This window comes from Electrona antarctica, assembly GCF_951216825.1.
Source record: "Electrona antarctica genome assembly, chromosome: 23".
In the NCBI taxonomy this organism is placed as follows: domain Eukaryota; kingdom Metazoa; phylum Chordata; class Actinopteri; order Myctophiformes; family Myctophidae; genus Electrona; species Electrona antarctica.
In genome coordinates this window covers 21,773,194-21,917,372 of record NC_136804.1, presented here as the reverse complement: position 1 = coordinate 21,917,372, position 144,179 = coordinate 21,773,194, and the positions used below count along the sequence as shown (strand labels likewise).

The following is a 144,179-nucleotide window of genomic DNA, read 5'->3' as shown; positions in this document are numbered from 1 at the left end:
TTTTCAGGCTCCGTGCTGGCAGCACCTCTGAGGAACACGACACTGGAGAGCACGGCCACACAGCACACGCTCAGCGACCTGACACCTGGACGCCTCTACAACCTGACCATGCAGACAGAGGCCGCAGGGCTGCGGAACCAGAGGTCCATACAGGCCAGGACGGGTAGGCTAACACAGAACCGCAGGACCAATAGTGTGTACCAAAATCTCCTGGAGGGGGCATCAACATATGTGTCACGTGGTAGCGGCCGCCATACTTGTTGGCTTGTCTGGTTTGTTTACATTGAGCGACAATCCGGTGTGCTTGTATACGTTCTTTTTTTAAACTGACCTCACAATGGTGCAGACTTGCTCAGTAAATAAGTGCCACAGCAGGTCACGTCGAGGGAATGCGCCATAAAACGGAATTAGATTTTCAGCTTTCCAGCATGGAGACAGATTGACGAGTTTACAAAAAGACGTAGAATGGCTTGGATCTCGGCTGTACGGCGCACGGGTGCAGAGACATAACGGTTCAACAAAGTATCTAAGCACAGCCGTGTTTGTTCACAACATTTCCCTTGTCCTTGTAATGTATTTGGGCCCGACGTTCTTTCTATCCATCCTGGTGTTGGTTCACTATGTGACGAGCTATAACGAGCTCAATATTTACAAAAACATACCACCGTCACTCTATTCTGAGTGATGTGGGCTAGAATTTAAAGCCCACGAGAGGACCGTCCCTAGCTTTTCAGATGCCGCCCCCCTCTTGGTGACGTACACGTTTTCACACGCTATACAGGCCAGGACGGGTAGGCTAACGCAGGGACTCCCTTATTTGCGGAGCCTGGCGCTGATGGGACGCTTGTTTTACAGCGCTCGCTTTAGCTCGCTCTGTGGTGTCTCACGTGACTTAAATTTGCTTGAGACGACGGAGGCCCGTCTAGTCCATAGAGTTATATATAAACTGTATACTATAAACTATATAAACTATATATAAAACTATAAATAATCTGTATCTCTCTCTATTTTTTTATTTATTCAGTCCCTTCTGCTGTGTCCAACATCACCATTGACAACAACGGTAGTCAGGTAAATTTGTTGTTGTCATGGCAACGGCCCGAGGGTGACCTGGACGTGTTCGCCATCGTCCTCTCGGCCAATGGGACGAGTCCAAATGAGATGATCCTCCCTCCAGATGCCACGGAGGCTGTGATGGACAACCTGAGCCCTGGAGTGACCTATCAGATCACTGTTACGTCCAAGAGTGGCGAGCTGACCAACCAATCGGCAGTCACAGCCACGACAGGTGAGATACTGTCACGTCTATGTCCTGTTCTCCCTTTTTTGTTTCTGAAAGGAACTGTTGGAATAACGTGTTCCTTCCACGCACTACGGGGGGGTCAGGTGATACGAAGCGGCCTGTTCACTCCTCGTGCATTGCAGGAAACATGAGCTCAGTTCGGGGCTCTCCCCAGGTTGGCAGAGGGAGAGTAGCAGGATTACAGCTTCTTAGGCAATTGGCACCGGGTGAAAAAAAAACATGGGTTACAAAGATCGTGGGATATGTGTTTCTGTGTAACACAATTTAAAGTAAAGTAAGAAACATTTTCAACACTTGACTGTCTTTCTGTCCAACATGTTTTATTTAAGTGTCATGCCACCTCGTGGCCCATTCCTCATGGGATTATATGACACCTTTTCATACAGTTACAATTATTCAGATATACACGCTGTTTTTCCGTTTATTATTCTGGTTATTAAATGGTTGATTAGTTGTGAATCATTCATATCCATCATATCAGCATAGTTTATATTATTAAACAACTCAACGTCAAAATTAATACCTGGTCAAAAATGTTCCAATGCTTTCAAAATGACCTTTCTCTCTCTCTCTCACCGCGTCCAGTTCCAGCCCCGGCCACCCATCTCTCTCTGACTCAGACCACTTCCAGCGCTCTGAAGTTGATGTGGACGCCCCCCTTGGGTCACTGGGAGAACTACAGAGTGTTTCTCTACTACAATGGCTCCCAGGAGTTATCCAGCGCCACGCTGCACAGAGAGGCAGTGGAACACACGTTCCCCGGGCTGGGTCTAGTTGCTGGGTGGCTGTATACGGCCGTGGTGAGAGTGGAGAGTGGAGGAGAGGCAACCGACACCAGCTGTCACGGTGGAATAGGTGAGCTATCAAAGTCTGCATAAGTTGAAAAATATAGCTGCAAGCAGCGATAAAGCGGGACCAAGATAGAAGAAGAACAATGCGCAATAAGAACAACATGCACAAATGAGACTGACGAGCTGAGTTGTCGGTGCCGGGATTTGAACTCACAACCTTGTGGACCGAAGGCGGGAGCTATACTGACTGAGCTACACAGAGACAATCAATGACTACATTGTAAACTGTAAAACCATTCAGTGATTTGGTAACAAGAAGGTGTGTCCTAATTTTGGGCATGTCTTTCCATTACTACAGTGTGTTTTCACGCACAGTTAAAGTGTGTGTGTGTGTGTGTGTGTGTGTGTGTGTGTGTGTGGCATGCGTGTGCGTGTGCGTGTGTGTGTGTGTGTGTGTGTGTGCGTGTGCGTGTGCGTGTGCGTGCGTGCATGCGTGTGTGCGTGCGTGCGTGGCTGCGTGCGTGACTGCATGCGTGTGTGTGTTAGGCAGACAATCGTTCATAACCATGGATTTGGATTGAAGATCATCTCTTTAGTTTTTGTGGTGTTTAACATAAGGTGGCTATTATCACACCAGTCTTTAAAGTTATTGATCTCACTGATATAGCCCACAGGGCGTTCAACAATATGTACAAATAAGACTGACAAGCTGAGTTGTCAGTAGCTGGATTTGAACACACAACCTTGCGGTCCAAGGGCAAGAGCTCGACTGACTGAGCTACACGGAGACAATCAGTTACTCCATTGTTAACAGGAAAATCATTCAGTGTTAGTTCAGCATAAGTACTCAAACTTTAGTGTGTGTGTGTGTGTGTGTGTGTGTGTGTGCGTGCGCGCGCAATTTTCATTGGCTCATAAAAACTTCATTTTTTCACTTAGAAAAAATGTGCTACGATTATTTGTCCGTATAGGTCCAAAGTTCACGTGTAGAAGTTTTCGTGCATTTTGAGCAAAGATTCTGGGAGGAGTTACATTTGAACTGTTTTTCATATAATTCAAAATGGCGGGTGATCTAAAGGTCAGAGGTCAAAAGTCAGAACACGAAAGTTGTTCGGCATGAGGAGACACATATGTGTATCAAAGTGTCATTGCCAACGGTCAAACAGTTCATGAGATATGCACGTTCAAAGTTTGCAAGTTTGCAAGTTTTGCATCAATTGAGTGCTATAGCGCCACCATTTGGCCAATCATGATGGGCTTCGCATAGTCACCGTTTGGCATGGTCCTCTATCATGTTGACAAGTTTTGCGAAAACCGACTGCACGGTTCACGTAATGGCTGCTAAAAACTCAGCTTCCCATCATTCAGCTGTGCACAGTGTGAAGCTCAACAGCGCCACCTGTTGGTAGTAGTACCCTATACATAACATATATACATGTCAACAAAGTGGCATATTTCTTTTCATACATACATACATACATACATACATACATACATACATAGATACATACGTGCCTGAAATATATGTTTTGAATGGTATTTATTGAAAATAAGTTTAGAAGCAAATTAGTAGTTGTAGATCAACTCATGGGCCTGGATTGGCCTTTGCAGGAGATATTCATACCAATTACTGTGATTTGTGTTTGGTTTGTCCCACCTGTTTAAGACCAGGAATGCTGCAGGTTAGGAGGTTCAGTGTGACTTGAGGCTAGTATAGGGAGACTACAACAGGGGAGAGCTGCGAGCCGGTGCCTCGATGTAGGAGGCAAAGCCTGTAACAGTTTGTTGTGTTCTTAAAAGTTTAGCCAGCAAGTGGTAATTTTGTTTCTCATTTTACCACTTCAAGGTAAATAAAATGCCTAAGACAAATTTGTGGACCGGTCTATTTCCTGGAGCCTCCGACCATCGGCTGGCATTATCACACATTTGCTCGCATAAAAATCAAACTCCCCAAATATACTTTGTTGTGACAAAAATGCCTGTGTGTGGCTTTAATAAGTCGAATGCTGATGTTCTCAGTCGGTGAACATCTAGCAGGTTTTCATGCATGCTCCTCCTCTGTCTGTGTTTTTGTTTTTGTTAATGCTCACAAATCAGTCATTTCACAACCCCAGTAGGTGCAGTGGAGCTCTTCAAACCAGTGGAGCTCCATTGCTAGTTTTCACTCTGCCAGTAAAAGTTGAGTGCTTTCACCATGCATATGGTTGTGATGCTTGTGATGCTGTAATCAGAGGGGGATGACAAAATTAAATTAACTACCTGGTTGGATAGAACAGTTGTCAAACACTTTTCGGACAAATTTCATTGTTCATTTCATTGTCTTGTCAAGGTACAATTGTCTTTGTCTGTGTGCTGACTGCATGTGTTTGTACCTCTCTCTCTCTCTCTCTCTCTCTCTCTCTCCCCAGGCCCTGGCTCGGTATTGGACCTCCACATCCGTCACTCAGACGAGACCTCGCTAAGCGCTATGTGGAGCCACGCCCCTTCCGTTTCAAGAGACAGCTACTTCCTGGAGATTCGCTGCGGTAATAATATTTATTTGATGTGAAAATAACATGATGGCATGACAGGCATCACGGAACCGGGTACAGGCATAAGTTCCGACATGCTAACAGTCCGACAGTCATTCGTCCGACACCCTACCCCAAACCCTAACCTAACCCTAACCGCACACGGGATGCAACGCATGTCAACGGGCGACTTTTTGCATGTCGGACTTTTGGTGTGTCAGATAAGCGTGTGCACCCCCACGGATGGAACCTTAATGTGTGAGGCATCCAGTGGTGGAAAAAGTACCCGCATGTTTTAAAAGTATCAATACTGCAATGTAGAAAGTATCATCAGTAACACCTGTAAAGGAAGTATAAGCGGCCCAGAAGTAGGAAGAGTATATTCGGTGTCCTCCCATGGACTCCCATGGAGCCCATTGTGTGATGGGGTTGAATGACGTCGGCGTCTTTACCTTCTTTTTTTTCATATTCCTTGTGTATGGCAGGTAACGTTACCGTGGCGACCAGGGAGGTGGAGCCTAACATGAGGGAGTGCACGTTCAACGTGCTCACGCCCGGGAGGCTGTACACTATCGCAGTGACGACCAGGATCGGCCCGCTCAACAGCACCGGCTCTGTGGAAGGACGGACAGGTGTGTGTGTGTGTGTGTGTGTGTGTGTGTGTGTGTGTGTGTGTGTGTGTGTGTGTGTGTGTGTGTGTGTGTGTGTGTGTGTGTGTGTGTGTGTGTGTGTGTGTGTGTGTGTGTGTGTGTGTGTGTGTGTGTGTGTGTGTGTGTGTGTGTGTGTGTGTGTGTGTGTGTGTGTGTGTGTGTCACATGGAGTCCAATTTAGATGAGATTACTGCGTTCACTTCAGACTGAGACGAATCTCCTGAAATCAGATTTGAAACCTCTAAATGTGGCTCAAGTCACATTTTGTAAAAATCTGATTCCATGTGACTTGTTTGTGTTTGTTTAAACAAATCGGATTCCAAACTGGATGTGGCACAGATCTGATTCAGGCTGGCTTTGGCTGCCACTGTGTAAATGGGGTCTTAGTGTTGGCTATTCAAAAATAGCAGATATACAAGCTCACAGCACGTCACTTTGTGGCGTGCTTCAAGCTTATACATCTGCTATTAAAAAAAAGTTAAATAAAAATGGAATAATGTTGAAGAATTTTGAATCACGAAAACATTTGTGAACCACTGATTCAGAAGACATGTTGTAGTATTGTCCTCATGTCTGGCTTAAGAAAAGAAAAGTGTTCAGGACGGGAACCCCTTTTGGTGTTTTAAGCATTATGTTATAGGCTACTTTAGCTATTGAAAAATAGCAGTGCCGTGCTACAAGCTTGTAGATCTGCTATTTAAAAATAATTGTGAATATATATATTCTTTTATGTTTTTAACTCAAATCTTTGCTTCTGGGGGGTTTCCTGGAACAACATATTTTCAGATGGGGGTCGGTGGCCAAATACAGATAATTCCCGGGGTCCTTGACATGGAAAAGGTTGATCACCACTGACATAGAAACATTTTTTCAGAAAACTTTTAGGATTTAGAAGACTTTTTTTTTTAGAATCAGCTGTTAAACAAAACGATACCAATCCAAACGGTGTGTGTGTGTTCCAGTTCCCATGGCGATGAGCAGCATCACTCTGACCAACACCACAGTGGACAGCCTGCAGGCGTCATGGCAACGACCTCCTGGTGACCTGGACTCCTACGCCCTGACCTTGACCCACGACAGGTCTGTTTCTGTCTGGACATCTGTTGTACTCACTGTTGATTTTGACAGCAAGTTTTAGTCATAGTCTACTTTTGAATAAAAATCACACCTGTGTGAAGTGAGGGGTGCTAATATATTAAAGTCTAACTCATGTTGATTAGGTGATGTAATGGTGATATAAAACAAACGGTGCAAACACAAACATTAAACGCCATTAACAATAAAGAGACAATATGACGTAATGAGGCACATTATGACGTACATTTTCCCTTCATTGTCATTGCGTTTACAAAACAAACATTGAACTAAAGACAAACATTAAACCTGTGTATAGTCCCCCTCAAAAATGATGCACAGCCTGCGTAGCTAGTTCAGGTAGCGCAGAAAGATATATTAATTCACAGTGAACGTTTTTTAACTGAAATATTTGCTTCTGGGGGGGTCCCTGGAACAACATATTTTCAGATGGGGGTCGGCGGCCAAATACAGATAATTCTAGGGGTCCTTGACATGAATAGTTTGAGAACCACTGACATAGAAACAGGTTTTTCAGAAACTCATGATTTAGAAGACGTGTAGAATCTGGTCTCAGGTCTTATCGGTTAATTTGAGTCATCTTCTTCTTCTTGCCTCCCGTGTGTGCAGTGTTGGGGTCCAGAGCCACAGTGTGGCAGCCAACACCTCCTCTCTCACGCTGCTTGGCCTGACTCCTGGCTCCCTCTACAGGCTGGAGGTCAGTACTGTCAGTGGAGGAGTGAACTCCAAAAGCATCGGCCTGGAGGGACGGACCGGTGAGTGATGGTGACACACGCACGCACACGCACACACACTACATTGGGAGAAAATGTAATAGACTCACTGTGACAATTTACAATTTAGCAGACGCAAGAACAAAACATGGTTATACATCAAATACATACAAATAGTCATCAAGAATCAAACGTACGCGAAGAACCTATAACATCCCAGTGGAATACAGTGGAACAGTGGAATATCTATATAATGAAACTATGCATATACACTATGCAGTGGAATATCTAGATATAATTAAACTATGCATATACACTATAGGATGCTATGTCTAAATAAATTGCTATCTAAATTACATTAAATTACATAAATTGAGCCTTTGCATATTGTACGCCTCTAAGGTCGTCGAGGCTAGTGTTAAGTGCTACGGCAAGTGATACAGGCTAAGATGTCTGAAGTCTGAAGAGGTGCGTTTTCAGACTACAGCGGATGATTGGGAGTGAGGCTACAGTTCTGACTGCAACTTTGCAATATGACATTTTATTGAAGTCATCATACGTTTACACCTGGTGAAAATAATAGGAATTATTGTATCACTAGAGGATCCTAGTGATACATATTGACCTATGTCGCCCTTCTTCTCGATACCTAGGGTGCCAATTCGATATTATATTGCGATTCTGTGATTCAATGATTGTTGCGATTCAATTTTACATTTTTTTTTTAATACTACAACATTTTAAAACAATTATAAACGATATAATCCATGTAAAGTTGAATCATACACTTCAATGCAACCAGATTACATCAGTCAGTCTTTCTGGAATAAAAAAAAAAGAAAAGAAAAAATCTGAACTTTAAAGGCGTAGTGAAACGGAAATGGTGTACATTTTATTTTGAAGTTTCAGACGGTCTCAAGTTGAAACACCGCTATGAAGTTTCTGAACCAATCAGAGCGTCGCATCCCTTCAGGGGATGGGACGGTAGCTAGGGACGGGTAGCTATCATAGAGTATATAAAAGGATAGAGACTGAACTTGCGCGAAGCTCCGCCCCCCCAGCTATTCATGTCAGTGGAAGTTGCTCAGTGGCGTTTTGAAGCACCCGGAAGACTGCCGGAAGTACCGTCTCAGAACGTCTACTTCCGCATTTGACCACCAAATTTTGGTGGTCAAATGCAGAAGTGCAACCGAGCGCTCAATGTTAAAGCCCAGCTGCACGGGGTTTCCCGGTCATGAATCAATCTTGAATCCACGGGTCCGCCTGTAGTCCCTCCTCCTACCACTAGGGCCCAGAGCTTCAACGTTGAATAGCCTCACTGGCCCCATGGTAGCTATGCTACGCAGGACAGCGTGTGGATGTTTGTTTACAAATCAGATAGTCGGCCAGCTTTACCAGTTTACTCTTAATGTGGCTTATTTCTACCCTATAATGTTTTCAGATACATTTTTTAGCGTGATGATTAAGTTGAAACCGAGTAATACACTCTCTGGATGTTATCTTGAATGGGAATTAAAACGGAAGATTTCTGTAATCAGTAGCAGCTGTGCAGCCTGTGCTGGACGGATGCGGAGATATGGGGAATTAAACTGGTGAGCTTAATTTTTATTGGCTTTTATCGATGTGGGCCTCGACACGTCATCACGCAGCACGTTTTCGTTTTCAGGAAGTAATAAAACACAAAAATGAGAATTTTCCCATTTTTTTGGCATCCATTGTTAGGTATGCCCATATGATGACCACGGATATGGTCTAAAAGTGTGAAAAACTTATTTTTCATTTCACTACACCTTTACAATCGATTTTAAATATTGTGGCATTTACAAATCACGATATTTGAGTGAATTGATTTTTTTGCCCACCCCTAATAGAGATGTGATCAGGCGTGGCCTTAATTGATCAATAAATATCAGGCAATGTTTTTCCTTTTATTCAGTATAGACGGGTATGCGCATGCATAAAGTGAATGGCAAATCGAGTGGCAAAGTGAGTGACAAAAGTGAATTTAATGTTGTTTAGAGTAGATTTCTCAGTAGGCGTTCCCGCAGAACTTCCGGGTATGATGATGATGATGTCATGTGCATACCCTCTATAGATAATATAATGTTTCATAGTGGAACATGGTTTATAGTCAAAGACCATGTGTAAAATATCCTAGACCCCCCCCCCCACCCAATTAGGCTTCCTATTTATTCATGCACAAAGCTTATTATCACAAAGGGTTAGGCTTCGTGCCCACACCCTGTGAGGGATGTGACCTCAACACACATTCCTTCACATCTATTGTAACTTAGCACAATGAGTGGCAGCTTGAGCCTCACTACTGTGTTCCCAGGAAGGCCTACTCAATACACCTTCATTTACTGTAAGTTAACGTACCTCTGAGAGTGTGCAAATCCATTTGGTTCCCTTTGTACACTGTACAGCTCAACGGAGACACTGGGTCAACTCAACGGAGCAAGATCGTAACCCTAGAACACTAACCACGGGTGATTTTCACCCGGACAATTATATTGTTGTAATTTTCATAATGTTGCTGATGTCTGAGGTGGGTGGGTCTTTCAATACCTTCATGATGCTCAGTGACATCATAGAAGGTAGGTTTGTTTCCCTGCGCACATCGCTGTTTTTTGCTACAGGCAGGTGTTCGGGTGAATTTCACCTGTTTATAAAATATATCATATTTTCGTTTTTTTTGGTGAAAAGTCTTGATGAAATATTAAAGAAGAGTACCTCAAGTTGCCATGTATTGCTGTACTTCAATATATTTTTATGAGAAATATTTTTTATGGAATATATTACATTACAGTTAAGTTTAGTGTGTAGAACAGCATGGTCAGCGTATGGAGCTCCAACCTTCCCCGTCAAATCAAACTCAGCTTCTTTTATGCAACGGTAGAGTCTGTTCTCCTATACGGCAGTGAATGCTGGACCCTGACGTAGGGATGCGCGATTAATCTGTAGCATAATCGGAATAGGCCATATCGGCCATAAAAATGCCATATCGGTATCGTCTCAAAATAATACAGATTATTTAATTGGTTTTCACCAGCAAAAATGTTTTTAAATGAAACATTTAAAAAATCAACAATGAGTTCAATATGAATCAAAAGTGTCTAGTACCTCTAGTCTAGATCTAACAACAGCCAAATCAAATATGATGCAAAATCTTAAGTAAAAATAAATGTTCCTACATTTAATGTGTGTACTCTCATTCAGTTGTGAAAACAGACCCTTGGAAAAGAGTATAGGCTATTATATATTATATATTATTAAATAAAATAAAATCTGAAATTGTGTGGAAAATTATTTGAACATTTCTGAAATTGTAGGAAAGAAAAAGATCACACCCGTGTGAAGTGAGGGGCGCTCCTATATTATCATACATACATCATCACAAAAGGCGTTCTCAATTTTCTCAATTTTACTTTTTATCCTCAAGTCCAATCCGGCCAATCACTTCTGTCCTCACTTTTTATCATCAGCCAATCAAATCATCGCTATGGGGTACACACCCACACACAAAGCTGAGCATAGGAGGGGCTTGTGCCCCTAAAAAAGAAAAAGAAAAAAAGAAAAAAGATTTATTCACAACCAGCAAAAACACAAAACGGCTGCAATCACACACATGCATATATGTGATCTGTGTCTAATAAATTATCATCAAAACAGCAGAAAAATCTCCCCAGAGCCCACACACGCATACTGTAAGTATTCTATGGAGAGGGCCACTATATTTCCATGTACACTCACTCCAGAGGGCCACATTGCATATTAGCCTAATGTCGTAGACTAATAGCAAAGGATAGCTGATCTACAAGCTCAAAACATTTTGAATTGGAATCCTGAAAAGTTATTGTTTCATTTAATTTCAAATGCAAAGTAATAGAACTGTTAACTTTATGAACTAAATACGAAATACATTGGACATGAGAAAGACAATAACATTTTAATTAAGCTACTTATTGAAGTACTGAAGTAATTCATTAAAGTGGGTCATGTTTGCATGTTTGGAATTGTAACAGCTGAAATCAGTAACATATCAGTATTCTGAATCTGATATTATCTTAATGCGGGGGCCGCATTAAGATAATGGTGGGGGCCGCATGTGGCCCTTGGGCCGCCAGTTGCCCATATCCTATTAGGGTCAAAATCCCCCCCCAGCACCACACACACACACACACACAGCCCACATACAGCCCACACACACACACACACACACACACACACACACACACACACACACACACACACACACACACACACACACACACACACACAGCCCACATACAGCCCACACACACACATACTGTAGGTACTCTATCCCATCCCCAGGAGGGGAAACGGTACAGATCAGAGATACTGTAACCTACATTGTATGAACACAAGTGAACAAGCAGAGGAAACTGTCCGTGTTGGACGACGAGGCGGCTGGTCCGTCTCTTGGGAAAACTTGACCGCAGCTGAACTTTTGGTCAGCATCAGCTATTATATAGAAGTATATCTATCTGACCAGCTGACCTTTTGGTCAGCATCAGCTATTATATAGAAGTATATCTATCTGACCAGCTGACCTTTTGGTCAGCATCAGCTATAGCAGTATTAGTATATCTATCTGACCAGCTGACCTTTTGGTCAGCATCAGCTATAGCAGTATATCTATCTGACCAGCTGACCTTTTGGTCAGCATCAGCTATAGCAGTATATCTATCTGACCAGCTGACCTTTTGGTCAGCATCAGCTATAGCAGTATATCTATCTGACCAGCTGACCTTTTGGTCAGCATCAGCTATAGCAGTATATCTATCTGACCAGCTGACCTTTTGGTCAGCATCAGCTATAGCAGTATATCTATCTGACCAGCTGACCTTTTGGTCAGCATCAGCTATAGCAGTATATCTATCTGACCAGCTGACCTTTTGGTCAGCATCAGCTATAGCAGTATATCTATCTGACCAGCTGACCTTTTGGTCAGCATCAGCTATAGCAGTATATCTATCTGACCAGCTGACCTTTTTGGTCAGCATCAGCTAGCAGTATATCCACTCACTTTTTATCCTCAATGTGTACTTTGCTCAGCCAATCAAATCGTCGCTATGGGGTGAACAGCCAATCAAATCATCGTGTTTGTGTTCACACAAACAGACAAAGCTGGGCTTGCGTAAAAAAAAAACGGCTAATCAACATCTAGGCTAAGAATAGACGTTGACAAAACATTTACTTTTAGACCAGTTATAACTAAGTAGGGATGGAGCTCGAAACCTGATATAATTTTTTTTTAACAAGCTTATTGAGTACGTCGGTACTCAATAAGCGTCGGACGGCGGCGTCATGTTTAAACAATCAAGACAGGAGGCGAACAATAAATAAATCTAATCACTCACGTTGGCACAAACATGTCGGTCTATAAGTGTATTGATACCTGCCAACCAGCGCTGCTCGCGTAAACAATATTACGCTTTTTAAGTGACGGTACACACATTAACCAGTAAGGTTAACACAGTTAACCCATTTTGGGAGGGAACCCCTTTCGGTGTTTCAAGCATTCTGTTATACTTTAGCTATTGAAAAATAGCAGATCTACAAGCTCATAGCGCGCCACCGAGTGGCGTGCTATGAACTTGTAGGTCTGCTATTTTTGAAAAATCGTAAAAATGCGGCACAACTCTTTGAATAGGTATATATTCTTTCAGAGCGAACGTTTTTTTCATTTCCACGTCAGGCCTAAATGGGTTAACTAGTTTCTTCAATATTATTTTCCAAATGTAAAAAGTTAAATTGCCTTCCGTCTGTTAGAAAAGTACTGTATGTGAAGGCCCTAGTAAAAGATACTGTTCAGAATGTTCTCCCGTCTTTACACAAAATACTAGAACCTGCTCCACGGTGGGCTCAATAAGAACCGGGCTCGATAAGGCGCTCGTTATCAATCAAAATTAACGAGCTCCACCCCTATAGCCTGGTGGTTTAAACCCATTCAGACCTGTCGAAATAAAATAAAAAAACGTTTCTAAATCATGACAATTTTCGGAAAGATTTGAGGCACATTTTAACGTTTTTTCAAAAATAGCAGACCTACAAGTTCATAGCGCGCCACTCGGTGGTGCGCTATGAGCTTGTAGATCTGCTATTTTTCAATAGCTACATTACAACATAATGTTTAAAACACCAAAAGGGGTTCCCACCCAAAATGGGTTAAATAGCCGTTTAGCCGTTCAGGTTTACGTCTAATAGTCCCAAATATGATCAGCAGGCCAGATCCCTAAAGCACGTTCTCACATGTGTGTTCCGTGTCCTGACACGTGATGTATGGCCACGTGAATGCATGCTTCGGTACAGTATGTTGTCGCCTTAATTGTGTAGAAGCACGTTTGATTGACACGTGTGCGAGGCAATGTAAGGAGGGAGGGCGGGGTAACGGAGAGGTGTGTGTTCCCGAGGTCCATGTTTATCTGATAGACGTAGAACAATAACACGGAGCTCTGTGTTCTGAATGCCAACACCAGGCTTGGAATGTCCCACAAAACAAAAGAACGTCCCAAAGCTTCCTTCAAAGACTTCCTCTTTGTGTACGCACGCACTCACACACACACACACGCACGCACACACACACACACACACACAAGCGCGCGCGTCTTCCTGTCCGGAAGAAGTCGCAATGTTCCCACAGAATGTTCTGGCTATTTTCAGGACCAATTGAGGTTAGAACGGTCCACGAGAGTGTGTATACAGTATAACGTTAAGGAAAACAAAGAATAACACACACACACACAGACAGACACACACACACACACACACACACACACACACACACACACACACACACACACACACACACACACACACACAACCTGCTATTGACTTATTCAGAGGTCGTGTTGCAATAATATCAGATATCAGGTTTTGGCGTGTATTTTCTACTTTTCCATCTTCATTTGATTAAGATTATGACAACATCAAAACAAACCAAATGCCCTATAGCTGTCTTATCCTCTTACTTCCTTGTCTCTACTGTTAGACAGGTGATAGGTTCTTGGTTTACTTATGAACCTTGATGACTATGTCTATGCATTTGATATAATCATGTGTTGTTCTCGCTTACTGTAAGTTGCTCAACGCCTAAATTGTACTTTCTCATTCACTTTCCAAATGCTCTCTCGTTCCCCTTTCTCCCCCCTCTCCCTCTTTCTCTCTCTCTCTCTCCATCTCTCTGCTGTCGATGGTCCCACTGCCTCCCCTCCACCCCCCCCCCCCCTTCCAGTTCCGGCGGCGGTCTCCGATGTGACGGTGGCCAACGGCGGCCGGTCGGACGCGCTGCACGCATCGTGGCGGCCGGCCCGCGGCTCGGCGGACAGCTACCTGGTGCGCCTGGTGGACGGGACTCGAACCGTGCACGCGCTGGCCGTGTCCCAGTCCTCCTCGCCGGAGTGCTCGTTCAGCTCGCTGGTGGCCGGGCGCCTGTACGCCGTCGTCATAGTGACGCGCAGCGGAGGCCTGGAGAACTCCACCGCAGTGCACGCCAGAACACGTAAGATATGATTTCTTTACATATAGTGGCGGAAAACTATACATTTACTTAAGTACTGTACTAAAGTACATTTTTGAGGTATACTGGACACAGTGGATGTGCATGTGTTTGGTCCAACATACTAACAGTCCGACAGTCATGAGTCCGACAGCCTATACCCAAAACCCAAACCTAAGCCAACCACGGATTAGTTTTAACCTGCCGCGCTTGTCGTGAGCCACATGTTAGTTTTAACCTGCCACTGGTTAGTTTTAACCTGCCACATGTTAGTTTTAACCTGCCACGGGACCCATTTGTGGGTCATGGACCAATTTGTATAGGTCACGACTCTATATGTTATTCATTATTACTTTAGTGTTATCAACACTACGGCAAGTCAGCTGGGACACTACCGCTGTGGAGGTCATGCAGAGTATATATCTCACAAAATGCATAAAAGATGCACTTTGGAGCGAATCTTATCTGGCAATAGAGGGTATGCGTGTGACATCATCATCATACCCGGAAATTATGCGGGAATGCCTACTGAGTGGCAAAAAACTACTTTCTGTCCTTAACAGCCCATACATCCAAACAGAAAAGTCCTATTTGATTGCATTAAATGACTTTAAACAACATTAAATTAACTGTCACTCACTTTGCCACTCAATTTGCCACTCGATCTGCCACTCATTGTATGTATGCGCATACCCTCTATATTGTCCCGTTTGCTCAATAGTTTAAATCATTTAGCTGGGGACCACCTGGAACCTCCTCAAGGACCACGGGTGGTTTATGTACAGTATTTAGTTGAATCTGTGTGATGTGTTCTGTTGCCTGTGCCTTTATTTATCTGTATTAATCTGTGTGATCTGTGTCTTCCAGAGCCTGCCAGCGTCCAGAACCCCACAGCAGTGCATTCTGCTAGAGATGACTTCCTAAAGGTACGGGACCGTTCTGTTACTCCATCTATCACTCAATGGATCTCTGACATTTATCCCTTCTTTACTAGAGACAAACTGTAAGAGAGTGGCACAGGAGAGACAATCTGTATGAGAGGGAGACAGTGTAGGAGAGGGAGACAGCAGGACAGCTGAGAGGGACACAGTGTAGGAGAGACAGACAGCAGGACAGCTGAGAGGGAGACAGTGTAGGAGAGACAGACAGCAGGACAGCTGAGAGGGAGACAGTGTAGGAGAGACAGACAGCAGGACAGCTGAGAGGGAGACAGTGTAGGAGAGACAGACAGCAGGACAGCTGAGAGGGAGACAGTGTAGGAGAGACAGACAGCAGGACAGCTGAGAGGGAGACAGTGTAGGAGAGACAGACGGCAGGACAGCTGAGAGGGAGACAGCGTAGGAGAGACAGACGGCAGGACAGCTGAGAGGGAGACAGTGTAGGAGAGACAGACAGCAGGACAGCTGAGAGGGAGACAGTGTAGGAGAGACAGACGGCAGGACAGCTGAGAGGGAGACAGTGTAGGAGAGACAGACAGCAGGACAGCTGAGAGGGAGACAGTGTAGGGGAGACAGACGGCAGGACAGCTGAGAGGGAGACAGTGTAGGAGAGACAGACAGCAGGACAGCTGAGAGGGAGACAGTGTAGGAGAGACAGACAGCAGGACAGCTGAGAGGGAGACAGTGTAGGAGAGACAGACAGCAGGACAGCTGAGAGGGAGACAGTGTAGGAGAGACAGACAGCAGGACAGCTGAGAGGGAGACATTGTAGGAGAGACAGACGGCAGGACAGCTGAGAGGGAGACAGTGTAGGAGAGACAGACAGCAGGACAGCTGAGAGGGAGACAGTGTTTTTGGGAATATGTCCTCGTGGTATATCGTCCCAGGGGTACACGGGGTGGCAGTTGCTCAGTGACCGTCAGGAGGTGCCGCTTGAGAACTGCAAGGTTCCCGGTTCGATCCCGGGCTCCCCCAGAGTTAGTGTCGAAGTGTCCTTGAGCAAGACACCGATTTGCTCCCGATGAGCAGGTTGGTTGCCTTGCATTGTACATTTAACTGGAACAACATATTTTCAGATGGGGGTCGGCGGCCAAATACATGAAATGAAATGCATGAAATGGTGGCCTTGACATGAAATAGTTTGAGGACCACTGATATAGAAACATGGGTCACGATTTAGAAGACATTTTGTAGAATCTGGTCTCAGTTTCTCAACGGGTTTAGTACACCCTGTGAGCACTAGCTGTACTTTTTTCCCCACCACTGGTCTCAGGTGTACTGGCGTCACGCGCCAGGCGACCTGCAGCGTTACGTGGTTGTGATCAGCTACAACCACAGCATCCTCCAGAACCACACAGTCTCCAAAGGGAACAACGAGTGTGTGTTCTCCTCGCTGGTCCCCGGGCGCCTCTACACCGTCACCGTGGAAACCTGGAGCGGGGACCTGGTCAGCAGCCTCTCCACCGACGGACGAACCTGTGAGTTGAATTAGAACAGGGGTGGGCAACTTTGACGATAGAGAGGGCCATTATATTTCCATACTCACTCCAGAGGGGCCACATTGCATGCATATCGTAGCAAAAATAGCCGATCTACAAGTTCAAAACGCGTCTTCATCCAAAAGAATCCACTTTCCGTCGGCGTAAGCATTAGGGGTAGAATATTTTTTGAGAGTAGTAGATTAATTTTTATAGTTTTTTTCACGGAACCAGAGGCTCGGCCCGAATAATTAGCATACATTTGTGGACTCGCCCCGGGTTGGGTAGGGTCCCGTTCGGGCAGAATTTGAGAGCGTCGTTTAGGCAGAATTTGAGAACGTCTGCTACTTCTTCATGTATTTATTTGAGTGGTTGAGGTTATGTATGTTGATCATAATAATTATTGTCTTGTTGTGTCTTACTGCAGTCCCAGCAGCTGTCTCCAACCTGTTGATTGGCAACGCTGCAACAGTCGATCTGACTGTCAACTGGAGCCCCGCCCCTGGAGACGTGGACCACTACGAGGTGCGTGTGTATGTCAGTGTGTGTGTGTGTGTGTGTGTGTGTGTGTGTGTGTGTGTGTGTGTGTGTGTGTGTGTGTGTGTGTGTGTGTGTGTGTGTGTGTGTGTGTGTGTGTGTGTGTGTGTGTGTGTGTGTGTGTGTGTGTGTGTGTGTGTGTGAGAGTGAGAAAGAGAGAGTTTGTATTAAAACTAGGGTAAGTGAGTTTCTTTGGTTAAAATCGGTGTTAAATATATTTATTTCTACTCTCTACTATTTAGACAGTACTTGGTTTAGACTAGTCATTGGTTAGACCAGTCATTAGTCCTACAACTACAACCTATCTCAAACCCTCACCCTAACCTTAACCCATGTCTAACCAATGACTAGTCTAAACTAATTATGCACCCCATAGTACTCATTGCTGTAGAGGGGTTTGTTCAGTAACAGGATTCTCCATCTCTCTCCAGCTCTTCATTATGGCATCGTAATTATGCCTGATTTTACACTTGGTTGCACTCTGAAAATAGCAGATCTACAAGCTCACAACGTGGCACGCTGCGGCTCGTTGTGAGCTTGTAGATCGGCTATTCTCAGAGCGCAACCAAGCATAAAATGACTTGTCTTTTAGTTCTACTGGATCTCTTCTCCACTAGTCCCAACAACATTTTTGTCTAGTTTTTTATTTGTTGACGAAGTAGCCTATATTTAGTTTGAGTCATCGTAGCTTAGTTTTTATTCGTCAGTGAAAAAAGGTGTGTGTGATTGGATGAGTGGATGTGGACGTGGAGTTGAGGCGGCCCAATGGACGGCCGCCAGCAACTGCACTGCAGATAGTTTCCTAACAGAAGTTGCTTTGCGCATGTCTGTGACAGGCGCAACAGGCGCAACAGGCGCAACGCTCATTTGGTCCAAAGTGCTTTAAATTATGTTCAACCGTTTTGTCCTTCTCTCCCTTCAGGTCACGCTCCTGTTCAACGACACACAGGTGTTTCCTCCGGTAACCCTGGGCAACGAGGTGAGGCAGCACCGGCTGACCTCTCTGACCCCTGGGAGACTCTACAAGATCGTAGTCTCCACGTTCAGCGGACCGTACCAGAGGGCCCAGTTCATCGAGGGACGCACAGGTAGGAACTCTACCTCCACCAGAGGGCACGGGGTCTCCTCCCAGTGGGAAGTGCCTCGAGGACCTCCCTAGGGAGACGCTCGAGAGGCATCCTAACCAGATGCCTGAACCACCTAAGCTGGCTACTTTCCAAGCGAAGATATAGATATAAAGGGCTCAACATGGCTGACCACTTCAAAATGTAATGTAGTCACTGTTTTCTCTGTCACCTCATCTGGTTTAAGCCCCCCTCTCTCTCATCTCCTCCATGCAGTCCCCAGCGCAGTGAGGAACCTTCACCTGTCTCCTCGGCCAGGGCTGAGTGACTCGTCGGGGGGCTTGGGGGTAACGTGGACCCGCGGCGATGGAGACCTGGACATGTACACCGTGTCTCTGTCTAACACGGTGAGCTGCTACGTTTTTCTCGTATTTGGCACTCTGAGCCTTGGAAGAAAAAGACGGAAAATCTTGTACTTGGCACCCAAATAGGTTAATTGAGTTGTTGGATATACAGTACAGGTGAACATTACGGTATATTATTATTATTATTTTCCTGTGTCCCATCATGCCTGGTGTCCCTGAGGACGGTGTGGTCACATGTCTCCTCTCTATGTCCCATGTGGTGTCCCTGAGGACGGTGTGGTCACATGTCTCCTCTCTATGTCCCATGTGGTGTCCCTGAGGACGGTGTGGTCACATGTCTCCTCTCTATGTCCCATGTGGTGTCCCTGAGGACGGTGTGGTCACATGTCTCCTCTCTATATCCCATGTGGTGTCCCTGAGGACGGTGTGGTCACATGTCTCCTCTCTATGTCCCATGTGGTGTCCCTGAGGACAGTGTGGTCACATGTCTCCTCTCTATGTCCCATGTGGTGTCCCTGAGGACGGTGTGGTCACATGTCTCCTCTCTATGTCCCATGTGGTGTCCCTGGGGACGGTGTGGTCACATGTCTCCTCTCTATGTCCCATGTGGTGTCCCTGAGGACGGTGTGGTCACATGTCTCCTCTCTATGTCCCATGTGGTGTCCCTGAGGACGGTGTGGTCACATGTCTCCTCTCTATGTCCCATGTGGTGTCCCTGAGGACGGTGTGGTCACATGTCTCCTCTCTATGTCCCATGTGGTGTCCCTGAGGACGGTGTGGTCACATGTATCCTCTCTATGTCCCATGTGGTGTCCCTGGGGACGGTGTGGTCACATGTCTCCTCTCTATGTCCCATGTGGTGTCCCTGAGGACGGTGTGGTCACATGTCTCCTCTCTATGTCCCATGTGGTGTCCCTAGTGGGGACGGTGTGGTCACATGTCTCCTCTCTATGTCCCATGTGGTGTCCCTGAGGACGGTGTGGTCACATGTCTCCTCTCTGTCTGTGTCCCATCAGGACGGTATTGTCGAGACCCGGCCCGTTCCCAAACACGTCTCCTCGCTGGACTTCCTGGATCTGACCCCGGGCCGCGCCTACGCCATCACCGTCCAATCACTGAGCGGAAAGCTGACCAATGACAACACTGCTGCCGGCAGGACAGGTGGGAGATCCGAGTAATCCGCTATAACAAAAGAAAACTAGAAAGATGCAATCCTGCAGATTACAAATAAATGCAAAAATACACCGGATTTAATTTTCATCCATAGTCACCACACAAAACATAAAAACGAAATAGGCAGACATTGGAAATTTGGACTACATTACAAATGGGAAAGAAAGCATAAAAACATACAAGAACAATGTACAAAGGTACTATAAGTGCATCTATATGGTTTTCAGCGTTTTTATAGGGCAATACAGATTTGTAATTAAGTAACTTGTGTACATTGGTTCTCAAAAATAGCAGATCTTCAAGGCCAAGGCCAGAAAAATCTTGAAAGTGTGTTTTAACTCAAATCTTCTCGTCTGGGGGTCCCTGGCCAAAAGAAAAGGGGGGTCCGCGGCCTGCCGCCACATATATCAGTTTGGAGGTCCTTGACATGACAAAGTTTGAGAACTACTGAAATTAATGGGTTAATTTATTTGTGTGTGTGTGTGTGTGTGTGTGTGTGTGTGTGTGTGTGTGTGTGTGTGTGTGTGTGTGTGTGTGTGTGTGTGTGTGTGTGTGTGTGTGTGTGTGTGTGTGTGTGTGTGTGTGTGTGTGTGTGTGTGTGTGTGTGTGTGTGTGTGTGTGTGTGTGTGTGTGTGTGTGTGTGTGTGTGTGTGTGTGTGTGTGTGTGCTCGCGTGCGTGCGTGCGTGCGTGCGCCTGTGTGTGTGCGTATCCCTCCAGCCCCAGCCAGGGTCACGGCCCTCCAGGCCGACAACGAGCACACCACGCACAGCCTCACCGTCACCTGGGAGACTCCGGTGGGCGTGTATGACGGCTACTGCCTGCAGCTATTGGACGAGGCGGGCGTGCTCCTGGCCAATCGCTCGCTGGCACCGGGCACCCGCCGGGAGCTGCTGGACGGCCTGACGGCGGGGAACTGGTACCGGGTTGGACTGACCACGCTCAGCGCCGGCGTCCAATCACAGGAGGCCCTGGCCGAGGGTCAGACACGTAAGACAAGAACTGTACAATTTAGGCATTTAGCAGACGCCAGAGTGATTTACAGTAAACAAGAACAATACATAATACATTAACTACATCAAATACATAAGTCATTAAGAATCATACGTTAGCTAAGAACCTAACTAACCGTGGAATATCTATATAATGAATCTATGCATACCGTATACACTATAGAGTGTGGTGCGGGTGTTGCTGAAAATGACAGATCTACAAGCTCACAACATGCCGCTTCTCTCTCTCCCTCTCTCTCCCTCTCTCTCTCTCTCTCTCTGTGTCTCTATGTCTCTCTCCCAGGTCCCACAGCGGTCAGTGGTCTAGCGGTCAGTTGGGTCAATGTGTCATGCGTGTCGTTCTCCTGGCGACCGTCCGAGGGCTATGTGGAGGTTCTGGACCTGTCACTCTACCGGGTCGCCACGGCGACGGCCAATCAGCAGCAGGAGGACTGGAGGGAGCATCACAAGGTGGGCGGAGCTCCATGTTGACTTGGTCGACTCTAAAACTATGACGAAAAATGTCCGCCGGCTTAGATTAGCTATGATGACTAAAACTATGACTAAATATATTGACAATTTCGTCAACAAATAAAACTAGATAGAAATGTTAGGGAGGGACTATAGAAGAGATCATTTTATGTTTGGTTATGCTCGGGTGTTACACTCTAAAAATAGCAGATCTACAAGCTGACAACGCGCCATGTTGTGACGCGTTGTCAGCTTATAGATCGGCTATTTTCAGTGTGCAACCGAGTGTAAAATCAGGCATTGCGACGCTATCAGGGCACCGCCAAAACACATTTTAGTCGACTAAAATCTTATGATATTTAGTCGACTAAAACTTTTCAGACAATAATATTATGACTAAAGCTGAATTAAGTTTTATTCAAAAGACTAAACAAAACTAAACAAAAACATGCCGCGAAAATCACCACTGGTGTGTGTGTTGCGTGCCGTGTGTGTGTGCCTGCACATGTGCGTGCATGCGTGTCTGTGTGCGTGTGTGCATGTGTGCGTGCAGCGCTGTGCGTTCTGTGTTCTAACCTTGGTGTGTGTGTGTGTGTGTGTCCGTGTGTGTGGGTGTGCAGCCTCCCGGCGTGCTGGTGGACATGCGTCGGGTCAGTCCAGATACTGACCACTGTGCGTTCTGTGAAGGCCTGCAGCCTGGCGCCCTCTTCAGACTGGAGGTGGTCAGCTGGAGCAGAGGCATGTCCAGCGACTCCGCCCTGCTGGCCAGAACCGGTAAGTTCACCCACGGTGGTGGGGGAAAAAAAGTACTGAATTTTATTTTAATTAACACATTCCCTGTGGATCAAGCTATTCCCGACTTTTTCATACGTTTCATAACTTTTAAGACATACGGGGTTTCCGTCGGACATCCGTGACACGACACACGTTTGGATCATGTGACCGTGAAAAAGAAATCACACCCGTGTGGTGCATCTCCCCTCTCCCCCTACCTCTCTCTCTCTCTCTCTCTCATTAGCAGGCAACAGTGCAGCACTATCTCTCTCTCTCTGTTTCTGGCACAACAGCGCCACTTTTGCCCCTACTGGTACGCATAGTCACACATACATAGTCACATAGGTTAACACATAGGTTAACACGGACATTGCTGTTCCTTGGAGTGGTTGCACCACTCAAAAAACACTGACGCTCGATTCCTAGGGCTTCTGGGAAATTGAGGCTCAATGCATTGCATGCCATGTTCAACGATGGGACTATTTTGTCATGAAATGGAGGTACAATTGTGAATTTGTGACGATTGCTGAATTCCTACAATGCCCACAATGCTTTAGTGCACTACCGCTCCTTGTGGAGAGGGGGAGCCTGCATGGAGGTGTGACTTTGTAGTCCAGGAAGTGAGACCACATTTTGGTTTTTGGTCATGAACATGGCGTCATGACTAAAATATCTAAAAAAAAAAAACATATTAGACACAGAAGGAAGGAAGTAGGGAAGGGGCCTAATGAAGGCTCTGTTCCATTTAGTGTACAGTGTACAAATGTGAACTGTGAAGAGTGTACAAATGGAACCAAATAGACCCTTACAGGGCCATTTGGAACCCACTCAAGGACACTTTGAGAGCCACTGGTATAGCAGAGTGTTTCCATTGAGCCAACATGCACAATAGCAGCACCCTGACTCACTCTCTCTCTCTGTCTACACTGTCTTACTTTCTCCTTGCTCAGTGTTAATAGCTAGTCGTGGATGCATTGTTTTTATTGGTTTAGGAAGATTACAAAACGTGTTGTCTTGATGTCGGTTTGTTGACAGTTAAGATGCAAATGGGAGATATCTTTTTTTCTTTGTTTTCTTTTTGAGCGGTGCCTAATCGCTCCAATGACTGGCCGTGTGTCTGTCTGTCTGTCTGTCTGTCTGCAGTCCCCTCCCCCGTCTCTTCCCTACAGGTGCAGAATGGAGGAAAGATGGACAGACTGACAGTCAGCTGGGAGCATGGAGAGGGCATCCGGACCAGCTACCAGGTAGACAGACAGACAGACAGACAGACAGACAGACAGACAGACAGACAGACAGACAGACAGACAGACAGACAGACAGAACCAGCTACCAGGCTAGCCTCGGAGGAGGCATACCATTTTCAGGTTTATGATCCGGTCGCGTCTTACGTCATGTTGTAGTCTGGTTTGTAGTCATCAGGCCGGAACCCCCAAACCGGAATCAGAATTACCCCAAATAATTCCCTGCATCATGATTTTAGGGCCTACCCAATAAAATCCTTGATGCGGCGTATTCATCCGACAAGTACTTCTTGGAATATAAGTATCTTTGGTATATAATATCCATATTTTATTCCAACAAGTAGCGACTAAAAACAAACAGGGGGGGGCCAAAACAAAGCGACGGCGGGAATACGAGTTTTTATTAAAAAAAATATCGTCCGCTCTATAACCACGCCTAGACTGGATCACACGCCGATTTAGGAACACAGACCAGGCTTTCCTCCGAGGTGGAAAGTCTGGTGACGCGAGGTTAGCGACCAGGACAGCAGTGTTGATTCTGACAGAAATGTTTGATTTAGTCTTAGTCATAGTGTTTGAATATGTTAATCTACTTTTAGTCAACTAAATATAAGATTTTATATTTATATTTTATAAAATGTGTTTTGGCAGGCCTTTGATGCTGTCGTAATGACTGCTTTTACACTTGGTTGCACTCTTAAAATAGCAGATCTACAAGTGTGACGCGTTGTGAGCTTGTAGATCTGCTATTTTCAGAGCGCAACCAAGCATAAAATGACTTCTCTTTTAGTTCTACTGGATCTCTACTTCACTATAGTCCCTAGACAAACTTAAATATATTTAGTCTTCGTAGCTCAGTTTTTATTTAGTTTTCGTCATCAGTGAAATAAGGTAGTCGACGAACATTTTTCGCCGCTAAACAACTTAACCATCGTCCTTAACCATGTCCGTCCAACTTCAGGTGGTTCTGTACAACTTTGACGGAGATATCCTGGCGGCCCAGAAACTGGGGGCGGAGCATACGAGTCACATGTTCCCTGGGCTCATCCCCGGTAGGCTGTACCGGGCTGAAGTCATCACGCACAGCGGGGATCTGACCAATAGCGCTTCAGTACTGAGACGCACCGGTTAGTCAATACACACATGGCGTTCATTCACAAAGAGTGATAGCCTGCAGCGGTGGACAAATAATAAATAGTTTAACAATAATTGAACTCTTAAGAGCCTAAAATCAAACCAAATGCAACTGTAAGGTATGCTCTCAAGAGTTGAAAGTCTAAAGGGACTCTCCATCATTTTATGCTGGGGACCACCTGGAACCCCCTCAAGGACCACTGGTGGTCCCTGACTTCTGGGGACCACCTGGAACCCCCTCAAGGACCACTGGTGGTCCCTGACTTCTGGGGACCACCTGGAACCCCCTCAAGGACCACTGGTGGTCCCTGACTTCCCGGACCACTGGTTGAAAACCGCTGCATTGGTGGTTTCTCAAAAAAATTAAATAAAATAAAAATAATGATGTTCCAGAAAATGTCAAAAGAAGATCCATAATTGGTAAACGTGAAATCAGATCACAATAAACTGTCTCTCCTTTTCTTAGCTCCGGAGTCGCCCTCCCACCTGTCAGTCAAACAGGGTCCGACCAATGACACGCTGGAGCTCTCCTGGGCGGGTCCCAACTCCGGCGACCACGACGGCTTCGACCTCCAGTGGACTCCTCCCGACGGCCTGTCAATCACGGACACTCAGCCAACCGGACGCGTGGTGGGCGGGATGTTTCCCGGGCGACTCTACAACTTCACCCTGAGGACCGTCAGCGGGGGCGTGTCTGGAGGCGGGCCCGCGGCCAGCAGCCAGCCAATCCAGAGAGGCGTCAGGACCAGTAAGTGGAATTATGAACCTTCAGCTGTCTCTCTGAACAGTGGTGTAAAGTAACTAAAGTATATTTACTCAAGTAGGCCTACTGTACTTATACAGTAAGTACAATTTTTAACTTTCACTTCTACTCCCCTACATCTCAGAGGCAAATATTGTACTTTTACTCCACTACATTTATTTGAAAACTTTAGTTACTGATTTGGATTATTATTACAAAACATACATTAACCACTTCAGCCCTATATACATTTCGGCCATTTGAAAATAGCAGATTTTACAGCTACGTTGTATGATATAGCTCACATTTGAGGCCTTTTGTTCAAAACGAGCCAATCCTGAAAACTTTGAAAGTCAATGTTACCCAATTAGGATGGAATATGAAATATCGGATCAGTCAGAGATACTGTGTAACGATGTGCAGGATTTTTGGACAAAATCTGGAGGAGTAATATCAAAAAATGTGTTTTCCAAAAGTCGGCCTCCTGGTGGCGCTATAACATTTTCTGGAAAATTTGGGGCAGAGGTTTGTTGGCATCCAGGGAGTGTGTGTGCAAACAAACCACCACTGGTCTCTAATGCAGTCAATGATTCCCAACCTGTGAGCTGGGGACCCCTGGTGGGCCATCAGGGTATTGCAAGTAGTTTTAGAATCCGTAGAGGGGCTTATAGAGAACCGTTACATACATGCAATTTGTATTAATTAATATTGAAAACAAAACAATGTAATGTAATAAACAAAGAACAAAAATAAAATAAAAACTAAAGTAAAAGAAAATTGGACAACAAAATTATATAAAAGTAACATCCTGAGCAGAATAGACTAAAACTAAAAAAGAATGCTTTACACAAAGCAAAGACATAATGCTACTAGTCATGTGAAATAGGATGCCTATCATCTAGTTACCCAAAAAGTACTTTACTTACTGTATGTAAAAGTATCCTCCTACCTAACAAACAGAAGTTATTTTGTCAATCTAGCTGAGTTTGACTCAGACAAACACAACATCGGTTCTGGTATTCCACAGGGCTCGATTCTTGGCCCTCTGTTATTCTCTCTGTACATACTGCCGTTGGGAGAACTTATTACCAATCACGGAGTCAATTTTCATTTCTATGCTGATGATACCCAACTATATCTTTCTGTAGCTCCAGATGATCCCTGTGCTTTAGACCCGCTGTTGACCTGTCTGTCTAGCATTAAATGCTGGATGAGTGAGAACTTTCTCAAGCTAAATGAGGATAAGACAGAAGTTCTCATAATCGGTTCTAGTGAGCAGAAATAATCGATAAAAAGCAGACTTGGCAACCTGACTGTAGAAAGTAACAGTACAGTAAAGAACTTGGGGATCATTATTGATTCTGAACTGAATTTTAATTCACACATTAATCATGTTACCAAGATTGCCTTTTTTCATCTTAGAAATATTGCACGAATCAGAGCCTATTTGTCACTGGACGATGCAAAAACGCTAATCCACGCCTTTGTTTTTTCTCGGCTTGATTACTGCAATGCACTTTTTTCTGGATTGCCTAAGAAATCAACTGACAGATTACAACTTGTCCAAAATGCAGCAGCCAGAGTCTTAACTAGAACTAAGATGAGAGAACATATTACTCCAGTCTTGGCCTCATTACACTGGCTTCCGGTTGTTTTTAGGATTGATTTAAAATTATTTTACTTGTTTATAAAGCTCTCAATGGTCTCGCACCTTCCTACCTACATGACTGCCTGCCGAAATATGTCCCAAACCGCCCCCTAACGTCTTCCACTGCTGGCCTGCTCGCTTTGCCTAAAAAAATGGCAACTAAAAAATACGGGGAAGCAGCCTTTTGCTTCTACGGGCCGACGGCGTGGAAAAAACTCCCACTGTACCTTCGACAGGTAGCCTCTGTAGACATTTTTAAAGCTCAGCTCAAGACCCACTTCTACACCCTTGCTTTTAATTGATGTATTTGTCTTTTTAAAAAAATGTATTCATGTCCTCACTGTATTGTTTATGCCCTGCCTTTCTTTTCTTTTTTGTGTATAGCACTATGAGCTGCATTTCATGTCATGAAAGGTGCTATACAAATAAAGTTTTATTATTATTATTATTATATTATTAATACTGCAATGTTTTTTTTTACAAGTAAAAGTCCGGAATTCAAAATTGACTGTAAAAAGTGTAGTCATTATGCAGAATGTCCCATTTCAAGTTTTCAAATGTATGATAATCTTTTGAAAATAGCAGTTCTACAAGCTCGATGCGACGCATTATGAGCTTGTAGATTTGCTATTTTAAAATGGTCTATAATATATGTATAGGGCTGAAGTGGTTAGTGTAGTGTTTTGTAATAAACAAAATCTATAAAGTAACTAGCAACTAAAGTTTTCAAATAAATGTAGTGGAGTCAAAGTACAATATTTGCCTCGGAGATGTAGTGAAGTAAAAGTATTTGAAATTGGAAATACTCAAGTAAAGTACAAATAGCCTATACCTAAAAAATGTACTTGAGTACAGTACTTATGTAAATGTATACTACTGCATAGTTACTTTCTACCACTGCCTTCATGTACAGGTTATATTCTGTGCAGTCACAGTTCCTCACTGTTGATTCATATCAGCAATGAGGATGTGAGATGTGAGCTGCATGCGTCGGTCTCTGGTTGGATATGAATGTGAAATTTACATTTCAATTCATTGAAATTAATTCGCTACTTTTTCCCCCCCTCTCTACTGTGTCTTATTTCCCTGAACAGGGCTGCCCACCCTAAAGTCTGGGTCTGCTTTTTTCTGTTACCACTGTCACAATATTGCTTGCTCTGGGTGGGTTCTCTGTCGGGTCTCTGCTCTCATGTAAAGTGTCTTAAGAGACAACTTGTTATGATTTGACACTTTAATAAATTTAATTGAATTTTTTTAGTCGACTAAATGTAGGCCTATAGTAGTTTTTGTCGGCTAAAATGTATTTTTGCCGTGCCTTGATTGATGGCGTCGTAATGGTTGATTTTACGCTAAACGCAGCATGTCTTGAAAAGGTAATGAAAAGGCCTATAGCAAGGAAAGAACAGGGTGCGAATTATGACTTATGCTGGACTAATCCTCTCTTCTCCTCTCCTCTCCTCTCCTCTCCTCTCCTCTCCTCTCCTCTCCTCTCCTCTCCTCTCCTCTCCTCTCCTCTCCAGACCCCGCTCCGTTAAAGAGCGTCCACTGCTTCCCGCTCTCCTCGTCCTCTCTCTCGTGCTCGTGGTCGCCGCCCCTCGCCGACTTCGACTCGTACGAGGTGGAGTGTCGTCGCCGCGACGACGGCGAGCTGACGGCGGCCGTGCGCGTGTCGGCCGGCGGCGACTCTGCGGTGGTCCTGGAGCTCCTGGAGGCTCACCGACGCTACGCCGTGACGGTCAGGAGCAGTTCTGCCGGGCTGACCAGCACTGCGGCCACAGTGACCGCCGTCACCATGATAGACCGTGAGTATGACCAACAAGTGGTGGAAAAAGTACTCAAATGTTTTATTAAACCCATTTAGACCTGAGGAAATGTTCGTCCTTTTTTCACTGACGAAAACTAAATGGAAACTAAATTAACACTAAACTATGATGACTAAAACTGAGACTAAATATATTGCATCACCAAATAAAAACATTTTCAGCAATGTAAAATCAGTCATTACGACGGCATCAAGGCCTGCCAAAATTCATTTGTCGACTAAATCAACTAGATTTATTCGACTAAAATCTTATGATATTTAGTCGACTAAAACTGGACTAACACAAAAATTCCGGGTGACTAAAATGTGACTAAATGTAACTTAAGGAAAACTATTCAAGAGACTATGACTAAAACTACAATCAAGATTTGCTGTCAACATCAACACTGGTTGGCGTCACAGAGGAAGAGAGAAATTGATTATTATTTATATTTACCTACACGTTACATTATTCTGCGTGACACAGACAGAATAGAAAGCAGAGGATGAGTTGTCACGCATGCCAGTGTTGTGTTGATGTGGGTCAGAGCCTGCTATTTACTGGAGGGGACACTTTTCTTTTTAAGAGGACAAAGAAAGGCAGGACACAGCCCAGAAGCCTTGGTCGGACTGACACAGCGGGACAGCGTGTCCACACTGTACTCTTTATTTTTGAACTCTTCTTTGTTGACCTGCCTACAGTACACAGTAAATTCCCGAGTGACCTTTTAACTCTTGGCGGCCGGGCTACACTGGCGACGGAACGGAACCTCGTCGTGAAGCAGCTAGGAGGCTGCACCCAGAGTGTAGAGTAGGAGAGTAGCGACACGCTTTGATCTCTCCGCAAAGCGGGTGCCTATTGACTATAGTTCCAAACATTGCTCCCATGGCTGGAACTATCCCATTGAGATGGAATGAGCACATTCTATTGTTACAATGGGAGTCAACGCTAGTGTCGCCACTCACTCTCTTACCATAATTGTCGGTGCAGCCAGAGTAATATTATTACTGATTGATTGATCGACTGACTGACTGACTGACTGATTGATTGATTGACTGGCTGATTGATTGATTGATTGATTGATTGATTGACTGCCTGTCTGGCCAATGTCTTGACGTCTCCAGGACCGCCAGTCCCGCCTCCCAGCGTGCACGTGAGCGAGAGGTCGTCCAAGGTCACGTGGTCCTCCATCCTGTTTCGCTTCAACTGCTCATGGTTCAGCGACCGCAACGGAGCCGTGAGATACTTCTCTGTGATCGTCGCCGAATCTGACGGTACGCACGCGCGCGCACACACACACACACACACACACACACACACACACACACACACACACACACACACACACACACACACACACACACACACACACACACACACACACACACACACGTTTTTTTATGTTTTACTTAAAGGACCACTTATCAACCTTCCTTCATATAATTGGCCCTCACTAATGATCATGATAAAATAGCACAATTTTTTTCTACTCAGTCTGTGTCTCATAGGAGGGCTGTGGGCAGTTCAGAAACACGTCCACCAGTGACATCATCAATGGGGAATCCAAGCTAATGGAAACAGCCGGCTTTCGATTCCTGAAAAGTTGCAATGCATAAATGGAAGCCATTGTTCTCACGATAACACACATCTAAATATATTTAAAAAAATCACACCAGTGTGAAGTGAGGGGCGCTAATATGTTAAAGTCGAACTCATGTTGATTAGGTGATGTAAAACAAACGGTGCCAACACAAACATTAAATTCTCTTTATTGTTAATGGCATTTAATGTTTGTGATAGGGACAAGATGATGTCAATTTTCCCTTCATTGTCAAAGCTGTGTACTGTATATAGCCCTCAATAATCTGCCTAACGATGATGTCACTGGTGGACGGGTTTCTGTACTGCCCACAGCCCTGCTATGAGACACAGACCGATTACAAAACAATTGTGATATTTTATCATGAACGTTAGTGAGGACCAATTTTATGAAGATAAGATGAAAAGTGGTGAACTGGTCTCTTTAAGTTAAAGTATCATTACTGCAATATAGAAATACAGCTCTGTTGGGCGCCCGCTGGCCAAGTGGTCTCAATCATAGGTCTTCTACATTTCATGAGCTTTCACTAGTCAGGTTTCACCTGACAACAAAAAAGGGAATACAGATCAAGTAAAAGTCAGAATGTATTCGTCATAGTTTTTAGTCGACCAAATCAACACCGTGCCTAACAACAACAACAACAACAACAACAGCCAATGTGTTTCTTTCCCTCCCTTCCCGCCATCAGACAACGACATCCTGCAGCCTGAACAGCGCCACCCGCTGCCCTCCTACCGCGACTACATCCACAACTCCTCCGTCAGGGCCTATCAGACGGCCTACTTCCAGAGCCGCTGTCCCCAGGACGCTGACGCCCCCTCTGGTGGACAGGTACTGGTACCAGTGTTGTTTTTGGCAGCGGATTTTGATTTTAGTTTTAGTCACATTTTAGTCACCTGGAATGTTTTAGTGTTAGTCTAGTTTTAGTCGACTAAATATCATAAGATTTTAGTCGACTAAATCTACAGTTGAATAAAATGTATTTTGGCGGGCCTTGATGTCGTGGTAATTTCACTTGCTGAAAATTGCAGATCTACAAGCCCACAACGCGTCGCACTGTGGGCTATTTTCAGCATGCAACTAATTGTAAAATGACTTATACTGGATCTCTTGTCCACTAGTCGCTTCCTAACATTTGAGTCTAGTTTATTTGTTTGTTTAAATTGTCAGTATATTTAGTCTTAGTTTTAGTCATCATAGCTTAGTTTTTATTTAGTTTCCATTTAGTTTTCGTCAGTGAAAAAAGGTAGTCGACGAACATTTTTCATCTTAGTTTTAGTCGACGAAATCAACACTGACTGGTACTGCAGTTACTGGGTCGGGGTTAGGGCAGGGCAGAGCCAATAGAGTAAGACAGAGTTACGACATTGAGGGGGCAGAAAACAGCCCGGTCACGTGGTTCATGTAACTCGTTTGTCACTGTAAAGCCTATAGACTCCAATGCATTCCGTAAACTTCCGGTCCAGGACTTTGTCACACTTTGCTATACTCTTCCGCCAATAGAAGTCTATGTAGAAGAGCCACCGTTGGACTGGCCTCATGAAGTGAACGGAGATGTCGTAACTCTGTCTTTACTCTATGGCTCTGGGGCAGGGGTAGCCTGGCCCAGCCAGCGTGCTTTCTGGTCTAGAGGGGCGGGTAGCGCATGGAGCAATGCGTCTGGTCTAGAGGGGCGGGCAGCGCATGGAGCAAGGGTGGGCAGAGCATGGAGCAATGCTTCTGGTCTAGAGGGGCGGGCAGCGCATGGAGCAATGCTTCTGGTCTAGAGGGGCGGGCAGCGCATGGAGCAATGCTTCTGGTCTAGAGGGGCGGGCAGCGCATGGAGCAATGCTTCTGGTCTAGAGGGGCGGGCAGCGCATGGAGCAATGCTTCTGGTCTAGAGGGGCGGGCAGCGCATGGAGCAATGCTTCTGGTCTAGAGGGGCGTGCAGCGCATGGAGCAATGCTTCTGGTCTAGAGGGGTGGGCAGCGCATGGAGCAATGCTTCTGGTCTAGAGGGGCAGGCAGAGCATGTAGCAATGCTTCTGGTCTAGAGGGGCATGCAGCGCATGGAGTAATGCTTCTGGTCTAGAGGGGCGGGCAGCGCATGGAGCAATGCTTCTGGTCTAGAGGGGCGTGCAGCGCATGGAGCAATGCTTCTGGTCTAGAGGGGCGGGCAGCGCATGGAGCAATGCTTCTGGTCTAGAGGGGCGTGCAGCGCATGGAGCAATGCTTCTGGTCTAGAGGGGCGGGCAGCGCATGGAGCAATGCTTCTGGTCTAGAGGGGCGGGCAGCGCATGGAGCAATGCTATGGTCTAGAGGGGCGGGCAGAGCATGGAGCAATGCTTCTGGTCTAGAGGGGCGGGCAGCGCATGGAGCAATGCTTCTGGTCTAGAGGGGCGGGCAGAGCATGGAGCAATGCTTCTGATCTAGAGGGGCGGGCAGTGCATGGAGCAATGCTTCTGGTCTAGAGGGGCGGGCAGCGCATGGAGCAATGCTATGGTCTAGAGGGGCGGGCAGCGCATGGAGCAATGCTTCTGGTCTAGAGGGGCGGGCAGCGCATGGAGCAATGCTTCTGGTCTAGAGGGGTGGGCAGAGCATGGAGCAATGCTTCTGGTCTAGAGGGGCGGGCAGCGCATGGAGCAATGCTATGGTCTAGAGGGGCGGGCAGCGCATGGAGCAATGCTTCTGGTCTAGAGGGGCGGGCAGAGCATGGAGCAATGCTTCTGGTCTAGAGGGGCGGGCAGAGCATGGAGCAATGCGCTGGAGAATATTGGTTCACCGATCTGAGCTTGTGAGTTCTTAAAAAGGGTCTTCAAGGAAGGAGGGAGTAGGTTGAGACGATGATTGAAGCACAGGATTTTCGAGTTCCTGATTGTGATTGTGTGTGTGTGTGTGTGTGTGTGTGTGTGTGTGTGTGTGTGTGTGTGTGTGTGTGTGTGTGTGCGTGCGTGCGTGCAACTCAGGTGGTGGAGGTGAACTTGGGCGCGGGCGGGGACCGTCTGGGCGGGGCCTGTGATCATTACCACGACGATGACTTTGTGAGTGACGGCTACGGCAGATTCTGTGACGGCCCGCTGAAACCCAGAACCTCATACAGGTAATCAGTAGCACACATCTAAACCATAGAACCTCATACAGGTAATCAGTAGCACACATCTAAACCATAGAACCTCATACAGGTAATCAGTAGCACACATCTAAACCATAGAACCTCATACAGGTAATCAGTGGTGGAAAGTAACTAAGTAGATTTACTAAAGTACTGTCTTTTAAGTACAATTTTGAGTTATTTGAACTTCTACTCCACTACATCTCGGATCCAAATATTGTACTTTTACTCCACTACTATTAATCAATCAATCAATCAATCAATCAATCAATCAATCAATTGAAAACTTGAATTACTAGTTACTTTGTGGATTTTGATTATTATTACAAAACATACATTAACCACTTCACCAGTATATATAATATATATTTCGGCTATTTAAAAATAGCAGATGCACAAGCTCACACATTTTGAACACTGTGTGTGTGCGTGTGCAGGCTGAGTGTGCGTGCCTTCACCAGGCTGCTGGATGGGAACCTGGGGGAGTATCCTCAGCCTCTCTTCACAGATACATATCTGTCCGTGCCTCTCAGGACACACGCCGGTGAGTGACATAGATGCATACCGATGCCACCGATATTGTCCCCTATCATTTGACCCATTTAGGCCTGACCTCAAATTTTAAAAAAATCCTTCTAAATCCTCCAGTTTTCTGAAATAAATATTTTCACGATTTTTCAAAAATAGCAGACCTACAAGCTCGTAGCGCGCCACTCGGTTCACTTATCACTTATGATACTTAGAATACATTCTAGACCAGTGGTTTTCAACCCGTTTCATATCAAGGCCCATCATTTATTCGATTTGATTTGATGACATTTAGCCTCTCACACCCAAATCTAAAGAATATTTTGTTCCACAATTCCATGCTGTATTGATGTTGGTACCATTACGATAGATAACAGGCAAACACGTTGATCAAAATAAAATAAAACATTCTACATTCTCTAATTGTGTAGACTTCTTGTAAATTAAGTCATGCAGGTGTTTAACAATAATGTCACTCTAGTAAAATGAAACCAAATGGACCTGTATGGGTCCATTTGGTTTCCACTAGTATTCCACTAGCATCGATTGTTGATTGATCCAGAATTCCACGACAGTTAACCACATTCATAATGTCTTGCAGGGTACTGTATGTATTATTATTATTGGTAAATGTGTGTTGTCCCTTTCAGAGCCCCTAGGGGGCGTGGTGGAAGGGCTGAGCGCCGGCATGTTCCTCATTGGCATGATGGTGGCTGTCATCTCACTGCTGGTCTACAGGCAGAGGCTGAGGAAAGTGTGAGTGCACGCACGCACGCACGCACGCACGCACGCACGCACGCACGCACAGCTTCATTTTTCTCTTTTCTTTGTTTCATTTACTTTTACCTGACCTTACTATGACCAAAACTTAAACCTGTGTCAATTTTTGTTGCCTATCGGGTGGCAACTCAGAGTCAGGACTGAGTCTGCTCAATCACACTTTGCAACGTTCGACACGGCAACACACTAGCTTTAGCTCGCTCGGTGGTGTCTCTCTCTCTTGTTGGCTCAAGTTCACTTGAGACGGAACCCCTCCGTCGCGTTCGAGTGCAGTGCCCGGTATCGAGTCGGTCGGACCCACGGTTCTCCAGAACCACCACAAAAGGCTCTGCTCAGGCTCTGCCAGTGGGCCTAATCAGCCTAAGTCCCCTCACCTGTGCAATTCCCAGTCTCTGCCTCAGCCAATTGATTGCCATGTTAACCCCACACCTGCAAATCTATTACTTAACCAGTACACTTTTCACAGTTAGCACTCTTCAGGCACAGGCAGACACAGATACAGAGATCTCCATACAGTATGGGCACAAAAGGGACACAGACAGATAGTTAAAACGGGTGCTAGGACAAGTTGACAACGGGTTTTATTAGGTTCCCAAGTTGCCGTTCTCAAGTAGGCCGGTGGCCGACGGGCACGTACAGGTCTAGTCCGTAATAATCGTCTTTGTGTTTAACATTTACTGTGTGTGTGTGTGTGCGTGTGTGCGTGCGTGCGTAGGGCTGTACAGGAGAACCCAGTGATGAGGATGAGCATGTGGAAGGAGGTGCCAACCTCCGGAATATACATGGGTGTCAGGAGGTACGTTGTGTGTGTGTGTGTGTGTGTGTGTGTGTGTGGGGGGGGGGGGGGCTGGGGGTGTTGTGCCAGGGTTTTTTTCCCTAGACAGTCGTGTGCCACGTCAACAATAATTTCAATGACGCCACATATTTTGATTGTACACGAATGTAACCCTTTCCCTTTCCCAAATATTTTCTTTCACATTGTTATATAATTATCATTATTAGACTATAATAACCCACATATCTCCTCCACTCTCCCCCCAGTCAGAGTTCAGAGTGTTAATGAATGTAGAATTATGTGCAGGATGTAATTTACATACAAATGTGAGGGACTTCATTTATTTGACTACCGATTGTTTTTTAAATAGTTTATTTTAAATCATAAATCCTCTATATCACACTTATGCCAGTGTACCAGTGATTACCTTTGTGCCAATGCTGGCACGGTTGCAAAAGGTTGCCTACCCCTTGTTGTGATATGTGATATGATTTATAACAGCCACTAGATGGCAATGATGATGACTGTGCCACACCTATATCAAGACCACACCTACAAACATTTCTAGATCTTAGAATAGGATGTATGACCTGTATGCTACCAAACCCTATCAGTTCAAATAAAGCTATATATCAAGAACCAAGTTTCTTCATTGAGAAGAATACAGAAACATTACACCCCTGATTTAGAAAAATGAATGAATGAATGAATGATTATGGCTTCAGTGATAAAAGAACCGTTTCATCTCTAATGGATCTGAACTTCATCCTATCCAGGTCACATACTGTACTGGATGAAGCATGGCTTTAGTAAGCTTGAATGCGATTGGTTGTGATGTTTTCATGAGTAATAAAATAAGCACGTTATACCAGTAAAACCTTTTTATACCAGTAGCAGGATCTTCACAACAAAAGTCATAATATTTGCATGACTTACATCCTATTGCAGGAAACAAATTTGTTTTCATTCCATATACGTTATCTTGGACAGAAACGCTGATATAAAAACAATGTTTATCTATTCATGCATCTATATCAGGGGTTCCCAAACTTTTTTGGACCAGGTACCCCTTTTGGGGTAGACATTTTTCCAGGTACCCCCTCATCTGAAGCGGCTGCAGAAACCTTTCAAGTGTCCTGAGTCTTGTTTCTGCAGCATGCGTCCTGCTGTTACTGTTTGGGGTCACGACAGGTTGACTGATGTTGTAGTTTTAGTAATCATGTCAGCTATTGGCCCAAAGCAAACATGGGAGAAACACAATGAACAACACAAAAAATACGTTTATTGCGCAACTTGGCAGAAATGACCACGTAGATAAACATAATTTTAATGTTAAAAAAAAGATTATTTCGGGTACCCCCTGGCTATGCGTCGCATACCCCTAGGGGTCCGCGGACCCCACTTTGGGAACCGCTGATCTATATATCCCTATAATGGCTTTGTGTTTGTAACATGCTGCTCCGTCCTTTGTTCCAGCAACCGCCGCATCACCAGGTGAGATAAGACACCGCCGTCCAACATTCAAATGCCAAACAAACACATACACACAGATGTCTTGAGCTGATCAGAGATCACATAACTCCTATAGCTCACCCATATGTGTCTCTCTCTCTCTCGCTCTCTCTCTCTATGCCTCTGTCTGTCTGTCTGTCTGTCTGTCTGTCCAGCCCCATCAAAGCCTGCCACTATGAGTCTCACCTCAACAAGCTCCAGGGTGACTCCAACTATCTGCTGTCAGAAGAGTTTGAGGTAATAACACACTACAGATACTATAATACCATTACAGTGCCGAGAGAGAGAGAGAGAGAGAGAGAGAGGAGAGAGAGAGAGAGAGAGAGAGAGAGAGAGGAGAGAGAGAGAGAGAGAGAGAGAGAGAGAGAGAGAGAGAGAGAGAGAGAGAGAGAGAGAGAGAGAGAGAGAGAGGAGAGAGAGAGAGAGAGAGAGAGAGAGAGAGAGAGAGAGAGAGAGAGAGAGAGAGGAGAGAGAGAGAGAATTCACCTGGGACATTCTGTCCGTCTGTCTCGCTGGCACTCTCTCAAAGCCTCTGCCCCTGTCTCTCTCTCTCCTTCTCTATGGACATGGCATACAGTCTAATTCCCCATCTGTCTACTGTGATTTAGTTTATAGTCTTTTGATCTACAAGGGACTGGTGGAGAAGAGATCAATAGTAGATATAGAAGCTCACAACGTGTTGCGCTGCGACATGTTGTGAGCTTGTAGATCTGCTATTTTCAGAACGCAACACCCGAGCGCAACCAAACATAAAGTGATCAGTTCTCCACCAGTCCCTCCCTATGAAATCAACACTCTCAAAGGACATGGACATCATGGCATGCAGTCTAACAATCTCCCCATCTGTCTGTGTAGGATCTGAAGGATGTGGGTCGCAACCAGCCCGTGGACGCTGCTCGCCTGCCAGAGAACCGTGGCAAGAACCGATACAACAACATCCTGCCATGTAGGTCCTGCCCTGTGCATGTGCGACATTGCGCGCGCGTGTGTGTGCGTGCGTGCGCGCACGTGTGTGTTGATTTCGGCAGCACATTTTTATATAGTTTTTTTGGTCAGTCTTTAATCTACAGTTGATTTTGGCGGTGCCTTGATGGCGTCATAATGGCACATTTTACACTTGGTTGCTTGCTGAAAATAGCCGATCTACAAGCTCACAACGCATCGCAACGCGGTGCGTGAGCTTGTAGATCGGCTATTTTCAGAGCTCAACACCCGAGCGCAACCGAAGACAAAATGACTTGTCTACTTACTGGATATCTTCTCCACTAGTCCCTCCCTAACATTTAGTTCTACTGGATCTCTTCTCCACTAGTCCCTCCCTAACATTTAGTTCTACTGGATCTCTTCTCCACTAGTCCCTCCCTAACATTTAGTTCTACTGGATCTCTTCTCCACTAGTCCCTCCCTAACATTTAGTTCTACTGGATCTCTTCTCCACTAGTCCCTCCCTAACATTTACTTCTACTGGATCTCTTCTCCACTAGTCCCGCACACGCACGCACGCGTGTGTGTGTGCAAAACCTTCTTTGCGTGTACATTTGTGTGACGGTCCATTTCTACGTGCACACGGTTGCTCGTTCCTATGTGACAATATCTTTGTGTGAGAACAGACAACATGACGAATGGATTTGTAACATCATGCAACGCAACGCAGCTCTGGGCTTTGACATTGCTGTTCTTATTAAGCACAACGCCCGCACACACACACACGTCCACATGCACGTGTGCACGCACACATGAGATTTCAAAACACCTAGAAATAATGTTAGGTGAAGAAAGTAGAGAATATTCTTTACAGCAGGATAGAAATCTTGTTAAGAACTTTCAACCTATAACAGTGGTTCCCAAACTTTTTCATGTCAAGGACCCCCAAATTGACACTAATCAGCCTGCGGACCCCCATTTGAAAAGATATGCCCCCATAAGAGAAGATTTTTACGGCTCTAGCAGTGATTCTCAACCAGTTTAATTTCAAGGACCAGTTTTACATGCTTTAGTCTACGGACCCCCATTTAATGGCATTTCTGTATCTCTGGGACCCCCAATTTATATTGTAAAATCAATGTTATTAATTTAACTCTGAGATGGACCCTAACGGGTCCATTTGGTTCCATTTGTACACTCTCAGAGTTACAGACCCATAATGGTCCATTTGGTTCCAAACTATCATTTAGCTGGGGACCCCCTGGAACTAGGATTGAATGGTCCTATAGCACCATTCAATAGTGTGTAGTAAATTGTTTTATAGACATAAATGATCACCGATTACTAGTAAGTAATGGAAAATCAATCATTTTGATCAGCACCATGCTTTCTCTGATATTAATAATGTAAATGTTTTGTAACTCTAGATGACCCTACCAGGGTGAAGCTGTCATACCTGGAGGATGACCCCTGCTCCGACTACATCAACGCTAGCTACATACCTGTGAGTGCACATAATCGCACGCACACACACACACACACACACATTCTAAAACGTATTGTTATGTGCACATATTACATTGCATATTAGTGTTCTTGAACATAGTGTTCCATAATATCAGTGGTGGAAAAGGTATTCACATGTTTTACTTAAGTAAAAGTACCAATACTGCAATGTAGAAATACTCTGTTACAAGTAAAAGTCTGGAATTCAAAATGTACTTGAGTAAAAGTACAAAAGTGTTTGTATCAAAATGTACTTAACTTCACACGTTTTCATATACAATCTATACAAAAGCAGATCTGTGTCACATCGCGACACATGAGCTTCTAGATTGGCTATTTTCAAATGGCCGAAATCTATATAGGGCTGAAGTGGTTGATGTATGTTTTGTAGTAATAATCGAAATCCACAAAGTAACTAGTAACTAAAAGTTTTCAAATAGGCCTACATGTACTGTAGTGGAGTAAAAGTGCAATATTTGGATTTGAGATGTAGTGGAGTAGAACTAAAAGTATTGGAAATTGAAAATACTCAAGTAAAGTACAAATACCTCACAATTGTAGTAAATGTACGCAGTCACTTTATCCCACTTTTGCAGGGTAACAACTTCCGCAGGGAGTACATCGCCACCCAGGGCCCTCTGCCGGGCACCAAGGATGACTTCTGGAGGATGGTGTGGGAGCACGGCGTTCACAACATCGTTATGGTCACACAGTGTGTGGAGAAAGGCAGGGTGAGACCAACAGAGCTTCTTGTTCTGTTTTAGCCAGTGTGTAGCCTCGGTATTCCCAGGCTTTTATTTTCGTTCACGTTCAGCTCAAAAATAAAAGCCTGGGGGAACGAGACACATTTCCTGGTCTAGGAGTGGGAGTGAACTGCAGTGCAGAGGGGGCGTCGCTCAAAATATGGTGATGTCAGTTTTGTCCACTGTTTTCTACCAGGGAATGTTGCATCGAAATGAAACTGCAACATTGACTATGTATCGTATCGTTTTGCAATGCAAATAATCGGTATTGAATCGTTTTGCTAAGCAAATAATCGATTGTATCAATACTACATTTTTGTGCGTGGTATAACCTATCCCACACCGGCAGCGTCAGACGCACGCTGGCGCGCGTTCACGCCTCGCCTGACGCTCCGATACGCCATTTTACGCCATTTTCCAGGCGTTGCCGCGCGGCCTCCATCCGGGAATCGTGGGCGTGGCTGGCCAGCCGCGTAATATTTTAATAATAATCTGATAAATGAAAATTTGCTTTATATCATAATTATTTAATTGTGATATGGAATAGGTAGCGGAAGTGAGTTTTTGTGCTTGTTAATTTTATGGGGAAAGTAGGGATTTTAATTTTAGGAAAAGATTTGGGATACAAATTGTTCATTTCCTTATTGTGCGTGTGTGTGTGTGTGTGTGTGTGTGTGTGTGTGTGTGTGTGTGTGTGTGTGTGTGTGTGTGTGTGTGTGTGTGTGTGTGTGTGTGTGTGTGTGTGTGTGTGTGTGTGTGTGTGTGTGTGTGTGTGTGTGTGTGTGTGTGTGTGTGTGTGTGTGTGTGTGTGTGTGCGTGCGTGCGTGTGCGCGCGCGCGTTTAGGTGAAGTGTGACCAATACTGGCCACCGGACAGAGAGCCTCTGTACTACGGTGACCTGGTCATCCAGATGGTTTCAGAGTCCGTTCTGCCAGAATGGACCATCAGAGAGTTCAAAATCACCTCGGTAAGACTCACTGACTGACCACTGTGTGAGTCCAGACGCCTTCCTCTAACCACAGAATAGAAGTGCATTATAAATTAAGCCTTTCTCCAAACAATAGATAGATTTTCTTTTCTATTTTTATCCCGCAATTTTTGTAACCCATTTGTCAATTGTCTAATGTAATCCTGGGCTGCGCAGCATTCCCTGATTTTGCTTAGCATGCTGCTTAGAATAAATTCAGGGAACATCTCCCAGAGCGGAGCCTTCAATGCCAAGTTAGCGGCTTCGGATGTTATCAGATGATTTAATCTTCGCCATCAGCCGCTATCAACCCCATGCAGTGGAGCCAGTATGGAAATTTCCTACATATTGACGTTGTCAGCCATTGTCCGACTATTACTAACCGCGTAACCCTAATTCTAACCCTAACCTCAGTCTTAACCGGCCATGTAAGTCAGTTTCACAATGTTTTCGCTTCGGCGGCAGTCATTTCACTTCCGCATTTCCCCTAGTCGCCTATACTCACGGTAGGGGCAGTATGTAGGAAATGTCCATATTGCCTCCATATTGCCTCCATTGCAACATACTGGTCATTATCGGTTGATATAACATTCGAAGCGGGTGGCCACGTTGCAGCTCTGTGTCTGAGAGTACCGATCCAATCCTGACAGGAAAACGGGTCCACTTACCCGCGGGTGGTCCGTCACTTCCATTACACGGTGTGGCCGGACCATGGCGTTCCAGAGACCACCCAGTCACTGATCCAGTTCGTCAGGACGGTCAGAGACTACGCTGACCGCTCGCCCTCGACCGGAGCCACGGTCGTGCACTGCAGGTATAAGGGATAGGAGAGGTTTTGCGTGTGTGTGCGTATGTGTGTGTGCGTGCGTGCGTGCGTTGCCGTGCTGGAGTGGGTCGTACATAGGGACATTCATTTTGTGTGTGTGTTCGTTCATTTTACTTCTATAGTTGATGTGTGCTTCTTGCCAACACACTTGTCCCTGCTGGTAATAAAATGCGTTGAAAACTAGATTTGTATTTGTCCAGCTGTGATAGTGTGATTAGGGGTCTATGATGGACCCACCAACACAATAGTGGTGCTCCCCAGGTTGCTCTCTTAGTCAGGATGGTGGTCCCTGGGTCAAAATCAGGTGAAAGCCCTTGCCTTATAGGATATCTTTCTTTTTTGTGGTGTGTGCGTGCGTCAGTGCTGGAGTGGGTCGTACAGGGACATTCATAGTGCTGGACCGGGCTCTACAGGAGCTGGACTCCAGAGGAACCATCGACCTGTACGGCTCTGTGTTCGACCTGCGCCTCCACCGCTCACACATGGTCCAAACCGAGGTACAGAACAGTGTGTGTGTGTGTGTGTGTGTTCGTGACTTTGCGCGCATGCATGTGTGCATGCCTGCGCGCTTGTGTGTGTGTGTACACGTGCACATGGGTTCAGTTTGGTCAGAGGCTGAACATGCAGAGGAGAATCTATTGGAACGTTAAAGGGCCACTTATACTTCACCCCTTTTGCAACCAGATCTTATTTGAATGATGTTTAGGACACAAGAAACACTTTCCTGGTGGTTTTACAGTATGTGTGTTTCTAGATATGTTAGTCAAGACGCCACGTTCATGACCACAACTTGTCATGAAAATGTGGTCTCACTTCCTTCCTGGACTACATTGTTGTCTCAGCAAGACACTAGCCCACATGGGGCGTCTCCCAACCACAAGTGCACCAAAGCATTATGGTCATTGTAGGAATTCAACAATCCAGTCAAACACACAGACTTCATTATTTTATTCTGGCAATAGAGTGCAAATTTCAAATTGTGCAACTGTTATAATCTACTACAAATACTAGTAACATTGATTGATGTTGCAGTTTCTTCCAGCGGAGAAATGTTCCTTTAACATATGCAGCATATTTGTAATGCATTCAACATTTAACTCATCCCCATGGGCTGTGTGTGTGTGTGTGTGTGTGTGTGTGTGTGTGTGTGTGTGTGTGTGTGTGTGTGTGTGTGTGTGTGTGTGTGTGTGTGTGTGTGTGTGTGTGTGTGTGTGTGTGTGTGTGTGTGTGTGTGTGTGTGTGTGTGTGTGTGTGTGTGTGTTTGCGTTTGCGTTTGCAGTGCCAGTATTCCTACCTCCACCAGTGTCTGAGAGATGTACTCCGAGCCAGGAAACATCGCAACGAGCAGGAAAACCCTCTCTACCCCATCTATGAGAACTTCAACCCCGAATACTGCCGTGGTAGGGACACACACACACACGTCACTGTTTCCATTTACTCTATGACAAATGGCTTAAATTATCTTAGCTCGTGCAGGCAACTGAAACTTAAAGTAAAGGGTTGAACAAAACAAAAACACTATCTCTCTCTCTCTCTCTCTCTCTCTCTCTCTCTCTCTCCACAGATTTCATCTATACGGGACGCTAGAGTACAGGGAAGTTCCGTTCTGCAGCACAGAAAGAGGAAACTATAAGGGCCAGTTAGCCTACAGTAGCTACCGCGTAATGCTAGCAACGTTTTATAGGCCTATTATAGAAAACAAAACATCTCTGATTGTAAAGTAACGGTAGCAACACAGGAGATAACCCTACAGAAGGCAGGAGAGGACATATGGGTGTAATTATTTTTCTTCTTTTTTTTGATAATCAAAATAGCCCCTGCTAATGTGCATATGTTTGGTCCGACGTACTAACAGTCTGACTCGCAATCGTCCGACACCCTACCGCGAATCCTAACCTAACCCTAACCGCACGTGGAAGCCACGGGCGAGTCTTAACCGGCTACGCATGTGTCTTAACCGGCACCACATGTTGGGAGCCATGGGTGAGTCTTAACCAGCCACACGTGTGTCTTAACCGGCACCGCATGTAGGGAGTCATGGGTGAGTCTTAACCGGCCACACGTGTGTCTTAACCGACACCGCATGTAGGGAGCCATGGGTGAGTCTTAACCGGCCACACGTGTGTCTTAACCGGCACCGCATGTAGGGAGCCATGGGTGAGTCTTAACCAGCCACAAGTGTCTTAACCGGCACCGCATGTAGGGAGCCACAGGTGAGTCTTAACCGGCCACACGCGTGTCTTAACCGGCACCGCATGTAGGGAGCCATGGGTGAGTCTTAACCGGCCACACGTGTGTCTTAACCGACACCGCATGTAGGGAGCCATGGGTGAGTCTTAACCAGCCACATATGTGTCTTAACCGGCAACACACGTCGGAGCCACGGGTGAGTCTTACTCTTAACCGGCCAAGCATGTCAGATGCATGTCGGACTGTTAGTACGTCGGACCTACGTATGCCCCCCCGCCCCCCTGCGCTGGGCCTGCCCCTCCAGTGTTGTTTCATGATCTTGTTATTTTGTGATCAGAATAAAACAACGAGAAGAAATAAGTAGGCTATGTATGAATAGGAGACAAAATGATATACATTCGGATTTGGATTTCTGGAGTATTTACCAACACATTTTCCTAATGTATAAATAAGAAATACAAATATACATAAAATGTAGCCTATGTATATTTTATAATGATTTTAGTTTGATCACGGTGTTAGCATAATTATGTGTAGCGCTAGCACACACACACACACACACACACACACACACACACACACACACACACACACACACACACACACACACACACACACACACACACACACACACACACACACACACACACACACTGAAGGATTACAGGGAAGTAAAGAGCCATCCTTTTATTTTATTTTTTTATGCTGTCTACTACCACTGCTCATTAAGCTGTTTATTTAAATGGAACACATATTGCTGTATGTACATATTGATGTAATACTCTTTTCTTTTATATGAATTATCAAATTTTCAAATGTATTGACAGATGAATTGTTATAGCATACAAAGGGCCCTATTTTGCATGTCTTAAGTACCAGGTCGCATGACTTAACTTTACACCCCAATCGCCCAGGACGAAGTCGGTAAAAGTGCTCCGCTGCTATAAATCGCTGGGCGCTTTGATTTAATGGATTAAATAACCCAGGGCAATCGGAGTGTTAACATATGGAGGCTTGAGCAGCCAAACAGCATTGGCCACACCTCCAGGTCTTAAGTTAAGTCATGCAAATTAGGGCCCAAAATGTCCAAGACTGAAAAATGTATTTCTCTAAAGCATATGGTCCAGCTTACCAGAACAAATGTAGTAATAAGATAATATTTGAGCTATCTTTGTTTTACTTGTAATTGTAAGTAGGCTAGATGAAATTCATTTTCCAGACTTCAAAGTAGGGCTTTCACTTCTAGTCATTTGTACTAGTTGACTAGTTGCCTAGTTTACTAGTCGACTAGTTGTTTAACTACCTATTATGTAAACATTTTTTTTTTTTAAATATTTGTACTTTTTTTTTCTCAACTAGTCAACTAGTACCAACAAGGTCGACTAGTTGAATAGTGCTTAAAGCCCTACTTAAAAGTTGCTTTGCTTTATTTTATTTTGTATTTGTATGCCAGCCATCCTAAAGAATGTACACGGAAGTAAAACTGTGACTGTGAACTGTAATTGCATTTGTATACAGTAGGCTATATACAGTTTTCTTGGCTGTCTGGAGATGTAAAAGTCTCACTATAAGTGATGAGATGAAATGTATCAAATATGTTATTACCCTGTCCAGATTGTAAAGGTGGTTGCACACTGGTGCTTTTCTTTCTTTTTTGCTGAGTTCTGCGGATCCGACAGTAGTAGGCTATCACTATCTGTCAACCTGCATGTCACCAGCACCCCACTAGACCTCACTAGACAGTAGAAAGTAGTAGGCTATCACTATCTGTCAGCCTGCATGTCACCAGCACCCCACTAGACAGTAGAAAGTAGTAGGCTATCACTAGCTGTCAGCCTGTCACCAACACACCGGAATGCGGAAAACGCATACAATCGCTCCCGATCTAGAACAGTTACTCAAGAACCGATGGTCAGACTTTGATATGGTATTAATGATCAGTAGGTTGTCCCAAAGAGATTATTCACTTTCATGTAAAAATTACATAATCCCTCATATCTCAGGAACAGATGTAGAGGTTAGGGTTAGGTATGCTGTTACCCAGCAAAAATGTTAATATACTGTATAGACAAAAAAAAGAAAGAAAAAAAAATTAACCCTTTTTTTATACTTTTGTATTGAAAATAGCTTTCCAAAAAGAAAAATGATAAGCATCCACCATTCAGAATTGCTCAGTTATCAAAGATGAGCAGCTGATATTCAATGTGCCAATTAAAAAAGTATGCCTTTTAATTTGAAGTTAGTCAATTATATCTCTACTGGGGCTTGAACTGACTGGTTTCATTGATCTTCAGTCGAGGTCGTCATGGCAATTGATTACTGCAGTGAACTATTGATTTAGTACAGCTTCACACACACACACACACACACACGCACGCGAGCGCGCGTGCACACACAAGATTTATGTTTAAAATGTCAAGATTCTTCAAAATGATGAAATACTATTTTTTTTGACCTGAAGCCAAGACCTTTGGGCATGCAGAGAGTGATTTAACACACTGCTCTGACCACCTTGGTGTGCACTCCTCTCCTATTGCTCCTGATGAGCAGGTTGGTGCCTTGCATGGTTTCCTCTGCCATCGGTGTATGAATGTGTGTCTATTGTAAAGTGCCTTGGATAAAGGCGCTATTTGCACCATTTACCATTTATTGTTTTCCTCATTTTCAAACTTACCTAACCCTAACCTCACAGGAAGCCACAGGTGATTTTTAACCCGCAGCACAGATTAGATTTAACCCCCCTTTATTTTTATTTTTTTTAAACAATACAGTTGTTGAGCATACAGTAGCCTACAACTTAGTCAACAAGGTGACTATTTGGCTGAAAAGGTTTGGGCTGAAGCCGAAGCTTATTTTGCCCGCCTTATAAAAGTTGTTCTGAAAAAAGGCATTTGTCTGAAAAGTGTTGTACAGTGCACAATTGACATTAATTCCCTGATGAGATCATAGAAAGAAAAAATAATAACCTTTTGCCTTGCACTATAGGGAATCTGGGATTATACTGAAAAAAATAACGCCACACAAGTTACAGATTTTAAAACAAAAATCACACCCGTGTGAAGTGAGGGGCGCTCTCATCATCATACATCATCTCATTCCGGCCAATCACAATTTGCGTCCTCACCTTCGTCTTTGTGTTTACACAAACACTCAAAGCTGGCCATTCATTGTCAATGGAATTCAACACACACACACACACACACACACACACACACCGGTGTTGGGTGAAATCACCCAGTGACACTCACCGCCACTTCCATATCTCCACCCAAGCCCCACCCAGGCCGTTGGCCAATGAAGATGTCACGGGCACGCCCCGGAGGTGAGGTCAGTTCACCTGTCATTCGCGACATCTGTCTGTTTCCTTGTGATTGAGATAATTATCATGGCGGATAACTTTAAGATGAAGAAAGTCAGTGGAGCACAAAAACGTAAAAAGGAGACACTGAGCAAAATGAAGAAACTTACGGGATTCTTCAGACCAGTTAATTTAGCGAACAGCTTCAGCGCCGCCGCCTATACTACAGCGACTGCTGCTGGCGCAGAAGCCGCTTTTGAAGCAGCAACACTGCCGACAACACAGCATGAGTCCCCCGACCCCAACAACAACAATATCTCCAGTGGTGACTGAGGAGGAGGTGGAACTGCAGGGAACAAGTCCCCTATCTGCTCCCGATGAATGTGATGAGCAGGTTGGTTCCTATTAGTTAAGTGTCTAAACTCTAAACCTAAAGCCTATAGCTTAGAATAGTTTTGGTGCCAGGTGCAGTGTCGGTGTGGGTAGCGGCGCTTATATTGGTTGTAGCCCTAGCCTAATAAATTAGGTAACAAGACAACTCACCCCTTTTGCCACTTTTGGTGAGTTCACGTGAAGACATCTCACCCCTGCTTTTCCAGGGGTGAGATGTCTTCCCTTTCCGGGGTGAGATGTCTTCACTTTTGGCCAATTATGCACATTGAAGCGCAAATTTTGGGTCTTATTCGGGTATAATTGGCCTAATAATGACTTATTTAGGACCTATCAGCAGCATCATGTACACGCGTGCGCACGCACGCACACACACACACACACACACACACACACACTGCTCCTTGCACTGTTACGTGACGGCAGCCTGCACAGCGCAACATACAAGAAAATTGTTTTAATTTAACACACCTCTCCATTAGGCATTATGTATGCATCAGCAAGCATTACAAACAGTTAGCCAGAGAGAGACGTATACACACGCGCACACAGACAGACCAGTGTTGTGTATAGTGTCTCCATCTCTCTCAGAAAGAGGCTGAATATGAACTGTGCGGCAGCACTGATGCGCACCCCTCGTGAAACACACAAGTCCTGCACAGCAGCAGGTTTACAAGAAAATAAAAAAACATTTATCTAACACACACACACACACACACACACACACACCTGGACTTACTATTAGTTGTGCTGTGTTATTTCCACCACCTCCGAGTTAATCATATAGCCTAACATGTTGTTTGGGTTAGATTTCTTTAAACCACTTGGTGCAGGTGAAAGAAAAACTACAATACGTTTCTGCTGTCTCGTCATGTTGTGTCTATCTGTCAACTCACTGCTGTGATGTCAAAAGATTCTCCTCTCGACCAGCAGGGGGTGCTGGAGCACCCTCTGCACCAGCCTTCAACGCTGATGCTATATAGAGTGTTGCAGTCCCGCCCCCTACCAGGGCCCAGGAAATGATTCCCCGTTCATTTTCCTCATAGACTTTTCAAAAATAATTTATTTAAAGTCCTTTTAAGCCTCGTACAAAGCCAACTCGAGTTGGGTCTCCCGTTTCGAATGGGATCAGTGTATTGAAACGGGGAAAATCAGGTGCAATCAGGCCTTTCAATAGACTGAGTAGACGTCTACCCGTCTACTCAGGTGCTCAGTAGGTTGATTCCTTCCGATTGTGTCGGTTGATCTGTGCAGTTTAATGCATCGCATGCAGCTACTGGAGCTCAGTAGGTGATCATTCCTTTCAATGCAGCCGTAACATCGAACATGCACTGCTCCCGTGCTTGCGGTTATGTTTAGGTTAGGATTAGAGATGCACTGCTCCCGTGCTTGCGGTTATGTTTAGGTTAGGATTAGAGATAGGGATAGTAATTTCGGAACAAGGAACCTTCTGACTAACGACACGGCACCGCTCCAGTAGCTGCATGCGATGCATTAAACTGCACAGATCAACCGACACAATCGGAAGGAATCAACCTACTGAGCACCTGAGTAGACGGGTAGACGTCTACTCAGTCTATTGAAAGGCCTGATTGCACCTGATTTTCCCCGTTTCAATACACTGATCCCATTCGAAACGGGTGGTTGGGTTTCTTCTTTGTAATTATTTGTTTGGTCCAAAATATTGTGTTTATTGTCATGATTTGTCACAACTCGAGTTGGCTTTGTCCACGGCGTAACCGTCTTTAAATAAATACTTATTGAAATGTCTATGGGAAAAATGCATTGGGAATTATTTCCTGGGCCTGGCGTCGTCATGAAAGGGGGTGGGGCTGCGAAGCTCTATAGGCCTAATAAATGCACCAAAATGACCAGTTAGTGGTGGTGAATAAAGGTGCGTTCAGACTTGGATGGTTAGAGCGGCGCGAATAATACAAAGTGATTGCAAAGACGAGAATTGCGCAAACGGGGGCGGCACGACCTGGCGCAGTACAAACTGGACGAAGTGAATATATTCAGGTCTGAACGCAGCTTTAATCCAGTGGTGAGGAGGAGGTGGAACTGGGAACAAGTTCCCTATCTGCTCCCGATGATGATGAGCACTTGAGCAGGTTGGTGCCTATCAAGTGCCTTAGTGGCTAAGCCTTGCATTATAGTTGCATAATTGTTTTGTTTTATTTTGGTGCTGGGTGCAGTGTCTGTGTGGGTAGCCTATATCAGTTCGTTGTCGCCTAATAATGCACATTAAAGCGTGTTGGATAAAAGCGCTATAGGCCTAATCATTTCTGGTGGTGAACCTAGATAAAGGTGACGGCGACAATGACAGGGAGGTCGAGCCCTGGCCCTCATCTACCCAGTCACGGTGAAGCTGGCACTGCCCAAATAGACGCGTAGGATTCCTATAACAGTGACCCTGCTCACTGGGGTAACGTTGATGACAGAGTTCAATCATACTGGGCTGAGAAGGGGCCGAGTCATCACATTTGTGATGACGGCTATGGCCGTTTTTAGCCCAAGGAGTATTTTTCGTGCAAAACTAATGTTTGGCATAGTTTCAGAATCATAAAAAACCTTAGTTTGACATGCTACTTAAAGCATAATGAAATTTCGAACATTTTGCCTTATATTGGTTGTTGATGGTACCCCAACTTTCAGCAGCTGTCAAAAATTCCCCTAGAGTGGTTGAATAGAAACCAATGTGGGATATGTTAGTAGACACCTTTACAAACACATTGGTGAAGAAAATTCTTGGTAAGAAATGTATTCCCAGATTTGACATTATTCTGATAATATTGTGTGTGTGTGTGTGTGTGTGTGTGTGTGTGTGTGTGTGTGTGTGTGTGTGTGTGTGTGTGTGTGTGTGTGTGTGTGTGTGTGTGTGTGTGTGTGTGTGTGTGTGTGTGTGTGTGTGTGTGTGTGTGTGTGTGTGTGTGTGTGTGTGTGTGTGTGTGTGTGTGTGTGTGTGTGTGTGTGTGTGTGTGTGTGTGTGTGTGTGTGTAACCCATAGCGATGATTTGATTGGCTGAGGGCTTAATGATGATGCAATAATACTGTGACCATCAATGGCTTTGTACTTGCAGAGCAGCTTGTCTTGCCCCCATGGTCTCACCAGACTGTCCTCCGAGACGCAAGGTTACTCCGTCGTGTGAAATAATACAAGTACAAGAGAATGGTAGCTTGGCACGTGCGACAGTATCGGGGAGGCCCCTGGTCCATGCCTGGCTCAGTGTCTGGAGGCCCTTGCCCAGAGATGGGCGCTCTTGGCCGGGCACAGGACCCACGGGGTGGCCCCTGGTGATGCCCGGCTGTGAGTGTCTGTGCCTGGGGCATGGAGGTGTGGGCCAGGCAGGGGGGACCAAGGGGGAGGCCCCTGGTCCATGCCTGGCTCAGTGTCTGGGCTTCACATGGAGGTGCTTGCCCAGAGAGGGGCGCTCTTGGGCGGGCAGGGGACCCAGGGGGAGGCCCCTGGTCCATGCCTGGCTGTTGTCCCAGCCCGAGTGTCTTCTGTGCCTGGGGCCTTTACACCCCCAGGGCGCAGCTCCCCCCGTGACCACAAGGTGGCGCTCTTTCCCCGGGCAGGGGACACAGGGGGAGGCCCTTGGTCCAAGCCTGGGGCCTTGGTCCCAGGGGAATAGTTTCCCCCGAAAGCAGATCTATGAGGGCAGATCTAGGGGGGGGGGGGGGGGGGGGCACAATACCCCCCGGGCAGGAGGCCCATGGGGAGGCTCCTGGTCCATGCCTGGGGCCTTGGTTCCAGAGTATCTGATCTGGGGGGGTGCAGTACCCCCCCGTGGCCACCAGGCGGCACCAATTCCCTGTGCAGGGGACTCAGTGGGAGGCCATGCCGGCGGCGAGCCACCTGGTGGCCACGAGACGAGCATCCTCTGCCCGCCCATAAGGCACTATTTTTGGGCAGATGCGCGGTGGCCGCTTTCCAGCGAGCGGCTGGGGATAACTCCACCACCTCTCCCCCTCCCATGCAAATAATTGACAATATATAAAATACCAATTACAACTTTGCTGAGGCAGTATTTGAAAAATTAACATTTAGTTAAGTGGTTTCTCCCCGACTGCTACAGCTATATATATATAGAGAGGGAGAGAGAGAGAGTACCTGACGAAGCTCACGGTGAAACGCGTCGTGCTAATAAATAAGTTGATGACAGTAAGTTGTCCGTATTTTTTTCCCTGAGTGTGCAGTCCATTCCTTGGAAGATTTATTTCTCTTTTTGAATGATATGCCTGCTAACTAGACTTGCACCTCATCATACCAATGGCCTAATCTTAATGCATATCAAACTGCGTGTCATTGAAAATGTTTTTTTTACGCTTTTATATGTATATCCTGGGTTTTATAAGTTATATTGTGTTTACTCTGCAATCTTTTACCAAAATCAAATCAAACATGTTGCAGACAATAGGAAGAAAGGGAATAATTAATACGGTTTGTGAATTGTGATCCAACAAAAGTTATACCTGGTTTAGGCAAACGCAACAATGTCAAAAGAAAGATGTTGCACAACCCCCAACCAATGCCTGGAAATGCATGTTGTCCGTGTTCAGCAGGAAAAAAAAGTGATTGTTCTATCTAGCAAAGACAACCATCACGCATCATGTCCTGGGAAAGAGCTGTGTCTGCAAGACATGACACGGCACATAGTTTCAGGAAGAGTGTGTGTGTGTGTGTGTGTGTGTGTGTGTGTGTGTGTGTGTGTGTGTGTGTGTGTGTGTGTGTGTGTGTGTGTGTGTGTGTGTGTGTGTGTGTGTGTGTGTGTGTGTGTGTGTGTGTGTGTGTGTGTGTGTGTGTGTGTGTGTGTGTGTGTGTGTGTGTGTGTGTGTGTGGAGGGACAGCAGAGGGTGAATCTTATTTACAGTCCAGGATATCCTCCTATTCTCCTATACCCCCCCCCCCCCCCCCCCCCCACACAGATTATACAACCTGTTACTCTCTTTCCCTCTCATTGCTGACCTAGTCTAGGCCAGTGGTTCCCAAACAGTTGGTCGGGATCCATTTTGTTGAGTCACGGACACATTTTTAATTTGCATATCATATGGCCTAGTGGGGGCAAAAAGCAGATCTACAACACGTTGCATGTGAGCTGTTAGATTTGGGTCTTGGATAGACTCTTGTGTCTCAAGATTAAAAGTTTGGGAAGCACTGTGTGCGTGCGTGCGTGCGTGCGTGCGTGCGTGCGTGCGCGCATAATATAACACTAAAACATTTCAGATGACTCAAATGACCGAAGCTAAATGGAATTTCATTCAAAAGACCAATGACTAAAAAACGAAATAAAAAGTAGCTGACTGTCGAAAATCTAAATGGACAAACACCGCTCCTGTTTCCACAGCACACGCTGGAGACGGCGCTGCTGAGAGAGGGAGAAGCAGAGAGTAGTTTTAGTTTTTTTTTCTTTGCTCATGGTGAAAGTTGTTTTGTGATTATGAAATTCAAATTGTGTAATGGTGCAATGGTTGTAAAAGATAAACACAAACCCACAGTACCATGTATAATACTGTGTGTGTGTGTGTGTGTGTGTGTGTGTGTGTGTGTGTGTGTGTGTGTGTGTGTGTGTGTGTGTGTGTGTGTGTGTGTGTGTGTGTGTGTGTGTGTGTGTGTGTGTGTGTGTGTGTGTGTGTGTGTGTGTGTGTGTGTGTGTGTGTGTGTGTGTGTGTGTGTGTGTGTGTGTGTCAGTCACAGCACACACAATCTGCTATTTTCACTAGTTTGGATCGCGGGCAGATTAATCCTTTAAACGATTAATCTGCCCGCGATCCAAACTAGTGAAAATAGCAGATTTACTTGCGACCTACTGTACAGTATAAGAATGGTTCCCTACCCAGTGTTTGGGAACCACTGTGTAACTTGGAGAGGAAGAGAGGAAGGAACACCCCCCGCACGCACACACACACACACACACACACATAGGTGCCCCGCCAGAGCTGTGGGTCGAGTCCAAGAGGGGAGGGGACATGAGGTGAAGGCAGTGAAAAGACGGCCGGACAGGGACAGAATGTCACACAGTCCGCATGGTGAGCGTCACAGAAGCACATAGACAGATACAGCCAGGACAGAAAGGGAGGGCGAGACAAAGAAGAGCACAGCGGAGAGAGAGAGAGAGAGACGGACAGACAGACAGACGGGGAGAAGATAGATACAGTCACCATGGGGTCCTCCTGTGGTCTTCCGCCTTTAGGCTTCATGCTGCTGCTCGCACTGCTCCTGCTGGACACCGACCTGCGGTCTCCTGGAGTCACTGTAGGCGCCTCGGGCCAGGTGAGGTCATTTGCAGTGCGTGGGAAAAGTACTTACTAAAGTACTGTTTTTTTTTTTTTTTAAGTAAAAGTATCCATACTGAAATTTAGAAGTACTCCGTTACAAGTAAAAGTCTTGTAATCAGAATTTGCTTGAGTAAAAGTACAAAAGTATTGGCTTCAAAATGTATACTTAAAGTACCAAAAGTAAAAGTACTCATTGTGCATAATGTCCTGTTTCAAGTTTTCAAATAAAAGTATTTTGAAAATAGCCAATCTACGTAGATTGGCTATTTTCAAATAGCAAAAACATTTGTCCTGTGACGTATTTGTAGAGAATAAACCTTTTGAAAGTGTATTAATAGTGCAATCTCTTCAGCTATTCTACAATCTTGTAATAATAATCAAAATCTACAAAGTAACCAGTAGCTACAGTTTTCAAATAAATGTAGTGGAGTAAAAGTACATATATGTACGTATATACTTTAATCAAGTAAAGTACTAATATCTCAAAATTGTACTATCCAGGTTTTCAATATTCACTTCCTTAAATTGTCCTGTTGTTTCACCACAGTTAGAATAATAACCTACTTCATTGTTTTTAGTGCTTACATAGACGTCTATCATGGTCTGGTCTGTTAAACGGTGCAGCCTGCTAAGTGCTAAAACAATTTCCCTCTGATGAAAATGCAAGGTAAAAAAACAAAATGTCAAATTTCATTTCGGAAATGACAAGCGCACATTATTTTAAATATAGTCGCCCTCATTTTATTCCTCTGTGCAACCTGTTGAGCATCTGTCAAAGTCAGCAATAAGTGACGTTGAGGCATCACGTCGTATATGCACAGACCTGAATGACCTGTGTCATCACATGTCGTCGCTCTCCCCTCATTATCCTGTTTCTCTCCACGATACTATATAATTAGCAGGAAAGCCTCGGAACGGCCAGTGGTTGAAAAAGTACTTGCATGTTTTACTTTAAAGTAAAAGTACCAACACTGCAATGTACTGTAGAAGTACTCTGTTACAAGTAACAGTCTGGAATTCAAAATTCCGAGCGCAACCCAACATAAAATTACTTGTCTTTTAGATCTACTGGATCTCTTCTACACTAGTCCCTACTCCCTCCCTATCATTTTAATCTAGTTATTTGTTTACGGAATTGTCAGTATATTTAGCCAAGGCTTAATTTTTATTTAGTGTTCGTCAGTGGGAGAAACAAAATTATTCGACAAACATTTTTCCTCATAGTTTCAAGTCGACAATATCAACACTGATGGCAACGTTTTGGCTGTTCTGAAGTCAGTCCATGGAAAGCTGTGTATCTGTAGATGTGGACTCACTGGGCAGATCCCAACAAGCAATTAGCCTCTTCCTGTTTATTTTTGCTTCAGTCCGACATTTGCCAAAGTCAATAACACTGTGGTCTTTGATGTCTTCCCACTACACTATGAAAAGTTATGATCTCTCCACGCAGAGTGGACTATCTGTGCAGCTTTTTATGGTAGAATTCAGTGGTTCCCAAACGTTTAGCCCGTGTCCCAAAAGAGAAATTAGATGTTTGTCCGGGACCCAAACTAGTGAAAATAGCAGATCTACAAGCTCACAGGTGAGCTTGTAGATGTGCTATTTTCATTACAAGTTCTTAAACATTTGTTTTCTAATTTATGGAATGTCTTAGATTTTTCTTTTATTTATTAATGAAATTACTTTGATTTTTTTTTAAATCATTGAATTAGTTTTTAATTAATTTGGGAATGTTGGGAATGTCCCGACCCAAGTGCTGTTTGTGCAGTAGATCGTCTAACATAGATAGTCTTCACTGAATGTGTAACACCATGCTAAAAAATATTGTTATGTTTTGTTTAGTTGTGTTCTTGTAAATCAGCTATTTTCATTATTTTTATAATGTTTAAGTAGGCTATGTTTATGAAGCTTTTCACCTCGAATGAAATGCCCAAACTATAGGGAGAGATTATGAATCGATTATTTGATAAAATTATTATTTTCAATCAATTACCACAAATCGATTGTTTTTCCGTTGCTCTCTCTGACAGAACGTGTGCACCAACACGACAGTGGTGAGGACCAGGACTCAGTGTCACTCGTGCAGCATCAGTGCCCTGATCCCGTGCCGCGCTGGCTTCAAGCAGAGCCCGGGCTCCATCGCCAAGGACTGCAAGTGAGTGCACAGAAAGCAGCGGTGTGGAAATAGTACTCAAATGTTTTACCTAAGTAAAGGTATCAATACTGCATTGTAGAAGTACTCAATTAAGGATAAAAGTCCGGAATTCAAAATGTACTTGAGTAAAGGTACAAAAGTATTGCCATCAAATACGTCGCATCGCGACGCATTGTGTGCTTGTAGATCTGCTATTTTCAAATGGCCGAAATGTACATTAGTGACTGTTTCTGACCGAGGCTAAAGGTGGCCTTACACTAGTCGATTTTTTCCAATCTGAAATCTGATAGCACCACACACTACAGGATAATCGGAGCGGGGCAGAGCAAATATCAAACATTCTTGATGTTGATCGGGCCGATCCCGATCGCCCTTTGAGCGGTCTGGCACCCCCCGAGCGTCAAAAATGCTCGATTATCGACTAGTGTAAGGCCACCTTTAGTCATTGATGTTTTTTTTGTCCTGTGATGTATTTGTAGAGAATAAACCTTTTGAAAGTGTATTAATAGTGCAATCTCTTCAGCTATTCTACAATCTTGTAATAATAATCAAAATCTACAAAGTAACCAGTAGCTACAGTTTTCAAATAAATGTAGTGGAGTAAAAGTACATATATGTACGTATATACTTTAATCAAGTAAAGTACTAATATCTCAAAATTGTACTATCCAGGTTTTCAATATTCACTTCCTTAAATTGTCCCGTTGTTTCACCACAGTTAGAATAATAACCTACTTCATTGTTTTTAGTGCTTACATAGACGTCTAGCATGGTCTGGTCTGTTAAACGGTGCAGCCTGCTAAGTGCTAAAACAATTTCCCTCTGATGTCGTGTTGGTGCACACGAGGCTAAAGGTGGCCTTACACTAGTCGATTTTTTCCAATCTGAAATCTGATAGCACCACACACTACAGGATAATCGGAGCGGGGCAGAGCAAATATCAAACATTCTTGATGTTGATCGGGCCGATCCCGATCGCCCTTTGAGCGGTCTGGCACCCCCCGAGCGTCAAAAATGCTCGATTATCGACTAGTGTAAGGCCACCTTTAGTCATTGATGTTTTTTCATGTCATGTGAAAGCAGGGAATCATAGCTTCAAATTGACATATTGTTTGTTCAGTTTGACCCACCAGTTTTGGAGATATGCCTTGTAGAGTAATGTCTTGCAGAAAACAGCGAGTTGAGAAAAGAAAGGTTCACTTTGTAGACTCTAACATTACATGTTTAAGCATTTATTTCATATTCATATGTCGATTTAATTTATTTCAGACATGCTCTAGTATGTGAAGAGTCTGCCTGTGCTATTAACACATTTTGGATAAAACAAATAAATAAAAAAGCAGTTTCTCCTGAACAGTTAAGGTGCGTTCAGACTTGGATGGTTAGAGCGGCGCGATTACATACAAAGTCAATGCAAAGACGAGAAGTTGCGCGAGCGCCGCGAACGGGTGCGGCGCGACCTGGCGCAGCACAAACGGGACGAACTGAGGCGAATATTTAAATTCAAGTCTGAACGAACCTTAAGTCTTGCCACTATGCCTATGACTGTCTCTGTATCAAAAAGAGTCAGTCTGCATGGCTGAAGTGCTTAATGTATGTTTTGCACTAATAATCAACAGTAACTAAAGTTTTCAAATAATTGTAGTGGAGTAAAAGTACAATATTTTCCTCTGAGATGTAGTGGAGTAGAAGTAAAAGTATTGGAAATTGGAAATACTCAAGTAAAGTACACATAGCTTAAATACAGTAAATGTACTTAGTTACTTTACACCACTGACAGAAAGTACTCCACCTCAGTATTTGAGTCTAAAAGTATAAAAATAGATCCCTTAAAGCAGTGGTTCTCAACCAGTGGTCCGGGGACCGCCAGTGGTCCTTGAGGGGGTTCCAGGTGGTCCTCAGCTAAATGATGGAGAGTTGGTATTTGGTAACCAAATGGACCCTTATAGATCTTAAACTCTTGAGACTGCAAAATGAAACCAAATGGACCCTTACAGGTTTATTTGGTTTCATTTCATACCGTTAAGAGTTAAATGATTATCTGCATTACTTTATTAACACTTTGATTGCTACAAGATCTCGGCAGGCCTATTTGGATGTTGCTACCGTTTAACATTGCACAAAGGCCTTGTTCGGGGGCCCACAGGAAAATGTTCTCTTATAGCGAGAATCACACGCATACATCAAAAGAAAGCTGAACTTGTCCACTTCAATTCAAAAAATACATTTTGATTTTACCATGTTCCATTCTGGAGATATTGACCTTTTTGCAACACCTGCATTTGCCTGGAAGGGGTTATCTTGAACAGCGAGCAGAGTTATGGATGGTTTAAAGTCAGAGACATTGACAGGCAGATATAAAATTGAACCCAATAAATATCCTATACATCCTATACACCGAATGAAAGCCCTGAATGTGTACTTTTACGAGGAAAAGAGTAAACATTGATCCCATGTACAGTTAGACAGTAATTGGTTATTGAATGCAGCTTGTGCCCACCAGATAACTTCAGAGAAGACATGGACGTGAACTCCTCAATATTCACAAAATAAGGCCTATAGCGACATATAAATACTATATACCGTATGAAACAGAAGACTCTCTGCTTTCATAAGAAAAAAACTTCTACTGTAGTAATAATAAAAATCACACCCATGTGAAGTGAGTGGTGCAACTCTGTCCCATATTCTGTTCTCTGCTTATTCAATACAGCTCGCTATATACGGACTGAGGCAGAAAGTCATGTAAACCTTTTATTTACAGTTTGGTCTGTAAACTTCTACTGTAATAATAAAAATCACACCCCTGTGAAGTGAGCGTTGCAACTGTTCTGTACTTATTCACTACAGCTCGCTATATACGGACTGAGACAGAAAGTCATGTAAACCTTTTATTTACAGTTTGGTCTGTAAACTTCTACTGTAATAATAAAAATCACACCCCTGTGAAGTGAGCGGTGCAACTGTTCTCTACAGTTGCGCGGTGCAACGGTAGAGAACAGTTGCACTGGTTTACATGACTTTCTGTCTCAGTCCGTATATAGCGAGCTGTAGTGAATAAGTACAGAACAGTTGCAACGCTCACTTCACAGGGGTGTGATTTTTATTAATACAGTAGAAGTTTACAGACCAAACTGTAAATAAAAGGTTTACATGACTTTCTGCCTCAGTCCGTATATAGCGAGCTGTATTGAATAAGCAGAGAACAGAATATGGGACAGAGTTGCACCACTCACTTCACATGGGTGTGATTTTTATTATTACTACAGTAGAAGTTTTTTTCTTATGAAAGCAGAGAGTCTTCTGTTTCATACGGTATATAGTATTTATATGTCGCTATAGGCCTTATTTTGTGAATATTGAGTTCGGGTCCATGTCTTCTCTGCAGTTATATCTGGTGGGCGCAATGTGCAATGTAACCAATTTATGACAAACTGTACATGGGATCAATGTTTACTCTTTTCCTCGTAAAAGTACACATTCAGGGCTTTCATTCCGTGTATAGGATGTATAGCATATTTATTGTGTTTATTGTTATATCTGCCTGTCAATGTCTGACTATAAACCTTCATAACTCTGCTTTCTTTAGATGAAGATGATGATTGCCTCATTGTCTTGATCGCAAAACATTGGGGGGGGGGGGGGGGGGGTTCATGGGCACATTGGGCAGCAAAAGTCTTGATCCGTACGGCTATAAAAAGTCCCATTCCACCGTTCGGTTCAGAACTATAGTATAACGGTGAGACGCGTTGTCATCATCAGCTGATAGGGGAACATGCCTGGGCATGCAGGTTGGGGGCGATGGAGAAAAAAAGCTTCGGATCACAACACCACGGTTTAGGACGCGGAAAAGTTCGTTATACATTACACCCGGGTCGATTACGTCCCCGATGCGTTCATTGCGGTCTTATCACTACAATTATAATGAATAAAAAAGCGTTACAATCACACGTCCGAGCGATCTCCGATTATGACGGCTCTGCATGGCGATACGTGATCCACCAACGGTAGACTGTCTTTTGTCATGGCGGCCCCTCTCGATACTGTAGTTCGTTTGTTATTTCGTAGTATTGTAGGCTCGGGGATCGTTTGGTCGCTACAGTATGAAGAAGGAAACATGCATCTGTCCATGTGTGTTGCAGGCGTTATGCAATGCAATGCTGATCGGATCCGGTGCATATGTGTTTAGGCAGCGATCCGTTGATCATGTTTTTTTCCGAGAGCCATCTCGCAAGATCCTCCTTCTGGAGAAACAGGAGGGGAGGGGGGAATCGAGTTGCGTTACACTAGTTGTGTTGTGTGAAAGCCAATAGGTGGAGGAAAGCCTGGTGAGGCGAGGTTAGGTGAAATTTGATTCTTTTCACACACCGACTAGATCGGCATGGGCGCGTCCATTTTACAATGGCTTCTACACGTAAAGCGGCCCGACCTCCTGTTTTCAGGAGGGGAGGGGGGTTTTGTTTTTTTTGTTTTTTTTTCTGATCACGTGAGCGGGACTAAGCAGCAATGATAGGGGGGTGGTTCTTCATTGTCCGGGTGGGTAAAAAGATGAATGAAAGTATGCTATAAAAAAGTGATTAAAACGTATGGATACGTGGTTCGCACCCGACGTTTGATTAATTGATAACGTATTGATACGCGATTCGCGTCGGCTGTGTTAAGAAGTCTCCACAATTAGACAATGTAGAATAATTGTTATTTTAATCAACGTTTGCCTGTTATCTCCTATAGTACCAACATCAGTACGCATGGAAATGTGGACTAAATCTTACCACAGCCTTAAAGGACCACTTGACCCATTTTCAACGCATCTTCATATGATTAGCCCATTATAATATTTAGCCATTTCTGTCTCGTCACGGTGGGGCATGCTTAAAGTGAACATAAAAAGTCCATAGACTTGGCTGCCACATGAAGACGACGTCACGTCTGAAACAGGAGGGGGCCTATCATATAGAGCCCTTGGTTGAATCACACAATATATATGCTATTGTTACCATGTTATAGGTGTTCGTGATAATGGGAGAACATCTGGTGACCGACATTTGGGCCTTTAACTTGTGTGTGTGTGTGTGTGTGTGCGCGTGTGTGTGCGTGTGTGCACGTAGGTACCTGATAAAAACCGGGTCCTTCCAGATAGGCATCAGTGGATGCTCTTTTGAGTGCTACAAGGAGGTGGAAGAGAAACGATGCTGTCCGGGATACTGGGGCCCAGACTGCAATGGTACGTACACTCATCACTTTACACATGGCTGTCCGGGATACTGGGGCCCAGACTGCAATGGTACGTACACTACACTCATCACTTTACACATGGCTGTCCGGGGTACTGGGGCCCAGACTGCAATGGTACGTACACTACACTCATCACTTTACACATGGCTGTCCGGGATACTGGGGCCCAGACTGCAATGGTACGTACACTCATCACTTTACACATGGCTGTCCGGGGTACTGGGGCCCAGACTGCAATGGTACGTACACTACACTCATCACTTTACACATGGCTGTCCGGGATACTGGGGCCCAGACTGCAATGGTACGTACACTCATCACTTTACACATGGCTGTCCAGGGTACTGGGGCCCAGACTGCAATGGTACGTACACTCATCACTTTACACATGGCTGTCCGGGGTACTGGGGCCCAGACTGCAATGGTACGTACACTACACTCATCACTTTACACATGGCTGTCCGGGGTACTGGGGCCCAGACTGCAATGGTACGTACACTACACTCATCACTTTACACATGGCTGTCCGGGGTACTGGGGCCCAGACTGCAATGGTACGTACACTACACTCATCACTTTACACATGGCTGTCCGGGGTACTGGGGCCCAGACTGCAATGGTACGTACACTCATCACTTTACACATGGCTGTCCGGGATACTGGGGCCCAGACTGCAATGGTACGTACACTCATCACTTTACACATGGCTGTCCGGGGTACTGGGGCCCAGACTGCAATGGTACGTACACTCATCACTTTACACATGGCTGTCCGGGGTACTGGGGCCCAGACTGCAATGGTACGTACACTCATCACTTTACACATGGCTGTCCGGGGTACTGGGGCCCAGACTGCAATGGTACGTACACTCATCACTTTACACATGGCTGTCCGGGGTACTGGGGCCCAGACTGCAATGGTACGTACACTCTACACTTTACACATGGCTGTCTGGGGTACTGGGGCCCAGACTGCAATGGTACGTACACTCATCACTTTACACATGGCTGTCCGGGGTACTGGGGCCCAGACTGCAATGGTACGTACACTCATCACTTTACACATGGCTGTCCGGGATACTGGGGCCCAGACTGCAATGGTACGTACACTCATCACTTTACACATGGCTGTCCGGGATACTGGGGCCCAGACTGCAATGGTACGTACACTCATCACTTTACACATGGCTGTCCGGGATACTGGGGCCCAGACTGCAATGGTACGTACACTCATCACTTTACACATGGCTGTCCGGGGTACTGGGGCCCAGACTGCAATGGTACGTACACTCATCACTTTACACATGGCTGTCCGGGGTACTGGGGCCCAGACTGCAATGGTACGTACACTCATCACTTTACACATGGCTGTCCGGGGTACTGGGGCCCAGACTGCAATGGTACGTACACTCATCACTTTACACATGGCTGTCCGGGGTACTGGGGCCCAGACTGCAATGGTACGTACACTCATCACTTTACACATGGCTGTCCGGGATACTGGGGCCCAGACTGCAATGGTACGTACACTCATCACTTTACACATGGCTGTCCGGGGTACTGGGGCCCAGACTGCAATGGTACGTACACTCATCACTTTACACATGGCTGTCCGGGGTACTGGGGCCCAGACTGCAATGGTACGTACACTACACTCATCACTTTACACATGGCTGTCCGGGGTACTGGGGCCCAGACTGCAATGGTACGTACACTACACTCATCACTTTACACATGGCTGTCCGGGGTACTGGGGCCCAGACTGCAATGGTACGTACACTCATCACTTTACACATGGCTGTCCGGGGTACTGGGGCCCAGACTGCAATGGTACGTACACTCATCACTTTACACATGGCTGTCCGGGGTACTGGGGCCCAGACTGCAATGGTACGTACACTCATCACTTTACACATGATGTGAACGGTACAGGCTATAGAGCACTGTTTCCCAAACACTTTTTCTGTTTCATACATTTAGTTTTTAGTACTATTATTTTAAAACATTCTCAAAAAACATTCCCAAAAAAGTCAAAAGATTTCATGAATTGAATTGAAAACAGGAAGAAATAAAAAAAAAAATCTAAAATTCCATGAATTAGAAAACAAATGTTTAAGAAGTAGTGAAAATAGCCGATCTACAAGCTCATAACGCGGCGCAAAGTGATGTGTTGTGAGCTTGTAGACCTGCTATTTTCACTAGCTTGGGTCCCGGGCCAAACGTCTAGTTTTGGGTCATGGACTAAAAAGGTTTGGGAGCCACTGGACTAGAGGGTATGAGCGTGACATCATCTGATCATCATCATCATACCCGGAAGTTATGCGGGAACACCTACTGGGTGGCAAAACAAACTACTTTGTGGCCTTGACATATCCCCATACACCCAAACAGAAAAGTGATTGCATTAAATGACGTTAAACTCACTTTGCCACCCAATTTGCCACTCTCTTTATGCATGTGCATGCCCTCTATATTAGAGGGGTCTTCAACAGGGGGTGCGGGACCCCTAGGGGGCTCCTCAGAGTTACTACAGGCGGTCGGCCAAATGTTTGCATGATAGGAAAGTATTTTTCTTTTTTGTTTTTCTTTTTTTACATGAACCCTAGCATCTGTATATTCTTTCTGAGAACTTTAGCCAAAGATTTTTGTTTTCGGCAAAGAGGTTTTGGTGTAGAGGGAAAAAAGAGCCAGACCAAGTACAGAGCAAAAGGTCAAGCTTACTAAGTAAGTAGTGACGGTTTAATGGTTAACTGTCCGGAAATACACATGAACAGGAACAATCAGTGGTCATGGATAAAACATGATGCTGGCGGAGGCCTGAGTAGCTGACGTTGCAGTACTAGTGGCTAATGGGGATCTACTAAAATACAGTCTAAATCACTGAGGGAATATTTTGATGGGAAGTCCTACGTTTGACGGATGTGACTCATGCAGCTTTGCTGCCTGAACAGCAACCAGAGGAGGAGATATCCTCTGTAGGGAGGGAAAACATTTCAGAACACGTGGAACACTTTCCCTTTCCACTTAGTCAGGGCTGTAGCTGACGTTTTTGTTGCCCTACTCACAACTGTCTCCTGGTTGCCCCCCCACACCTGCAAAATGTGGACCCTTTTTTCCCTGACTCCGACCCTTCTATAATGCAAGATCACCAATGTCTACCTCCCTGGGCTATAAACCACCACAATATTAAACCACAATATATATGTGCAAGTTAAAATGGTTATAATCACTGTGTGAGAATAACTAAATTGGGTCTGTGACTGTGGGGTTACAGACATACAGTCTGACATACAATAGGCTACACATGTGCACAATTAATAAACAATGTCCTATTATGTCCTATGAGTTCTTAATATAAGTTAACATTTGGATTTGAACAGAAACGCCATAAATCACTCAAAGTGAGTGACAGACTCAACACTTCAGTCAGTCAGTCAGTTGGCATAGTAGCACACAGCATGCAAGGCAGTGATGCATGCATGCAAACAACATGTTTCTCCAGCTGAGATTTAGTGTCTCCATCTCTCTCCGAAAGAGGTTGCACATGACCTCTACGGCCACACAACACAAACACTCTGACATGAAGCTTCAGCTGACACAAATCAACACCACGCTGTTTGTCCAAAACACACAATAACTCCACCGACGTCATGTGTTCATTTATCTTCAGCCATACATACAGACTCCATTTGACACAAATCAACACCACTGCTGTTTGTCCAAAACACACTATCTCCTCTCCACGTTTCTAAAATGGTAAATGGTGCATTTATATAGCGCCTTTATCCAAGGCGCTTTACATAGATTGTGCATTACATTCACCCATTCATACACCGATTGCGGCGGAAGCCATGCAAGGTACCAACCAGCACATCGGGAGCAATTTGGGGTTCAGTGTCTTGCCCAAGGACGACATGTAGACAGGAGGAGCCGGGATTCGAACCGCCGACCCATGGATCATTGGACGACCTGCTCTACCTCCTGAGCCACAGTCGCCCCTACTTCGTTTCTACTTCCCCAATTGTCCTAATGTTAGTAAAATAATCAACATACCTGCAACTTTGCAAGTGATGCATCATGCTGGAGCCTCTAAACATCTGTTTCCTTCATTTTATTTCCTTCTCTTGTAATCGGCAGGGATGCGCTTTTGTTTCAAAACAAAATAATGTTACACGTGACTCTGCTACTACCAGACCGGTGGAGACGGGAGAGAGAGGGAGGGGCAACTAGAGCACCGTGGTGGAGGCACGCAAGTTGCGTTGCATGAAAAAAAGAAAAAGGGGGCTTGCTGCCTCGCTCATTGTGTTGCCCTCAGCAACGTGTTGCCCTACGCTCAATGTGTAGTGAGCGTATACCTAATGACGCCACTGCACTTAGTGGTTCACTCCTTCTATCCAGTGGTGGAAAAAGTACTTATTATTGTTTTTACTCATCATCATCATTATCATCACCTTTATTTATACTAGGAAGTACAATTGAGGGCAAGCCTTCATTTTCAATGTAGCCGCGCAATCACACAATGGGGGCAGCGGTGGCCTAAGGCAACTGAATGGCTGGAAAGTGGAAATGAAGAGTTTACATATAGTACACATAGTACATGCATACACCTTCCCTAATGATTATATCTGGTTTCAGTATTTATTCATGGTGTATTGTCTCTATTATTAAGGTTATTGTAGCAGTCAATTTATATTGGGGGTCGGGAGGGGGCGGGGCATTGCCAAAGCATTTCTGGGGGTCCCCGGCCAAAAACGTTGAGAACCCCTGGCCTAAGGGTTAGAGGAGCGCCCCTGTTGCCGAAAGGTTGCCGGTTCGATTCCCCGGACAGGCAGGAACAATCTGGGTCGGGAAGTGATTGGTCATCACTCACCCAACACCGCTGAAGTGCCCTTGAGCAAGGCACTGAACCCCCAACTGCTCCGGTGGAGCTGCTTAGTGGCCAACAGTATAAGGTTGTACTGGTCAGCTCCCAGGTTTGAATGTGTGTCTGTGAAATGAGCACTTGTGCTCAGCTACTACCCTGGGTAAAAAACAAAAAAAACAATACAATCAAATCCAAAACACAATACATTATATATCAGGGAAAATTACAAAGCAACTTTAGGCAGAACAACCAGTCAATCAAACAAACTAAAATAACTCAGTTGAAACGGGAGCAATCACGGTTAAACATGTTATGGAGCATTCCTTTGAACTGACCGAATGATGGCAGAGAGCTCAGTTTTAAAGAATTTTGGAGTTCATTCCAATAATTGGGCGGCTGACAGAAAGCTGTCTTGCCCATGTCCGAGCAAGAGGAATCTTGAGCATTTTCGAAATCACTAGAGCGGTTAACAGAAAATGCATGTTCATGACCTGAAAATGTATTTTCTTTATAATAACGAGCTGGAGAGACGAGGAGGAGAACTCTGCTACTGAACAAACATAGGCATACGCAGCTTTAACCTTTTATCTTTAGGTTTTTTTTTTTTACAAAAACATATCATTTACACCCCCCTTTAAAGCAGCGCTGCAGATGAAAGTGCATCCAAGGTGTCCGAGTGTGTCAGTGAGCATCCTGTGAGTATGCATGTGTGGTGACCCACATCAGTGAGCCACCACCATGCTGCAGCACTGGGCCCAGCCATGGCTCCCGGATGCAGAGCCCCCGGCCTGGCCTGGCCTGGTGGCTGGGAGGGGGAAACGGTGGACTTGCATGCTTCCTTCCTTCCTTACTGTCAGCGTGGTCCCCATGTCCTCCAGGAATGTGCTGACATCCAAAGTGCTGCTGGGATAGGGGGAGCAGGCTTCCTCTCTCTCTATCTCTCTCTCTCTCTCTCTCTCTCTCTCTCTCTCTCTCTCTCTCTCTCTCTCTCTGATATGATACAGGGGTACAACCACACTGAAAGTGGGGGAGCAAGACTGTCATGTGACAGACACACAGGATCTCTTCTGGGAGCTGCCATTTCCTATAGTCTAGAGCCTTCGATCGTAACCACTTGAGCCCTCATACAAGGATTCGTGACCAATTGTGATGTGTTGTGAACTGAGCTTGTAGATCTGCTATTTGTGAAGATTTTGACTTGTTTTGACAATAGTAACATGCCCAAAAATCACTGTAAATCTCATTTCATATGGCGGCATCATAGCCATAGCCATAGCCATCACTAGCTAACCTTTCTGGTTTAATAATAATAATATTTCATTTGACTTATAGAGGGACTATAGAGGCTTTGAGTAGCCTGTCTCAAGGTGCATAAGAACAGAGGAACATAAACATTGAACATATAGAAAAACCATTACGGTTTTCTGCAGCCGAGTTTAAATCCTAGCCTTTTCAGTTTATAACGTGCACGATGTGTGGATGTTTTCCAGAGTGTCCAGAGCACGCGGCCAACCCCTGCAGCAACAATGGAGTGTGTTCTGCTGGAATGGGTGGCAATGGAACATGTAACTGTAAGGTACTGTACAGTGAGGTTCTTCTCACACCATATTGTAGCTCGTTGCGGTGTTGATTTTGACAGCATCATGTCGTTTTAGTCAAGTCAATTTCAATTCGAAGGAGCTTTATTTGGCATGAGAAAACATGCCAATAAACAGCAATGCAAACGATAAACAACAGCAATGCAAACGAGAAAACGTTTGCATTGCCAAAGCAAGTGTCAAAATATACTAAAACAGTTGAAACTCAGGAAAGGAGGGGGGTACAGTTGGAGGGGGGTATACAGCATTGAGTAAACAGAGCTATGTCACATTGCATAGTTATATACATGTTATAAGTACAGGGTATGAAGCATTTTGAAACGAATAGCAGCAATCTTTTGAAGTCTTTAAGTATTTAAATAGTAGGCCTATACCAGAGTAATCTAATAAGAGAGTGGTGACACGCTTTGATCTCACCGCAAAGCGGGTGCCTATGGGCGATAGTTCCAAACATTGCTCCTATGGCTGGAACTATTCCATTGAGATAGAATGAGCACTTTCGCATTCCATTGTTACAATGAGAGTCATTACTCTCTTTTATACTACTCTGGCCTATACTACAACATAACGAATCCTCACTTTGGGTGGGTGTGTCTTTCGGGTAACATGCTGAGATGAGATGGGGAAACATGGAATGCTAAAAATCTCCCCCTCTTTACTATTGCACAATATTATGATTTAATGTGTGTGTGTGTGTGTGTGTGTGTGTGTGTGTGTGTGTGTGTGTGTGTGTGTGTGTGTGTGTGTGTGTGTGTGTGTGTGTGTGTGTGTGTGTGTGTGTGTGTGTGTGTGTGTGTGTGTGTGTGTGTGTGTGTGTGTGTGTGTGTGTGTGTGTGTGTGTTCAGGAGGGCTACACAGGAACGGCATGTGAGGACTGTGCCGCTAACAGATATGGACCCACCTGTAAATCAGGTACACGACATACTGCACAAACAACCTCTCTTCATTACTCTGAAACATAACATAAAATAGTGTATATTTACGGTATGTGCTTTTCTCCCCTCCATCCTATAACGGTGTGCTAGTGTGCACCTGTGTGCATGGCTTGTGCAGCGCTGGCATGCAAGGTGACGGGACATGCACCTGTTTCTCTGGCTACAAAGGCCCCAGCTGTGACCAAGGTGAGAAGTTAACCCATTAAGACATTTATTTTATTATTGTTTTTCCTGAAAAAAAACTATGTTTCTATATCAGTGTGGTGCTCAGATGTCAAGGAACGCCACAATTATATGTAATTGGCCGCCGAGCCCCATCTCAAAATATGTTGCTCGCTGGGAAAGAATATAATATTCAGAGATTTGCACACGTTTTCACAATTTTTCAAAAATAGCAGATCTACAAGCTCGTGGCGCGGCACTCTGTACGTGGTTGTAGTTCAGGCATCACCCAAAATAATTCAATGTGATCAAGGGCATCATAACTTTAGGGCCTACCCAATAAAACCCATGATGCGGCGTAGTTTAGCTCATAGGAATAATTTGTTTCGTATATACATATTTTTTTCATTTTTGTTTTCAACTCTTAGCGACTGGCGAGACTAAACTAGTAGTTCTAGTCGATTCAGCATTTCAATGGGGATTGGGGGAACCAAAACAAAATGGCAGCAAACCACCGTGTTTGGAACGAATGCCAGGCAATGCAAGTCTAGTGACATGCAGTTATACTGTAGGACGGGGCTACACTGAATGCGTTGTGTCGTGTTGCGTTTGGACGGCGTCAAAAAATAAACCGGGGCGAATGGTCCAGACACAACTGTCGGCAGTGGAGCAGCCTTCATTGTTTAAAAAAGGGACCATTCCCTGTGTATACAATACAACAATACTAGAGTAAAAGTACAATAACTGGATTCCGAGTAGAAGAAAAAGATCGGAAATTGGAAATGCTCAAGTAAAATATATACCGAAAAACTGTACTAAAGTACAGTACTTAAGTAAACTGTACTTTCCACCACTGCCGGTCTTTTCTCTCCAGAGATGCCCGCGTGTGCTGCTCTGAGCTGCCAGGACAACTCTCGCTGTATGGAGGAGGCCATGACAGGAAGGCTGGTGTGCAGCTGTATGCCTGGTTATTATTTATTCTTTTACCAGAGCTCAGGAGAACAATGCATATGTGAGTTATTTCCTCTGTAAATGTGCACTTCACACCCATTTTCAACCTTGTCTTTGTATAATTGGCCCTCACTAATGCTCATTCACCGTTAATCCGTCTACTCACTCTGTGTGTCTCATTGGTGGGATGTGGACGTTTCAGAAACCTAACCCTACCACTAGTGACATCATCGATGGGGAATCCAAGAAAATTACAAACGACAGCCAAGCATGCATGCTGATTCCTGAAATAGAAGCCAGTGTTCTTGCATTAATAACAAATAAATAAATTAATAAATAATAAACAAAGTATGCAATCTTGTCTAAAATTACCAGTCCTGACTCCTGGCTACCAATGATATCACTGGTAATTATAGGTTTCTGAACTGTCCACAGCCTTCCTATAAGACACAGAGGGCAGTATTATGCGTGTCTTAAGCTTAAGGTCTTATTACTTAACTTAAGACCTGGAGGCGTGATCAATGCCATTTGGCTATTCTGAGTGGCCAAACAGCATTGACCATGCCTCCAGGTCTTAAAGTTAAGTCATAAGACCTGGTATTTAAGACACGCATAATACTGCCCAGAGGCTCCTTTTCCACCAGGGTTGGACCAATTTGGTTCTTTTTTCGCACCTAATAACATTGAACCAGTTCAGACTAGAGCATTTCCACTGACAATGAATGTGTTCTCAGAACCCTAAATAGTTGGTTCGGAATCGGAACTGGAACCAAAAAATGGTCACCGGTTCCGTGAAAGCACCAACGTTCCAAGCATCAAGAACGGAACCAGTTCTAGAAAGTTATTTTTGTGGAAAAGGGGCCAGAGTGAGTAGACAGAAATGGTGCCATATTATATTGAGCATTAGTGAAGAGTGAAGACCAGATATCTGATGTTTGAAATGGATGAAGTGCTCCTTCGAATGATCTAATCTAAAGTCGACCAATCAATGAACCCTGCACCTTTGTCTTCCTCAGCCATTAACCCTTGCCTAAAGGGGTCCAAGGGGATGTGCCACCACGATGCCACCTGTGCCCACACTGGCCCCAACCAGCACCTGTGCACCTGCGCTGAAGGCTACAGCGGGGACGGCCATGTGTGCATGGCCATCGACCCATGCCAGACCAACATGGGTGGCTGCATAGCTGGCACCACGCAATGCCTGTACGACGGCCCTGGGAAAGTGAGTGTGCGCCGTGTGTGCGTGTGTGCGTGCGTGCGTGCGTGCGTGCGTGCGTGCGTGCGTGCGTGCGTGCGTGCGTGCGTGCGTGCGTGCGTGCGTGCGTGCGTGCGTTTTGAGTGAAAGGTTCACAACAAGTGACTCGTTGTGAGCTTGTAGATCTGCTATATTTCAGCCAATCTTTGCCTAGGCTATTATGCCCTGAATGGGCACACTAGTGTTCATTTACTCGGAAGAGAGTATTTCTACATTGCAATATTGATACTTTTACAAAAGTTACAAAATGTGAGTACTTTTCCCACCACTGCCTGTAAGTCTGCTCTGACGGGGTGTACAATTTACAATTTACAATGTAAGCATTTACTGTAGCAGACGCTCTTAAGCCAGAGCGACTTACAGTAATAAAGAACAAAAATAAGAAATAGTCATCAGGAATCATACGTAAGCTAAGAACCTAATTGTGGAATATCTATATAATGAAACTACTATGTCTATACATAAAATGCTATCTAAGTTGTGTCTTTGCATATGAAGGTCGTCGAGGCTAGGGCAAGTGCTACGGTAAGTGCTACGGGCTAAGATGGAGTCTGAAGAGGTGGGTTTTCAGACTACCGACTGTATTGCTCATGTTTTGATCCTCAGGCGCACTGCAAGTGTCTTTATGGCTACCGACTGTATTGCTCATGTTTTGATCCTCAGGCGCACTGCGAGTGTCTTTATGGCTACCGACTGTATTGCTCATGTTTTGATCCTCAGGCGCACTGCGAGTGTCTTTATGGCTACCGACTGTATTGCTCATGTTTTGATCCTCAGGCGCACTGCGAGTGTCTTTATGGCTACCGACTGTATTGCTCATGTTTTGATCCTCAGGCGCACTGCGAGTGTCTTTATGGCTACCGACTGTATTGCTCATGTTGTGATCCTCAGGCGCACTGCGAGTGTCTTTATGGCTACGGCAACATGAAGGACGGCGTGTGCAGCCTCAAGGACGCCTGTCGACCCGACTCCTGCCACAAGGACGCCAGCTGTGCCACCGTGGAACCAGGAACAGTACAGTCAGTGGCCCCTCTATTTATTATTATTATTATATTAATTACTATTGCACAGTGTGTGTGTGTGTGTGTGTGTGTGTGTGTGTGTGTGTGTGTGTGTGTGTGTGTGTGTGTGTGTGTGTGTGTGTGTGTGTGTGTGTGTGTGTGTGTGTGTGTGTGTGTGTGTGTGTGTGAGCGTGTGAGTGTGTGCGCGTGTTGTGTGTTGTGTGTTTGTTACTGTTGATTTTGACAGCGAGTTCAGTTTTAGACCTAGTTTTAGTCAACTGAAATGTTTTACCTTTAGTTTAGTTTTCGTCGACTGAAAATCAAAAGATTTTAGTCGACTAAATATACAGTTGAGTTAGTCGACTTTACCGTACTCCAATGTATTTTGTCAGGCCTTGATGTAATGCCTGATTTTACACTCGGTTGCATGCTGAAAATAGCAAATGTATGTTTTCTAACAATTAATCAAAATCTATAGAGTAACTATAGCAACCAAAGTTGTCAAATATAATTGTAGTTGAGTAAAAGCATAATATTTGCCTCTGAGATGTAGAAGTAAAAAGTACGGAACATTTTTAAGTAAAAGTAAAGTAGTGAAGTAAAAAGCCTTCCAAAAGTGTACTTATACAGTACTTGAGCAAACATACTCGGTTACTCGGTGTGCAGTGGTGGAAAGTAACTAATTACATTTACTTAAGTACTGTACTTAAAGGACCACTTCACCACTCATATAATCTTCACTAATGTTCATGATAAAATACCACCATTTTTTTCTACTCTGTCTGTGTCTCATAGGAGGGCTGTGGGCAGTTCATAAACCCGTCCATCAGTGACGTCATCATTAGGCAGATTTTTTTTTTTTAAATATTTTGATTTTTATTATCATGAGAACGATATGGCTTCCATCATCGCATTGCAACTTTTCAGGAATACAAAGCCTGCTGTTTCTATTAGCTTGGATTCCCCATCGATGATGTCACTGGTGGACGGGTTTCTAAATATTGTACTTTTACTCCACTACAATTATTTGAAAACGTTAGTTACTAGTTATTTGTAGATTTTGATTATTATTACAAAACATACATCAATCACTTCTATTCAGCCCTATATACATTTCGGCCATTTGAAAATAGCCGATCTACAAGCTCACAATGCATCGCGATGCAACACGTTATGAGCTTGTAGATTTGTACAGTATACATTTAAAAAGTTGAAATGGGACTTTCTGCATAATAATGAAATAATAATGCAATATAATGAGTACTTTTACTTTTGGTACTTTAAGTACATTTGTATGCCAATCCCTTTGTACTTTTACTCAAGTACATTTTGCATTCTGCACTTTCACTTGTAACTGAGTATTTCTACATTGGGGCGACTGTGGCTCAAGAGGTAGAGCAGGTCGTCCAATGATCCATGGGTCGGCGGTTCGAATCCCGGCTCCTCCTGTCTACATGTCGAAGTGTCCTTGGGCAAGACACTGAACCCCACATTGCTCCCGATGTGCTGGTTGGTACCTTGCATGGCTTCCGCCGCAATCGGTGTATGAGTGTGTGTGTGTGAATGGGTGAATGTAATGCACAATCTATGTAAAGCGCCTTGGATAAAGGCGCTATATAAATGCACCATTTACCATTTATTTACCATTTACATTGCAGTATTGATACTTTTAGTAAAGTAAAACATCTGAGTACTTTTTCCCACTGGTGGTGTGAAACTATGCGTGCGTCTCGTCTCGTTACAGGTGCACCTGTAACCAGGGTTACCTTGGCAACGGGAAGGTCTGCTATGGTAACATCATGCAGAGGATGAATGAGCTGAACACGGAGCCGGGCGGACAGTGGACCTCTCAGCTCAGCAGCGCCATCACGCTCTTCAGTAGGACCTTTTTTTTTTTTTTTTTTAAGATATTTTTTTTGCGGCTTACGCCTTTTATTGGTTTTTTGAAGGGACAGACAGTAGGCTGACAGGAAACGGGAGAGAGATGGGGGAAGACATGCAGTAAAGGCCGTGTCGGGCTCGGGAGTCGAACCCGCGGCACACTGCGACTGGATTACCAGTCGGGTGCCCTGGATTACCAGTCGGGTGCCCAGGCGGTGGTTACGCCACCGCCTGGGCCTTCAGTAGGACCTTTAACCCATTTAGGCCTGACGTCGAAATAAAAAAAATGTTCGCTCTGAAAGAATATATACCTATTCAAAGATTTGTGCCGCATTTTTACGATTTTTCTAAAATAGCAGACCTACAAGTTCATAGCGCGCCACTCGGTGGCGCGCTATGAACTTGTAGATCTGCTATTTTTCAATAGCTAAAGTATAACAGAATGCTTGAAATACCAAAAGGGGTTCCCGCCCAAAATGGGTTAACAGATTGACTGCTATTGATGTGTATATATACGTATTTTAATAGCCATCCGGTGTTTGCTATTGGCGTATATATATAGGCCTACACGTTTTATATCGCTTTATATGAGCCGGTTACTAGGCAACACCTTGCTCTCCCCTGCAGGCACGGAGCGTGCTCACGCATGCGTAGACTACTGTTATAATTAGGATCTTCTATGTCCCCCCCAGTCACTATTTTCTGGAGCCATCGCTGCCTTGATGGCGTCATAATGGCAGATTTTAGACTCTGTTGCATCCATGCTGAAAAGAGCACAAACCCAAGTGCAATCGTACCAAACCGCTCATTTCACCTGACAGGGGGGAGTTTCCCCGGTAGAATGTAACGCGTGAAAGGAACACGTTATTCCATCCAGTTCCCCTCCATCAGGGTGTGACGGTACCTACCCTAGGGGACACGGGTCCTTTAGTTCTACTGGATCTCTTGTCCACTAGTTCCTCCCTCTAGTTTTTATTTGTTGACGATATTGCCAGAATATTTAGTCTTAGTTTTAGTCATCATAGCTTAGTTTGTATAGCCTGTATCCAGCCCATAGACCCCATCAATTCTCTGAGTGGACTGCTCCTCTTGAACCAAATAGTTGGGTCCATTTGTGCAGTCCCTCTGATAGTCCGGCAGCCGACAGGCTTCTTTTGTTTCAAGTGGGAAATGTAGTCTTTTTTTATTGGCCTAAAATATTGTCTATATACATACATTCATGAATCCACTTGCTGACCGGCTGTTAGTATTTTTTTTTTTTTCATTAACATCCTATGGCAGGCAAAATTGTCAAACTTTCCTTATGCTTTAAGTAGCATGTGACATGTCAAACTAGGGGGTTTTCATGATTCTGAATCCATTCCAAGCATTCGTTTTGCACAAAAAACACTCCTTGGGCTAAAAACGGCCATAGACGTCATGACAAATGTGATGAGGTCAGCACAAATGTAATGAGGTCAGCACATTTTGGGCAAGTGGCTATGGCTGTTTTTAGCCCAAGGAGTGAAACCCCTTGTAAACCCCTATAAAATAAATTGCCCAATACCGACAGCCGGTCAGCAAGTGGATTCATGAATATATAGACAATATTTTAAGCCAATAAAAAATACTATATACCAAATTTCCCAACCGTCCACCTCGACTGCCGGACTATGAGCTAAATTAACATGTAGATTGGGGCCCAAGATATTTAAAAAATAAATGTTTTATCAAATGGGGATCGGTGGCGTTAATGCGTGTCAAATTGTTCTTGACATTCACAAGGCTGAGAATCACTGATTACAACCGTTTCCATGTCTTCTATGTTTGCTGCCTTTTTCTCTTGCAGATGTGCTGTCGTGGCCGTTGTCCTCTCTGGGGCCCTTCACTGTTTTCGTCCCAATCAACAAGGGCTTCCGTGGAACCTCGGTGAGTGAATCCACAGAGAGTTATAACTCTCTGTATAGAGTATGTAAGGGATAATAGTTAGGAGTACTTGTTAAACTCCCTGTCGGTGAATTATCTCCCGACAATGACCACCTAGATATTATCCCGCTTATTACATGGCTACCTAACATAAATTAATACATTGACCCAAAACACAACAAAAAAAAGTATTCCATAAATTCGCGCTGGCTGCGTCTGCCCAGCGGGCTGCAGCACTGTTGGAAACGAGGAAGTGAGTTGATCAAATAGAATCCATTTTCGGGTCCTGCTTCGTCTATTTCTCGCTCAAATGTTTTCAAAAACATTTTTGAGAGCAATGTTTAGCTGTAAATGACATTGTGTGTCACTAGTGTGTGTGTGTGTGTGTTTACATGGCTGTCATGTTGGAAACGGCAGTAAATCAAGCTGGTGCTCAGAGGGATTGATTAGGCAGTGGTCTGTTATACAGCGGAGCGGTCATTATCATCACATAACTCACCGCTGAATTAAGCGTTTGACCAATCTGAATCAAGCATTCAACCAAGCCATGTCATAAAACTCTATAACTGCTAGCTTATATGGGCCACGTCACCCCTTTTGCAACCAGAGCTTATTTGAATGATGTTTAGGACACAAGAAACACTTTCCTGGGGTTTTTATGTGTGTCATTTATTTTTATTTTATATATTTTAGTCATGATGCCATGTGCATGGCCAAAAACCTGTCTTGAAAATGTGGTCTCACTTAATTCCTTCCTGGACTACAAAGCCACACCTCCATGCAGCCTCCTAAATTATTTTTGTTTGCACATTGTCTTTGCTAATTATAATATATTGGAATCATATTAATGTGTACTAAGTTAATTCGATTTGGGGAGAAAAAAAAATCTATCGCACAATGTTTTGGCAGCCCCCCTGTTGTAACTCTGAGGACCCCCTAGGCCTAGGGCATTGGTTCTCAAACTGGGGTCCGGGGACCCCCAGGGGTCCTTGCAGACTTACAGGACTGTAATTTAGAGAGTGTACAAATGGAGCCACATGGACCATTTTGTAAATGCTCTCAGAATGAGGATTTCATAGTATAGATGGCGGTCCAAGGGCGAACGTATGGGAATCAAAACGATTGGAAACCACTACCCTATAGCGGTCCCGGATCCCCTGTTGAAGAAACCTGCTTTCGAGGTCATAGGTTGAAGATGTACAGTAGGATATTTCCTGTAAACATTACATTATTTGAATCTTTCACTGTTTCAGCTGAAGAGTCTAATGGCTGATGTGTCCAGAGCAAAGTACTTGTGCAAGCTGCACATCGTTGCCGGGGAGCTGTCCTTTGACACTCTGAAAACGACGGACGTTTACTACACCTTAACCGGCAAGGCTGGCGAGGCGGACACCACGGATGGGGTGAGACTAACGGCACGGTACACACTGTCGAATCCATCACTCTGAAAGGGCTGTCTTCACCAGTGGTGGAAAGGTTCCATCACTCTGAAAGGGCTGTCTTCACCAGTTACTTAAGGCCTCACTCAGACCTTTAAAACATTGATGCATGCTTGTTGTATGAATGTTGTGAGTGTCATGGCCGCCCCAATGCATTTCCAATGGAAGTAACATGGTTTGTAGTCCACATTTTGGACTACAAGCTGTTGTATGGCTTTTGGCTGTGTTTCGACTGCGCCCCTCCCCCTCATACAACACAAATGTTGTGTCAAACCATGTGACTCCCATTGGAAATGCATTGGGGCAAGCTGTGTCACACCCTTTGTATACAACAAGCATACAGCAATATGTTGCGACCGTGTGAGTGAGGCCTAAGAATTTGCAATGTCCAGTAATTATATTTGTACTCCACTACATCTCCGACTCAAATATTGTACTTTTACTACACTACCGGTACATTGTTTGAAAACTTTAGTTAGTAGTTACTTTGTAGATTTTGATTACAGTAACCATTCAGCCCCATATACTGTACATTCTGGCCATTTGAAAATAGCCGATCTACAAGCTGCGGTGCGACGCACTGTGAGCTTGTGCTATTTTCAAAAGATTATTATACTTGAAAAGGGACATTCTGCATGATGAGTACATTTTGAAACCAATACTTTTGTACTTTAACTCAAGTACATTCTTAATGCCAGACTTTTACTTGTAACAGACTATTTCTACATTGCAGTAGGCTATTGATACTTTAACTATATAACAATCTATATAACAATAACTACTAACCCAGCCATACCCAACCTGTGGGCCGATCAGATTATTGCAAGTGAGCCCACAAATCATCATCATCATGGCAGCCTCGAAAACGAGGATCCGTTCTCCTCAGTCATTCTTCATCTCTTCTCCTTCTGGACTAGCTGAGCTAGCTGGACTCTCTGTCTGTGTGCCTGCTGGTGACTGTGGAGTCCAAGGGGTGTGTGTGTGTAAGAGCCGGGGGGGCAGTCTGGGCACGGAAGTGTTGGAGGTGGACGGGGTAGCATAAGCCATTGATGTCTTTGTTGGCGCTTCTTCTCTGCTGGTTGTGCTCGATCGGTCTCAAGTTTCTGAAGGCTGAGCGGTCCGCTGCCAGGGCCTCCCAGCTGTCCACAGGGATCCTGGTCTTTTTGAGTAGCTGTTTAAACTGGTCTTTCCAAATTATTGGCAACACACATACATTTATTTAATGATAATATAACATAAAAAAATTAATTAATTGTATTTTTTCTTTAAGTCCTTGAAAAATGCGTATTCAATGTGAACTTAATGACTTGCAACATGCAACTACATGATGCCACTACTCGCAACCATTATCCCCAATGGCAGTTGCAAGGAGTTGGATTGATGTGACATGCCTTAAAACTGTTTTGTTGCAAGGAGTTGCGACTAGTTGCAACTGATGCGGTTTTGGCTTAAGAGCTTGTAGATCGGCTATTTTTGGCTAATGTTCCTCCCAGAGCATGGATGCTGGGGTTCAAATGGTCAAAGTATATTACGTTGGTTCCATTGATCCAAGCCGGGACACAATCGATTGCTCATTAGACTAAACAGGTTCTGAAAATGCACATGGCCCACCCAACTGAGCACTTTTTAAGTTTTAAGCAGTCGGATGGGTGGGCCACAGTGCTCGGGGGGTAGCTTACCCACCACTGCGGAGGCTGGGGGTTCGAATCCACCGTGGCACATCCGGCTTTTCTCGAGAGTCTGTACGAACACAGTTGGCCCGCGTGTGTGCGTGCGTGCGTGCGTGCGTGCGTGCGTGTGTCGGGAGGAATTAATTGCCGTAATGAATGATAATCAAGTAGGGCTGCAATTAACAACTGATGAATTGGCTGATTATTTAAACGATTCTAATATATATATATATAATATAAATTAGATTTAGGTTTTTTTAGACATCTTCTAACTAACAAAAACACAATGGACCCCCGTCACGCTGACAGTGCTCCGGGGAAGGGGAGCGCTGACATGACGGAGGTGTGAAGACCATGCCTCATGTCACCTCATGTCACCGACTGAACCTACAGCAGGGCCACAGTGAGTCCTATCTGTGTTGTGTCAGACGTACGTGCAACACAAAGGACGTAATCGAATCGATTATTCAATTAGTTCCCAAATAATTTAGTAATCGATTACTAATTTAGCAATCGATTACTAAATTAGTTGGCAACTAATTGAATAATCGATTCGATTACGATTAATCGGTTAATCGTTGCAGCCTTATAGTCAAGTGGACCCTGCTCCAGAAACGGTTGGCAGCCACTGCTCCATAGGCATGTGACAGCCCAAGTCCTTTGTGTTGCACGTACGTCTGGCACAACACAGATAGGACTGTGGCCCTGCTGTAGGTTCAGTCGGTGACATGAGGTGACATGAGGCATGGTCTTCACACCTCCGTTGGTCTTCACACCTCCGTCTTGTCAGCGCTCCCCTTCCCCGGAGCACTGTCAGCGTGACGGGGGTCCATTGTGTTGTTACCAAAATGTCTCCTCTAATGAGGCCCTGCTTTACTTCAACTACTGCTGAGTGTGTGTGTGTGTGTGTGTGTGTGTGTGTGTGTGTGTGTGTGTGTGTGTGTGTGTGTGTGTGTGTGCGTGTGCGTGTGCGCGTGTCCTAAGATAGCCTTGGTTTCCTTTCTGTCACTCTCTTCCTCTCCGCTGACCTCCTGTACTTCCTATGAGGGGAACGCGAGTCGACATGATATCTCTGGGGATGTTTGAATTGATGGCCCTTTACAGCCCTCTTCCCTTTCTGAAAGACAAGCTGCCTGACTTAAAACGTGCAGGCATCTGTTGCCTCTGGATTGGTAGCACACACATACCACTGACTGCCTGGGACCCTGTTTTTGGGGCATGCCGTTTGTTCAAAATGTCCCCAGAGAGCCATGCATTAGCCAATGTGCAAGCATAGACAGCAGTCAACAGTACCGTCAATGCTCGCACATTGGCACATCTACAGTACATGCCTACATTATTATTGTGTTTATTTTATTATGTTGATGAATTGAAGGTCATGGGACCACAATGGAAGTAGATCAGCTTTTTTTTTAAATGGCCGAAATGTATATAGGGGTGAAGTATGTGTATTAATAATTTAAATCTACAAAGTAACTAGTAACTAAGTTTTCAAATAATTGTAGCGGAGTAAAAAGTACAATATTTGCCTCTGAGATGTAGTGGAATGGAAGTAAAATTATTGAAAATTGGAAATACTAAAATTCGAAAATTGACAGTTTTGATGTGGGTTTTGACTTTGACTTTGGGTTTTGAATTGGCTGAGGCAGAGGCTGGAAATTGCACAGGTGAAAGGAGTTGGCCTCATTAGGCCCACTGGAGCCTGGCCCAGGTGAAAGGAGTTGGCCTCATTAGGCCCACTGGCAGAGCCTGGCCCAGGTGAAAGGAGTTGGCCTCATTAGGCCCACTGGAGCCTGGCCCAGGTGAAAGGAGTTGGCCTCATTAGGCCCACTGGCAGAGCCTGGCCCAGGTGAAAGGAGTTGGCCTCATTAGGCCCACTGGCAGAGCCTGACCAGAGCCTTTTGTGGTGGTTCTGGAGAACCGTGGGACCGACCGACTCGATACCTGGCACTGCACTCCCTGTGGGGGTGTGGAACACGTGTCGAATGTGAAGTCGGTGGGTCAAACGTTTCTCAAGTTACGTGCATCACAACCGTACACACACGCACACACGTACGCACGCAGAGACGTGGCACATTTATAGTAGGATATAAAGTGAGTGATTTAGCTCTCTTTTACAGGAGACGTCCACGAAGATTCGCATTCACGGCAGCAGGAGGAGGGGTGTGATCGCCCAGTCCGATATCATTGCGTCAAACGGGATGATCCACATCATCGGCAGGCTGATGGACAGTGTCTCACCCACGGTGGAGAGCAACAAAGAGGTACAGGAGCAAGGTTATTATTATTATCAAGGTTCACAGGGACGTGCAGAGAGTGTTAGAGAGGCAGGGGCTGAAATCCCCTAAGAGGGCACTTTTGGACAAAAATAGCAGATGTACAAGCTCACAACGCGTCGCGCTGCGACGCATTGAGAGCTTGTAGATCAGCTATTTCCGGGGCGCAACCCAGCACTCTTTAGCTAGAGGAGATGCAGTGTATGGCATGGATTTCTAAACAAATTTGTTCAACGCAAAATGCATATGTGTCCAAGTTCAGGAGACTTCGGAAAAAATGCAATTCTCCTGAATGCTGCCTTCCGGCATGGCATGGAAAGGAGTGGCATTTGCATTTCATTCACCATAGTAAATGTTGCATTCGTGGTCTGGAAAGGGCAGTTGTTTTACGGGTAGAAGGGCAGGGGCTGAAGCCCACTTTGATGTCTATGTGTGCACGTCCCTGAAGGTTCAAGGTTCACTCAACCTGTGTTTATATACTAAATGAGAAAAAGAGGTTGCACATCAGCAATGGTTTTCAGTGGAGTGCCAGACCCAAATCCAGTATACATCAAAAAACAGGTAAAAAAACGCTTACGCGTTTCGGCTATGCAGCCTTGCTCTGATGCTCTGATGAAGGCTGCATAGCCGAAACGCGTAAGCGTTCCTTTTTGGTGTGTGCCAATAAAGAAATGGAAATGTGAGTACTTTGTCCACCGCTTGTTTAATTTTTGGATGTTCTACCTTTTTGGAATTTTTTAAATTCCTGTTTTTTGATGTGTTTATATACTGTTTGCATGCTAACTTTCCAGTAAGTGAAAGACAGCGGTTTCTATTAGCTCGGATTCCCCTATTGATGATGTTACTGGTAGGCAGGTTTCTGAACTGTCCACAGCCCTCCTCTGAGACAACGAGTAGACATAAATGGTACCATATTACAATGCACATTAGTGAGGACCAATTATATGAAGATGTGAAGGTTAGGTTAAAAATGGCTGAAAATTACAAAAACTAGAATAGGCGAAAAAAGAAAGTTAGTTAACTGAAATAAAACTATAAACTAGTGTCATTAGTTTTAGTCTTTGTAAATGTTTCATACTGTACATACATGTAAGCCTGATACTGAATAAGTCAATCGTTCATGACGTAGGATTGTGTCTTGTCTTTTTTTTGTTGCAGGAAAATCTCATGAAGATTTTGTCTGACAATGGAAAGTTTTCCCAGTTCAAGATTCTTTTAGAGGTATGCAGGTTTTGTCTTTTTGTATGTTTTATTCAATTAGTATGGGCCCCGCAGTTCACTAACAGATGCTCAAATTACTCCTATCCTCGGGTCTGCTTAACCCATTATAACCGGGAAAACAATAAGCATCTGTGTGTCATTTTAGATTTATTTGGCTATTCAAAAATAGCATATACGTACTGTATAAGTACTGTAAGTGTATGGCATGCCATACGTACACTATGAAACAATTTGTATACATTTTGTATACAATACTGAAACTCCCTTGCTTTGCAGAAAGCCAACCTGGCATCAGTGATGGATCTGCCAGGTCCATACACTGTCTTCGCCCCAACTAATGACGCCTTTGAAGCTATGAAAGATGGATATATGAAGTACCTAACCTCTGCTGAGGTGAGCCGCACGCACGCACGCACGCACGCACGCACGCACGCACGCACGCACGCACGCACGCACGCACGCACGCACGCACGCACGCACGCACGCACGCCATCCTGCACGCACGCACGCACGCACGCCATCCTGCACGCACGCACGCTCGCCATCCTGCACACTCAGTTGTATTGACGTGCTCATCTCTGACACCTGACTTCAGGGCTCCAGAAAACTGGTGGAACTCCTTAGGAACCATATAGTGGCCTCCACCGCAGTGAGTATTAAAACCACCTAAACCCTCTAGCACTGTTGATTTGGACAGCCATTTAGTTTTTTTTTTTTTTACTTTTAGTCATAGTCTTTTGAATAAAAGTTTGTTTAGTTTTACTCACATTTTAGTCATCTGGAAAGTTTTAGTATAGTTTTAGTTGACTAAATATACAGTTGACATTGTAGGCAAACATTTATTTTGGCAGGTTTTAATTGATTTCACACTTGGTTGCATACTGAAAATAGCCGATCTACAAGCTCACAGCTTGTAGATTGTCTATTTTCAGAACGCAAGTGCACAACACCCGAGTGCAACCAGACATACAATTACTTGTCTTCTAGTTCTACTGGATCTCTTCTCCACTAGTTTTTATTTGTTGACAAAATTGTCAATATATTTAGTCTTAGTTTTAGACATCATAGCTTAGTTTTTTTTAGTCGACAAATATTTTTTGTCATTGTTTTAGTCATAGTTTTAGTAGCTTGTAAGCTTGTAGATAGCCTATTTTCGGTTATTTCAGTCTTCCAGAAAACAACGGCAACATTTTTCAGTCGTGAGATTTTATTTTGCTTTAATCCATGATGTATGTCCTGTTGTGTGTTTGAAGCTGGAGGTGTACAATATCGCATCGAGCCTCAGAGTCGTCACCATGGCCAACCAGGTCCTGGAGTTTAACGTGACCAAAAATGTGAGTGCACATTTCAAAACTGTTTGGAAGAAATAAAAAATACCAAAGTTGGTGGTCTTTAACATGTTCTATCCTTTACATACACACACAAAACATAGGGTCAGATTCAAGTCAACGGAATGTCCGTATTGGAAACGGACGTGGAGGCCATGAACGGACGTCTCTATTCCCTGGACGGCGTGTTGACTCCGTCCTCCATTGAGCCGGTCCTTCCGCAGAGGTGTGACGTCACAGAGAACAAAATCATCAAGGTGAGCTTTCGGCTGTCATGTTAACCCATTTTGGGCGGGAAACCCTTTTGGTGTTTTAAGCATTATGTTATACTTTAGCTATTTTTGAAAAATCGTGAAAATGTGGCGCAAATCTTTGAATTTATATTATTTCGGAGCTAACGATTTGAACTTGAATATTAGCTTCTGCAGGGGGGTCCCTGGAACAACATATTTTCAGATTTTTCACATTTCACATCATTTTTGGGGTCCTTGACATGAAATTGTTTGAGCACCACTGACATAGAAACATGTCAGAAAACTGTCATGATTTAGATGATTTTGTGTAATGGCCAGATGGGGGACACGTGAGTTTTCAGAGTATATTTTGTATGATCAATATTTCCAGTGCGTTCCGGCTTGGATCAATGAAACTAACTTTAAGTTCTTATTTATTGCTAACACTATTTTCCAATTATTTGGGGGCCCACTTGCATTACCCTCGTGGCCCCGGCTGACATGTTGGGAATCCCTGCTTCAGATATTTGATAATTTACGTCATGTATTGTACAGTACAATTATGTTACAATTATATCACAAATATGTATAAATAAGTCACAATCTTCCACATTTGAAATTCTTTCTTTCTTTCTTTCTTTCTTTCTTTCTTTCTTTCTTTCTTTCTTTCTTTTCCTTCCTTCCTTCCTTCCTTCCCTCCCAGGGTGAATGTGTAAGCTGTGCCAAGATCAAATCAACCAAATGCCCGAATGGAGTTCCCTCAGTAAGACCTCACCTCTCTCTATATGTTTCTCTTGATGTGACGAGGGCGTACACATACTGTACAGGTGTACTCCTCGTACACATACATGAACAAGCAACATGGTTTAGTATTTTCCTCAACCCATGTTTATTTCTAATAACACCACAGCTGTGTGTTTGACAGGAAGCCGTACACTTTGGCTGTGCTTACCCAATTACCCTCAGCTCAACTCCCCCCTTAACTCTGGCAGCAACCGGCTGCTCTCTCCTCTGCAACGCAACTGTCACGGTAAAAGCACAGACACACATATGCACGCACGTACGCACGCACGCACGCACGCACGCATGCACACACGATCACAACGATTAGTACTCGCATGATTTTGGAATGCCACTACACTGCTCATTCAGTTCATTTTCTCACTGTATTGTCCATCCACATTGTCTCACTGCAGTGCAAACACAAAACCAATAGAATGAATACTAGTACAACAATGAAATTATGCAATGGCAGGTTATTAACCCGTAGATAACATATTATTACAGTAGGTAAGCTACTGCATAGAGTGTCATTTAGTTTAAAATGACTGACTGATCTATCGATTGATTGAATGCTTGAATGCATGATTGATTGATTGATTGATTCGGTTGACCGATGGATCGTTTATTGAATGCTTGATTGATTGATTGATCGATGGATCGATTGAAGCACACCTGATCCATGTGTCGGTGCCGTGCAGGACATAAAGTGAGCGATCATGCCCAGTAAATGGCAGGTGTGTTTGCCTGTCTCTGTCATCAGAATGCGGTGTGCTGTGTGGGGTTCTACGGTCCAGACTGCAGCCCCTGTCCCGGAGGCTTCCAGACCCCCTGCTCCAAACACGGCCAGGTCAGACACCATGGGCCCTATTTTCACCATGCTACACCCCTTATCCCTAAATGTCTTTGCCTGTTTTTCAAAATAGTAAAAAAAGGCAAAGAAGTTTAGGGATAAGGGGAATAGCACTGGCGAAATATGGCCCCATGACTCTTGTAGATCACCTATTCCACTGAATGATATAATACAGGCGTTGGTGGAATGTAACTAGGTACATTTACTTAAGTACTGTACTTTTTTGAGGTGTTTTTTTAGGTGCTTTCTTGAGTATTTCCAATCTCAAATTATTTTACTTCTACTTTAACTCCACTACATTCATTTGAAAACTTTAGTTACTAGTTTCTTTGTAGATTTTGATTATTATTACAAAATGTACATTAACCACTCCCACCCATTTCCATTTCGGCAATGTGTCCACATTTTGCCGCGTTCCAACCCATGTGGCCTTGTAGATCTGCTATTTTCTAAAGATATTTATACATTTTGAATTTTTAAATGGGACATTCTGTAAATATGAGTACCTTTACTTTTCGTACTTTAAGTATATTTTGATGCAGATACTTTTGTACTTTAACTCGAGTACATTTTGAATACGGGTCATTGCAGTACTTTTACCTAAATAAAACATTTGAGTAGTTGTTCCACCACTCGTTAAAGGTACTGTAAGTGGTAATTTTTAGTCTCTTCCAATTGCACTTGTTTGATCTTTATCCGAGTGCGAGTTAAAAGTTTGGGTTAAAATCCTAATTGGATATCCTGACCTGAAAATGCAATTTACAGTTTGTTTACTAAAGAGCTGGAGAGACCAGGGGACTCCCATTACAGAACAAACACCGTCAATGAGTACTATCAGAATATAGAGCTGATACTTATTTTAACAAAATAATATCACTTAATACCCTATCTTTAAGTGGTTACTCAGGCGAATCGATTTAGTATATCATTCACATGTTTTTCTTTTGTGTCCGTGTCTTGTCAGTGTATGGAGGGAATCGAGGGGAACGGAACCTGCATCTGTGAGGCCAATTTCAGAGGCTCCAAATGCCACTACTGTGCCAGTCCAAACCGCTATGGACCCAACTGTGACAAGAGTATGTCTGGCACACGTCCTCAATTCTTATTTCACAATGACAAGGCAGCTTGTATATAGTCTTTTTGACTATATATAGTCTATATGACTACATATTCACCCACCACTACTGACGACCGTAAATAAGTCTTTAGTGGCGACTTTAGTGACGACCTAGTCATGATTGGCTTCCCCCTAGTGACCTTACTATAGCGACCTAGTCATTATTGGCTGCCTCCTAAGCCAATGAACGGCATAAAAACCCATGAACGCCGCAACACAGAGCGAGTGGCAACAGAAGCCAACAGAATCTAATGTTATGAGCTAACTGGAGCTAGAGGACAACATTAACAAAACACAGTGAGTGAACCAACAAATGAAAGTCGGAAATGAGCAGCTTGGAAATGAGCAGCTTGTTGCACCTGGCAGTTATGACTTAGATTCATTCTTGTTTTTACTTACAGTACCATCGACTGGTACCGTAACTGGAGTGTGAAAAAGTACACTCGTACAGAAACTTTTACTCAAGCACATTTTGAATTACAAACTTTTACTTGTATTTCCACATTGCGGTATATTATTATTTAAGTAAAACAAAAAAAGTGAGTACTTATGTGGGCTTGCTTCTCTCTCCACAGCCTGTGACTGCATCCACGGCCAGTGCGACAACCGTCCGGAGGCCAGCGGCCGCTGCAAGCCGGGCTCCTGCCTGAAGGGCTTCACAGGGCCGTACTGCGAGCGCCGCACCCAGGCCTGTGGAGCCAAGGTCCAGTACTGCCACGCCCACGCCGACTGCGACTTCAACGAGGGCGCCACCAAGTGTGTGCACTGTGCAGTCACTTCAATGGGCTTTTCACGAGCCACGTAGCATCGCTGGCTGTCCAGGGTTAATTTTGACAGCAAATGATTTTGTTTTAGTCATAGTCTTTTGAATAGAGTTTCATTTAGTTATAGTCATATTTTAGTTGTTGTTTTAGTGTTTTAGTGTTTTAGTGTTCAGTTGTTGTTTTGGTTTTAGTCACAAGTGAAAGCCCTATCAACAATACGGCAAGTCGGTTGGGACACTACTGCTGTGAACTGCATGCAGAGATGATGTGGAACATATAGCTGCGGAAAAATGCATTTTAAGCGGATTTTATAGGCGATAAATCAATTCTAGATCGGCTATTTTCAGAGCACAACCAAACATAAAATGACTTTGTCTTTTAATTCTACTGGATCTCTTCTCCACTAGTCGCTCCCTATAACATTTTAGTCTAGTTTTTACTTGTCTTAGTCTTAGTTTTAGTCATCATAGCTTTGTTTTTATTTAGTTTTTGTCAGCGAAAAAAGGTAGTTGATGAACATTTCTCGTCATAGTTTCAGTCAGCGAAATCAACAGTGATTGCGTCGACGTGAAAAGTGTGTGTAATAACTTGTTTGTTTTCACTCTGCAGTAATAGCTGTGTGTGTGTGTGTGTGTGTGTGTGTGTGTGTGTACGTAGGTGTGTCTGTAAAGATGGCTACCAGGGTGATGGCATCACGTGCGTGGAAGCGGACCCGTGTGATACACCACTAAGAACATGCAGTGTAAATGTACGTAAGTCACTTACTGTTAATTAAAGGCAGGGTAACAAAAATGGCACTACCTTCTCCCAATTTAATTGTGTAATAATTTTGAAAACATTTGCCAATGCAACTATACTCTGTATACTGTCTAGCTTGAGTGCTGTTAGAAGAAGGAGGTCCCAACTCCCGAATCACCACCCATCCACCTCGGAAAATGACGAGTCATAATAGCGTCTCACTGCGGGAATCTCTAGGCGGCCCCACATAGAAATGCATTGAAAATTGGATGTGGGAATTACGATATTACTGCAAAAGAAAGAAGAAGTCTGAACACCATTTTAAAAGCTCCCCAAAAACAAAAAGTTTTTGGAGAGCTTTCAAAACGGTGTGTGTTCTTTTTGTTCGAGCACCCGTTGAATTAGCCTGGGATGCACTTTGGAATTACGATATTAAACACTCTACTAAGGGAGTAAATACATAACTTTGTTAACTACCTTGACCAGCGATATTTAGGCTATCACACCCCTCCTATATTCAGCTATAGTGTAGATTTTTGTCCTAATACAAACATTAAATGCCCATGACAATGAATGGAGAATTTACGGCATATGTAGACGAACAAATCGACGTTACGTCATGATGATGTACGACGATACATCACAGTGAGAGCGCCCCTCACTTCACACAGGTGTGATTTTTTTATATATATAATTGACCAGACCGGTTTTGCAATATTCATAGTAGGGCTGTGCGATATGACGATATATATCGTATAGACTATCATGCAGACGTCGCTTGGCAAAAAATAACTGAAGTGGCCGTGAGTGAACTGCTTGCACGTAAATGCGCGACAATAAACAAATTAATATATATTTACATCCCATTATAATATTCAAAACCTACAGTTTGAATGCGAGTACTTCTTCCGTCACTGACTGGCATACATGTCAACAAGGGGCGGTGAAGCCCCATTTCAGTAGGTTATTGGTAACTATGTTCTGTGCTGGCCCCTGCAGGCTAAATGTATAAAGACGGGACCAGGGACATACTCATGCCAGTGTCTGGCCGGGTGGAAGGAGGACGGCGACGAGTGTCAGCCCAGCAACAACTGTGCCAGTGCAGAACGAGGCGGCTGCCACCCCAATGCCACCTGCATCTATGTAGGACCTGGCCAGGTAATGTAACGAGGCGGCTGCCACCCCAATGCCACCTGCATCTGACTATGTAGGACCTGGCCAGGTAATGTAACGAGGAGGCTGCCACCCCAATGCCACCTGCATCTATGTAGGACCTGGCCAGGTAATGTAACGAGGAGGCTGCCACCCCAATGCCACCTGCATCTATGTAGGACCTGGCCAGGTAATGTAACGAGGAGGCTGCCACCCCAATGCCACCTGCATCTATGTAGGACCTGGCCAGGTAATGTAACGAGGAGGCTGCCACCTCAATGCCACCTGCATCTATGTAGGACCTGGCCAGGTAATGTAACGAGGAGGCTGCCACCCCAATGCCACCTGGATCTATGTAGGACCTGGCCAGGTAATGTAACGAGGCGGCTGCCACCCCAATGCCACCTGGATCTATGTAGGACCTGGCCAGGTAATGTAACGAGGAGGCTGCCACCCCAATGCCACCTGGATCTATGTAGGACCTGGCCAGGTAATGTAACGAGGCGGCTGCCACCCCAATGCCACCTGCATGTACAGTATGTAGGACCTGGCCAGGTAATGTAACGAGGCGGCTGCCACCCCAATGCCACCTGCATCTGACTATGTAGGACCTGGCCAGGTAATGTAACGAGGCGGCTGCCACCCCAATGCCACCTGCATCTATGTAGGACCTGGCCAGGTAATGTAACGAGGCGGCTGCCACCCCAAATGCCACCTGCATTTACAGTATGTAGGACCCGCCAGTGCTCTGAGAAAATACGATTATTTGGGTAGTATGCACAGCAGTGATTTTGGAAATAACTTTTCCTACTTCCAGGCCGCTTCCCTACTTCTTACACAAGTGTTACCTGACTCTGTTTGACCAGAATGGAACAGAGCCTTCATTAGTATCATCGGTAACACCTGTGAAGGAAGTAGGGAAGGGGCCCGGAAGTAGGAAGAGTCATGTGTATTGTGTACCCCATTAAGATGAAAAGAAAGGTGGAATTAAGCCATTTCAGCCGACAGCATGCAGTAGTAGTGTTGCTGAAAACCGTGAAGCCGATGCTCAAACTTATATTTAAGTGATATTACTCGAGATACCTGAATGGAAACAAGCCTAGTTTTATCTACCATCAGTATTATAATGACTCAAATATTAAATAATCTGCATATCAGCACCCCCACCACCTCAGGACATTGTAGTATTGCAGCTAAAACTGCTTTCAAAGTCCAGAAAGAATTGACAAGGTCAGTGGTTATATCAGAGTGGTGATTGAGGCTCAAACCATTAGAAATAAGTTTGAGGGACATATACAATATGATATTAAATATTAAAAACAGTTTTAAAATGCACGTTATTTCTGCTTTAAAAGGAGTCATTGTGTTTTTTTTGTTTGTTTGTTTTTTTAAACCAACAGAGTGACTGCATGTGTAAGGCCGGCTACCGAGGCAACGGAAGGGACTGTGAAGCCCTCAATCGCTGTGTGACTCCGAGTGGAGGCTGCCATTACCTGGTGGGTACTAGCAGTATGTCATGTCCCCGACTCCCAACCGCTTCCCACCATTAGCTGGTGGGTACTAGCAGTATGTCATGTCCCCGACTCCCAACCGCTTCCCACCATTACCTGGTGGGTACTAGCAGTATGTCATGTCCCCGACTCCCAACCGCTTCCCACCATTAGCTGGTGGGTACTAGCAGTATGTCATGTCCCCGACTCCCAACCGCTTCCCACCATTACCTGGTGGGTACTAGCAGTATGTCATGTCCCCAACTCCCAACCGCTTCCCACCATTACCTGGTGGGTACTAGCAGTATGTCATGTCCCCGACTCCCAACCGCTTCCCACCATTACCTGGTGGGTAGCAGCATAGACATAAAAAGGTAGACGCCTCTTCCGGCTCTTGGGCGCGTATCAAAATTGAAGGCACAATTATCCGGAGATTCCTTGCGAAGCATGAGCGGAAGCTTGTCAAGCTTCCACGTGCGTAAGCACCCGTAAGAACGCTCTAATTCAGGGGCCCGCCTGCAGTTCCAGCTTTCACCACTACGTCTCGCAGCTTCAGCATTGGCAAGCCTTTCTGGGGGCTTGGCAGCGACGCAGCGACTTCCTGCCTTCATTGGACACATGTCGCTCCAATGAACTGCAACGGCCAATGAGGCCTATTATTTTTTTAATATCTATGGGTGTCCCAATGACCAATCACTACCCTCCATTACCTGGTGGGTAGCTTGGGTAGCAGTATAAGCCTATATATTTTAATGAACCTGCATCATGGAGCAAGACTATTCACTCTGCTTGGTAGTTGAGTCGACCCTAGGCTGTAGTACAACCTTTTTGAGTTGTTCTAACACTGACATAATTTTCAATTTGGACATAATTATCAGATCACCAAATCCCAGTTGTGGAAAAAGTACTCAAATTCTTTACTTAAGTAAAAGTATCATTACTGCAATATAGAAATACTCTGTTACAAGCAAAAGTCCAGAATTCAAAATGTACTAGAATTATAAAATATTGGCATCAAAATGTACATAAAGTACCAAAAGTAAAAGTACTCATTATACAGAATGTCCCATTTCAAGTTTTCAAATGTATTTATAAAAATGATTTGAAAATAGCAGATCTACAAGCTCACAATACATCACATTGCAACACATTGTGAGCGTGTAGATCGGCTAATTTAACTAGTAACTGAGTAGAAGTAAAAGTATTATGAATTGGACGTACAAATACCTCACAATTGTACAACAGTACTTAAGTAAATTTACTTAGTTACTTTCCACCACTGATCAGATCACCAAATCCCAAATTGTGCCCGGTTTCTGCAGGCCAGCTGCAGAATGCTCTCCGGCCAGTGGAAGTGTGTGTGTGAGGAAGGGTACGCCGGGGATGGTGAGATGTGCTATGGCACTGTGGAACAGGTTGGTAATATTTGTCTTGACCCATTAAGACGCGACATTTCCAAGATTTTTTTCCAAAATAGCAGCTATAGGAGCTTGTAGATCTGCTATTTTTTCAACAGCTAAAGTTTACAATGATGGTTAAAGTGGTTAAAAGCTAAGGTGACACAGATGCGTTCTAGGTCTTAATGGATTTATAAGCACTTTACACGCGACAGTGTCGCACAAGAATAGCAAATATACATATTCACCACGTGTTTAGTTGTTTTTCACCTATAATGACATGCCCAAAATAGTGACTCCAGAGTTAGAAATGGTTAACAATGGTTAGACATGGTCAAAAGGAAAAAAAACTAACAAACCACTCACTGTTGTTGCAGGAGCTGGTAGTGCTCCCTCAAGCCACAGAGTTCATCAAATGGGTCACTGTGAGTATATCATGAGTTTCTACAAAGGGTGGAGTTTCTGTTTTATTATTATTATTGTTGTTGTTGTTATTATTTTAATAACTAGAGCGTTGCTCGTTGGGCACTGGCCTACATGGAACGATGCAAGTTGGAAATACATGCCCCACCCAGTTATAGATATAGGGGTGATGTCAGACAGGTCAGAACAACATTGGGATGTCAGAACAGGCCAGCTCCATATATGGAATGATGTCAGAACATCAGTGTGATGTCAGAACAGGCCAGCTCCATATATGGAATGATGTCAGAACAGGCCAGCTCCATATATGGAATGATGTCAGAACAGGCCAGCTCCATATATGGAATGATGTCGGAACAGGCCAGCTCCATATATGGAATGATGTCAGAACAGGCCAGCTCCATATATGGAATGATATCAGAACAGGCCAGCTCCATATATGGAATGATATCAGGACAGGCCAGCTCCATATATGGAATGATGTCAGAACATCAGTGTGATGTCAGAACAGGCCAGCTCCATATATGGAATGATGTCAGAACAGGCCAGCTCCATATATGGAATGATGTCAGAACAGGCCAGCTCCATATATATGGAGATCCAGGGGTGATGTCAGAACATCAGTGTGATGTCAGAACAGGCCAGCTCCATATATATGGAGATCCAGGGGTGATGTCAGAACATCAGTGTGATGTCAGAGCAGGCCAGCTCCATATATGGAGATCTAGGGGTGATCTGCCGTGGGTCTGACGGACTCGACACCGGGCACTGCGCTCCCTGTGGTGGTGTGGAACGCGTGTGTCAAATTTGAAGTCGGTGGAGCGAACGGGAGACGTGAAGCAGACGAAGGAAAACGATGTGTGTTCTTTCACCCGGAAAATACATTTTTGTGGCCGCGATCGTTGGTTCTTTGGTTATGGGCCGTTGAATAAAGCTTGTTTTGCCCAAAAAATGCAATCTGGGAAAATAATCAGAGATAAATGCAATTTGACTTGCCATGGGTTTTTTTTTGCAGAATTGCCTCTGTCGTCCAGTTTCCCCAGCAGACCCCAGCAGGCCTCATAGCATAGAGCGTAGTCCATAAGCATATCGCTTCTTACACTATGTTTTTTCATCAATCTGAACAGACGTGCTATGATTGGCCAGTACAGTCACTTTGATTGGCAGTTCACCCCAAAACATTTTGGGGTGAACTGGGTTTACGAGACTGGTGGCAAATTTTTTGGGCATGCCTGACACAGAACTCCATATATTGGAATAAAGGGACACAGACAGATGGGTGGAACAGGTACTCTGCCACGGGTACAACGGGTATTGCATAGCCGGGTGGGGAATGGATCTCCAACTTCCATTGTTACCGACTCGGTGCTCTACAGCCGGGAACCAATTCTGCAAAATAAACCCCATGACAAGTCATTTGGGATCAATATAAGTAGGAAAATGAGCCTATATATGTTATTTAGTCTGGAGTTGTCCTTTTAAGTGGTAATGGTGGGCTGCGAACGCTTTCAAGATTTATGGATCAAGTGGATCCGGCAAGGTTTGGAAACTACTGGCCGCCGCCGCCTAATAGAAGAGATGTCTCTGTCTCTAATAGAAGGTTGTCTGTGTGTCGTCCTCCAGAGCACCGGACTGTCCCAGTCTCTGTCGGAACAGAACATCACCCTCCTGGTGCCGTCCTCTGAAGCAATAGCAAAGATATCCAGGGATGACCGTGACTTCTGGATGGCCAAGGGCAACCTTCCCAGCATCGTCCGGTAAGAACCTAATGTGGTTGATATTGTCAGCTCTGCCAACAATATTTCATTAGTTTAAACTCTTAAGAACAAATGGAACCAAATGGACCAAGGGCAACTCTCAATGAACAAGAACAGACTACAGTATATTCAGAATAATTTGGTTCCGGGCAGCAACAACGAGTCTGGCCTATTTCTAACGACTCTCATGATACTGTATTCTGACTCTCCTGACAGAAATCACATGATCATGGGAAACTACCCGCTGTCTGCTCTGCGCAACATTTCCTCTGTGCCGTCCCTGCTCAAGACAACACTCGTTGTTTCAACCTCTGCCGAGGTGAGTCCACACAGGTGAGGTCCCAGGGACATTCAAGGTGCAGAAGTAGCTCACGTTTACCTTTTTGCCTTCTTTTAATTTAGACCTTAACCCATTCATTTCTAAGTTAAACTAAGTGTTTTAGTTCTACTGGATCTCTTCTCCACTAGTCCCTCTCCCTAGCATTTTAGTCTAGTTAATATTATAGACTTTTATTAGTATATTTTGTCTTAGTTTTAGTCAACGTAGCTTAGTTTTTATTCCGTTTTTATTTAGTCTTCCTCAGTGAAAAAAAGGTAGTCGACGAAATCAACACTGAGCCCAAGCAGTGGTGTTTTCTCCTTCCCGGGTGACTTTGTAACAGTCTGTGTACGTTTCTGACCTGCCATGTAAACAGCAGACATTCACAGCACTGTAGTTAGTTGCATATAACTCTCATCATCTGGTCAGTCCACAGTGATTGGGGGAGCGACCATCGTCACGGGAAATGTTGCTGCAACCAATGGATTGATCCATATCATCGATAAGGTAGGTGCCTTCTTGGACCATTAATATACAGTTCTCCGTACAGCTAGTATACAGTTAGTTTTTTAAAGATATTTTTGGGGGCTTTTTTGCCTTTATTTGACAAGTGACAGTAAGTAAACAGGAAAGGGGGGAGGACACACAGCAGTTCGTTGGGATCGGGACTCAAACCTGCGAGGGCCGCGACAGGCTGTAAAGCTGGCCAAGGTGCCTGGACCGCTGAGCCACGGCCCAGGCCATTATACAGTAGTTTTTGTCGATTATTTCTTTGTCTTCTATACTCTCCCCCGTTCATACCTGCAGGTTTTGGTTCCCGAGAGGAAGATGAGTGAAGGCCTGCTGGAGCTGCTCACCCTGCGGCCAGAGTTCTCCCTGTTCAGATCTTACCTCATTGTATGTAGAAACAAAGTTCAGATCCTACCTCATTGTATGTAGAAACAAAGTTCAGATCCTACCTCATTGTATGTAGAAACAAAGTTCACATCCTATACCTCATTGTATGTATTGTAGAAACACTGTTCACATGCTTCCTCATTGCATGTAGAAACATAGATAGCTGGGTCCCAATTCATCCGAAATCAACAAGATTGTGCACAGTTTTAGATTTTTGGCATGGTGTTAGGTATGGTTATAAGGTTTTCAAAAACCATCGCAAATGAGTTGGGCTCACCCCCTAGTGGTCTGTTTGCAATGAATCCTATGTTAAATAGGTCAGCATTGGATTAATTGCAAATGTAATTTAAATGTAAATTTAAATGTTAATGTATTAAATCCCAGTTTATAGGCATTTTAAGCTCACTGCAGCCACCGTGGACGCCATCTTGAAAACGATGCCTTACCAGAAGTTATTTTTCCCCAATTTTTTGTATGTCATTTAGCATACCCAATACTAATGGAATCCATTGGAAAATCTATTTTTATCAATTATTTTTTATTTGTAACCATATACTGACCCATTTAATATTAGATTCATTGCAAACAGACCACTAGGGGTCGCCCAACTAACCCTAACCCTGTTTTTGAAAACCTTATAACCATACCTACCACCATGCCAAAAATCAAACGAGTTGGGACCCAGCTAAGAGTTCTCCCTGTTAAGATCCTACCTCAGTCTAAACATAGCCACGGGTTGTTATTGTCGTTATTTAAATCAAAATAGTTAATTAGTGAGACTTGACATTTTACTGTTTTTGAAAGCAAAATAGTTAGCGAGACTGACATTTTACCATTTTACTTTTATTGAAATCAAAATACTTTGTGCTGTTATTGAATGCAAAACAGTGAACCTAAAATGTACTATAGTGTAAAGTGCCTTGTATTGTTTGCAATGCCGTTATTTTTGTTTTTAAGCTGGGTAGCAGCTCACAACCCAAAAGTAGGACTGAAAAGTAGGACAAGCAATATTAATAGAAATGCTGTGGTATTTGATTTATCTTGTCCTTTATGGCGAACACAAAATTTGGGTCCCAGCGTGAAGCCCAGTTGAAGTGCTGTCTTTGAGCACACCTTTCCATGCTGAACATTGGCCATGTGTTGACTGGTGATGTGTGTTCTCTTTCAGCAACATAACCTGAACATTGGCCATGTGTTGACTGGTGATGTGTGTTCTCTTTCAGCAACATAACCTGGACATTGGCCATGTGTTGACTGGTGATGTGTGTTCTCTTTCAGCAACATAACCTGACTGACGAGGTGGAGCAGGCAGATGAGTACACCGTCTTTGCTCCGACCGACGCCGCTGTCAACGACTATCTCAAAAAGACATCCGCAACAGCCATGGTACTGTATACCATGCACGTACTGTTTCCCAAACACAAACCGATTTTTTTATGGGTCCCTTTATTTTTTTTACTGTATTGAATTGTTTATTATTCACATGATGGTGTAACATGAATGCATTCAAATAAAGTTGGACAAACGAGAAAGGTATAGATTAAAGGCACAATACAAAAAACAAAACAAAAAGAAGAAAGGGCACGCAGCACACTACAGTAACCATGAAACTATAGACACAATACAGTCACATTTTCATTCATTTTATTTCAAAACATTTTCAAAAAACATTCCATAAAAAAGCTACATTTTACAGGAATTAAAAACAAATTAAATGATTCCCCCCCCCCCAGTAATTTAAGAAATTCCATAAATCGGTGAACAAATGTTTAAGTGAAAATAGCTCATCTACAGTACAAGCTCACAACTGAGCTTGTGAGCTTGTAGATCTGCTATTTTCTCTAGTTTGGGTCCCGGGGAGACATCAAATTTCTCTTTTGGATCACGGGATATACCATAAGTATAATGTGTGTAATGTGTATGGTTGTTTTTACAAAGTTTCAGCACGAATAATATTCAAAACGCAGGAAAAATATAAATTATAACACTACAGTACAAACAAAGAAGGCAAGAAAAAAACGTAAGACGACGACAATAATGGTTTAACCTCATCCAATAGTAAAAGAAATGTGGAGGTTATTTGAAATGTTGCAAAATGATCTTGAACCCCCATGTGTGTGGCGATGGCAGGACGCGAACACAACACGCTACCACGTCCTACTGTCAGAGCGGCTGTTGAAGACGGAGCTGCTGGGCTACAAGGAGACCATGCTGGGCTTCTCCTACCAGCTGGCCATCTTCTCCAGGGATGGAAAGGTATAGTATAGTCGTTCTATAGTTCTCTGAGGATGTAGGCCATCTTCTCCTAGATCTGTAGTTCTCTGAGGATTTTGTAGGCCATCTTCTCCTAGTTCTGTAGTTCTCTGAGGATTTTGTAGTCCATCTTCTCCAGGGATGGAAAGGTATAGTATAGTCGTTCTATAGTTCTCTGAGGATTTTGTAGGCCATCTTCTCCTAGATCTGTAGTTCTCTGAGGATTTTGTAGGCCATCTTCTCCTAGTTCTGTAGTTCTCTGAGGATTTTGTAGTCCATCTTCTCCAGAGATGGAAAAGGTAGGTAATGTATAGTTTTGTAGCTCTCTGATGAACGAAAGACAAAAGGCACGCACATACCGACCAAACCACTTTTAACCACTTGAACCATTATTTTAAACTTTAGCTGTTTGAAAAATAGCAGATCTACAAGCGCATAGTGTGGCACCGAGTGCCACACCGTAGTTCCTCACCATCAAGGAGGTTATGTTTTTGTCTGTCTGTCTGTCTGTCTGTCTGTCTGTCTGTCTGTCTGTCTGTCTGACACAAGCTCACAATGCGATGCGACGCATTGTGAGCTTGTAGATCTGCTATTTTCAAATGGCCGAAATGTATATAGGGCTGAAGTGGTTTATGTATGTTTTGTAATAATAATAATAATCAAAATCTACATAGTAACTAGTAACTAAAGCTTCCAAATAATTGTAGTGTAGTAAAAGTACAATATTTGGATCCGAGATGAGTAGACATTGTACTAACTGAATGTACAGCACCTAAGTGAATGTACTTTATTTTACACCTCTGGAGACTACCCAAATAAAATAAACCGGAGCACTCGACTGGTCTGCACGTTCTTTAATGTTTTGCAGAGGTGACTGCGTTAACTTAACCCTTGGACTGCCACCCATAATAGCAGCTATTTTCAGCTCTAGACGACATTTTTGAATGCCAAAATTTTTTTTGTGTAAAAAAGGGGAAACAAATCATTACGTCAATTATGTCAACGGGAGTGCTGGATTTTGACGTCAATTACGCCAATACCGCCAACAGAGTTCAAGGGTTAAATATTACACAAGAGGGCATGCTTTATTGCCATTAATGGCACACCTGCGTTGCAGTAGGAACGAGCCGATAGGCGAGTTCTGTAAGCAGCGCAGAAGATTATACAAACAGTTACCCTTAAAAACACACGTCAACTCAATTTCATTATAACTAAGATATTCGCTAAATAATGTTTTAATGACAGATGTAGCTACGACTAGCCTACCGAAAATGGGTTTGTTTAAGCATGGCTGGCTATTTCAACCAATCAGATTGCTTCCTCGAAACGACCTGTTGTATAATGTGTATTATTATTGCAGACGAGAGATGACAATGTGGTTCTCCTATCCTCTTTTCATGCGTTTCATTCCCAGCCCTGCTCTCTCTCTCCTCTGTCCTCCAGGTGTTTGTGAACGAGGCGCAGGTGAACGTGTCCAACATAATGACCGGCAAAGGGGTGATCCACGGCCTGACGTCAGTGCTGGAGATCAACAGGAATCGCTGTGACACGGCACAATTCAAACACATCATGGTGACCCCAGTGTTAAATCATCCCTACAGTCTTCAATCAGTGTTGTGAATAGCAGTGGTTCCCACACATTCTAGCTCGAGACCCAGAGGAAAGATTTGGATGTCTCCCCTGGGACCCAAACTAGTGAAAATTGCAGATCTACGAGCTCACAACGTGTCGCTTCGAGAGCTTGTAGATCAGCTATTTTCACTACTTCCTAACATTTGTTTTCTAATGAATGGAATTTCCTTGATTTTTTTTAATGTATTTATTGCATTATTTAGAAAAATCATTGTATTTGTTCTTAATTCATGAAGATTTTCTCTCTCTCTTTTTTTTGTTTTCTTAAAAATATATAATTATTAAAATAAAACGAAGGGATATTTACCGCGACCCATATATATGTGTCTGCACGACCCACAAACGGGTCTCGACCCAGTGTTTGGGAACCAGCGGGAACCACCTTCTCAACATAGCCTGAAATCAAACTCCTGCTGATTACCCGAAAATGTCTTTGTTTCCGAAGGGAAGCTGTCAGGATTGCTTCACCCCAAAGGAGCAGGCTTGCACAAACGGATCCATCCCATTGGTAGGATTTCTCTCTATATGATGTTGAGCTGAATGTTTGATTGAAAATTGTATCATCAACAGTTTGTAGACTGGGTATATTTCAATGAAAAGTACAGGTCAATACAAAATCTGCTACGAGGATAACACTATAAAAAGCACTAAGGCTTGTTTACATCAGGGTCCTCCATTTTCAATTATTCAGAGACTCCGACCAAAATACATCTTGCTGTGTGTTGTGCTGTGTGTTCTACGCTACTGTATGTTGGCTGCAATTCTTTTGTGTTCCCCAGCAGGCGACAATGCGGAGGAAGTGCATGTTTAGCCGCATGTACGACGGCGAACGACTGCTCACCATGGGCTGTAAGACTGTCTGCACAAAGACCACCATTGTGAGTATCATTGTGGAATCAGAAGTATAGTGCATGGCTTAAAGCTGCCATCCGTAAGTTGCATGCCCAACCCAGGATTCGCGACAGGAGATTTGTACCTGCTTCGCCAGGGGAGATAATGCCCTTTTTTTTTAGCTTCAGGCAGTACTACTTCGTCAACCGCCTGTGTCCTACCCAACACCAGGGTCTAAACACCTGTGTCCTACCCAACACCAGGGTCTAAACACCTGTGTCCTACCCAACACCAGGGTCTAAACTTGTCAATGGAATTGTAGACCACCTCCAACCACTGCAGATATGCTAGTTATATTGCATTCGAATAATGTCTTATTCATTCAAATAACTTCCAGATTGCAGCTTTAATGGCATACACCATACAGTATGTAAGGGTTTTCTGAAAAGTCTGGGAAGTCATATTATGGATGATTCCCGACACCTGTAGGCATGATGTGAACTACAAAACCATTCTCTGCGTTTTGGACCTTTCAGCCTAGAGTACTGTATGTTCTCAGCGGTGAGGAGCTTACAACCATTGTCACTCTCTGCAGATGCGGCAGTGCTGTTCTGGCTTTTTTGGGGAGCACTGTGAACCGTGCCCCGGGCCCAAGGGCCAGGCCTGTTTTGGTAACGGGGTGTGCACGGACGGGACGAATGGGACCGGAGTGTGCCAGTGCGGTCCAGGCTTCAATGGGACAGCGTGTGAGACTTGCCAGACGGGCAAATATGGCATCCACTGTGATCAAGGTATGACATGTATCTTACTGACCCATTTATTTCACCTGCAAAATGATAATACAATTGGGAGAAAGAATGTCAGGCTTGCCAAATAAATAGAGAGTAACAGTGAAGCTAAATGGCAGAAGAAATTGCTAAGACTAACTAAATCCACCTGGGGATGCATGCATCCCCAGGTGAAACATCTGCCTTTTCAGTGCCCATGTGCAATTTCAGACCAATCAACTAAGGATAAATAAAAAATGCATGAGAATAACTACGTGGGACATGCATTCACGATCTACTGCCGTTGGTGGTTATGTCTCGTCGTTATAGCACGCTGACTGTGCGTTCTTGCCGACACTGTTGTGCAATTAAGGTTTCTGCACCTGAATTACATTTACTTTACAGCACCTTACATTTATGTCAAATTTGTAAATCTTTACCCCTAAGATACAATGGCACGAGGAAAACTTGAGAGAATATCTGTTTCCATTGGGAGAGATTGAAAATAACTTTTATTCTTGGCGTTTAACCACTTAAACCGCCAGCATCACTATTCTGGGGGGAACATTCACAAAAAATAGTCCATCTACAAGCTCACAACGTATCACAAGAGCTTGTAGATCTGCTATTTTGGTGAAGAGACTTGGTGTACTGTACTGAAAAATATCACACCAAGTTCAGTGCAACTCAGGTCTGTTTCCCAAAGAGGATCTACTCTAAGAAAACTGATGTGGCAGTGATGAATTCCAAATATTTTCAAAGTATTCTGAGGCACCCAGGACTTGCGTCGAGGCGCCCTAGGGTGCCATGGCACCCACTTTGAGAAGCCCTGGACTAAATACATGCATGAACATCAACACACAATTATATTGCGTGTTGATCCAGCAAGGCCGGCCTTGCTGGATCTGTTGCTTGTCATGGGTTTATAACTTTGCACCTCTGAGCCAGCGGTGTGTGTACCCCAAACCCAGGTCCAGCATTTTACTATAAAGAAGAGAGCACAATTATAATTTTTTCTTCATTTTATGTAGTAAGAACAATTTGGATAATAATGGATTAAAGGATATGATTTTATTGTAGGATAGGATTTTATGGTATTGGTAGGATACCATCCGAGTGTCACGCAATAATACAAAATGAGCAGTCTCAGATTATCATGGTAAAGTGGAAAACTAAATAACAAATGTCTCTCTACAGAGTGTGCTTGCAAGAATGGCCGATGTAAAGACGGACTGAAGGGTGATGGGACATGCGACTGCAGCGTGGGGTGGAGAGGTGTCTTCTGCGATGAAAGTATGAAAGTGATGTTTACTGTACAAAATGATGACAAGCCCAAAATTACTTATTTTCCTATTCATGGAGATTATTTTAGTTTTCGTCACATTCTCCAGAAATTCAAGGCTTGGTGTGTAATTGATAGAAATTTGAAAATAAGTCATTGTTTGGGTGAACAACTCCTTTAAACATACGGGCAGGAGTAAGATAGCCTAAACATTTAGCTTCAGTTAAAGCAGTGGAAAGCAGGTCATCAGTGTTCATTTACTGTAACTCTCAGAGAGTACAACATGGAACTAAATGGAACCATGAGTGTTCAGGATATTACAATGTCAGACAGAGTTTTTGGTCTTTTACTTTTGCAGAGATTGAATCCAAAGCTGACGAGCTGTGTGGCTCGGTGAAGTGTCATACCAGTGCAAAGTGAGTGGATGCTGACATACAGTATATAGAGGCTATGCGCGTGACATCATCGTACCCGGAAGTTATACGGGAAGGCCTAGTACTGAGTGGGGGGAAAAATACTTTCTCACCTTGACAGCCCAGACATCCAGTCCGAAAAGATTGTATTAAACAACGTTAAACTCACCAACTTTGCAGCTGTACGGAAAGCTTGAATTATCCGCTTCCTATCTGCAAGTTCTGCAAGTTATTGTTTCATAAAAATCCACCGTAGACATGTTATGTCAATAATGCTATGTCACTTTATGTCAATAAATTCTGTGCAGGCGATTATTTCTCTTAAGTGTCAGAGTTTGGAAGCGCTCATTTTCAATAACACAACGTCCTGCTGTCTCCTGCATTATGCAACATTTAGAAACAGGCGGTGTACAGGACCGTTGAGTGGTTTACAACGAGCGCTTCCAAACTCCAGCACTCCTTGCTGCTTAATCTTTTGGCACTCAGTCTAGAATGAGGGGGGCATGTCCCGGTAGAAAAGTGATGCATGTACTGATGATCAAGGTTCAAGGTTGTACTTTATGATTTCATCTTGTGTACAGGTACATAAGAGTGAAATTATTCCCCAACTCATTTAGTTTTTTTACCATCCTCTGCCACAGTTGTGTCACTAAGCCGTCAGTCATGCAGTGTATCTGTGCAGCAGGATTTGAAGGCAACGGCACGTATTGCCAAGGTAAGTGCAAAGAATAAATAGTACCACTACTACTAATAATAATAATTATAATTAAAGTAATAATAAGTGTATGGTTTACAGATGACTGCTGATGCCTGGTGAATATGTTATAGGTGTGAATACCTAATTTATTGAGCTGTGTGTGTGCGTGTGTGCGTGTGTGCGTGTGTGCATGCGCGTGTGTGCGTCTTAATAGCCAAAGATGCCTGTGCACAGGACAACGGAGGCTGCAGTGTCTATGCTGTGTGCAAGAGGACCCAAGCAGGACGCAGGGACTGTGTGTGTAACCCAGGGTATACTGGGGACGGACTGGTTTGTGGTGGTAGGTCAGATGATTTAGTGCATTAGTGCAGGGGTTCTCAACCTGTGGGTCGCGACCCCTCGGGGGGTCGCCAAATTATTTTAGGGGGTCCCCAAATTATTTAAAAAAAAAACTTATTTTTTTTACTATATTTTCACGATTTTTCAAAAATAGCAGACCTACAAGCTCGTAGCGCACCACTCGGTGGCGCGCTATGAGCTTGTAGATCTGCTATTTTTCAATAGCTAAATTATAACAATGCTTAAAACACCAAAAGGGGTTCCCGCCCAAAATGGTTTAAGGTTATTGTAGCAGTCAATTTATATTGGGGTTCGGGAGGGGGCGGGGCGGGGGTCCCGAGACATTGCCAAAGCATTTCCGGGGGTCCCCGGCCAAAAACGTTGAGAACCCCTGCATTAGTAGACCCCATTTCATTGTCACACACTTCATAGAATTGATTTTAAACGTTGTGTTATTATTTGTTTTTAAAGCTCTTCAAGGACTGGTTACTAAATATCCAGTCTTGTACATGGCCAAACTCCAACTAGATCGCTGAGATAGGCTGACCAGATACTATTGGTCATACTGAGATCTAGGCAAAAAAATAAAAAAATACATGGGTGCCTTTGCTCTGGCTGTCCCCAGGCTCTGGAATAGCCTATCCCTCCATATTAGATTGTCCCAACCCATAGTCGCTTTTAAATGCTCGCTCAAGGGTTGATTCATACTCCTCTTTTAAAGCAGAATCTCCGTTTCGGCTCTGTCCAGACTATAGTGACGTCATTTCTGCGCTCCAGCTGTGTTTCCTCATTTATTCAGCCCAGCTTCGAGTTCAATTTCTTGGCACAAAATATTTCATGCAAAGGAGAAAAAGTGTAGTTATTGTTTTGTTTTGTTTTTTTCCTCCTCAGAAATAAATCCCTGCTTGGAAAGTAATGGAGGCTGTGATGTAAATTCACACTGTATGCACAGTGGACCCAACAAAGTAAATCCTATTGCTTTTTTTATATATACAGTATAATGTTGAGATATTTGTACTTTACTTGAGTATTTCCAATTTCCAATACTTTTAGTAGTCACTACATCTCGGATCCAATTATTGTACTTTTACTCCACTACATTTATTTGAAAACTTTAGTTGCTTTTAGTTACTTTTTAGTTACTTTGTAGACTTTGATTATTATTACAAAATATACATTGACCACTTCAGACCTAGATCAATTTTGGTAAAGTAATTTGAAAATAGCCAATCTACAAGCTTGTGATGCTTGTAGATCTTGTAGCTTGTAGCTTGTAGATCTGCTATTTTCAAAATATTTGTATACATTTGAAAACTTAAATGGGACATTCTGCATATAGTGAGAACTTTTCTACTTTTGGTACTTTAAGTACATTTTGATATAGTTTGCTTATATGATTTGCTTCTAGTAAGAAGAATACACATGTGCATTCTCTACACAGACATCTTGTTTTTGCATTAATGGCTACGAAGGAGACGGAAAAAGCTGCAAGATGATTGACCTCTGTCGAAAGGTACAGTAAATCTCGACTTTAATTCGCCAGATATCGCCTGTTTTATTCTCAGTTTCCGAGTAGAAAACTGCACAGCAGCACAGCATTGGTTCAGTATTATTCCTATACTAGTTTTATTCCTACTAGAATTATTCATACTAGTATTGTTCATACTAGTATTATTCTGGAAGAACCGGACACTCATGTCATGATATTGTTATTTTTCACTATTATAATATATCATTTTGATCTAAATATACACAGGTGGACAAACTAGACATGCGAATGTTCTGGACACTTTTAACAATATTTTATACCCGGAAACACAGCTCTAAGCGTTTGTTCACAAACATTCTGATCTGATTATAGTGATCGTATTGAACTCTATTTCAAGTACACAGTGATCGGAAGAAGGACATAAACAAAACCAACACAGTAAAAGCAGAAAACGGCATATACTGTATGAGGAACAAAGAACTGTACTGGTCTGTTGTGTATCATGACGTTGACCAGAAACATCTAATTATGTAAATGAACAGAAAAACGGAGACTGTCACAGGTACGCCAGGTGCAACATGACTGGTCCAGGCGTACGCACCTGCACGTGTCCCAGCAACTTCATAGGAGACGGCATCATCTGTAAAGGCACCATAGGGAAGGTGAGGGCCTTCAGCTAATAGTACACATTCAGATAGATTTAACCCATTGACCTGGAACGCATCTGAGACACCTTTAACTGTTAACAAAAAGCAGGTATACAAGCACGTGGCACCGAGTGCAGCGCTACGAGCTTATAGATCTGCTATTTTTGAAAGAAATGTGAAAAAATCTTTGAATATACCGGTAATTTATTTCACAGCGAATGTTTTTAATTCATATCTTTGCTTCTGGGGGGGTCCCTGGAACAACATATTTTCAGATGCGGGTCGGCGGCCAATTATATCATTTTGGGGGTCTTTGACATGAAATAGTTTTAGAACCACTGACTTTTTCAGAAAGCTGTCTGGTTCCAGGTCTTAATTGGTTAAACGATTCCCTGTGGGCCGGGAACCACCGATGGATTTTGCAATTGGGCCCCAAAATAACTGCCAGAACACAAAGATCTTAATGATAACATAACATTTATATTCAAACATGTTTCCTACTTAAAGTACACTATATATGTCATTGATCCAATCTGGACTGGAACACAATCAATTGATCATTAAAATATAAACATTATGCAGTACGCCAGAAAACACATGGCAGGCCCTATCTTGTGCCACCCTTACCCCTTATTCCCAAACTTATTTGCCATTTTTTAGTCATTGCCATTTAAAATAGTAAAAAAATGCCAAAGATATTATAACTTTTTCCACTAACCCTACAGGAAATGATCACCAGGAAGTTGAGGGACTTCTACCTTGGGTTGATGGTAAGTGAATACTGCACTTGAATACTGACCATAATCATGCAATGCTTAATGAAGAACGTTATAGCTATTGAAATCCCCACTGAATATGTGCAGCCGTCGTCACAAGGTCAAAGTCGAAGGATGAGAATTTGACCTCTGGTTTCCAGTGGTGGAAAGTAACTAGGTACATTTACTTAAGTACTGTACTGAAGTAAAATTTGTAGGTACTTTTACTTTATTGGAGTATTTCCAATGTTCAGTACTTTTACTTCTACTCCACTACATTTCAGAGGCAAATATTCTATTTTACTCTAATTTTACTCCATTCACACTACTTTTATTTGAAAACTTCAGTTACTAGTTACTTTGTAGATTTTGATTATTATTATTACAAAACATACATAACCACATCAGCCCTATATACATTTCGGCCATTTGAAAATAGCTGATCTACAAGCTCACAATGCGGCGCATTGCGACACATTGTGAGCTTGTAGATCAGCTATTTTCAAAAGATTTGTATAAATTTGAAAACTTGAAATGGGACATTCTGCAAAATTAGTACTTTCTACTTTTGGTACTTTAAGTACATATTGATGCCAATACTTTTGTACTTTCACAAACTTTTACGTTTTACATTTTTAAGTATGTAAAACGTTTTACGTTTTACATACTTGTAATGGAGTGTTTCTACATATCAGTATTGATACTTTAACTTAAGTAAAACTACTGCTGTTTTCAGATATCTGAGATCTCCCTGAAAGGCCGCGGCCCGTTCACCGTCTTTGCTCCCAACGCTGACGCCTTCCTGAAGGACCGCAATGGCTCCAACAGGGTGCGAAATCTCTCTACTCCCTTCATTTTTTGTTTCCTACATTTTGTTTTTAATTATAAAAATATAACATAAAACAACATAAAATATAAATAAACATTAGTTTTCATAAATTAATACCAAATTAAATTATTTGAATTTAAGTAATCTAAATAATTTCTTGAATAAATAAAAGAAAAATCTAAGAAATTCTAAAATTTCGAAAACGAATGTTTAAAGAAGTAGTGAAAATGGCAGCTATTTTCACTAAGTTGGGTGAAAGTTGGGGGAATGTATAATTTCTCTTTTAGGTCACGGCCACGGGCATAAGACGTTTGGGAACCACTGCTCTGCTCCATTGTCCTGTTGTCTGTTTATTAGCCAACCTTTTGTGTTTATCTATGGGCACGTCTACCTACCTTTAAAACGGAATAGACACCACAATTATTTTGTCCCTAGTGTTTCTTTAAAGGTTCTGTACCTTTGCTCAAGAAGAAAGAATATATTTTTAGAGGGATGTCATGTGGTCTACTTGCACAGCCTTTGTGATCTACTGGTCACGATCTACCTTAACCTTTTGGGCACCCCTGATTCATGGCAATACGATATGATACAATAATACAAAGGGAAAAAAGGATTATTATGGATATAAATAAGTAAACAGTGTTTGGCAAGTGGCAAATACATGGACATTGTAATTAAACCTCGCACCTTGACATGAACACAGAGATTACACTACTTTTGCATTGCAAAACGATACGATACAAAGTCAAATGATACGATATGTTGCTGTTTAATTGCACAGGTGAGGGGATTTAGGCTGATTAGGCCCACTGGCAGAGCCTGACCAGAGCCTTTTGTGGTGGTTCTGGCTTGCTTCTTCTGGTATCGAATATTGTCATGTTCATGTTGAATATTTCCGTTCCCTGTAGTCTGAGTCAAAGTAGAGAAACTTTATTTTGCTGTCTTAGATGAAGGCATTTCTGGTGGGCAAGCACAGGGACAAATATGCCGAAGTCCTTCGCAACCACATAGTGATGTGTCACGTTCTGCTGCCCAGTGACCTGAGCACTCCCAGAAACATCACCACTATGACAGGGGAGGTCGTCACCACCAGGCTATCTGAGGTAACCAACATTTCATATTTTATTATCCGATCCTTTGTCTCCAGATGCTTGATGACAGTGATTTGATTCCCAACCTGTGGGTCAGGGCACATCGGTGGGATATGAGTATATTGCAAGTGCTCTTAATAATTGGCAACACAATCGGATTGTAATGATGATATTGGGTGGCAGTGTGGCTCAGTGACCAGCTCAGTGGCCTTGTGGTTAGAGTGTCCGCCCTGAGACCCGGCCGGGTCATACCAAAGACTCTAAAAATGGGACCCAGTGCCTCCCTGCTTGACACTCAGCATCAAGGGTTGGATTGGGGGTAAGTCCCTGCGACATACTAGCGTCATGTCCAGGGGGTGTACATCAAGCTGTCTCACGCTACAGAAACAGGAGATAGGCTCCTGCTATATGGCTCGACAAGGCTACTTACTACTAGTGTGGCTCACACACTATGATACGCACACACACAAATGATACGCACGCACACACGCACGCACGCACGCACGCATACACACACACACACACACACACACACACACACACACACACACACACACACACACACACAGCTATATGTTACAATTTACAATTTAGGCATTTAGCAGACGCTCTTAATCCAGAGCGACTTACATTAAGCAAGAACAAAAAGCATGGGAATACATCACATATGTAAAATGCATTTATCGCGAAACATGCGTAAGCTAAGAACGTAACTAGAACATATCTATATAATGACACTATACTATGCTGTACATATATACTATGAAGTGCTATGACTACATACAATGCACTTATTGTGCTGTCTACATGACATGCTATAAGTCTGTTTCAAATGCTATATAAGTCTAAGAAGTGCTGTCTAAGGGGGTAGGGTAAGTGCTATGGGCCATGATGGAGTCTGAAAAAGTGGGTTTTCAGACTACATTGTCATGAGTTCCTATTTGCAGATGGATATATTATTATGGTGTGTCATGTTGGATGTTTCCAGGGCAGTCTCTTCATCAACGAGGCCAACGTGACATACAGCGACGATGTGAGCGCCAACGGGATTCTCCACGAGGTGGACACGCTTCTGTTCCCCTCCAGTGTGGAGAAAGACTATGAGCCAGCACTGCTAAAGGTATACACACGGCTGTCACCATTACACATTTAATTTTGGGCGGGAACCCCTTTTGGTGTTTTAAGCATTATGTTATACTTTAGCTATTGAAAAATAGCAGATCTACAAGCTCATAGCGCGGCACAGAGTGCCACGCTACGAGCTTCTAGGTCTGCTATTTTTGAAAAATCATTAATATGTGGCGCAAATTTGGAATATATATCCTTTCAGAGCGATAATTTTTAACTCAAATCTTTGCTTCTGGGGGGTCCCTGGAACAACATATTTTGAGATGGGGTTGGAGGCCAAATACATATACCTTAACATGAAATAGTTTGAGAACCACTGACAGCAACATGAGGTTTATCCGGTTTGTCATGATTTCGAAGACATTTGTAGAATCGTCCTCAGGTCTAAATGGGTTAAGTTGATGATGAATTGTTACGCAAATGATTGCGAATAACGTCATTGTGTTTCTTGCGTTGAACATTGGAACTTTACTGTTTGCATTTCTGTTTGCCTTTTGGCTTCGTGCTCACAAATTGCACAGGGCAGATATGACAAATAACTTAAAGATACAAAGAAACCACTAATTGTGATTATCTAAAATAATTGTGACAATGTAATAATTGTGACAGGCCTACCAGTACGTGCATACTGTACTACAGTACCAACACCAGAGCACCAGGACTGGTTGTTGGATCGCTATTTTATTTACATCAATACCAACATTTTAATACATTTAGTCATTTTATTCATTTATTCATTATGTTATATCCTAATGTCATATGCTTTGACATAAATGTTGGTATTGATGAAGGATGTGTTGTTGAATTAATATCTGTCAGCTGAAAATTGTCAGTTGATTTGAGAATTCTGATGGATTATTATATTTTTAGCGACGTGTGTTATGGATTGGAATGTCAAAATAACCTTCTTAGCCTTGGCTGAGAGTTTTTAACTCTTTAACAAACAAAAATTATCCTTCAATTCAATTACCCAATTGCACCCTTCAATTACCCAATTACACCCTTCAATTACCTAATTACACATTGAAAACTGACAACGGAGCTGCGTTTGTTCTCATCGATTAATTAATCAGATGAATATATCCATTCCCTCTCTTTGTCTTGATTGAATCTAATTTAGCTCAACTTGACAAACGTCGCTGATCGCCATGGTTACAAGACATTCTACAAGCTGCTGGAGGTAGGTGGTCATTAAAGAACCGCAATGACGTCAAATCATTCACGTGTTGTGAGCCTGCTTTTTTTTGGCTAATGTTCCTCTGACAATAAGAGAGCTGAGAGCTGAGCCAGAAGGCAAAGCTCTCTGTCTACCGAGCAATCTTCGTTCCTTTACTCTCACCTATGGTCATGAAGTGTGGGCCATGACCGACAGAAAATTAGTTTTCTCCGACGGGTGGCTGCATCTCCCTTAGAGATAGTGTGAGAGGTTCAGTCACGCGAGAGAGACTCGGAGAAGTTGTCGGGGGCCTACTAGCGTCTAGTTACGCCGCTGCCCATATGTATTCTACATTACGGCGAAGCTACACCAGGCTTTTCGCGGGGGTAAGCGCGCGCGTTTTGTGCGCGAAAAGCCTGGTGTAGCTTGGCCGTTACACCTACAGTATGAGCGTTTTTAACCCCACAAATCCCAACATTCCAATTATGGGCATGTCATAACCGGTGAACATTCAATTAGAACAGCAGATCTAAGCTCACAACAACATGATGCTTGTAGATCGGCGTGTGTGTAGATCGGTGTGTGTGTGTGTGTGTGTGTTGGGGGGGGGGGGGGGGTGATCTTTAACTTTTTTTTTACAGGGGCCAGTTTCGAATTGCTGCAAGTAAGTGCTGAGAGCGGTTTTGAAGTCTAGGGATTCACATTTCCGACCGTTGGTCGGGCGTTCCACATTTTTAGTGCCATAGGAGCAAAATTTATTTAACCCTGAACCCTGAGTTTGAGCTGAATCTGGGTTGCACATAGTTTGTTTTGTTTTAAGTGGCTAAATGGTGTTTTCCTTCACAGCTAGGCCATTAAGTTGTGATGTGAGTGTGACTACTACGTAAGACCTATCCCTCCACCTAGTCAAAATTAATTTAAATTAAGAATTGTGTGTATAGCCTATATTGCTCACAATGTGATCTTTTAGCTATTTTAGCTAAAGACCATGGTCAGTGAAGTAAATAAATACTTATGGATTAAGTAGTTTTAATAGCAGAGGACCTTCAATCATTGGAGAGAATTGCATAATTCGTAGCCTTGAGATCTTTATAATTACACATTTGATCACACATCAGATAAATTCTAAAATTCCATAAAGTTTTAACAAAACACAGAGGAATTCATATCTGTTAATTGCCAGTCACAGAATGATTCTTTACAGTTTTCAGTCCTAGTCCTAGTAGTCCATGATGGTAAACAAATGTGTAAATTGGTTGATGGCTGATCAATCATCACCATACACAGAGCGAGCCTCTGTCATGACAGGCAGCATATTTGATCTGTTTTGCAATTTATTCCCATGTGGCAGTAACTAATCAAGGATTACCTATTGTAATGTGCATTGCATACATGTAATGTATCCTACTTTAGTACCTATTGCTAATGACTAATGATCAACCACATGCATCCTAGCGTCCCAATTCTGGGCACATATTTTCAGCACAGATGTGGTGTAGGGGGAAAAGAAGGGGCCCAAGTACAGACACATGGGGGACCCCAATCAACAAAGCATAGATTATTTAATAGGGTTTAATAAATGGAAGGTGTATGGATTAGGCAGTAGGCTATCCCATCCTCTTTTTCCCTTAGTCCCTTATGGCAGTAGGATTGCAGACACATTGTTATGGGTCCTAAATTTGTTTAACTTATTATTATTTCAAAACATTTTCAAAAAACATTCCCCAAAAAAGCAAAACTTTTCATGAATTAAAACCAAAATTAAAAGTTTTTTTCCCAGTAACTTAATGAAGAAATCAAAGAAAAATCAAAGAAATTCCATAAATTAGAACAAAATAAGTAGTGAAAAATAGACAAGCTCACAATGTGGTGCGAAGCGACGCGTTGTGAGCTTGTAGATCTGCTATTTTCACTAGTTTGGGTCCTGGGCGAACATCTAATTTATTTTTTGGGTCACGGCTTAAAAAGTTTGGGAACCACTGCCTTATGGTGTACCAAAGTTCCACACTAATGGAACTGCTGTGACCAACAGGGCCAGTGATTTACTTGGGTAAAGTGGGATCAGCAATATGGGCAGTGCTTTCCCATCTAACTGTATAACAGTTATGAGCACGGTACCCAATGTAGGTTTTATGGAAGAAGCTCAGCATAGTTCCAGCAGTACTTCTTGCTTGGCCAGTCCTCAGAAAAAAGCAAATATGACTACAATACACATGTGTTAACAAACTGACACAAAGGTTACATTTATAAGAATGTAAGATTGTCAATTGTAAGTGAATAAGACCGAATGCCTGCAAAGGGCTTAATTTAGAATGGTTGGTTAATTAATTAACCTGTATGTTTAGCATAGGATGTGTTTCACCATAACGTCAATAGGTGGCAGTATACACCAACTTGAGATTCACTCACTAAAAATCTGTATTGACTTCCTATAATGTCACTGTATGTTATTTGACTCAGCACCCACATAATGGTCTGTGCGCGTCTCTTTATGAACTTTATTCAACATAATGTGCCATACAACAGTCAGCACACATTTATACAGAGACGTGACTAAATTAATACCTTGATTGTGACTGTAGGTCGCATTTACTATGAAATCCTGCATTTCCGTGTGTCACATCACACCTCCATATATGGTCACGCCTCGTGACATCACGCCTCCATATATGGTCACACCTCGTGACATCACGCCTCCATCTCCTGTTCTGACATTCCATATGTTGATCCCTCCCCACCCGTCCTTCCTATTCGATGCCTCCCTTTTGACTGATACCTGTCCATTTAAACTCTAGATGGGCCTGCTCTCAACAGTTCTCAACAGACCCGAAACTTAAGGCCCGGCCCTACCTGGGCCCTCATCAAACCCTGTACACTCAAGACACTTCCCCCGCTGCCACCCTTATGATCTCCATATATGGAGCTGACCTGTTCTGACATAACATACTGTATGTTGATCTGACCTCATCAAACCCTGTACACTCAAGACACTGCCCCCGCTGCCACCCATAGATCTCCATATATGGAGCTGACCTGTTCTGACATTCCTTAATCTGAACTCATCAAACCCTGTACACTCAAGACACTGTCCCCGCTGCCACCCATAGATCTCCATATATGGAGCTGACCTGTTTTGACATTCCTTAATCTGACCTCATCAAACCCTGTACACTCAAGACACTCCATATATGGCCAGTACATTATTCATTCCATATGTTGATCTGACCCCCCATGCCAAAGAGCCAGCGCTCGTCCAGAAGTCTGCCGTCACCCAGGCGGATGCGTGCACTTTTCGTCCTCAGGGCGTCTTACTGGTATGTCAAAGTGCACTTGATTTCACTCAAACACAAACATACATCAATTTGGGCTGACGTTAAACAAACACACACCACAAAGACAAAGTGCAATTTATTATTGCATTGAGAATATTACAAAAAGTGTGTTTTAAGTGGTGCAACCACTTCCTTAAGTGGCGTTGTGTGTGCCTGCCTGTCTGGCTGCCTGTCTGGTTGGCTGGTTGGCTGGCTGGCTGGCTACTGTGTCTGAGCACGTAAATTGCATTTGGTTGGTTTTCAGTACATTACAGTACAGTACAGTAGAGGGACCCCCTGGGGACCCCCACATGGTAACTCTGTAATTTCTCGACTGTTTCGGACGCAGGGCAGCTCGCCAGAACTGGGCCGGCACCCTGGGCACGTTCCTGTGGGTCTGGAAGTTCTGGGGACCCCCCGGGGACCCCCACACGGAGTTGCACCACTTACTTCACACGGGTGTGATTTTGTTTTCTTTCTGCCAGGACACAGGTGTGATGGAGCTGGTGAATGATCCTGCATACCAGCCAGTGACGGTGTTCCTGCCCTCGGACGCTGTCATGGCTGCCCTGTCCCAGCAACAGAAAGACTTCCTCTTCAGCCCTGACAACAAACCACAGCTAGTGGAATACCTCAAGTATCACATTCTTTACGGCCAAGCGGTAATGACTAGAGATGCACGATATAGTCTGTAGCGTCTCAAAATCGGACATAAAAATGCCATATCGGTATCGAATAGGTCTCAAAATAATCCAGATTGTGACCAAAATTGATGACGCAATAATAATGTTACCGTCAATGGCTTTGAAGTCCCAGACCAGCCAGTCTGCCTGTCTCTGTCTCTTTAACCCATTCTAGACGGGAACCCCTTTTGGTGTTTATAGCATTATGTTATACTTTAGCTATTGAAAAATAGCAGACCGGCCTGGGCCACGTTTCAGCGGTCCAGGCACCTTGGCTGGTAATCCAGTCTGGCAGTGTGCCCGGTGCCGCGCTATAAGCTTGTAGGTCTGCTATTTTTTTTTATGAACTTGTAGGTCTGCATGCTATTTTAGAAAAATCGTGAAAATGTAGTGCAAATCTATATATTCTTTCAGAGCGAACATTTTTAACTCAAATCTTTGCTTCTGGGAGGTCCCATGGAACAACATATTTTGAGATGGGGGTCGGAGGCCAAATACATTTTTGGGGTCTTTGACATGAAATAGTTTGAGCACCACTAATATAGAAACATTGTTTTTTTTCAGAAAACTGTCATGATTTAGAACCTTCTTTTTTTTAATCGGCCTCAGGTCTGAATTGTACCAGCTGTTAGTGGGGAGGGGGTTTACCATCTACTTTCACCAGCAAAACAATAATGTTTTATTCAGCAATGAGTTCAATATAAATATAATTTAATAGTGTCATATATCGGTATCGGCCGATATGACCCTGCAAATAATCGATATTGGTCATCATTTCAATATCATGCATCACTATAATTAACCTAATTCAATCTCGGGAAAGCATCTGTGTCATTTTAGATTTTAGCGTTGGCTATTAAAAATCAGACCAGTCTGATTGAAGTGAGTGGTGCTGTACTGATGAGTCTCATGCTCTAGTTGTGTGTGTGTGTGTGTGTGTGTGTGTGTGTGTGTGTGTGTGTGTGTGTGTGTGTGTGTGTGTGTGTGTGTGTGTGTGTGTGTGTGTGTGTGTGTGTGTGTGTGTGTGTGTGTGTGTGTGTGTGTGTGTGTGTGTGAGTGCGCCACTCAAAAAATAGCAGATATACAAGGTCACAACTGCGAACTTCTGCTGTACATCTGCTATTTTTGAATGTTTTTGAAAAATCTTGTGTCAACATTTTTATTTTTTTAACACAAATCTTCTCATCTGGGAGTCCCTGGCACAAATCATTTTCAGATGAGGGTCTGTCGTGGCCAAATATATATCAATTTGGAGCTCCACCAAAAGGTTTGAGAACCACTCAACTGATTTAGAAGGCATTTGTAGGATTGCCTCAGGCCTTAATGGAGGCTGTGCTAGTCTGCATAGCTTTTGCATCGGTCGTAGCTGAGTGGGTAGAGAGGCTTTCAATATGATTGATTGATTGATTAAATACATTATGAACAGTTTGCAGAAAAAAGCACATAAAGTTCAATGCAAGGTCTGCTACGAACACCACCGAGAAAGGCCCTTATTGGCTTGTTTCTATTGGGGTCCTTCGTATTCAATTAATCAGAATAACAGAATAACTCCCCATTTGGTTTTCAGGTGTTCAGTGGAGAGCTGATCCACCTGGACTTAGCGAGGACGCTGCAGGGCTCACAGATCACATTCAGCTGTGGGGGAATAGACAACATCGTAAGTCCAGTATGCATCATTTATCAGTCACTGACTATCCATTTGTATCTCTGAGGGATTATTATTATTATTATACTCTGACTATTGACAGGGAGAAGTTTATATAAATGGCGGCAAGTGCCGGCTCATCCAGCGCCACCTCCTCTTCAGTGGGGGCGTGGCCTATGGGATCGACTGCCTTCTGACTCCGCCCAGCCTCGGAGGTCGCTGCGATGATCGGAGGAGTTTCGAGCTCCAGGTGAAGCGATTTTGTACAAAATGCACAGAGAAACATGGGTTCATGGGAAATGAACAGATTTCCCACGGTCATGAAATTCCTGGAAATATTTTGAAAAACAAAATTATTAAAATAATAATTCCAGTCCTGAAAAAGGTTTGGAATTCATCAAAGCTCCTGGAAAAAAATATTTGGATTATGCATTGTTTTTGGCTAGTGAATTAATAGAAAAACTTTTTTTTCCAAAACATGTATAACATTACACAAAATAAAACATAAGACGTTTTTCGCCAAACGGACAGCGTGATTGCAGTCACGTACCGCGCGGTACGTGACTGCATATAGGTGGTGTAGCAAGCATTTGGCACGAACACTTTGGAATGGCATTATATTACCATTCTATATTCTATGCCATCTTTTTTGCTACGCTGCCTGTCTTTGGGCATGGCACATAGGAGTACGAGACGCATTATTGCGCTGAATGATTGTTATTTAGGCCTGGAAATTGGGTTGAATATTCTGGAAACGTTTTGGAAATGCATTGGTAAAAGTGTTTTGGAGACTGAGCCATTAATTGCTTTCTTACTTTTCTCTGGCGTGACAGATGAATTGTGGGTCTTGCACATCCTCGGCGACTCGCTGTCCCAGCGGCTCAAAAGTAAAGGTACATATTCCTCACTGATCCATCCTTCCTTCCTTTGTTCTAGTGTTGATTTTGGCAGCAGATTTAGTTTTAGTCAGTCTTTTTGAATGGAATTCCATTTAGGTCATATTTTAGTCATCTGAAAGGTTTTAGTTTCTGTCTAGTTTTAGTCGACTATCAGAAGATTTTAGTCGCCTAAATCTACAGTTGATTGTGTCAACCAAAATGTGTTTCTGGCGGGCCTTGTTGGCATTGTGATGGCTGTTTTGTATGCTGTTTTTGTGTCAGTACTGTATGCTGTTTTTGTGTCAGTACTGTATGACTGTATGCTGTTTTTGTGTCAGTACTGTATGCTGTTTTTGTGTCAGTACTGTATGACTGTATGCTGTTTTTGTGTCAGTACTGTATGACTGTATGCTGTTTTTGTGTCAGTACTGTATGACTGTATGCTGTTTTTGTGTCAGTACTGTATGACTGTATGCTGTTTTTGTGTCAGTACTGTATGACTGTATGCTGTTTTTGTGTCAGTACTGTATGACTGCATGCTGTTTTTGTGTCAGTACTGTATGACTGTATGCTGTTTTTGTGTCAGTACTGTATGACTGCATGCTGTTTTTGTGTCAGTACTGTATGACTGCATGCTGTTTTTGTGTCAGTACTGTATGACTGCATGCTGTTTTTGTGTCAGTACTGTATGACTGTATGCTGTTTTTGTGTCAGTACTGTATGACTGCATGCTGTTTTTGTGTCAGTACTGTATGACTGCATGCTGTTTTTGTGTCAGTACTGTATGACTGCATGCTGTTTTTGTGTCAGTACTGTATGACTGCATGCTGTTTTTGTGTCAGTACTGTATGACTGTATGCTGTTTTTGTGTCAGTACTGTATGACTGTATGCTGTTTTTGTGTCAGTACTGTATGACTGCATGCTGTTTTTGTGTCAGTACTGTATGACCGCATGCTGTTTTTGTGTCAGTACTGTATGACTGCATGCTGTTTTTGTGTCAGTACTGTATGACTGTATGCTGTTTTTGTATGCTGTCTTCAGGAGGTTAAAAAGTGTGATTTGCCCATGATGTACATCAGTAAAAACACGGGCTGTCAGGCCATATGCACGGTCAACTTCTGGCAGTCAAAGTGTTGTGCCGGCTACTACGGACGCGACTGTCTCGGTAAGACTCACACAAAAAGCTCAATATCTTTTGATGTATATTTTATAGATTGTTTGCTTTTCTATTTTCTTATCACATAGTGTTGTTTACAATGTCCGATGAGCTGATCAAAATACATTTGTACTCTTTTGTACCTGTGCACAAGACGTAACAATAAAGAACTGACTATGGTGCTTGAAATTGGACTTGACTAGGGTCAAGTTACAATAATGCATTCATCATGGAGTGACTGGCTCATAATGATGTAAGTCAGGAGTTCTCAAAGTGGGGTCCTTGATGGTGTTAATATAGCATCACAATCAATTCAACTATGTTAACCCTGTACAGTGCTGTTTGAAATTAGCTCATATACTGTACGTATAATGCTCTGAAAAATATTTTTGAAACATTTTAACGACACAAGTTTGGTGTAAAAATAAGTAGGCAAAATTTGAGAAGCAAAACAGAATCCCACACAATGTCTTCGCTTTAGAGCAAAAAGGGTTTACTGCAGGTACAATGTTTTGGTCGCAGCTACTGTATACAGTCCCTGGCACAAAATAGTTTTTAGATGGGCGTCCGCTCCGTGGCCCAAATTCATATTAATTTGGGGGTTTCTGACATGAAAATGTTTGATCTAAGTATCAGAGTATAAACCTGAAACACACAGGACACATTGACATATTTCACATGTTTTCCCCAGCTTGTCCTGGCGGTGCAGGGTCTGTTTGCAGTAACCACGGAAAGTGCGATGACGGTCACCTAGGTAACGGCACCTGTAAGTGTGACGCGGGTTTCCAGGGCGTGGCTTGTGAGCGCTGTAATGACGATCACTTCGGACCAGACTGTGCAGGTACATTACCGCATGTCGAGATTTCATAGCCACTTACTCTACTAACAAGGGGGCACGGTGGCGCAGTCGGTAGCGCTGTCGCCTCACAGCTAGAGGGTCCCGGGCTCACACTCCTCATGTGTTGAAGGAAGCATGAGCTCAGTTCGGGGCTCTCCCCAGGTCGGCAGGGGCAGAGTAGAGCACCAGGTTTACAGCTTAGGCAAATGGCACAGGCACGTTGGAAAAAAATACTAACTTTGTTGAATAGGCTCTATGCACATGCATACCATGTTGGAAATACTGGACAGGTCTTACCAATGATACTAATTGTCTCCACCAGGCCGAAGGCATGGGGAGAGAGTATGTTTTGCACTCCGTCCGTCCGTCCGTCCGTCCGTGTGTCCGTGTGTGTGTGTGTGTGTGTGTGTGTGTGTGTGTCCGTCCGTTCGTCCTTCTGTCTGTGAACAGCTAATCTCCGGCACCGTTAACCCGGTCGATGCCAAATTTTGCACACACAAAAAATGCACACACACTCAGGGAGTGTGTGTGCATTTTCCACAACGGCCTGTTATAGCGCCACCAGGAGGCCGATTTGTGCAAAACAAGTTTTTGGACAGTACACCTACAGATTTTGTCCAAACATCACGCAAATTGGTACACAGTCTCTCTAGATCCATTCAACGAAACAGGTCTTTCAGATTTCTCAGACTCTATCCTGATTGGCTAAGATTGGCTTCCAAAGTTCTCAGGAGTGCTCAGTTTCAAACAAAATGCTGCAAATCATGAACACATCATGTGATTTCCGTGGAATTGTGCACGCACATTCCCACTAGGCCGAGGAAGAAATGCCACATGAACATTTTCAACTCAGCCTCATGGTGGCGCTATAACTGGAAGAACTCTAACTGCACGGATCTGTGGATAACTTTGTATGCCAACTCCCTAGAGGCCAAGGAAAAACCTTTGCCTGGAATTTTTTCACATCTGCTCTTTATAGCGCCACCAGGAGGCCGACATATGTAAAACACATTTTCTAATATTACTCCTTCAGATTTTATTCAAATTTCACGCAAATCGGTACACATTCTCTTCATAGTCATATGATCAAGAAGGGTTTGTTTGATTTCTCATAATCCACCCTCATTGGCTACAATTGGCTTCTAAACTTTTCAGGAGTAGCCCGCTTTGTAAATCGCCACAACTACTCAATGCAGCGTCGGATTGTGGTGAAACTGTGCATGCATATTCCCACTAGGCTTTGGAAGAAATGCCACTTGACAGTTTTCAAATCAGCCTCATGGTGGCGCTACAACAGGCCAAGCCGCGTCTCACACACACACACACACACACACACACGTTTATATTGCTCCTAAACATTTTGCCAAACATCACACACACACTCCTATCCTCCTGGTGGAGACCTGTGCCCAGAAGGGCACTTTTTCTAGTTGGAATTTATTTTACCCTCAAGGTGGCACTAAATCAACATATGTACTATTAATCTCCTAAGGAGAAAGAAGATTCACACAGCAAATTCCATGGCAATAGTGTTCAACATATCTTGTTGTGGAGAGACAGACATAAATCCAGACTTACAGCCATGCAGAACAGAACCCTGTGAGCAGTAATAGCTTACGTATTGTAATGATACTAGCTGCAATGATGATGAGGTAAGAAGAGGGAGGGAGAGAGAGAGATATAACTAATAAAGAACTACAAGTTTGTATACTGTAGCTCCCAGCATTTTCCTGGAGTTTATAGCAGCAAACGTATAGCGCCATTTAAACGAGAGTATTAGAGAACATGATAATGATGAAGACAATAATAGTAAGAGACTAGCCAGTAGCGACTTTACTTGTGAAGGTTAGAAATACACTGGAACAGAAACAACACAACCAAATGGTGCAGTCAAAAAAGTGTTCACAATGACAATATATGTGCATTATATGTTTACTACCCACTACAACAACATTCAACTGTATTTATAGGTACAGTCCTTTATGAAACAAAGTTACAAAGTGCTTTACAAAAAAAAAAAAGATAAACGATAGCAGAATAAGACAAGAAATAGCATGATGAGATGAAAAGAAAATAGTGTGAAATGGCATTATATAGTTATTCAGTTGGTCGGTAACTTTAAATATAGGGATCAATTAATAAATCTAAGTTGTCACTTTGTAGCCTACTTGATGAATGAATATCTTGGGAGTTCACTGTGTGATTACCGGTATTTATGTATCTTCTATAGGTTTAACACAGGTCAGCTTGCCAGTCTTTTGGCAGAGGTAGAGCAGAGGCTGAACAAACCCAGTGACCATAGAAATGTATACTGCAATCCCACGTAAAATAAGGTCTTGATCTAGCCCTTGAATGCAAAAAATAAAAAAAATGCACCAAAGTAAGTAACTTCCTAAAAATGACCCCAAGATCAGGCAGATGATAATGAAGGCTCTCCTCTTCATGCTGTTGTCCCTCTCCCTCCCCGTCTCCCCTGGCCTGGGCTGTTTCAGAGCCCTGAGAACGGCCAGGCTGCACAACAGCATGACTGACATGAAAAACAGGAATTCACTCAAATAAGCGTAATAAATTATCATATTAGCCAGCATGGATATCAGAACATTTAACAGCGAAGCTCCAATAATGACCAACCAGGCCACCACGGAGCAAGCCACCCTGTACCTGAGGGGTTTGTACTTGAGGAAGATCACTGGGTGAACGACTGCCATGAACCTCTCTACGCACATACAGCACTGGAAGACGGGACGTCCGGTAAACAGCAAACCATAAACGAATATTGCAAGCTGGATAATGTTATTATTGATATAAGCCGGAAGATATAACACGCTGAAGATGATCTCACATACGCTCAGATTGAGTGTGAAGAACTCTGAGGCCATTGTTCCAGCTGGTCCGGTTAATACCAGCCACATAACCCAGCTGTTGATGGGGACTCCCAGGACCAGGTTGATTGTTGTGCTGGTGATGACTACAATGTTCATGTTCATGCTGTAGATGGAGGACTCATTTGACGCGTTCATCTTCCTGGCAGCTTTGATTGGAGTGCGCTCTGTCTTTTCACAATTCAGTAAATTAGTTTAGACAAACTAACAAAGGACAGTAAAAGACAGAGAGACAGAGACAAAGACAGAGAGACATAAGAGACACTTTGATTAGCTAAACTCCTCTGTAACATACTGTAATAGGATACATATCAAAACACATAACATGATACTAATCAAAACACCTTTACAACATAATACTAATAAAAAATAACTATAATACTGATAAAATGGTAGGTATAATACTTGCAACCAGACCTTGACCTGTTGTGTCCTCTTGTCTGTGCGCTTTGCTGTCCACACATGCACTTTTGAAGGAGGCTGATATGCAAAATAGTTATCATATTCTGAGTCTGACAGGGCATCAGTGTTCATTTGCATAACAATTTAGATGAATTGAAACAGTGAGTAATGTAGATGAAATGCAAAATAATTAGAAATGGAAAGTGGTACCTCTTGACTTTATATATAAATATACAGTATTATATTATATTCCGATATCTTAAAATTAGTGCTTATATTTTCTATGTGGTTTTTGCTATCATTGTGCAGCGAGATTGGTCTGTGACAATAGGACATCATTTTAAATATAATTTAAACTTTGACGAAAGATAGCTCATAATACAGTATAGATAGACAGACAGACAGATACGGCAGTGGTGCCACCACTATGTCTACAGTAAATGTCTGTTACAGATGTAATCATCGGTTTATTTAGCCTACATCTCCCTCCATGTACTGTCAGCCTAGACAATATTGTGCCACTATAATGTAAAGTTGGTGGTTTGTTTGCATGCATATTTATTGTGGTGCAGATTGGCTCTCATAACAGGTTGGATGGGCTGTACATACTGTACATTTAAATATAAATAAATAAAAAAAAGTCTTCTGAAAGAATATATATTCAAAGATTTGTGCCACATTTTCACGATTTTTCAAAAATAGCAGACGAGCTACGAGTGGCGCTACGAGTGGCGCTACAAGTGGCGCGGAGAAAGTAGATTCACACAGCAAATTCCATGGCAATGCTGCCAATTATAGCTTTCAACATAGACAGACAGAAATCCAGACTTACAGTCATGCAGGTATTTAAACAGAACCCTGTGAGCAGTAATAGCCTACATAATGATACCAGCTGCAATGATGAGGTAATGCAAACCAGAGGGTGCAGAGGAGGGAGGGAGAGAGAGAGAGAGAGATTTCACTAATAAAGAACTACAAGTTTCTATAGCCCCCAGAATTTTCCTGCAGTTTCTAGCAGCAAACGTATAACGCCATTAAATCGAGATTATGAGAGAACATGATAATGACGAAGACAACAATAGTAAGATACCTAGCCAGTAGCCAGTTTACTTGTGAAGGTTAGAAATAGCCAACACTGGAACAGAAACAAGTTAACAACCCAACCAAATGGTGCAGCCAAAACACATCATATTACACGCCTACAAGTGTCCACAATGACAAAATGTGCATTATATATTTTCCTACCCACTACAACAATATTCAACTTTATTTATAGGCTACAGCCCTTTTAGAAACAAAGTTACAAAAAACAAAACAAAACTAAATGCTTTACAAAAAAAACAAACCGCAGAATAAGACAAGAAACTAGAAAAATGGTATAGTATAAAATGGCATAATATACAATACATATAGTTGTGTGTATATTCTTGGTCTTGGTTATAGTACATTATAGACTTGGTTTGTTACGTCTTTTCAACATTGCGTGGTATTCTGAGGCAGTGCAGAGGGAGTGGCAAACCGGGGTGCTGATCCCACTGTTTAAAAAGGGGGGTCAGAGGGTGTGGTAAATGGTGCATTCATATAGCGCCTTTATCCAAGGCGCTTTACATAGATTGTGCATTACATTCACCCATTCACACACACATTCACACACTGATGCCGGAGGAAACCATGCAAGGCACCAACCTGCACATCGGGAGAAATTAGGGGTTCAGAGTCTTGCTCAAGGACACTTCGACCCTAACTCCGGGGGAGCCCGGGTTCGAACTGGGAACCTTGTGGTTTCCATCCGGTCACTCTACCCCTGTGCCACTGCCACCCTGTGTGCCAACTACAGAGGTATTACTCAGCCTCCCTGGGAAAGTTTACGCCAAGGTACTGGAAAGGAGGGTCCGGCCTATAGTCAAACCTCAGATTCAAGAGGAGCAATGTGGATTCCGTCCTGGCCGTGGAACTGACCAGATCTATACTCTTGCCTGGGCGTATGCATATCCCGTCTACATGTGTTTTCGGTGGGGGGTTGACTTCCACCAGGGTTGTGCATTGTCACCTATCCTGTTTGTGATTTTGCATGGACAGGATCTCGAGGTGAAGTCGTGGCGGAGAGTGTATACGGCTAAAGGTTGCATCACTGCTTTTTGCAGATGATGTGGTCCTGATGGCACCATCGGTCCAAGACCTTCAGCTCTCACTGGACCAGTTCGCAGTCGAGTGTACGTCGGCTGGGATGAGGATCAGCATCTCCAAATCTGAGGCCATGGTTGTCAGCAGGAAACCGATGGATTGTGCAGTCCAAGTAGCTAATGAGACATTACCCCTGCAGGCGAAGGATTTAAGTATCTCGGGGGCTTGTTCACGAGTGAGGGGAGGACGGAGAAGGAGATCAGCCGGGGAATCGGAGCGGCAGGGGCAGTATTGCAGTCGCTGTACTGCACTGTTGTGACAAAAAGAGAGCTGAGCCAAAAGGCAAATCTCTCTGTCTACTGTGCAATCTTCGTACCTACTCTCACCTATGGTCATGACGTGTGGGTCAAGACCGAAAGTCAAGAATAAGGTTGCGAATACAAGCAGCTGAAATGTGTTTTGCTCCGGTGGGTGGCTGGCATCTTCCTTAGAGATAGGGTGAGAATTTCAGTCACACGAGAGACGTCCCACTAGGAGGAGACCCCGGGGCAGACCAAGGCGCAGTTGGAGGGATTACATCGACTCACTGGCCTTGGAATGCCTCGGGATCCGCCAGGAGGAAGTTACTAATGTTGCTCTGAAGACGGAAGTCTGGAGCTCTCTGGTGCTGCTCCAGTGGCTCACTTCCTTCCTAGACTACAATTCCCATAATGCTTTGGTGCACTGCTCCTCCTTGTGGATAGGGTGAGGGCTGTCTTACTGAGACAACATGTAGACCAGACACTGCTGAAATCTAAAATATCTAAAACCACATATTACACACATAAAGACCCCCAGGAAAGTATTCTAAATCTTCTAAACGTCATTAACATATTTGTTTTTGGTGAAGTGTCCCTTTAACTGTCTACTAGTCATCACTTTGTAGCCACTTGATTAACTAATATATTAGGAGTTCACTGTGTGATTATTTATGTATCGTCTATAGGTTTAACAGATGCTGAACCAACCCACTGACCATAGTGATGAACATACAGCAAGTGCTTTAGCTGGTGTCAGGTGAAAAGAGTTTTTGAGTGAGAATAATGCACCAAATAAAGAAAGTTTCCCACACATGACACCATGATCAGGCAGATGATAGTGAAGGCGTTCCCTCTCCCTCCCCGATTCCCCTGGCATGGGCTGTTTCAGAGCCCCAGAACAACATGAAAATGATGTGTACACAGGTGTGCAGCATCCACTTTAAATGAGGCGGTGTGAGCATGACTGCTGCCCACATGTTTTGGTTTTGCTGCTCATGTCGTCCATCTCCTCCAGCTAAGTTTATCCTGCAGGGAACATGACAGACCTGCCATCTCATGTTTCATCTGCTCTGGCAGAGATGGATTTGTGTATTGGTCCGACTTCGGTGAACTTACCCTTCCCGCAGCAATGTGTGTGGCGACAATAAGGCAACAATTGGTGGAGGTGAGGCCGTCTTTGCCCCTGGCTGTGTGTGTTGGGTGCCGTGGCCTGTGACGCAGGTCAGGGGGTGCCGCAGAATACTTTGATAATGTTTGGAATTTATCACTTCAGTTTAACCACTTAAACAACAATTTAGTCAAATAAATTGACCTGATTTGCTCTGTACCTTTGCTGCATTCTTTTTCAATCTACACCGAATCTCTTCGCCCCAAAACAGCTGATCAAGCAAGCCCACAACACAATAGGGATGCTGGGGTACATGTGGTTAAACGTCAAGTATAAAGTTATTAATTTTCAAACTGTCATAATGAAAAGGGATATCGACACACGCGTTCCACACCCCCACAGGGAGTGCAGTGCCCGGCATCAAGTCGGTCGGACCCACGGTTCTCCAGAACCACCACAAAAGGCTTTGGTCAGGCTTTGCCAGTGGGCCTAGTCAGCCTAAATCCCCTCACCTGTGCAATTTCGAGCCTCTGCCTCAGCCAATTGATTGCCATGGCAACCACACACCTGCCAATTGATACTTTATCAGTCCACTTTTCACAGTCAGTTTGCACTCTTCACACACAGGCAGACAGACACATACAGAGATCTCCATGTGGGACACAGACAAACAGTAATACAAATGGTTGCTATGACAAGTTGACAACGGGTATTATTAGGTTATTCCCAAGTTGCATCGTTCCCAAGTAGGCCGGTGGCCGACGGGCACGTACAAGGGGAGGCATACTATGGTCCGACAGAGCATTGGTTCGACATGCGTCCGCACCTCGGACTAGCGCCTGCTCCCGTGCTTGCGGTTATGGTTAGGTTAGGGGTTAGGGGTATCGGATCAATGAATCGTCGGACCAAACACATGTAACCACGTACAAGTCTAGTACATGTAAGGTGCTGTAAAGTCACAATGTAACTCCCCCTTAGTTACATTGCGACTTTACAGCATGCCATGGATGAAAAAGATATTTACAGGGCCCAGACCTGAGCCAAAAGTGTTTGAGAACTAGTGTCTATAGAGACTATACTCTAGTCCCGGAAAAGGGTCACAATCCTGTAATACAAGGGAATGATTCACATACATATCTGAGCTTAAATTGGCACGCAAATGTGAAATAGTCCACATATTCAAATATATATTATTAGTTAGTTGTTAGTTTTGCAAATATATATTATCTCTACAGCAGCAGTTCCCAAACTATAAGGAATTGCTTTCATTTTGGTTCATGGTCACATAATTGTCTCCACCAGGCCGAAGGCATGGGGAGAGAGTATTTGTCTCCACCAGGCCGAAGGCATGGGGAGAGAGTATGTTTTGCACTCCGTCCGTGTGTCCGTGTGTCCGTGTGTCCGTCCGTCCGTGTGTCCGTCTGTGAACAGCTAATCTCCGGCACCGTTAACCCGGTCAATGCCAACTTTTGCACACACACTCCCTGGATGCCAACGATGAACCTCTGCCCCAAAATTTCCAGAACGGCCTGTTATAGCGCCACCAGGAGGCCGCTTTGTGCAAAACAATTTTTTGGACATTACACCTACATATTTTGTCCAAACATCACGCAAATTGGTACACAGTCTCTCTAGAGCCATTCAATGAAACGTGTTTTTCAGATTTCTCAGACTCCATCCTGATTGGCTAAGATTGGCTTCCAAAGTTTGCAGGAGTGCTCAGTTTCAAACAAAATGCTGAAAATCCTGAACACATCGTGTGATTTTCGTGAAATTGTGCACGCACATTCCCACTAGGCCGAGGAAGAAATGCCACATGAACATTTTCAACTCAGCCTCATGGTGGCGCTATAACTGGCCGAAAAGTGTTTTTACCTCTAACTGCACGGATCTGTGGATAACTTGAGTATGCCAACTCCCTAGAGGCCAAGGAAAAACCTTTGCCTGGAATTTTTCACATCTGCTCTTTATAGCGCCACCAGAAGGCCGACATATGTAAAACACATTTTCTAATTTTACTCCTTCAGATTTTATCCAAATTTCACGCAAATCGGTACACATGCTCTCCATAGTCATGTGATCAAGACGGGTTTGTTTGATTTCTCATAATCCACCCTCATTGGCTACGATTGGCTTCTAACCTTTTCAGGAGTAGCCCGCTTTGTACCCGTTTTGTACAAATCGGCACAACTCCTCAACGCAGCGTCCGATTGTGGTGAAACTGTGCATGCATATTCCCACTAGGCTTTGGAAGAAATGCCACTTGACAGTTTTCAAATCAGCCTCATGGTGGCGCTACAACAGGCCAAGTCACGACACACACACACACACACACACACACACACACACACACACACACACACACACACAAAACCCCAAACAAACATGTTTATATTACTCCTAAACATTTTGCCAAACATCACACACACTCCTATCCTCCTGGTGGAGACCTGTGCCCAGAAGGGCACTTTTTCTAGTTAAGTCTCTGTTTCATAATGGTCAAACAGAGTCAGGGTGCTGTGTGCGTACTGGCCCACTGGAAACACTATTATGATATTGGTAAGACCTGTGCAGGAAATAAGGAAGAGGTCCAATTTTGTTCCTGGCTATTTTCACAGAATGTACAGTACATGCCCAGAGTATAGGTACTGTATAGAGTTAACATATGACCTGACCAGAATAAGCACTCCATGGTTCAAATGGTCATTGTATTCTTTAGTCAACTGGTCAATCTTTATCCAGTCGCAGAACCTTACACTGGTATCTTTGAATTTATAGATCCATCCTTGGACCGCTGCCCAGTTATCTATCCTCTTACATGTAGCCTATACTCCCAGCAGTGGTGGAAAGTAACTAAGTACATTTACTTAAGTACTGTACTTAAGTACAATTTGATTATTATTATTATTACAAAACATACATACACTTCAGCCCCATACACATTTCGGCCATTTGACAGGTATGTTCTTTTCTTTTTTCCTTAACACACCTACTAAAGAGTGCCAGGATTTTTTTCTCCCCTAAAAGTATTATTATATGTTTATACTAGGAAGAAGGTTATTTGTTTTCAAAAATGTGTACAGAAAGTGTTAAAATTATGTTTTTATGTGGCCACACCCACCAGTTCATGAAGTATGGTGTTGTATGATAATGGGGAGGGGTTAGGGTTATGATGTCACAAAATGGGAAGAAACCAGGAAGAAACCAAAAGTATGCAAGGAAGTCATATTTGAATATTATAACCACACCTGGGGGTCCATAAGAGTAATGTTAAGTCCATACTTGGACACATACAAAACAAAAAAAGCACACAAATCACGGCACTCAATCTTTAATATCTGCATCCTGAGCTGTGCTTTACCATCCCATCCCCAGCCTGTAACTGCACGGAGCACGGCTACTGTGAAAGGACGGGTGTCTGTTTCTGTCAGGAAGGCTGGACCGGGAAGAGCTGCGAGACCCAACTAGGTATGTGAGACGGCATTCACCAAACACAAATTAAATTAGAACATAGTAGTGAAAATAGCCGATTTACACGCTCACAACGTGGCGCAAAGCGACATGTTGTGAGCTTGTGAATCTGCTATTTTCACTAGTTTGGGTCGCGGGAGAATGTCTAATTTCTAATTGTCTCGTGCACGGCTTCAACTTGTAGTGTCAGCAAACAGCTTTGCCGACACTACAAGTTGAAGCCGTGCGCAATCGTCATTTCCATCCACCAGCTGTTAAAAACCCGGAAGAGACGCCTGCCCTAGGCCCAAGTTCTTTCCAAAATGGCATGTGTGCATAGAGCCCATTGTGTGACTTTTAATGTGTGTCCTGTTTCCCGATAGCTGACGTCCCCCAGTGCTCCCCGGTGTGCTCTCCAAAGGGTGTGTGTAAGGAGAACAACACGTGTGTGTGTAGACCTTTCTACGTTGGAGACGGCTTCACCTGCACAGGTACTGCAACTGTACCATTCATCACTCAGTGGTGGAAAAAGTACTCAATTGTTTTACTTAAGTAAAAGTATCAGTACTGCAATATAGAACTACAGTACTGTATATACTCCGTTACAAGTAAAAGTCAAAATGCACTTGAGTAAAAGTAGCCTACAAAAGTATTGGCGTACTGTACTTAATGTACCAAAAGTAGAAAGTACTCACTATGCAGAAATGCAGAATGTCCCATTTCAAGTTGTCAACTGTACAGTATACTTGAATATTTTGAAAATAGCAGATCTGCAAGTTTCAGTGATGCTTGCAGAACTCGACTTTGTCTTGTTCCTGACCAGTCACAGTAAAGCACACCCTCTCGAGTAATATTGCCTAATTAAATCTCTGCTGGATTGGAATCCTGTAACATACTCTAGGACACGCTCCAGTGACTGGCTCACACACAGTAAACACTGAACTGGGAAAAGAAGACTTTTGTTTTAGTGCCCCAACCACTTGGAATGAGCTACAGCTTAAATCAAAGATCTGTTGTGTCTGCAACTGCTTTCAAACGTATGTTGTATCACACGATATGAGAACATTTCTGTTTTGTTTTGTTTTGCCTTACCATTGATGTATTTATGTGAAAATGAAATTGTACTGTGATGTATCTCGAGCCTCGTTAACATTGCAAATGAGGGAAACCTCAATGTCTTAAGAACGCACGCACGCACGCACGCACGCACGCACGCACGCACGCACGCACGCACGCACGCACGCACGCACGCGCACAACAAAATGGGGGAGAATGTTCACTCCATACCAATTACACTCCATACTGTGCATCTCTCTCTCTCTCTCCTGCCTCTAGTGGCGGACATATGTAGCATCTGGAACGGAGGCTGTGCTAAGGTGGCCAAGTGCAGCCAGAAGGGGGAGAAGGTGAGCTGCACGTGTCCCAAGGGACACTCGGGGGACGGCTTCTCCTGTCAGCCCGTGGACCCCTGCGCCTCGGAGGAGAACGGAGGCTGCCACGAGCATGCCACCTGCACCATGACAGGGCCGGTATGTGAGAAGAACCACGCACGTTTTGGAGTTGTTTACGCACTGGATACTTTGTCATACGACGAATAGCGAAAGTAGCCGCCGATCTACAAGTTCGTTTGAGCCGCCGATCTACAAGTTTATGGAACTTGTAGATCTGCTATTATTGACAATTTGTATAAATAAATAAATAAAGTTCTAGAAGGAAAAAGACCATGACAAAAGCGGTCCACTGTAAAAAAAGAAAAAACAAATTCTTAACTTATTTTAACTTTAATTTTCATTTGGGACTGTCTGAGTTACAAACGGTCTAAAAGACCATTGAGGATTTTACAGTGTGACAGCATGATTGGTGTCCTAATTGTTTGCGTGTGTCCTCCGGTCGTCACCACCAGGGGAAAAAGAGGTGCACGTGCAAGGACAATTACGTGGGCGACGGCGTGACCTGCCAGGTGAAGGAGCTGCCCGTCGATCGATGTCTCCAAAACAACGGCTTGTGTCACCAAGACGCCAAGTGCTCTGACCTCCACTTTGAAGGTACGGCATGAACACAGCGTCAGTGGTGGAACAAAGTACTCAAATGTTTCACTTAAGTAAAAGCATCAATTCTGTAATATACATAATTACAGTGTACTCCTGTCCGGAATTCAAAATGTACTAAAGTACAAAAGTATTGGCATACAGTTGTACTTAAAGTACCAAATGTTAAAGTACTCATTATGCAGAATGTCCCACTTCAAGTTTTCAAAATGTATACAAAATATTTCGAAAATGGCCAGAATGTACAGTATAGGGTATTTGTGTTTAATGTATGTTTTGTAATAATAATCAAAATAACTAGTAACTACAGTTTTCAAATAAACGCAGTGGAGTAAAAGTACAATATTTGCCTCTGAGACGTAGTGGAGTAGTAGTACAAATTTGATCTAATACATAACTATTAGATTATTCGAACTATTAGAGTAAACATATATCCTGAATTTCCATTTTGTTTATCTTCCTTATTCCTATTTTTGTTTTTTCAAAACTGTGTCAATAACAGCAATATCAACTCTACTGACTTTTACATTGTTGTTTTAAACTGTAACAAAACCTAAAACCCCATTTATACGTTGTCGATTCTTACATTACTTTGTTGATTTATACTTTGTCCATTTTATACTTTGTCCATTCATACTGTGTGTGTGTGTGTGTGTGTGTGTGCGTGTGCGTGTGCGTGTGCGTGCGCGCAGATGTGACAGCCGGTGTGTTCCACTACCGTTCAGCTACAGGACAATACAAGCTCAACTACACTGCAGCGCAGGAGGCTTGTATTGCGGAGGGCGCCACTCTAGCCACATACACACAGCTCGTCTATGCACAGCAGGTGAGGACGGTATGCCAATGCAGGGTTCTCAAACATGTAAGTGTACATGTCAAGGAACCCCATCTGAAAAGCTTTTGTGCCAGGGACCCCCAGAATAGAACTACACTGATTTTAAGAAGAGATTTGGTGGAGACTGAAAAAAGCGGTCCAAGTACAGAGCCAACTCAGCTCAGTTTACTAAAGTGCAATTCTCTTCCGATAAACTTTTTTTCTTTACCTGCTGTTCAGTGTTAATTTTGTCGACTAAAACTATGACGAAACCTATTCGACTACCTTTTTTCACTGATGAAAACTAAATAAAATCTAAGCTATGATGACTAAAACCACAGAATGACTAAATGTCATTTTCGTCAACAAATACAAAGTTACAAACTAGTCTGAAATGTTAGGGAGGGACTAGTGATCCAGTAGAACTAAAAGACAAGTATTTTTATGTTTGGTTGCGCTCGGGTGTTGCGCTCTGAAAATGGCTACAAGCTCACAACATGTCGCAGCGTGGCGTATTGTGAGCTTGTGGACCGACTATTTTCAGCGTGCAAGTGTAAAATCACTCATTACGGCGCCATCAAGGTCTGTCAAAAATACATTGTAGTTGACTCAACAGTAGCTACATTAAAACAAAAACATTTCAGATGACACAAAATTATGACTAAATCCAAAAACGAAATCAAAATTTGCTGTCAAAATCAACAGTGCCTGCTATTGAGACTATATTGTGGTTGTTTTTTTGTGCAGGCCGGCCTGAATCTGTGTGCAGCCAGCTGGCTGGACGAGGCCCGGGTCAGCTACCCCACCACCTACGCTAACCCCAACTGTGGCTTCGGCCACGTGGGCATCGTGGACTACGGCACCCGCAAGAACCTCAGCGAGACATGGGACGCCTTCTGCCACAGGGTGAAAGGTGAGACGTGACGTTTTGAGACGCTTAATTGTAGATATGCTATTTTTGAATTTCTTTAAAAAAAATCATTGAATCATTTTAACATCACACATCTTCTCTTCTGAGGGTCCCTTCTGAGGGTCCCTTCTGAGGGTCTCTTCTGAGGGTCCCTTCTGAGGGTCCCCTCTGAGGGTCCCTTCTGAGGGTCCCTTCTGAGGGTCCCTTCTGAGGGTAGGGTCTCTTCTGAGGGTCCCTTCTGAGGGTCCCTTCTGAGGGTCCCTTCTGAGGGTCTCTTCTGAGGGTCCCTTCTGAGGGTCCCTTCTGAGGGTCTCTTCTGAGGGTCCCTTCTGAGGGTCCCTTCTGAGGGTCTCTTCTGAGGGTCTCCACTATTAGTCTGGCAGCTGGGGGCGTGGAGTGGGACATTTGGTATATCGTTTTTTTTATTGGCCTAAAATATTGTCTATATCTATACATTCATGAATCCACCTGCTCACTGGCTGTCAGCATTGAGCAATTTATTTTATAGGAGGTTATATGTGACCTACATAAGGCAAAAAACACTCTTGGGCAAGTGGCTATGGCCGTTTTTACCCCAACCAACCAAATGAGCCATCACCACAATGTCATGAGGTCACCACGTTTGGGCAAGTGGCTATGGTCGTTTTTAGCGCAAGGAGTGTTTTTTCTGCAAAACTAATGCTTGGAATGGATTCAGAATCATGAAACCCCCCTAGTTTGACACGTCACATGCTAATTAAAGTTGAATGCCTTCCCAGCAAGCCAAATGACGTCATGATGATGTTATGATGACGTCCTCCGGTGACTCCAGTGACGTTCAGGACTAGGCCAGATCACAGCCCATATGGGGATGATCTTTACGTCATTTCCAGGACGTCTTCACCAGTTGAAATAATATAGCTTATTCTGGGCCAGATCTGACTAGTTATGATATGACTTAAGTTGATCTGGCCACGATCTGACTCTTTCTGATTCATCCATTAACGTCCGTCTTAGTGAGCAGAATTGATGTTGGTTGAAATCAGGTGATATTCTGGGCCAGATCTGACTAGTCTTGGTTTGACTTGATTTGGCCCCAATCGAGACGTCACTAATTCGTCCAGGTCCTGACCGTGCTTGCTGGGTTATATAGGCTGTTAATGGTATGGTCACATATATCCCCCTATATAAAAATTGCTCAATACCAACAGCCGGTATGAATGTACAGTATGTAGACTGACTGACCGTCCGTCCGTCCGTCCGTATGTAGGGTTAAAGTAATCTTTTTAGCTGGGGACCCCCTCAAGGACCCCTGGGTGTCCCCGGGCGGACCCCACTTCTTTGAGAAGCAGTACGTCATGTGTTGTTGGTACTATTACCTGTGAGAAGCAGTACAGTACGTCATGTGTTGTTGGTATACCTGTGTTGTGTTCCAGAGGTGCAGTGTGAGTGCTGATAACACCTGTGTTGCGTTCCAGAGGTGCAGTGTGAGTGCTGATAACACCTGTGTTGCGTTCCAGAGGTGCAGTGTGAGTGCTGCTAACACCTGTGTTGTGTTCCAGAGGTGCAGTGTGAGTGGTGCTAACACCTGTGTTGCGTTCCAGAGGTGCAGTGTGAGTGCTGATAACACCTGTGTTGTGTTCCAGAGGTGCAGTGTGAGTGGTGCTAACACCTGTGTTGCGTTCCAGAGGTGCAGTGTGAGTGCTGCTAACACCTGTGTTGCGTTCCAGAGGTGCAGTGTGAATGCTGCTAACACCTGTGTTGCGTTCCAGAGGTGCAGTGTGAGTGGTGCTAACACCTGTGTTGCGTTCCAGAGGTGCAGTGTGAGTGCTGATAACACCTGTGTTGCGTTCCAGAGGTGCAGTGTGAGTGCTGCTAACACCTGTGTTGCGTTTCAGAGGTGCAGTGTGAGTGCAAGGCGGGCTACATCGGAGACGGCTCCACCTGCACCGGCAACCTGCTGCAGGTCCTCAACTCCAGGCCCTCCTTCTCCAACTTCCTCACTGTGAGTTTATAATCCGGTTTACAACTCATCGTCCGTTCATGTTCGTTCATGTTCAACTTTGTGCAAAGTGAAGGGGAAAACCAGCTGATCTGGGATCATGCAAACAACAACAGTGTAGACAGAGGTATAAAGAAGCAAGATCATAGATAAAACGTAAAAGTCAAAACTTGAGCAGCGATAGTAATAAAGTGAAAAGTGTATCATGTGTACAGTGTGTTAGTGTAGAGAAATTCTAAAATTGACTTATTGACTTACGCAGGGAAAAAATGTAATAAAAACACAGACAATTTGCTTCTCTATAGGTAGGATATACATAGGCTACTGTATGTTGCAGCCAGTGGGAAAAACATACACAGGAAAATGAATACAATTAGAGAAAAAAGGACATAATCAAAGAAAGGGAATTCTGAGAGTAGTTGTATAATCAGGCTTGGAGAACAGTTCGTTGTTGATTGGCACTGGGTTTAGTACCGGGCTCCATGGACGGAGCTTTAGGCTTATATAAGCTCCAAGAGCCTGTGGATACTAGAAGTAGTTTACAAGGCACAGTGAATTCAAATGCCAAAAATGTAAAATAATAATGATAATTGCACTCTTTGTTGTTTTTCTACTCCAGCAAGTCCTGAACTACTCGCAGGTGTCAGAGTCTGGGAGAGAGTTTATGAAACGACTCGGTAACCTCAATGTGCAGTCCACTCTGTTTGTACCTGACAACACCGAGCTGTGGGAGAACCAGGTTGGATACAACTGCAAACTCTCTCTCTCTCTCTCTCTCTCTCTCTCGTACTCACTCATACAGTACACAATAAAAAATGTTGAGGCCAATTTATGCTTTTCTTTTTAAATACAATTCATTAGGTTCAAGTCACAGTACATCAAATATCGGAATCACTTCTGCTCAGACATAACCTAATTTTTGTTGCATTTAACAAACAACAATACTGAAACAAACAAAGCCACAAAGAAAAGAAGCACACAGACTAGGAAAAAAAAACAACCTTTGATGCAATTCATGCTTTGAGCGAATAGTGTTCACCACACTACTTGTCTTTCAATGTGCGCGCGTGTGTGTGTGTGTGTGCGTAGACTCTGTCCCACAGGGACGTAGAGTACCACCTGGCAGAAGGTCAGGTTCTGCCTCTCAGTGAGCTGAGGAACGGCAGTCGGATCAGAACCCGCATGGGCAGCCTCACCGTCTTTGGCATCGCCGACTTCCTCAACCCCACAGTTCTGGTGAGTTCTCTCTCTGTCGCTGCACTAGCAGCACTGGAATTATTTGGCTCTATGCACATACGCCATTTTGGAAATGACTACCTCCGGGTTTCTACTGAAGGCTCTGTTCCATTCTGGTCAAACAGAGTCAGGTTGCTGCTATTGTGTGTGTTGGCTCACTGGAAACACTCTGCTACCCCAGTGGGTCTCAAAGTGTCCTTGAGTGGGTTCCAAATAGCCCAGTTGATTGATCATTCAAATACACATGTTCTGAAAATCAACATGTTATAAGTGGTCAGATACTGGCAATAGAGGGTATGCGTGTGACATCATCATCAAACCAGGAAGTTATGCAGGAACGCCTACTCAGTGGCAAAAAACTACTTTCTGGCCTTGACAGCCCATACATCCACACAGAAAAGTCTTATCTGATTGCATTAAACAACATTAAACAATGTTAAACTCACTTTGCCTGTTGCTTTGCCACTCGATTTGCCACTCGATGTGCCATTCACTTTAAGCATGCGCATACTCTCTATAATGAATTGAGTACAATGAACCACAATGGAAACAAGTCTCTGGGGAATTGTTGTGTTATCCTTTTGCATAACCTTTGACTATACAATACTACATACCTGCACTGTTAATAATCATGCTAATAATGTATTGAATCAGTGAATGGGTGCGTTGCGGCCAGTGGGCTGATCCAGAAAGGCTTGGGGATGTACTGTAGTGTACACCACTGTGTCCCAAATTGTGGGTCGCGGACACATTTTTATGGGTCTCTTTATTTCTTGTTTCCCACATTTTGTTTTGAATTATTATTATTATTTCAAAACACACACTTGTTTTTTTTAATTCAAAACAAAATTCAAAATTTTCAGTAATTTCATGAAGAAATCTACGAAAAATCGAAGAAATTCCTTAAATTAGAAAACAAAATGTTTAAGAAGTAGTGAAAATAGCCCATCTACAAGCTCCCACTGCGGCGCGGAGCTTGTAGATCGGCTATTTTCACTAGTGTGGGTCCCTTGGCAAACTTCTATTTTATTTTTTGAGCTACGTTTGGGCACCGCTGATGTATGGCCTACGTCACACGTACACTGCATGCCGTTGTCTCCCCAGGCCTCCCGTTACATCAACGACCGCTTCATCACGGACTCCGACATCCTGGCGTCCAACGGGATCATCCACGTGCTCCGGGGAGCACTCAAAGCGCCACCTCCTCTGCAAACGGTGCGTGACCACGCGCAACGCACACACACACCTGAACACAGCCTTGTGTTTGCTCGAAGCTGACAGAGGCGCCGAGATGTGATCAGCATGCTGAATGCTAAATGCTTAATCCCTTTCAACCTGGCGCCACCAGATAGCTGAATGGGTAGAGAGGATACCTGGGTAACAGCAGTGGTGGAAATTAACTAAGTACATTTTATTAAAGGAGAATTCCATGCAAGAAGGCTTTTTACCTTTCTTACCTTTCTTTGTAGTCGTTACGTCCCCACCAAAGAGGTCCAGGTGTTTTTTTGTGCAAAAACTCCTTATTGGCTATTTCCCCTACCATAAGCCCTCAATGAATTGCATTGAATTGAATAGGTAATTGAATGAGGCTATGGGGTGTTGTGCTAATTCACTTATTTCCATCTAAATAAGTAGTAAAGTGTGCCGCTTGGGATATTATTTACATTATGAAGAGAGGATATATAAAAATAAAAATAAATAGCGAATTAGCACAACACCCCATAGCCCCATTCAATTCCCATTCAATGCAATTAATTTAGGGCAATAGGGGAAATAGCCAATAAGGAGCTTTTGCACAAAATAACACCTGGACCTCTTTGGTGGGGATGTAACAACTACAAAGAACGGTAAGAAAGCCTTTTAGTATGGAATTCTCCTTTAAGTACTGCACTTAATTAAGCACAATTTTGAGGTATTTTCTTTCTTTCTTTTTTACTTTTTTGTACTTTGTAGATTTTGATTATTAATACAAAACATACATTAACCACTACAGCCCTGTGTACATTTCGGCCATTTGAAAATAGCTGATCTAAGCTCAAAAAGATAGATAATATATTTTAAAACTTCTGAAACGGGACATTCCGAATAATGAGAACTTTACTTTCTACTGTTGGTAGTACATTTTGAATTCCGGACTTTTACTTGTTTTTCTATATTGCAGTATTGCTACTTTAACTTAAGTACAAAATGAGAGTACTTTTTCCCACAACTGGGTAACAGAAGGGACCATATATACCAGAACACTTAGGGACCTATTTCCGTCAGTGCTAAACCCCTTATCCCTAAACTTCTTTGCCTTTTTTACTATTTAAAAAAACATTTTTGAATAGTTCAAATAGCCGATCTACAAGCTCACAGTTTGTTGATCGGCTAGTTCAACAAACATTGTGCGTGGGTTCGTCCCGTGCCTTGAATATTGACTGTGTCTACGACTGATCGTCTGTCCTCTCTCTCTCCAGATTCCTGTGGCGCACAAGGCTTCGCTGGGAGTCGGGGCGATTCTGCTGGTGATGCTGGTGGCTGGGGTCATTTTTGTCGGCTACCATTTCTACACCCATAAAACGAAGCCCTTCCAGTTCCACTATTTTAAGGTATGTGTGTGACAAGCAAGCACCAGTGACAGCAGATCGGCTATTTTCAAGGAAGACATTTAGGGCTCAATTTTCGTCACCGCTAAACCCCTTATCCCTAAACTTCTTTGCCTTTTTTTTACTATTTTGAAAAACATTTTTGAATAGTTCAACTAGCCAATCTACATTGACACATTGTGAGCTTGTAGACTGGCAATTTTAACTATTCAAAAATGTTTTGCAAAATAATAAAAAAAAGGAAAAGAGTTTAGGAATAAGGGGTTTAGCGGTGACGAAAATGGAGCCCTTAATGTAGTCGTAGAGCGAAAACATCTGAGTTCGTCTTCATTCAGTTTTGAGCAGTGTTTGTTCATTTTCATTCATTGCCACAGTTTGACATCATCAAACCAATCCACTAATCCCTCGCAAACGTTTTTGTCTAGTTTTTGTGTTGAAAAAATTGTCATTGTTTATTTAGTCATAGTTTTAGTCATCACAGTTTAGTTTTGATTTGATTTTTTTGTCGCTTGTTTTGAGGTGGAGTCGAATGCATTTTTGGTAGCGCTGCTGCTGACCTCTGCACGCGTGTGTGTGTGTGTGTGTGTGTGTGTGTGTGTGTGTGTGTGTGTGTGTGTGTGTGCGTGTGCGTGTGCGTGCGTTAACAGGATGAAGGAGAAGAGCAGTCGTCCCCTCCTGACTGTGACCCCAGCATCTGTAACCCGGTGTACGACGGAGGTCCAGAGTCTGCTGCTGCTGAGCCCAGCTCCTCTGCTCCCCCTGTAGGTCACATCACGTTACTGTCTTTGAGTGATCAGGAAAGCATACTGTGTAACCACTATTACCATTATTTTATACTTTGGCTATTCAAAAATGGCAGATATACAAGTTCATAGCATGTCACTGCAATTTTTGAAAAATTGTGATTTATTTTACAAATCTTTCAATAAATATAGAACATCTTAAGATGGGGGTCTGCGGGCAAATATATGAAATTTTTGGGGTCCTTGACATGAAAAGGTTTGTCTGGTGGGAGGACTTCACGTCCGAAATGGTGACGACTGACAAGCTAACCAGATTAGTCTGGAACTAGGCTACAACCAACCAGGGCCCAGTATTCAAATATGGGGCGGGACATTGCCAGAAAAAAAAATCGAACACTGAGAGGGACGAGACTAATATCCACGCAGTGCGAGGCTAGGTTTGAGCACCAATGATATAGAAACAGAAAACTGTTAGGATTTAGAAGACATTTGTAGAATTGGCCTCAGGTCTTAATGGGTTAAGATGGCTTAAAAAAACAAAACTAAAAAGAAATGTGTGATGGTACAGATTAACAATTTAACACATATTATGCCAACCTCGAGATATCTTGTGGATAGCTATGTGATGCGCACGTGCGCGGTAATTGGTGTTTTTTGTGCTCAGAATGGGATAAAATGCCATCTTTATAGCCTAATAAAACATTAAACATTAATCGCGCTAAGAATATTAATCGTTAATCGCAAGTCTAGACTACAGCTATGGAGGGCAATCACTTCCGGGTCGAGCGGATGTGGCTCTTCTTCTTTGCTTATTTTGTGCATTTCACTGGCACTGGCCGCACGATCCCGCCTATGGTAACGGGAGGGAATGTGTTTAAAGAAAATGCTAAAAGGACAGCATAAAACCCTGCAGGGCTTACTTCCATTGTGTTCTGTTGTACTCAATTCATCATCAAGGCATACAATACAGTCTGACTGCCATGTGCTTCTCAAACATCTTCATGTCCAGCACCCATTTATAACATGTTGGGGGTGTAACAATACAGTTTAACATTGATATGATACGTATCACGATACATGGTTGACTATACAATACATGGACGATATTGGTTCATTATGGCAATCCGATACGATTCAATTATTTGAAATCGATACAGTAACTATTTAAAATACATTGACATTATTTTAAATTAAGTAATTAAACTCCTTTTTAAATTTTTCTTAAAAAAATTGCTAAATACCACGCACAAAATGTAGTATTAATACAATCGACTAATTGCATAGCAAAACGATTCGATATCGATTATTTGCATTGCAAAACGATACGATACATAGTCAATGTTGCTGTTTTCATTTCGATATACTTTTCGAGATTTTGAGTTGTTTGAACAATCATGCAGTGGTGTAAAGTAACTAAGTACATTTACTTAAGTACTGTACGTAAGTACAATTTGGAGGTATTTGTACTTGAGTATTTCCATTATAATTTTTGTATTGGATTAGGGTTTATCATTCTTTCACATTATCACGTGGACAGCAATTCACAATGCTGTCCTCAATCTAAGCTTAAATAGTTACTGGTTCTTTATCGAACCATTAAAATAAATGGTACTTTACAGAACTGTGGTTTGAAAGGTTATTTCTGGAACCAAATGGTTCTTCTGTGGCATCACTCTGAAGAACCAATTTTGGATCCATGGTCGGCACCGTTATTTTTCTGTGTGGCTGACGAATAGCTCTTGTTCACAGGCAGAGGACAAGCATGAAGTGGTGAACGGTGGCCCCTACGACCTACTCCAGGACAGCTAAGAGGCCCCTGTTCTTCTGGCTAGGAAACCCTGTTAGCTACCGGAAGTCGTGTGGTATGGACATGACATGCTACTGAACCTTGCACGCCACCGTAAACAAGCATTTGCAAACTAAGGAAGGCTGCACCGAGAAAGGGACGTTTCTCCTCTTAACTACTAGCAATTGCTGACATCTTTTTATGATGAGAAAGGGCATGGTTCCCAGAGGCCTTAGAGGAAGATCAAGGAACAGACAATATCGCCAAAATGTATCACATTTTGAGATGAGATACATGGAGTTTATCTTGCATCCAGAACAGCCGTTAAGGTACAATCGGGATCTCACCAACACTGATTGACCAAATGGATTCTGCCTACTTACAGACAGTTATCAATGTTTTCACGTCTAGTTTTGCATGTTTTAGCTCTATCCATCAAATGTTCATCTTCTCCTTGTTCTTCACACATTTTAACTCCACATGTTCTCTCATGGTTGATTGTTTTCTTCATACTGTATAAGTTTCTCTGTATATTGATTCTGAAGAGTACCAATGAGTATTAGGAATTGTTAAAAGTCCCCATGGTGTCAGGGGGTCATTTGATTAAATGTATATTCACCAAATATCACTTCAATAAATGACAGATATATTACTTTGTTAATGAAATTCTACATTGTACTTGTTTATGTATTATTACAAGTGCAGAATTCATTCCAATAGTCAAATCAGTTTTTGCTAGACATATTAAGGAACCATCGACCAGCAAACGGTTCTTATGAAAAGTAAGAAAGAAGGTTACACCGCAAAGTGTAAGCAAGTAATGCTCACAACTAAACCAAATTACATCTATGGTGCGTAAAGAAAAATATATTTTTTTGCTGATTACTCCAATGGTGAAAGAAATCTCAACGGGGGTGTATACAAGTATTAGTATAAAAGTTGTATCCTAAGTTGAGATTTAGTTACCTCATTTTGGTGTTGAAGGTAATAATTGATTTATACTTCGTAAGATGCACTGTGAGCTTGTAGATCTGTTATTTTGGATGCACTAAAATTGACTCACTACATCTTCCTTGTGTGCGTTGCATTTCTATCTCTGGTGCTGTTCACAATGGATTTGTGTCACTTGCATGCCAGGAACAACAGATTTTAGCTTGAAAATATAAATTGTCTCTGGGTTTTAGACATGTTAAACGTCTATGACCGTGATAGTTGTTCATTGAAGGCAGATGGGATCTTGAAAGTGTCCCATATTTTGTGCATGTCACTGGGCAAAATCTTTCTAAAATAGCAGATTTTCACGCTCACGACGCTTGATAGGTTGAATGTGACGCCATGGCTGCCGCCTCCTCACCTTTCTCTACTATACTGCTTCTGACCTCCCCATGTAATTTAATGCAATCAAATAGGACCTTTCTGTTTGGATGCATGGGCTGTCGAGGCCAGAAAGTAGTTTTTTGCCACTCAGTAGTCAGTAGGCATTCCCGCATAACTTCCGGGTATGATGATGTCATGTGCATACCCTCTATAGACAAATCTCCTGTTATTTATTTTTGTAATCAATGTTACTCAAAGGCAAAGGAAGACCATATTGTGGCAGGTAGCAAGTAACTCAGTGAGTTAGCACACTGGCTACATGATCTGGAGGTTGTGGGTTCAAACCCCACTCAAGTCTTTACATCTTACGGTGGACATGTTTGCCTGAAAAGGAATCTTTGAAATGTTTCATAGTTTTAGCAATGAAGACAACCTTGAAAATTTGAGAAATTAATAATGGGGCTCAATGGCAGCTATTGACACGTCAAAAAATCACTTTCACCTAGAAACTCCATTCACACTTTTT

The 144,179-nt window shown here is 43.6% G+C and overlaps 2 protein-coding genes across 5 annotated transcripts in view; both read left to right on the top strand.

Moving 5' to 3' along the window:
* The window catches only part of ptprb (protein tyrosine phosphatase receptor type b), a gene marked incomplete at its 5' end in the record, with an annotated part of 54,977 nt that extends 9,946 nt beyond the window's left edge, over window positions 1-45,031 (top strand). The window contains 38 exons of the mRNA XM_079494142.1: window positions 8-163; window positions 1,025-1,288; window positions 1,889-2,158; window positions 4,503-4,619; window positions 5,090-5,236; window positions 6,217-6,334; window positions 6,959-7,104; window positions 14,321-14,587; window positions 15,452-15,510; window positions 16,796-17,000; window positions 17,428-17,525; window positions 18,460-18,625; window positions 18,878-19,008; window positions 19,983-20,127; window positions 20,858-21,127; window positions 21,434-21,600; window positions 22,221-22,374; window positions 23,518-23,618; window positions 24,577-24,742; window positions 25,216-25,497; window positions 28,660-28,941; window positions 30,066-30,215; window positions 31,230-31,372; window positions 33,486-33,619; window positions 34,069-34,175; window positions 34,810-34,915; window positions 35,655-35,735; window positions 37,191-37,208; window positions 37,382-37,463; window positions 38,082-38,172; window positions 39,578-39,654; window positions 40,253-40,387; window positions 41,244-41,366; window positions 42,017-42,180; window positions 42,554-42,689; window positions 43,472-43,592; window positions 43,757-43,795; window positions 43,864-45,031. Of these exons, the coding sequence (XP_079350268.1) occupies window positions 8-163; window positions 1,025-1,288; window positions 1,889-2,158; window positions 4,503-4,619; window positions 5,090-5,236; window positions 6,217-6,334; window positions 6,959-7,104; window positions 14,321-14,587; window positions 15,452-15,510; window positions 16,796-17,000; window positions 17,428-17,525; window positions 18,460-18,625; window positions 18,878-19,008; window positions 19,983-20,127; window positions 20,858-21,127; window positions 21,434-21,600; window positions 22,221-22,374; window positions 23,518-23,618; window positions 24,577-24,742; window positions 25,216-25,497; window positions 28,660-28,941; window positions 30,066-30,215; window positions 31,230-31,372; window positions 33,486-33,619; window positions 34,069-34,175; window positions 34,810-34,915; window positions 35,655-35,735; window positions 37,191-37,208; window positions 37,382-37,463; window positions 38,082-38,172; window positions 39,578-39,654; window positions 40,253-40,387; window positions 41,244-41,366; window positions 42,017-42,180; window positions 42,554-42,689; window positions 43,472-43,592; window positions 43,757-43,779 (5,402 nt within the window). The remainder of the gene's footprint in view (window positions 1-7; window positions 164-1,024; window positions 1,289-1,888; window positions 2,159-4,502; window positions 4,620-5,089; window positions 5,237-6,216; window positions 6,335-6,958; window positions 7,105-14,320; window positions 14,588-15,451; window positions 15,511-16,795; window positions 17,001-17,427; window positions 17,526-18,459; window positions 18,626-18,877; window positions 19,009-19,982; window positions 20,128-20,857; window positions 21,128-21,433; window positions 21,601-22,220; window positions 22,375-23,517; window positions 23,619-24,576; window positions 24,743-25,215; window positions 25,498-28,659; window positions 28,942-30,065; window positions 30,216-31,229; window positions 31,373-33,485; window positions 33,620-34,068; window positions 34,176-34,809; window positions 34,916-35,654; window positions 35,736-37,190; window positions 37,209-37,381; window positions 37,464-38,081; window positions 38,173-39,577; window positions 39,655-40,252; window positions 40,388-41,243; window positions 41,367-42,016; window positions 42,181-42,553; window positions 42,690-43,471; window positions 43,593-43,756; window positions 43,796-43,863) is intronic.
* A 2,836-nt stretch (window positions 45,032-47,867) lies between these two features.
* Window positions 47,868-143,002, top strand: stab2 (stabilin 2). Of its 4 annotated transcripts, none has more exons than XM_079494586.1 (69): window positions 47,868-48,074; window positions 56,380-56,504; window positions 61,613-61,728; window positions 68,093-68,178; window positions 69,046-69,112; window positions 69,226-69,321; window positions 70,172-70,309; window positions 71,265-71,470; window positions 72,395-72,522; window positions 74,249-74,382; window positions 76,214-76,293; window positions 77,544-77,693; window positions 81,520-81,663; window positions 82,834-82,896; window positions 83,173-83,289; window positions 83,492-83,545; window positions 84,150-84,230; window positions 84,329-84,481; window positions 85,161-85,220; window positions 85,383-85,487; window positions 86,001-86,087; window positions 87,055-87,166; window positions 87,783-87,963; window positions 88,629-88,719; window positions 89,709-89,867; window positions 91,262-91,357; window positions 92,674-92,766; window positions 93,126-93,173; window positions 94,795-94,928; window positions 95,145-95,247; window positions 95,677-95,754; window positions 96,055-96,144; window positions 97,423-97,530; window positions 98,275-98,400; window positions 99,841-99,969; window positions 100,475-100,537; window positions 100,809-100,907; window positions 101,456-101,651; window positions 102,825-102,920; window positions 103,268-103,325; window positions 103,964-104,037; window positions 104,234-104,359; window positions 105,250-105,323; window positions 105,800-105,871; window positions 106,390-106,509; window positions 107,220-107,264; window positions 107,986-108,078; window positions 109,026-109,181; window positions 110,158-110,289; window positions 111,418-111,477; window positions 115,250-115,426; window positions 117,015-117,104; window positions 117,196-117,342; window positions 117,926-117,985; window positions 119,013-119,136; window positions 119,819-119,968; window positions 130,156-130,248; window positions 130,614-130,721; window positions 131,566-131,759; window positions 132,134-132,275; window positions 132,971-133,104; window positions 133,840-134,005; window positions 135,880-135,986; window positions 136,603-136,722; window positions 137,073-137,219; window positions 138,324-138,434; window positions 139,679-139,810; window positions 140,455-140,568; window positions 142,300-143,002. In XM_079494586.1, the coding sequence occupies exons 1-69, from the start codon at window positions 47,967-47,969 to the stop codon at window positions 142,357-142,359; spliced, it is 7,686 nt and encodes a 2,561-aa protein (XP_079350712.1). In that variant the 5' UTR covers window positions 47,868-47,966; the 3' UTR covers window positions 142,360-143,002. The 4 variants fall into 4 exon arrangements, with proteins under 4 accessions (XP_079350712.1, XP_079350713.1, XP_079350711.1 ...); XM_079494587.1 differs by lacking the exon at window positions 47,868-48,074 and adding an exon at window positions 54,109-54,344 and having other exon boundaries at window positions 100,812-100,907; XM_079494585.1 differs by lacking the exon at window positions 47,868-48,074 and adding an exon at window positions 54,109-54,344.
* The last annotated feature ends 1,177 nt before the right edge of the window (window positions 143,003-144,179 follow it).

Excerpts from the sequence above, each read along its gene's own strand:
- stab2 (XM_079494585.1), top strand. The coding sequence starts at position 54,234 with ATGGGGTCCTCCTGTGGTCTTCCGCCTTTAGGCTTCATGCTGCTGCTC. Across the intron at positions 74,383-76,213 it reads CAGCGCCATCACGCTCTTCA|ATGTGCTGTCGTGGCCGTTG; the intron begins GTAGGACCTTTT and ends TTTCTCTTGCAG. Across the intron at positions 140,569-142,299 it reads CCAGCTCCTCTGCTCCCCCT|GCAGAGGACAAGCATGAAGT; the intron begins GTAGGTCACATC and ends TCTTGTTCACAG.